The sequence below is a fragment of the Xenopus laevis genome, chromosome 3L, assembly GCF_017654675.1.
Source record: "Xenopus laevis strain J_2021 chromosome 3L, Xenopus_laevis_v10.1, whole genome shotgun sequence".
Taxonomy (NCBI): domain Eukaryota; kingdom Metazoa; phylum Chordata; class Amphibia; order Anura; family Pipidae; genus Xenopus; species Xenopus laevis.
Window position 1 is genome coordinate 64,183,512 of NC_054375.1, and position 144,179 is coordinate 64,327,690.

At 38.2% G+C, this 144,179-nt stretch overlaps 7 protein-coding genes and 2 non-coding genes across 13 annotated transcripts; 4 read left to right on the plus strand and 5 right to left on the minus strand.

The window, feature by feature from the left end:
* Positions 1–6,551: 6,551 nt before the first annotated feature.
* kics2.L (KICSTOR subunit 2 L homeolog) lies at positions 6,552–15,030 on the minus strand. The gene is given in 3 exon segments (NM_001091566.1): positions 6,552–8,969; positions 11,227–11,515; positions 14,702–15,030. Coding segments are annotated over 3 exon segments (1,329 nt in total). The 5' UTR covers positions 14,931–15,030; the 3' UTR covers positions 6,552–8,158.
* Positions 15,031–18,604: 3,574 nt separating this feature from the next.
* On the minus strand, positions 18,605–25,673 carry rpl18a.L (ribosomal protein L18a L homeolog). Its single transcript, XM_018252413.2, has 5 exons — positions 25,521–25,673; positions 24,147–24,326; positions 22,618–22,747; positions 18,941–19,050; positions 18,605–18,754 (listed from the first exon to the last, which is right to left on the minus strand). The coding sequence occupies exons 1-5, from the start codon at positions 25,536–25,538 to the stop codon at positions 18,662–18,664; spliced, it is 531 nt and encodes a 176-aa protein (XP_018107902.1). The 5' UTR covers positions 25,539–25,673; the 3' UTR covers positions 18,605–18,661.
* LOC121401699 lies at positions 23,217–23,347 on the minus strand. Its single transcript, XR_005966441.1, has one exon. It is a non-coding gene; the product is annotated as a small nucleolar RNA SNORA68 (small nucleolar RNA).
* LOC121401698 lies at positions 24,445–24,575 on the minus strand. The gene has a single exon (XR_005966440.1). It is a non-coding gene; the product is annotated as a small nucleolar RNA SNORA68 (small nucleolar RNA).
* A 3,120-nt stretch (positions 25,674–28,793) lies between the features above and the next one.
* nxt2.L (nuclear transport factor 2-like export factor 2 L homeolog) lies at positions 28,794–31,484 on the plus strand. Its single transcript, NM_001086517.1, is given in 4 exon segments — positions 28,794–28,836; positions 29,319–29,405; positions 30,108–30,252; positions 30,870–31,484. Coding segments are annotated over 4 exon segments (423 nt in total). The 5' UTR covers positions 28,794–28,824; the 3' UTR covers positions 31,049–31,484.
* A 3,250-nt stretch (positions 31,485–34,734) lies between these two features.
* Positions 34,735–51,567, plus strand: n6amt1.L (N-6 adenine-specific DNA methyltransferase 1 L homeolog). 2 transcript variants are annotated; one of them, NM_001096083.2, is given in 8 exon segments: positions 35,080–35,261; positions 38,376–38,495; positions 45,436–45,564; positions 46,790–46,876; positions 47,486–47,576; positions 48,444–48,527; positions 48,727–48,868; positions 49,861–50,223. In NM_001096083.2, coding segments are annotated over 6 exon segments (648 nt in total). In that variant the 5' UTR covers positions 35,080–35,261; positions 38,376–38,495; positions 45,436–45,439; the 3' UTR covers positions 49,980–50,223.
* LOC121401493 lies at positions 38,523–43,052 on the plus strand. Its single transcript, XM_041586316.1, has 4 exons — positions 38,523–39,523; positions 39,605–39,658; positions 39,743–39,823; positions 41,252–43,052. The coding sequence occupies exons 1-4, from the start codon at positions 39,384–39,386 to the stop codon at positions 42,900–42,902; spliced, it is 1,926 nt and encodes a 641-aa protein (XP_041442250.1). The 5' UTR covers positions 38,523–39,383; the 3' UTR covers positions 42,903–43,052.
* A 1,976-nt stretch (positions 51,568–53,543) lies between the features above and the next one.
* Positions 53,544–84,751, minus strand: xpot.L (exportin, tRNA L homeolog). Of its 4 annotated transcripts, none has more exons than XM_041586317.1 (25): positions 84,561–84,751; positions 80,202–80,338; positions 79,380–79,462; positions 77,684–77,740; positions 76,586–76,679; positions 75,767–75,985; positions 75,149–75,333; positions 73,493–73,661; positions 72,722–72,958; positions 72,295–72,333; positions 71,779–71,841; positions 70,847–70,971; positions 69,241–69,385; positions 68,974–69,093; positions 68,400–68,494; positions 66,725–66,794; positions 65,591–65,829; positions 64,972–65,257; positions 63,288–63,477; positions 62,513–62,629; positions 60,028–60,143; positions 58,719–58,766; positions 56,518–56,589; positions 54,104–54,160; positions 53,544–53,975 (listed from the first exon to the last, which is right to left on the minus strand). In XM_041586317.1, the coding sequence occupies exons 2-25, from the start codon at positions 80,259–80,261 to the stop codon at positions 53,949–53,951; spliced, it is 2,913 nt and encodes a 970-aa protein (XP_041442251.1). In that variant the 5' UTR covers positions 80,262–80,338; positions 84,561–84,751; the 3' UTR covers positions 53,544–53,948. The 4 variants fall into 4 exon arrangements, with proteins under 4 accessions (XP_041442251.1, XP_041442252.1, XP_041442253.1 ...); XM_041586318.1 differs by having other exon boundaries at positions 76,586–76,655; positions 84,561–84,750; XM_041586319.1 differs by lacking the exons at positions 80,202–80,338; positions 84,561–84,751 and having other exon boundaries at positions 76,586–76,655; positions 77,684–77,709; positions 79,380–79,451.
* An 8,004-nt stretch (positions 84,752–92,755) lies between these two features.
* On the plus strand, positions 92,756–102,943 carry tmbim4.L (transmembrane BAX inhibitor motif containing 4 L homeolog; the record flags this gene model as incomplete). The annotated part of the gene is given in 7 exon segments (NM_001095813.1): positions 92,756–92,910; positions 94,234–94,342; positions 96,060–96,165; positions 98,864–98,897; positions 99,092–99,209; positions 99,943–99,988; positions 101,568–102,943. Coding segments are annotated over 7 exon segments (708 nt in total). The 3' UTR covers positions 101,775–102,943.
* Between the last annotated feature and the right edge of the window lie 41,236 nt (positions 102,944–144,179).

The following is a 144,179-nucleotide window of genomic DNA, read 5'->3' on the forward strand; positions in this document are numbered from 1 at the left end:
AACACTTTTTTGCAGTAAACCTGCAAGTGCCTGGCTCAATTTTCGCTTTATTATTACATAGGCCTTTCATGGACGAAGGCAGAGCTGGGGCACAAAAATGCATTAACTGGAACCAGTTGTTTACTGGTTTGAAGTCCAGACCATGTTCTTAGGTCCTCACCTGGATAAAACAGTTTCATTTATTTATGCAATAGCTATTTAGTACCACCGCACTTAGCATTGTAATGTTAACCTGTAATTCTACAGTATTAATATGCTGAACATAGCTGAAACATAATATAGTATCGTTAACCTGCAATACTACAGTATTAAAATACTGAACCTAGCAGAAACATGGCATAGTAATAATAACCTTCAATACTACAGTATTAATATATTGATCACAGCAGGAACATGGCATACTTGATAGGGAAAAACAGCCATATGCTAGTAATAGATTAGATGAGTTTTGTAATTTTAGACTGTTGAGAACTAAAATAAAGCTGCCATTAAGAGACAGAGTCCTTCAGTTAGACTTTTAGCAAAAAAAATAGTAGGCCTAATATGTTTTAAGCATTTTTATCTTTCCATTGCATAATAGCAACAGCAAATTCCGCAATCAGAGTCTTGGTCACAAGCTGATAGGAAGGTTGCAATCATGCACTCAGTATCTGGCTGGGTTTGCATTCCCATTTTTTGGGATCAACTGGAAACATTAGGAAAGAAATGCACCACATCATGAATGCTCGTTTTCTTAGGCCTGGATTTGTGGGCAGACAACACAGGCCCAGGCCTAGGGCAGCAGAAGTCTGGGAGTAGCATGTTGTCCTCTGGGCGCAGTCTCCCACCTGCCCAGTCCCCAGTGATGAAGATTGCAGTGAGGAAAATTGGAGAGGATTGGAGCAGGCGGCAGCAGGTGGGTAACATGCTGTGGTAGTTGGAGGGTGGTGTAAGGAGCTGGGTGTAAGTGTGAATTTGGGGTGGGTGGGGTGTGAGCAGCTGGGTGGCCTAGGGGGCGCAACATTTTTAAATCTAGCCCTTACTCCTCTACATGCTGCTGCCCAAGTTTGGGCAAGAAAGAAACTGTAGCTCATTGTTTGGGTGACAGGATAGGATAGGGATAGAGGATAAAATATCTGTTACTGGCAAAGACACAGTGCCGCTGCTATAGAATTCTGAATCAAGCCATTAGAATCATTGTTTGTGCATCATATCTATATATATGTATATTATAGCTATCAATGCATTGAAGCATTGAGAGTAAGGATATATGAAGCAGTTTAGTATACTGAAATGAGAAATGAGAGAGAATTACAGGTGTTAAGGCCACCTATACCGGTCAGCATGTTCCTTGGGAAAAAAACAACCACAACACAAGTTTCCCACCTATAAAATCTGGTACAGCTGTTAAAAGTGTTTAAAATGAATTAGTAAATCTGTTTATGCTGTTGCATTGTCAATTTTTGGCAAGTCTAAGCTTTCTCCTGTCCCTTTGGAAACCAAGATCACAAAGGCAAACATTTTGAACCATTTCTGCTTTTAAACACACAACATAATGTTAAACTATTAAACACACCTCTTTTATTAGCGTAGGCTTGGCTTGTGTGGGAAACATATGAATCCCCTTTGTGGCTGAGCCTTCATGAATTTGAAATTGTTTGCTCCCCTTAGAAGTACAGCGAGTTACTGTAATTTTTCTAATAACTATAGCCATGTGTATGTGCAGAGCAGACATGAAACGGCTCATGTTGAGACAAGACAAACCCATTCTCATTCCAGCTGTGCCGATCAGAAAACAGACAAACAAAGCAACTAACACATTGTTTTCACTATTAGATCAGTTGCTGCTTTCTAACATGAAAAGGATTACTGCAAGATAGAGCGTTTAACCGAGAGAAAGCTGTGCCCTTAGAATACTTAATGAGCCCACCCCAAACTAGGGGTAACAGTAAAAAGGGACTGGTATGTTTTGTGCTCATTTTCTGTCCATCATTCTTCCAAGGAATGTAGTAGGGTGGAAATAATGAGCCTCTTACCTCCCCCCCCTTCATATCAGTGAATTGGTGGAATTCAACCTGACAGTTCATTAAGGCAAATTTGGGTTGAAAGGTTATTTCTTGTTCTGAATACTTCTGGAAATATAGCAACAGGGCTGTTATATAATGTTTTAATGTTATATGGTAGAACACATATCGGACCTGTGGGAAGGGGGTTCCAGCACAAGAAGTCTGAGAAAATTCTTACCAAGGATTTTCAGGACCTTTGATCTTTGTCACCAGACATGTTAATACAGAGTGTGGTGTGATGATGTCAATGGTTCATTTGGAGCAAAATCCACATTTTTGTAATTACTGTTAAGTGTATTGTGTTATCGTTAGACTTTTCTTGTTAGATAGTTGTATTTACATTTTTGAAGTGGGTTTTTCTGTCTTATACAGGTTTGCTCCTTTAATTGGGGTTGCTTCAGTTTTGCTAGATGGATGGGGTTTCTTCTTCATGGTTTGTGTAATATTCATTGTTGTATTTTTGCAGCCCTGGTTTCAGCAGAATCCGTATTTTTTGAATCTGAAGATGCTTTGGCAGTGTAGGTGAATGTGGTTGTTATTGTGTGTATATTGTATCTCACTGGTACAACTGACAGCTTGTTTGTTTTCTTTGTGTTTCATGGAGTGGTTTTCTTATTTAGTGAGTGGCCCTTAGCTGCTGGAAAGTTACAATTGTGCTTGGTAGGGGAATGTGGCTGCTGGTGCCTAAATTGTATGATATTGTTATAACTTGCTCCTAATGTTTGCTCCTCATATCAACAAAAATTCTTTTGAAGGAGCTTCAGTTTTGGTAGATGAGTGTGTTAAAGGAACAACAGCCTGCACTCTTACAAACTGTTACTACTGTAATTTATATAAATAATCTGCTGTGTATCCATGTAGGCATCCATTCAAGTTTTATAAGGGGAAAAAGCTCATGTTACATATCAGATAACAGATAAGCTCTGTAGCACAATGGTTTTAGTTCTTACACAGAAATAGGGTTCTCACTAGGACAGTATTTGACTTGCCTAGACGGCAAATAGCCAGATACGGTCAGGGCGGGTATTACAAATTTCCTGACAATTAACTATTAATTTGTAAAACTTTATGAAACCCTCCCTACTCTGACTGTCTCTGCTGCCGATCACCCCTTAAAAAGAAGCCCACCTCTATGCCACCCATTTCCCCACTCAGCACGCCCATTTCCCAGCCGTCCAATCATTTCCCTGCCCATTTCCCCACCCTGTGATATCATCACCCCCCCCAACCCGAAGGCCGCTATTACCTGCAAGAAAGGGTGGCAACTCTACACTGAAAGATAAACAGGGGTCACATGTTATTCATGGCTACAGGACTATAGAATGAAACCCTTTCTCACATGTTTGTTGCCAAGGAATAGTTTACATGTAGGTGCTGGAATATCACATTTTTAATGACTGCAATCGCTTTTTGATATTGCCGGTCAATTCATTGTGTGACTTTATAAATAACGGCAGCGTCATTGAATTGTTCATTGGTTTAGTTTTGTGAGTCAGGGGTTTTCTGGTTTAGATCTGGTGGAGGAAAATCAATATTTTTGAAGCACTTGTGGTGTGGTTGCTGGTGCGTGTATATGTGTTATTGATAGAGGCTGACATCTTGCTTGTGTTTTTTTTAGTTCTTGTTTAATAGATTTGGTCTTGCTTTCAGGAAAATACACATTTTTGAAAGTGCTTCAGTCATGGCTGTTTTAAAGGAAGATGGAACAGCTGTTTGGGTCACTTTGTTTAAGGGGTCACTATTTAGCCAGTTTCCTTTTTTTATTTTTCTTTGATTTATTAGTTTTGATCAAAGGGTGATATTGGCTTCATTTATTATTAGCAAGTAAAATCCCACTTGTTTGTCTGTTTATTGGCAATGCACCATTGCACCTCAGTCATCAGGGAGCTGATAAAGAAAAGCAGTAGTGTGACTGGTGGTTAACCCGGTAGCAGGGGACACAGAGATGTCTTGGGGTTACTGAGCTGAGCTTACTGTGAAGGCAGCTGTATGATGGGCTACAGTGTGAACTATACTTTGGAATTTCATTGTCTTTTTGAATGTGTGTCACATTTTTAGAAATTGTTTAAGGCAGGTTTAGGAAAATGATTTGCAATGGTAAGCCTACTGCAAGTGTTTGTCCTCGGTCATGTGCAATTAATAAATGTGCTTTATCTTTATCTACTCACAGAGTTCTTAACAAACCAGCGCAATGTGGATTTGCCCTATTATTAGATATTATTACAGGACTACACTGTTAGCTCAGCAGTGGTGTGTAGTATTCTCAGTTTGTATCATTGTACTATATGGGACTAATTAGCATGTATAAAGTGCAAATCTGAGCACGCTGTATAATAAAATGCTAGATACTGATAATATCAAAGAGAAGACTTGACAAGCTGCCCTTTGTGTAAGAGTCTGCCCTTTTGTCCAACAATCTTTTCAAATCAACCACAATATCCTTTCACTGGAACACACTGCCAATTATTTTCGTGCAGATTATCAGAGGTAATTCCTTTTTGATTTTGTTTCACATTTTTATAAAACTTTTTCTACTATAACGTTTCATTACTTTTTCCCAAAAGATGTTTACCAATCTGGCTCATCAATGCAGCATTGCCCCACTATTCTACTCAAGAAAGTCCTTTCCAGATTTGAGCAGTTGAATATCATCATATCCTGTGACCCCAAAACCTCCTAGTCTACTCCAAATTTAGTTTTTCACACCATGGGAAATTATTCTCAATGCAACTCGATGGGAAAGTCCTGCAACTTGAATTTTTTTCACTTGGGGAAAGCATGATAACACTTTCACCCACACCTTTGATAAATCTGACCCTAAGTAAAATACAGGTATGGGACCTGTTATCCAGAATGCTGGGGTATTACATATAACCGATCTTTCTTTAATTTGGATCTTTATACCTTAAATCTACTTTAAAATCATGTAAACATTAAGGGGCAGATTTATCAAGGGTCGAATTTCGAAGTAAAAAATACCATTGAATTAAAATACTTCGACTTCGAATATCAAAGTCAAAGAATTTTGCAATCGAACGATCGAAGTAAAATCGTTTTAGCGAACGATTAGATTGTTCGAATCGAATGATTTGAATGATTCTAGCGTACGATTTTACTTCGATGAGTAAAGACTTCGAAAAATGGACTAGAAGGTCCCCATAGGTTAACATAGCACTTCGGCAGGTTTAATTTGGCGAAGTATTGAAGTCAACGTTTTTTTAAAGAGACAGTACTTCGATTATCGAATATTCAAAAATTTTTACTTCGAATTGAAGTCGTATTATCCTATTCGATGGTTGAAGTATCCAAAAAATTACTTTGAATTTCTAATTTTTTTACTTAAAATTCCCTCAAATTCACTTCGACCCTTGATAAATCTGCCCCTAAATAAAGTCAATAGGCTGGTTTTGTTTCCAGTAAGGATGAATTATATCTTAGTCTAGATCAAGTACAAACTACTGTTTTATTATTACAGAGAAAAAGGAAAATTTTGGATTATTTGGATAAAATCTAGTCTATGGGAGACGGCCTTTCCATAATCAGGAGCTTTGTGGATAGCAGGTTTCCGGATAATGGATCTCATACCTGTACTACAAAACAATGATAACTATGGGAAAATATCCCAAATCCCCCACCACCACTGTTGGCAGAATGTGAAAAGAAAGAAATAATTTCTACAACCAAATAAATCTGTCCCTTTGTGTTTATGAGTTTACAGTACAGACAGAATAATACTAAAAGGAAGTGATTACCAATGTCCAAGACTCATGCTGCCCTCTGCAGGCAGTTAGTAGTTGTATTTCCCATGACAGGTCAAGAGTTAGGTCAAATGATTGTGTGATCATATTTTGGGAACAAAGGCTCATTTCACAACAGTGAGGAGCAAATATTTAGGAAGAATTGTGTTTGTCAAATTATTTACTTTGACAAGATACGTAAAATGTTGTCAGTTGCACTTTGCAAACCACGATACACTTTGGTGCAAGAATGGCAATTACAAAATTGGGTGCAAGTTGTGCCACACACAATATCTTCCATGTGCACAATTACACTGGAATCCTGTAAAAAACATAGTATACTCCCTTTTCAACATTGGCCATGTGATGAACATACTTTTTGCCTATTGTAAAAGAAGTAGCTATGGTTTCTGTTATTTCTGACATAAAACAAGAATAGAAAATCTGTTTTACTTTAATTTCAAAGGAGATGATAAAACTATTTACCAGTCCAGTGAAAATTCCCTCATAATGAGCTGCTAAAAATGCTACTGCATAGAGAAGGTAAAGGTTGTTCTTTTAAAGGTAGATATGGAGCTCTGAACAACTTGCCTTTTTTTTTTTTTATAAAGGAAAGGTGAGGTAAGTTCAGTGAAAATAGCCCAAATTGTTTTGTACTAGCACCCAGGTGTTGTTGCTGCATATGGTGTGCATCCTTTGGACTATCTTATTTTATATATATATATCCTACATCATACAATCTTCCTATGCAAAGAAGTTACACTTTGAGAATTGCAGTATTATCGTCTTTATTGCAGCAGCATGTAATAAACACCCATCCATTAGTGCAGACATAATTTATACCCGTTATACCAAAATAAGTTTAAACATATTGCAAATATTATTTTCGACATAAGACACAGCACAGAACATTAAAAAGAAAAAGCTGAATGCAGTTTAAAAGTACACACAATACTGAATTATATTTTAAAAAATGATTAGAAAGGCCAGCATGTAAAAATATACTTGTAAGGGTCTTCTGAAAATTCCCATTAGTATTAAAATGAACTGCTTTGAGAGTTTCAAGAATAGGGTTGGGGGTGGGGAGACATAATAAATTAAGCACAGGGTATGACTCTCTGTTTATTCTGATCCATGTCTGAGGCTTGCTGGACATTCATGGGCAGAATCCTGATCAGTTACTCAGATGAGAGTTTGGTCCAGCTGGGTCAGACTGAAACTGCAGGAAGGTCAGTAGTGTGTGTGTGTAATGTAAGTAATGTATTGACTCAGCCCCTTTAAGTAACATCTAATAATGAAACCAATAAACAACAGAAATAAGAAAGTAACACAAATCAGTCACGGCTATCATTCATTTGTTATCACCAGCAAGGCCTATGATACACACAAGCCTGCTCTGAAGAATGGGGATAGAAATGCTACTAGTGTTTCAAAAATGGAAGAAAGTGAAATAAACAAAGAGGGGACATCCAACCTGTGGCCCTTCAGCTGTCGTTGCACTGCAATTCCCAGCCTACCTAAATTGTTTAGCTAAATTGTTTTCACTTAGTCAATTACAGTCCCACCAGAACAGGGAAATGAGGAGATACAAATGTTCCAAGTAAAGATATTATGCTATTACTATAACGGGAGAACTAGACTGTGGCATAAACATATTCATTCCATTAAAGCCAATAGCAGTAAGTGAATCAGTCTTTGCATTTAAAATTTTCAGCCAGCATGTGACTATTACCAAGAAGGAAAACTTGCCAGTTTTTCCAAGCGGACATTTGTATCTGGCCAACGGCATGTGTTCTATTGTACATGAATATACTAGTGAAAATAAAAGGACCACTCTTCCCTGAAAAGCAGCTCTGATATATTTAATACTCAGATGTTTGCCAAATAACACCCTGCACATACAAATGTGAATGTGATCTGCTTAGAAGAAGAAAGCTTGAGTTTGAGAACACATATAAGGATGATGTTCTATCAGACACTGTGGATTGCACCAAAGTTAAGAGATTACCTAGACTTTCTTGCAGTTTATAAACCATCATCTGATGATGTAACTCACCTTCACTCCTACTACTCAAATCAATGCTTAGTAAAAATACCAGTGCATATATGGCCTGATTATATAAGTTGTAAGCAAGATACAAATAACGCAATATATTAAAAAAGTAAAACTGTTGCAGATCCATGGCAGCATAAGTCAAATTAAATGAAAAACTATAAATGAGGGGAAAACGCATAGCTGGATTGCTACAGTTTTCTTATGATGCAATACTGTGTATAGGAATAGTATGCTTTCAGCTAAATGTATGACTTGCTAGAGAGATAGCCCTTTTGCTGGTGGTGGTATTATATTTTTGTGATTGTATTACAGTAAGCTTTTTACACTTTAGAGCCTGGCTTCAAGCTTGCAAATGCTCTGGAACCTTTAAGGGACTGCGAGAGCTCATTGAGAAACGAGGTGAAATGAGAGTCTCTCTCTGATTTCTTGGATTCGAAAATAACCACTATGGTAAAATTGGGCTCAGGGCGAGTTAAGAAATACGTGCTTTGAACTTTGTCATCATAGAAATGGACAACCTTTTCCAAAGTGTTAAGGTCTGCACTCTTGTCAGTCATAATCATAATAACATTGGGCCAGTGCATTATAGGTCGATCATTGGGCAGAGACACCACTGCTGGATACTGGTCCATACCTTTGGGTGCTTCCCGATATGAATCAGGATGGTGGTAACCATGGCCCTGAAAATTCTCAGAACCCCTTGTGTCATAGATTAAAGACACATTGACTGCATCATATTTTCTAATGAAACTGGATATTTTCCCAAAGTAGTCTGGATTTGTTTTAGCTGTGAGAGTCTTCATCTCCGACGTCTGGCGGCTAAGAGCTTCATGGAAGTAAAAGCTGAATTTTGCCAGGAGTAAGTTCTTAAATTTCATGAGCCAAAGAAAAAGATGTGGGGGTTGTGCAACCTTTTGAGACTGCCCTCCAAATAGATGCTTCTTAGTTTCCTTTTGCTTCTCAAATATTTGACCCCACGTCTGTAGTTTGGTGTGGGCATTGTGCAAGTTTACCAAGGCAGGAAGGAATTTCCACTCGTAAATTAAAAACTGCGCTTTCAAAAGATGAGCAAGAACATCCACTTCAAGCTGAAATCCACTTTCTAATGGAGACAATGTAGGGTGGTGAAACCTACAAGATGGAAACAATATTACCAACTTAAGACTTGCAACTATACGATAAAAACACTTTTTGGTGTACCTGCATTTTAAAGGGGAAACACACAACTTGTTTCTGGCCTAAATGGCATGCATATCTAAAGGCTGATTTATTGTATGTGCAATGAGAGATGAGCAACTGAAGTACAGGATCATTTTCAGTCCTTGTATTGTAAGGAATTAAATATCAAAGGGAGCGAGATATAACTTCCAGACGCTCAGCTGGAGTACTATGCCCATAGCTACAATGAATTATAACACCTAGTTAGAAATGTGCAGTGATCTAAAGCTTAATAATATCAAGTGTCAAGCTGCAATACTGTTTGCTCTGGAGGAGACAGGAGATATAGATATAGAGATATAGAGATATAGATATATATATATATATATATATATATATATCTATATATATCTATATATATATATATATATATATATATATATATAGAAAGCAAAAAAAAAACTGCTACATTCAGTTCAAAAGATGTCCAAAAAATATCTAGCCAGGTGATTAATGTTGTAAATGTGCTGCTACATTACTATCTTATATTAACCCTCTGGATACCAATTGTTGCAAGCAATGTGAACCCAAACTGACAAAGATGGGACTTGTGCAGCCTGCAGTTTCACTGCTTAATATCTTTTCTTTAATTACCTTAAATACAGCTATAAACATAGGAAAACTATTTTATTCTTTGCAGTGCTATCAGTGTGTCCCGCATAGAGTTAACACAGAGAACTCTGCCCTTTGCACCCAATATGTTTAATGCATTTTATTCCCTAATACAACTGACACTATAACAACGATCTGAATGCTTTACTAACATAATTTCCATTGACTTTTATCTCTAACTAGTATAAAATATCTTGTCCCTGCTATATACAAATATGTTGGTTCATTAAATGCGATGTTCACCCTCCAAACACTTTTTTTTTTAGTTGTTTTCAGATTGTTCACCAGAAATAAAGACTTTTCTAAATTGCTTTCTAGCTTTTATTTTTGACTGTTGAAGTTTTAAAGCTTAATGTTCCTGTGTCTGGTGTTTCATTCTAGCCGCTCAGGAATTCAGGTGCAGATTATGTGCTGTTAAAATATTTGCTAAAATCAACTAAATGTTACAAAATTGTATCAGTTCTAACAGCTGACCAATGAAACTCAGGGATTCTGCTCCGCAGGGACAAAGATAAGAAATATCTAAATGTATCAATTAACTAAATGTATCAATTTAGAACAGTTACAGCCAGTGACCCCCTCCCAGAGCTGCTTCAGAAAGACATAAGAATGTAGAAAAATGAAACTTTAAACTTCAGAATTAGAATTGAAAAAAATTAATTGAAAAAAAAGAATTAATTGAAAAAAAGTGTTTCTGGTGAACAATCTGAAAAACAATTGAACTGAAAGGTGTGCCGAAAGGTGAACTACCCCTTTAAATGCACATCACCAACCAACATGAGGAAGCCCAAGATCTCCATAAATACATATAAGAGTAATTATTACTCAGGCAGTAGCAGTAATTGTTTATAAACAGAATGGATTATATGTCTAAATTATTGACAGCAATAACGGCAATATTTGAAGTCTACAAAAATTAGGTCACACACATCAAATGTATAAATAAGAGGTAAAAATAAACCTTGTAGTACAGTAGTGTAGTCAAAATTAACTACTGAATTTGACAAAGTATTAATTTGTTAAAGCCATCTCAAATGGCAGAGATGAAAACATTAATAGGGAAATTTGTTATTCTAAAGTTAGTTACATATATGTTAAATATAGGCATCCTCAATGGGATATCAAATATTTGGCATATGTGTATATAGGCTCCTCCAAATGCTTCCCCGCTGCCAATAATGTGAATCACCCGTTGGAAAACATGTAGTGCTTCGTTTTTCAGGAGTTGCAATTTCTTAATTCAAGTGGGTGTGTATGTGCAATAAAGTGAAAAGACGATTTTTAACAAAAAAGACAGACTTTTCACTTTACAGAGCATGCATTAGCCCTGGTGTAGAGATTAAAGAGGGGAAAGAAGAAGATTGCTCCAGAGTGCTTGCTTTAAAGAACCCCAGGCTGGTGCAATTTTCTTTTAACAGGAGTACCAGCCCGGGCTGGTGGACATGTTAGCAGCACGCCAATGATTTTAAAAGCAAGATTTGTACTTCTACCAGTGCAGAAAGTCATCAACGTCTTGCCTATAGTTTTGAAAGGCCAAATGAAAACTTCAGATACTAACCTTGAGCTATACTTCTTTAATATGGCTTCCAATATTTTGACCAGCTCTTCTGCGTTAATAAACTTTTGACTGCTTAAAGTGTACATTTTCTCATAAAAGTCTGCAATTTCCATGTGAGCCTGAACAAAGTAGCAGAGCTGTTCTGAAAGATGTGAGAGTAGTTCTTCTAAATGAGGGGCAGTACCACCAACTGCGTTCCTGCCCGTGGTCACAACCTTCTTCAGTTCATTGTACAGTGAGGTATAGTTAGTTCTGATGGAATCCTTTCTGCTGAAAAATAATTGGCCACCTGAGAAGGAAACATAGCACCAATGTTAAAATGATGTTGTATAAACAGTTACTGCTGCCAATGACTATGATGGCAGAACGGAGTTAGACAAGCAAATGTTAACACTTCCAATATTAAGGAAACCACACCCTATGAGACAAGTCCTGTAAATCACAGTCACTATCCTGACAAGTTACTTATCTGCACTGCAGACTAGCAGACTGTGAAAAGGAAATGCATATGTGGCAGCCTGTGTGCTGCCTATCACTGTGTTCCTTAAAACGATTCTGTCATGGGAAAACATGTTTTTTTTTCAAAACACATCAGTTAATAGTGCTGCTCCAGCAGACTTCTGAACTCAAATCTGTTTTTCAAAAGAGCAAACTGATTTTTTATATTCAATTCTGAAATCTGACATGGGGCTAGACATGTTGTCAGTTTCCCCTGAGCCCCCAGTGAAGTGATTTGTGCTCAGTAACTCTTTACTGCTGCACTGCAAGTCGGAGGGATATCACCACCTCCCCCTCCCCCCCAGCAGTCCATCGTCAGAACAATGGAAAGGTAACCATATAACAGCTGCCTAAGAACAACACTCAATAGTAAAAATCCAGGTCCCACTGTGACTCAGTAATAACAGACAGTCAGAAAGCAGTTACATAGTGCAGCACTGTCTCTTTCTGAAAGCACATGACCAGGCAAAGTGACCTGAGATGGCTGCCTACATTTTACAACTAAAAAACATTTGTTGGGTTAGGAATACATGTTACCTGTTAAAGTGAATTAGTTGCAGTGTAAACCATGTCATTTAGAAATCAAAACTACACCATAAAAATCATGACAGAATACCTTTAAAACATACCACATAGGGGTTCTCGATAAACAAAGAAGATCTGAAATTCACAAATGGCATTCTCATTAAGTCACAATAAGGCTAACAGGATTCAAATTAGGGTGTAGAAGCCAAGGTGCCATTTAGCAAGTAAGTAACCAGTGGTAAAATTTAAGGAGATAGTATTACTGCAGTACAGCTACTTGACAAACTGGTGAAATCTAATATATATATATTCATGCAACACAAACTAAACCGTTTGGTATGTACTGTAACAAACCATGTGGTGCAACACAGAAAAGCAGTTTTCGTCTTCCCCACGCCCAAGATACATATTTATGATATGATCTAATGCTGCCACCTACTGGCGCTACACAAATATATACACCAACTTGTCAAAGTTTACGACTTTATATTTCTGTTTTTAATTTTTAATTTACCCTGATATCTCTCTTAGATGTCTGTCAATAAATGGCAAATCAGGGCTACTGCATGGTATGGTTATTATGGTTTGTCGTTTACAATATTGTCACATTAGAACAATACTCCCTTTTTAAAATTATGTGCTGTATGTCTTATCCTTAACTGAACATACCCCCCCCCCAGATATAACCATTAAAGTTTTTGAAACCATTTACTTTATGGTGTTACTGGCACTATTAAAAATAAACTCCTATGCTGATTAAAAAAAGCAGCATTTTATTGGTTGAGAGTGGGTGTGGCTTGTCTAGGCATTAGCTGAGCTATCTGCACTGCCCTGCACCATCTGACTGTACACAAGCACAATAAATAGGACTTTTATTGGAAATAAGTTCTGCAGATGTGCTTGGCCTATTCATTTAATTTAAATGCAGATTATTTGTTTCTATTATAAAGCACAAAAGGATTGGTGTTTTGTTTTTACCTGTGCTTCTTCCTCTTCTCTTCTCTGTTTATAAGGATAGTTTGTTTAAAAGAGAGGGAAAGTTTATAACCACTTGCCAGATGTTAGGCCCCTCCAAGTGAATATAGTTACTTACCTAAAACCCCCGGGCTGGTGCTCCTATCAGCTGAAAACTGCACCAGCCTGGGGTTATTCGAGCAAGCACCACAGATCGCTTCTCTTCCAACTTCTGTTTTCAATTTTCCCAGGGTAGACGCAAGCGCAGTAGAATGAAAAAGCCAAATTTTTTGTTAAAGTTTAGCTTGTCACTCTAATGCACAGCCACGAGAAGCCAGAAGAGAAGCGCTCTGTGGTGCTTGTTGGTATAACTCCAGCCCAGTGCAGTTTTCTGCTGATAGGAGCACTGGCCTGTGGTTTTAGGTAAGTAAATACATTCACTTGGGGGTACCTGACATTTGGTGGCTAAGTGGTTAACGACTTTCCTTCTCCTATAAACTAGGGATGCACTGAATTGAGGATTTTACATTTTTCAGCAGGATTTCAAATTCAGCTCAATCCAAGTACCTGGCTGAACCGAATCCTAAAGATTATGCGAGGAAGGATGTCAAAATTTTTTACCCACGCGGTTCGCGTTCCCTCATTTACATATGCAAATTAGGGTTCGTATTTGGCCTAGGCACAGGCCTGGATTTGTGGAGAGGCTACCAAGACCTGGGCCTAGGGCGGCAGGATATTAGGGGGGCGGCATGCTACCCAACCACACCCACATTGGTTCAGAAACACTGGGGAAGCGCAGGAGATACAATAGTGTTTTATAATCTTCCTGTGCACCAATCCCCATTGCTTCGGTCCCGGTGAAAATTTGCCTGAATAAAAGGGAGGGGTGGGGGGATGAATGGCAGCAGACCTAGGGGTGGCCACTATGTAAATCCGACCCTATTTGGACGGTGCATCCCCAGTTTAAACAAATAATAAGCTGAAATGATAAAATATCCTCTTTAAAATGCCCAGTGAGATTGTTACGTTCTCACTAGAGGAAGCAAATACTCCTGAGAGACGGAACAGAATTGCTTTTATTCCTACGCTTTCACTTCTACTCTTATAAGAGCTCCAAAAAATATAAAACTGCCTTTTGAAAAATGCCTTGGTTTGTGTTTCCCTTGTGTTATATGTTGTGTATTTACTGTGCTCTAGTGTGAAGGTGCACCTGCCAGTTCCAGTTGTTAGGAACACATCTATCAAATAAATGGCTGCTGCAAATACCCAGGCCTTGATGTATAAAGCAATATCTTCATGTTCAACCTGTAGAACGAAAGCTCTTGCTTCCTTCTTTCCTTCTAAATAGCTACTGAATGTGACATGAACATTGAAGTGTTGGCAGTGCCATGGAACTGTGGGACTATATGGAGCAGCCTGTATGCTTGATATCCTATTGTATATATGAACGGTAAGACAAAGCAGCAGGTATGGAGGCTAAAAGAGAGCTGCCAATTACCCTGTTTCTGGCCCAGGAAGCTCATGCTATGATAGGCTTTCTGTGCAGCTGCCAAATGAGCCAGGGCGGCCAACATTAAAGACCAGGAGGCGCCGGCGCTCTTGTTGCCTTCCTTCTCCTTCTCCACATGGTCCTTGGCTTTGTCATATGAGAAGTTGCCGAGGTGGGAGAAGAAAGTCTGCAGCACGTTCTGCTCCGTGGTGACTTGTGCGGAAGTCGGAGGGATCATGACCGAGCTGGTCATCAGTAAAAGCTCCGCGTCCTCCTCTTCCTCCTCCTCCAAGAGTCCCGCCGCGGCAGCCGGAGCATCGCCTGGATCCTGGGGTACCACCATGCAGCTCTGAGAGGCCGTGAAGCGCCCGGCTATGGGCAGAGGAGGCCGGTCACCGGGGTGCTGCAAAGCGACTTCCTGACAGCTGCTCTCCGTGTTTACTGTTAGCACGAGGCACCGGAAACCTGCTAGTGGGCATGCGCAGGACTCATTTCACTTCAACCAGAGCCTCGTTGTACTGTATTAACCACTGGCTGCCGCTTACAATCTGATTCGGAACTGCCGGTGTACTAATGTCTTCCTGTGGTAAAGAGTCTCTTCCCCAGCAAGCACAGGGACAATCTCCTCACTCCCAAACACAAAACATGGAATTTTTGAATAAAGAAAAAGTGCACTGGCTGGGATTGAACCACGGACATACGTCTAGCTTGTGTCTGCAAATACGCTTGATATCCTACAGGTTACTCACAACCTCAGCCTGCAAACATGAGACAGGTAACACGTAAGGAGGTCGGTATTGTAGAAAAGAGACATCTCTATCTGTTAAAGGAACAGTAACACAAAAAAATGAAAGTGGTTTAAAGTAATGAAAATACTGCACTGGTAAAACTGATGTGCTTGCTTCAGAAACACTACTATAGTTGATATAAACAAGCTGCTGAGTAACAATGGTGGAAATTGAAAAAAGGCTATATGGCACAGGATAAATAATGGATAACAGATAAGTTATGTAGAACATAATGGTGTTATCTGTTATCTGCTGTGTAACCTGAGCCTTTTCTCCTTTGAATGGCTGCCCCTGGAGTACAGTTCCTACTTACAGGAAGACTATACCCCCCCCCTTTTTTTTTTTATATGAGCACATTCATTTGGCTTTATAAAAAAGAAAAAGATGCATTAACACCAAATAGTTGTATTTATTAAACATGCCACTTCTGCCATGAGACAGGGGGCACTTTACCTAGGGAAGCAAAAGCCAGCCATTGAAATTTTAATAGGAAAAAAAAAAACAATAAATGAATCTTTTACTGTGTAGAGCTTAATTGCACCTTCCACAATAGTAAATGCTGTCCCTTCTTTTCCAGAGACTGTTTGCACCATTGACCATGCCTCCTGTCCATCCTGACCCACATCTGCTTCCTTATAGACTGTAATGCAGGGAGCATCTGTCTCCTCACACATCAGACTGGCAGTACACAGATTCCCTAAAAAGCAGAGCGACTTCATTTTCCAGACTCAATCACATAAACATGGTACAAGATGAGGCAGGAGTTGAACGGTCTGTGGTCCAAGGCAAACTGTCATTTAGATAAAGGACACAATAGAAGCATGTTGACAGCATAAAATGAACCATTTGGTCCAGCTGGAGACTCGGGTCATATATTGTCTCCAAAGTACACACAATAAAAATAAAGTTCTGACAGAAAAAGCTTAGTATCGATAACAAATACTATCCTGTATAAAGGTGTTGGCACTTTATCTGGAGGTGTAAGACGTCTGGACCAAAGACGATTGTCTTTGGATTTTTTCTAATGCCCAATTGTTGTCACACCAGACAGTGCTTTAGCACTATGGCTCTTTGCTGAGTGTAAGCTAAACCTCATAACAGTAGGCTTTACCAGAGGGCACAAATACTTTACTCTTAAGCCATGACAGTTTATTTTGCACTCTTCTTTGATGTGTATACAGCTGACTTGAAGTGTGAAATGCTCGATACAGAACAATAGCACATTCTATGCAAATAGAAACTGATGAGGTTAGAAACGTAACCAAGGAAAAAAAAAATGAATGTATTAAACTTGTCCAGTGAACACAAGAGCTGCAATCCTGATTCTGCAGTAGTCTGAAAGACAGGAAAGCCAACTACTACTTCAAACTATACCTTAACCTTGAATTCCAATACAAAGTCATAATAGTGGCACTGCACTATTCTGGATCATTCACAAACTTTATAAAGCATTACCATTGTGCAAGTATCCTTGATCAGAATAATTGTAAATACATGTACGGTTCTTTCCCACATTATAATGTATTTTATTATATTTTTTAAAGTGGTTGTTCATCTTTAAAGTAACTTTTAGTATGATGTAGAGCTTGACTTTGCGTTTGGTTTTCATTTTCATATGTGTGTTATTTAGCAGCTCTCTGGTTGCTAGGGTCCACAAATTACCCTAGCAACTATGCACTGATGTGAATGAGACTGGAGTATGAATTGAAGAGGACATGAATAGAAAGATGAATAAAAAGTAGCAGCAACAATACATTTGTAGCTTTACACAGCATATTTTTCAAGGTGGGGTCCATGACCCTCATTTGAAAGCTGGAAAGAGTCAGAAGACAAATAATTTTAAAAACTATAACAAAGAAAACTGAAGGCCAATTGAAAAGTTGCTAAGAATTAGCCACTGTAACATACTAAAAGTTTACTTAATGGTGAACCACTCCTTTAACAATTTATAGACTACCGTCTGCTCTTGTTAAGAGATACTTGGGACATTACATTCTAAATATTATTCAGTAATTGTGACTGAATGTTTGTTTTTCATTTCAGAAAATTAGATTAGTTGGGAAACTCCTCACATCTAATTATTTTAAAGCAGTCTGTCCATAATAACCTCAGCATCATAATACTAAACAGACACCACCGTTTGGTTTACTACACCATCGTCAACATAAGAGAGGACAGGGTGTGCTACCATATTATTAATAGGAGGATTTATAATAGTTTAGTTCTGAGGACACTAAAGAATTGTAATAATCCAAAGCTTACATTTAAAATTCAGCGTAAATCTGTCAATGCTTAACTTCCTCTGGATACCACATCAATAGATTGGGCAAACAGTGGTCAGTGGAGCAACTTGATGGAATGGCCTACCCTGCAAAAAATCTCCGGGGGGGGGGGGATTTCCCTTCCTCCATAGTGAAGGGTTAACTTCAGGAGTATAGTATACAGCAGACCCTGCAATGATCCATTTCCCTCTTGCAGGATCAGCTGTATGCATAGTAGTTATACCACTGGGAGCAATGAATCCAACTGGGGCAAGTTTTGTTTTTTGCTCACCTTTCTTTTTTGCTCTCTTCCTATGTCCAGTATCTCCTTACTCATTTTCTTCCCTTCTTTCAGACATACAAATTTGCTTCCTTTTTTGTTCTGCATTCAATATGCTACACTCTAAATTTCCCTGCTGGTTGCTTTTTGCCCTATTCTTTCACTTTCTCCTTGTCTTTTACATCCACTTCCCCACCTTATTTTGTGCTCAGCTTATAATTAAGGAATATACACAAAACGCATCAGGCTTTTTTTTCCTACAGCAACCACTTATATATTGGGAGAATCAAGTTTTATTAGCAGACAACCTGCCTCTGTGTTTAGAGTATGAGGGGAACCCAGAGTAAAATAAACAATATACACTCCATGCATATTGTTCCCTGCTTTGAATCAAATCAAAAGTTTGTTTTTAGTTAAAAATAATTTCATCCATTTTCTGCTGGTTACATTTATTTCATGGACAAAGCAGTTCCCCCTTAAAGGAAATAAGCTGCCAATAGCCAAGAAAGGCTTTTTTCTCAATTTTAAATTTGTTTAATTTAGAAGAGATTATCTAGCACATGGAAAAAGGTAGAAATGCAAGTAAGTTTTTCGAACATTTTTATTAGACCAAGGGTCAAGGAAAGTTCTTTTGCCTTGTTTAGAAGAAAGTGTTTGGTCTCTTGGTGGTGAAACGTGGCTTGTGCTGGCGACGCAGTACTCTGTGTGGTAGAGGGAACTTGATCTTTGAGTCCTGCAAAATACAACAGGATTACAAATCATTTTGTTTTCACAGTGCTTTCTTCAGATATCACTTAAAATTCTTTATTTTGCCATTTGAATTATTTACATGTAAATGGAAGAAAAAAACATTCCCCACCTAGTTTTTCTTGTGAAAAATCTGAGGGAAGAAAAAAAAAAAAAAGCCCAAAATACTTACGTGGAACTGCTTGATGGCAGGTCTGCGACACTTGCTGGCAGGAATCACCTCTACTTTCATGATCTGAATTGCATGGGCACGAGCACGGTGGCGAGCACCCATATCACGGTCTGGAAGATAGAACATAATATTTAATGCAACAAATATTCTGCCATATTAAGTTGATTTTATAGTTAAAAAGCAATTAGCGACATATTTGAAGACAAATTAAAATAAACCAGTCCTTTTTCACCGGCTATTCTAATCCTGGGCTGATGTTTTCATATAAAAGCAGAAAACAAACAAGGGAAAGTTGTGCTCACCACTAATTTTTAAACCATTAAGCAGGGGTGCAATGAGGCTGTGACCACAAAATACATATAGACAAATATAAGAGTCCTCTGCACTCAACACATTATCAATATATTAAGGACATTGAGACATTTTGTGCATACTGCTACTAAAAAAATATCTTACCCTTTAAACAAAACAGGGATTGTTTGTCCATATATTGCAATATATTTAAGCTGGCCAACTACGTCAAAGTCATCCCATATCTGGCCAGTCCTACGCTCAATTTTCATCTGATATTGCGTCATTATACATTTTACACAGGGACTAACTTAGTCCCTGCCACCGCTTCATTGCACCCCCAATTAATGGTTTAAAAAGTTAGTGGTGAGCACAGCATTCCCTTGTTTGTTATAGTTTATACAGGAGCAGCGGCCAGCTCCATGTTGTAGCCCCCACCCTTTCAAGCAATAGTCAGGTGATCCCACTGGTGCCCAATAAAAGGGGCAAGTTTTAACCTTGAAAGCAGCAAAGCAGTGTAAAATTTCTAATGAAGCAATAGAATTCTTAATGAATCAGATGCAAGTTGAGTGTAGGACTGGCCAGATATGGGATGACTGATGTAGTTGACCATCTTAAATATATTGCAATATATGGACAAATAATCCCTGTTTTGTTTAAAGGGTAGTAGCTGAAGGCACAAAAAGTCTCAATGTGTTTCATATATTGATAAAGGATTGAGTGCAGATGAACTCTTGTATGTGTCTATAAAAACAGAATACAAACGCACAGTCTCTCATACATAGCTCCACAAATCCTGCTAAAGATTTACAATGGCTCACTTTACTAACACACATTTGCAAAAAAATCACGTAGTAAAAAGGAACGATGATAGCATTTAAAAAAAAAAAAAAAGTCAATTGTGAAGACATATGGCAATCTTTTTGGCAACATAATACTAACTAATTACTATATAAAATTATTCAAAGTGAAAAAATTCCCCCCCCCCCCCAGTTCCAAGACAAGGCATTTTTAAACTGCTAAGATCAACACAGGCACAGAGGAAATAGACCAAAAATTCCTGAACTAGATTCAAACTTAGAGAATGCCTATTTTCCTACGGATTTTAAAAGATCAACCTGAGTCATTTAGGGTGAACAGTGTGTCAGTATAAAAATAAAAACTGTGTAAATAGGCTGTGCAAAATAAAAAATGTTTCTAATATAGTTAGGCAAAGATGTAATGTATAAAAGCTGAAGTGACTGGATGTCTGAGGAATAGCCAGAACACTACTTCCTGCTTTGCAGCTCTCTTGGTTTCCAGTGACTTGAGAGGGGGGGGGGGGCACATGGGCCATAAACAGCTTGCTTTTGAATCTGAGCTGAATGCGGAGGATCAATTGCAAACTCAGTGAACAGTTATGTCCCATGTTGCTGACTAACTCAGAGAGCTGAAAAGCAGGAAGTAGTGTTCTGGCTATTATGTTAGACATCCAGTTTCTCTAGCCTTTATACTTTACATTTCTGACTAACTATATTAGAAACATTTTGTGCAGTCTATTTACCCAGTTTTTATTTTTACACTGAACTGTTCCTTTAACCATGTCTGACCTACTGATGTTACACAAAGCTTGATTTCTGCTGTCAGCGAAAACACAGTGTGCAGTATGAATACTCAAGTGTGCATTTTCTGGCTTAAACGCACAAGTGCAAAGTGATATCTAGATACCATTAATAGTTATTCCAAGACAAGGCATTTTTAAACTGCTAAGATCAACACAGGCACAGAGGAAATAGACCAAAAATTCCTGAACTAGATTCAAACTTAGAGAATGCCTATTTTCCTACGGATTTTAAAAGATCAACCTGAGTCATTTAGGGTGAACAGTGTGTCAGTATAAAAATAAAAACTGTGTAAATAGGCTGTGCAAAATAAAAAATGTTTCTAATATAGTTAGGCAAAGATGTAATGTATAAAAGCTGAAGTGACTGGATGTCTGAGGAATAGCCAGAACACTACTTCCTGCTTTGCAGCTCTCTTGGTTTCCAGTGACTTGAGAGGGGGGGGGGGCACATGGGCCATAAACAGCTTGCTTTTGAATCTGAGCTGAATGCGGAGGATCAATTGCAAACTCAGTGAACAGTTATGTCCCATGTTGCTGACTAACTCAGAGAGCTGAAAAGCAGGAAGTAGTGTTCTGGCTATTATGTTAGACATCCAGTTTCTCTAGCCTTTATACTTTACATTTCTGACTAACTATATTAGAAACATTTTGTGCAGTCTATTTACCCAGTTTTTATTTTTACACTGAACTGTTCCTTTAACCATGTCTGACCTACTGATGTTACACAAAGCTTGATTTCTGCTGTCAGCGAAAACACAGTGTGCAGTATGAATACTCAAGTGTGCATTTTCTGGCTTAAACGCACAAGTGCAAAGTGATATCTAGATACCATTAATAGTTATTGCACACACAGGATGGTATTGGTGTATTTTTCGACTGATTGGAGAAAACACATTGTGTGTGATAAGCCTAGAGCAGGGTGACTGTTTAATGTATTTTTACGACAGTATGTTTGAAATAAAGTAATGGGGGCCTGAGATATGCTGGTCCAAACAAGGGGATCTGAATGCCACAGAAATAGCATGGTACATAAAAAAAAAAATCACAAGGCATACACAGAGAGAGAAAAAACAAAAAAAAACAGTGCCCACTGACCAACTGCAGGAAATGTAATTCTTGAGCAACAGTCTTGTGGTCTTGGTTAAATCATTTAAACTTTTTATATAGAAAACATGAAAGCTCAACACTGCTAGGAATGGGTCTTGAAAAAAGTTTTTGCTAAAACCCTGACACCATTTTCTAAGAGTGGAAATTAAAACAGACAAGAAGAAATATGCTACATAGGCACAAAAGAGAAGAGGGGGAAAATTTAGGCAGAAGACAGGAGGCATGGAGTGCGGATAGAAAGATAATGTAGAGTGCAGTGAAATAGGAAAGCAGAAGAAAAACACTGAACTGTGCTTACATAAATATGGAGTTAGTTATACTGTACTTATTTGTAGGCACTGCATTTAAATCTGAGAATATCTGACCCCCTCTCTCTAAAAAGACACTTCCCTAGCAATCAGACTGCAAAATAGTAAGTTAGGTTGAAAAAAAGAGACACACGTCCATCAAGTTCAACCTTTTCACTTTTTTTAACCTGCCTAACTGCCAGTTGACAATTTATCATTATTTTTGCAGAAACCTCTGGCTTAGAAATAAAAATGGTTGCTGATTTCTGCAAGCTGCGAACACCACCTAGTGTTTAAAGCAAGCATAGAGATGTATTCAAGAAATATTATACAGGTCATTAGGCAGGAAAAAAAAAAAGTCTATCAATATGTCACCACTTTAAACTTACAGCACTGGGTCACAGCAGCAGCAGTGGTTAAATCTCTGTATTCCCTGTACATGTTGTGTGTTCCACTACGAGAGTCATAACGTAGCCAGATGCCAAAGTTCTTCACCTTCAGGGGTGTCTTTTCAAATACCTAACAAAAGACAAAAGAGTTAAAAAAAAAAAAATCCAAAAATGAAAAGTTAAAAAAAAAAAAAAAAAAAAAAAAAAAAAAAAAAAAAAGATGTTGGGAGTGTCACAGCCTATATTATTTTATTTTATGAAAATTACAGTTAAAGGGACAAGAAATTAAAAAAACACAAAGGAATGGTTTTGCTAAGAATATGCATACAGTAGAACCCCCAGTTTTCTGCAAATAGGAGTACTGGCACAGGGTCTCAGATAAGAGATTATATCACTGGGGGTGCCTAACATTTGGTACACCCCGTAATTATACCTTTCCTTTAATGTGCAGGATCTGTACTAATATTTACGTCCTTAAATTGCCAGCAAAATATTTTACCACACAATCAATACATAGAAGGCAGGAGAAACAAGCATGCATCCCTCTATTTTACTGGTCACTCTTCTGTGAGACGAGATTCCTAACTATTGAATTTTTAAGATGTAGGACCTTTGATTTCACTTTCACAGGCACATCAGCTCTAGAAAGGCGACAAGGTGCTAATAATATGTGCACACATGACAAGATTGTTACATAGCAAGACAACAATCTTTGGGTTTTGCGTGCAGCTTTATTATTCTTGACTTAATGTATCATTCAGTATCACTCCCAAGATTCACTCAAGTCCACCTGTATATTAAAAACAGTTTCTGAATACTATTCACAAAGGGTTTGCAATATTTTTTTTTTTAAACACCAATTTAAGAAGTTCTGCAAGATAGTTAAGTGTTATTACAATGGGCAAGGATGTCAATAATGAAAGAAATCCCTTCACAACTGATTTGCCAAGAGACTCTCACATTACAAAGATATTTAATAATAAAGGTACAGTGCAACAGTGAGGAACGGCCTTCACATACTATATAGCCTGTGGTTCAGGGCACTTAATCATTTACATCAGGACCTGCCCCAGTGGTGCTTACAAATAGGTCCCTATCACATTCATACAACACTGCACCTATTCTTTCTACAACTGGAATATGTGGGTAATTTATATCATAAAAGTATAATCAAGAGGCTCTAGAATATCTGGCAAGTACATTCAAGCAGCATAATCCAGCAATGTATGAAGTAGTGATGTGCAGGTCTGTAAAACCCAAACTCCCTCTACCCGCCGCCTGCCCAACTTCCAGGTTCCTTTTATAGACCCGCCCATGATGTCACAAAAGCGGCGGGACAAACAGGCGCAAACGTCTACAAAATTGGAAGTCAGAAGCCGGCAGTGTAAGGCGGGCGTGGAGAGCAGGAAGAACAGCTCAACCCGAAACACCAGCAAATGGGGTGCAAGGTCGGCTGAACCCACGGGTATCAGGCCAGCCCGCACATCACTAGTATGAGCTGAATTTCTAAACACAAGAACTAAACTTACCTGTCCACAGTAGACAATTTCACCAGATGCCTTCTTCATCTTCTTAAGCTGAGATACAAAGTACCAAAAGCGGGACTTGGCAACCACATGATTAGGAGCAAAAATTCTCATGCGATACAGAGGTGGAGCAGGAGCTTTGGGAGTAGGCAGGCTCCGCCCGATGACCTTATACTCCCTTAGCTGAAACAAAAAAAATAATTGTTTTAAAAGGTGAACATTGCCTAAACGGAGTAAAAAAAACATTCTACAATATTTTAACGCTTTGGTACATCAGATTCTTTTTGCAACTGCTCGATATGTCTGTAGTACCTTTTATTTCACTTTCAAAAACAGATCAGCTCTAGAAAGGCGACAAGGTACAATTTATTTCTGCACAACAGACAAGATCATCAGAACGTGATAAAATGATCTTTGGGTTTTGTGTGCAAACTCTCCCTGAAATCAGACCATGTTACAAAATGAACTCTATTTTGATGTATTGCACAAAATAGTGTGTACCGGCACTTACTTGGTTTTAAATTTTAAGTTAAGTAAAAAAAAAAATCCACCAGTGTCTATTTAGTTTATCTGAAAAACACCGATTTATGACCTGCAATCATTTTAATATAGTTCACATGTGTTGATAGCTTCCATATGTTCCATCCCCAAAACAAAAATAAGCTAGACGCATGTATAGACAATTTAGGATTTTTTTTTAAATTAACTCATTTGATGGCATAAAAATGGGTATAAACAAAGTATTGTATAAATTCTGCATACAGTGAAAAAGTTCACTTGTTACAAGTTAGTGGAGTAATGTAGTCCTCCCTGCCAGTATCTAGTAACAGTATAGTATTTAGGAATTTAAGCACAGGAGGCGAAGGATGCCTTTTAAAAAGACCAATAGCAATTTGTGCAATAATAGGGAATGATCAATAAACCAACAATATGTGTAAGTGATTGAATCAGAGCGTGTTTATTGAACTAGTGGCTAAGGTGACATGGGCATAGAAATAGGTGGGTTTTGGCAGATTATTTGCCGTCACACGAGCAGTAATTACAAATTAAAGCATCTCTATTATCCGTCCGATTAGCGGAGAAGCACCGTGAGCACAAACCTTCGGAAAAGTGAACAATCTAACGTGTCACTAGAAACTAAATGAGACGTGCTAGTAGTTTCTAAAAGAGCGATAGTTGCCCCTAAGGGCCGCATGGTCTCAATTGAGACGCCATGATGCAGGCCGCAACCGCTTAAAGCACATATTAGACATAATTATACGGCATAGGACTTATACTGCAGGCCCAAGCAAAGCCTCGTGATATCCCTTGACCATCTATGGCCACAGGACTTGTCAAGAGTGGCCCCTAAACCCCATTTTCCCCAGGCCTTCTTACAGTGCCGGACGCCTTCATGCTGCCTCGATCCCTGCCAACTAGCGAAAGGAAGTATCTCTGCGAGCGCACAAATACGTCATCCAGCACCCGGAAGCCGATTGGACAGTCGTGCAACTTTCGTGACTCCTGATTGGAAGCAAAATCTGTCAGTTCTCGACTGTCTGAAATCTGGGGTGTAGCTACGCGGCTTGCCTGTATGAGTTTGTGTAGGTTTTGGGCTGCAAGGGGATGGATTGTGCGCTTTATGCCTAGTTATAAGGCAGCGTTCTAAATACCTTACTAAGGTTTGGGACATGCTACTTAATAATAATAATTAAAATATTTGATTAAATATTATCTAGGCATGGAAAGCCCTCCAAAGATTAATATTCAGTAATGTTCAAGGAACATTCCACTGTCAATCAACGGGTTAATGAACTCATTCGCCTTTAAATTGACATCCCTTACGAGGAAACTTCGGGCGACTTCGGAAAATGAACCGCCGCGTGTGATTAGCGGCGGCGTTTTTTAAATTTAGCCGGCGCATAGTCAGGGAAGGTGTTTGGGGAGAAAAACGAGGCGAGTCGACAGGCAACCAAATCTCCCCAAAAAGCCCTGTGTGGACTTACCCTTAAGGTGGCCATAGACTCAAAGATCCGCTCGTTTGGTCGGGTAAAAATCCAACCTTCCCGATCGATATCGTGGCCAGATATCGATCGGGAAGACCCGTCGGAAGCCCCCATACATGGGCAGGTAAGCTGTCAAATTGGTCCAAACGACCGATATCGGCAGCTTTATCTGCCTGTGTATGGCCACATTTAGCAAGATGCAGAATGGGCTACCCTGAAGAGACAGTTGTAGGAATGAGACTGGAAAGTGAATAGAAGACTTCATTGGTAAGATAGGTAGTCAAAATTGACAATACCAAGAAAATTGTAGCTGCACAGAGCTACCTGGGTCAGTGACCCCATTTTAAAGCTGGAAGGAGGCAGAAGTGAGAACATTCATTGTACTGGCTGGCAAACATCTCACTGCTAGTGCATTGCTGTATGTTTGTCATTTCCTAGGAGAAAAGCTGCAGATTGTTTGACAATACTAGGGTGGAGACAGGAGTAGTGTATAATCAATAGTAAAGGGAATGTTCACAAAATATGGCTATGTTCAGACTGCAGCAGTAAAGTATAGCACCGTTAGAAAGACTTGCCTTTGCAAATTATATATCCAAGGTTGATCTGATCAACTTAATAGGTTTATTGGGAAACTGGGACAGAAATGCATACTTTAGCTGCCAGCAGATTTAAAAATAACTTATGGGGAATATACAATTATTCCTTCAAGACATGTTACGTAAAATAGGAATACAATTTTTAGAGTCAACAGCAATAGACAAATATCTTCTATAGGTTGATTCACAGATATAAGAACCTTCTGGATCAACTGCCCTAAGGGGGATCTTTATCTCTGATTTTCAGTTTCACATGAATAAATCTGATCACAAGAGGATCTGATGCCTTCGAACAGCTGAGAGTGCCCACTGGGCAAGGATCAAATTGGCGGCTCCCCTCATAATGCACAGAGTTTTTAAATATAATTTTTTAAAATAGTCAGACTCGGTGCTTGCTGATGAAATGTAACTTCTGCCTGAAGTCAGGGTAACATATACAAAACAGGGCAGAATTCACCTTATCTATTGCATTAGGTCTATGCATTTTACTGTTAGCAGCTGAAATGTTTCTTGATAGAACTCCCATTCTCCCATTTCTATTTAAAAGAGCTTCTAGATTGTTTAGCCACAATGTCATGGCCCTATCCACTGATGTTCTAGTTACTACAGATTAACACAAGGATCATGCTGCCAGGTAATCTTTCCTAAGAGAATGGTCAACTTTAGCAGGTTCCTCCCAGGACTAGATGTCTTCCACTTTAAAAGGATACATTTTGTTTATTGTTGTCTCGATGTTACAAATGCTTAAATAAAAACCTTTATAACAAGGATACATTAATTTCATCTTCTTGGTTAACATACATTTTTGATCTAGTTGTTTCCATTCCATTTTACTTTCTGTAATAACACTATGAATAGGAAATACATTACTCTTTGTTGCTTTGAAACACCGTATCCTGTTTAGAAGGCACAGTTTCTTCTGTAGTTTACTTAAAGGGGTGGTTCACCTTTGAGATAACTTTTATTATGGCGTAGAGCGTGATATTCTGAGACAATTTGCAATTGGTTTTCATTTTTTATTATGTAAGGTTTTTGAGTTATTTAGCTTTTCAATTTGCATTTTTAGCAATGTGGTTGCTAGGGTGCAAATTCCCCTAGCAACCATGCATTGATTTTAATAAGCGACTGCAATATGAATAGGAGAGGGGCTGAATAGAAAGATGATGAATGCCAAGTAGCAATAACAATAAATTTGTTGCCTTACAGAGCATTTGTTTTTTAGAAGGGGGTCAGCGACGCCCATTTGGAAGCTGCAAAGAAGGAAAATAACTATAAAACTATAAAAAGTAAATAATGAAAACCAATTGAAAAATTGCTTAGAATTGGCCAATCTATAACATACTAAAAATCACCACCCCTTTAACGTCACAATAAAACATTTTACTTTTACTAAGCAGCATTGGACTGGGGTTTCCTGGGCCCAACAGGTCTACGACATTATGTGCCCCCCTGTGACAACAAGGCCCCCAATGCCACCGGTTCCCCCTTGCTACATCAAGGGCCGACTGTGCTGCCACCGCCACCCGCTGTGCCACATGGAGGTTTTTCTTTGCTTCATGGCAACAGCGCCCATGTGAATGCTGCTGTGCAACTCTGCTGCTCTGCATGTGTATGACAGATTTATAAGTCGGATGTTGTTTGAATGAAATAAAGTGTGTGGAGGGGTAGCAGGGATAGAGGCAAGTTCAGCTAGTGGGGTTTATTTCTCCTTTAAATACAATCAGAATGCTATCAGTGCAGTCCAGAAATGCATGTATGAGAAGCATCCCTTCAGGTAACCATAGTTATAATTGATGCAATGTATCTATTGCAGCAGGAAATTTAATATGATTAATAAAAAGTGATAACTGAGAAGCACCTCAATGTGTTTCCTGGTCTATGGGTAAATAACCATTGCCTTATAAAAGCAAAATGATTTTCGACTCATGATTATTGTAGGCACAGCAAAGCGCCACCTAGAGGACACCCAGCAATGCGCAGGCAGGCAGGCGGAACCAATGCAACCACCACCAGGGTATATTCGGGGAAGGAATATGTGACTGCACCAGGAAAGGGCTTTATTTCGGTGGGGAATAGGCTGCAGATGCGAAGTCGTTGAAGATGGCTACAACGGTAAGTATATTCTTAAGTGCTATGGGGAAAAGCTGATCATAAGAGGGAACGGGGAGAATGTTTGTGCGATTGTACTGTGCGTATTTTTTCCGCATCATCTGTAGGGTGGTATATCCGCTTCGCGCTCTCATTGTTACTGTATACCCTTTAGTACCCGGATGTCTTGTATTGCCAGTCGGACAATTGATTTTAAGTGTAATATGCCTCATGATACTTCTTGCACACAATTCAGTCTATGAACTCCCTCGCCTAGGTTCCTGAGCTCATGATTATTTACCTACCCGCCGGTACAGAGTTTGGGGTGGAGATATTGCCTGAATTAACTCACACTATGATTTTTTTTATACACAACCTTTGCAAACTTTACAGTTCTACTCAACCAAAGCTGCACAAACATCTGCTTTATTATTAACGTTTAATCATAACAAATCAAAATATATATATATATATATATATATATATATATATATTTATTTTATCAGGATTTTAGGACAGAAGTCGACTTGGCATGCAGGACAGCAGACGAATTTGTCAACCTTTATTATGAGACCATTGATAAGAGGAGACGGGTAAGTTGAGGCTGCATAGGTTTCCAGAGTAGGTGGGGTGGGGTGCATTAAACCTCCTAAGCAAAGTATAAGAAATAATAGATTTTTTTTTCTGCCATGAGCAGTTACTATTAACTACACCGTCAACATTTTCAGTTACTCTTTTGCTGTATATAGTCAGAAATTATACATTTAAAAGATTAGTTTAGTAGCTATATAATCTTTAATTGTGGCTGGCCACTGTGGATCTTTACAGTTCTACCCTTCCCTGTCTGTAATTATATATGTGTGATCAGAAAAGTACTTACATGCTACATTTCTTAACATGTAAATAGTTCTCAGTGTTTGATATACCTACATATCTATATACAATGTCCTTTATGGAAAGCACCGTTTGACTAAATAGCTTGACATTGCAGGTATATACTGATTAACCAAAGGCCTACAGCACTCATTATAGGCCTTTTGCTTTCTGAAATTCTGCATTGAAATACCTAAAAGTGCCCCCCGATGCTCACAGTGGTAGTCATGACTGAATATCACAACTGTTGATTTCATGTGAACTTTGCCAGGAAACACTTTTTTTTTTTAGAACGCTACCCATTTAAAAAAAAAAAAAAAAGCATTACAGGAAGTGAGAGGGAGTTTGTCCAAAATCAGAATCTGTATGGGATATGGTAGACAATCTAAAGCTGAAGTCACAATATCTTCTTCTTTCTGCAGCAACTGACCAAGCTGTACATGGACAGCGCTACGTTGGTTTGGAATGGCAATCCAGTCTCAGGCCAAGACTCCCTTATCGAGTTTTTTGAAATGTTGCCATCCAGCGAGTTTCAAGTCAATATGTTTGACTGCCAGCCTGTCCACGGTAATGTTCTGCAACATAAACCTAAAGAAATGTTGCTTTTATTATTTGGTGGCTATAAACATGGTGAGCTGTTTAATGGGCCCCATTCTGTTTTGTCCTTTTCTCCCACATTTTGTTCCCCTACTGACAAATTTACTTATGGGATGTATTCAAAAATCTACGTGATACTGAATGTCCAGAAGAGCAGTATGTAACAAGATTAAAGACTACTCGCATCGTTTAGGGATGTTCATGTCCATTCTAATAAATGGGCAAACGGGGCATTTTCCTGGGGCCAACAATCAGACTTTTCATCCTCTACAATGCAGAATATGAAACCTGTGAATTAACATTATTTAACCCCTATAATAACCTTTATAAAAGCTCCTTCGGCAGAACCATGCCTTACATTCATGTAATATTGTGGTAAATTCTAATTGCATTTTTAATAGGGTGTACATTGTTGATTGTAAATGTGTCACTCTCTGACATCACGGGATATAAAGACCTAATTGACTGCATATTGAAAACTAGTATGTATTTTAAAAATGTATATTTCACCAATAAATTTGTGATAATCTGTATAAGCTAACATGCATGTGCCTAATCAGTGTTGTATTTTTCCTTTTACATCAAAGAACAAGCTACCCAGGGGCAGAAAACAGTTCTGGTTGTTGCCCATGGAACTGTAAAATTCGAAGGAAATAAGAATCATTATTTCAATCAGAACTTTCTCCTGAGTCTTCATGCGACACCAACCAACAGTGTGTGGAAGATAGCCAGTGATTGTTTCCGCTTCCAGGACTGGGCAAGCTGAGATGACCAAACTAGCTTTCATGTTTTAGACTCAACTGACTTTAACTTTAAAAATGTAAATGAAGACTTTTTTTTTGTAGTGTGAACAGGTTTCTCTTATTTTAATTATGGAAGTTTTCATATTTGTTACTTCATATTACATTTGTGGGTTTTTTTAAACACACATCGGGAAAGAAGATACAATTTATATTTTGTCCCTACTAGCTGAATAAATATTTGCTTACTTCCTGTATGGATAATTATATACAGTATTTAAGTTTGTGGGGTGTTCCTCTAAAGCCTTACTGCTTAACTATTACCAGGATTTAACAAACCAAGGCCAAATATTAAGTGGATTGCACTACATTGAAGCAAGTGAAAATCCATATATTAATCAGCAATGAGGGAAACAAAATGTATATTTGGGGAAGGCAAGTAAAATAAATTCTGTAAAATGATTTGTGTATTTATTTTGTTACATTCAACAAACTATGGGTCTCTTAGGTTCTTTTTACAGGGTTGGTGTTGAAAATTACTACTACACCCTTGTTACTGAAAGTCTGGGTCTGTCTATTTCTGCTACACTGATGCATTGTTTAGGTATGTTTTGCAAGAAGCAAGAGCCATCATTTGAATAGGGAATATATATTATGTAGACCTCAACAACTATTAAGGCTACCTGGAGCTTTCCATGTCCAAAATTCAGCTTCATGCCTGCCGCAAGCCCATTAGTGCTTTTGGGAACTGGAATCTGAGCCTTTGTGTGGTGAATTGATCAGATACAATGGATGTACTATTCACATAAATACTACAGCCTGTGGGATTTTTGACATGCCCCCTAACCCTACACAAAGGCTGTATGTTTGGTGCGTGCTGGATAAGCATAGTGGTGCTCAGGCAGATGACAGGAGATGTTAAGTGTAGTGAATTGAGCTGTTGCAGAAGGGATACAGTGCATATGAGGGCCACAGTCCAGCACCAATAGGTACTGGAGGATTGGGTTACATAAGGAATAGATATTAAAACATGGGTTGTGATTGATAATGGGCCTAGACCAGGGGTGTCCAAACTTTTGGCTTCGCTGGGCCACATTGGAAGAAAAAAAAACTTCTGGGGCCACATTCGAAATACACACAAACACTAGCTTTTGATTTATTTTATTGTAAAAGAAAAGAGGGTATTGTAAACCTAGTGAGATTTTTGCCATTGTGTTTGAGAAACGAATGTATCAATATCTGGTTGAATGGGAGTAGTTGCAATTCTCAGTGAATGCTCAAGGTGCTCATCCGATAATTTGGTTCTAATTTTACTTAGTGTGTTCATTCTTGAAAAAAGTTGCTCACAAATGTAGGCGCTGCATATATCCCTATCATAGCGGGTGAGACCGCTGAAGAATGCTTATCTGCCTTTGTAAGTAACTGAACGCTCACTTGTTAACTGCCTTTTCTGCTCTAGGAAGCCACACACCGCACACCCCATGTAAAATTTAAACCACACATGCACACAAATAGCGACTGCATACATACGCTCTCTGTGCATGACATCACAACATGACGTTTCCTGGATTGGTGGATGTTCAAGCTGGGCCGCATTCATATCCATCCTGGGCCACTATTTGGACACCCCTGGCCTAGATAGTATTTGGTACAGAAAAACTGCTGCACGTTGTCAACAAATGTTGGCCCTAGAATGTAAAGAGCTTTTATAGTATTGGGTTCACCCAAATACCATGCAATATGTCTTAAGCCAATATGAGGCCTGTTGTATTTAGTGCACCAAACCCATCCTGTATTTTGTTAATTAGAGCTCTGCAACTAAATAAGCCTGTATAGTTTCTGGGTGCACCTAAACAATGTGCAACATGTTACATACTGCCCAACAGTATTAAGATCCCTCACTGATATAGCCGGACAATCAATTTGCTACTTCGTGTTCATACACTGCGAACAATCGTGCATGCTGGAAGACATTGCATGCTCCTTGCATTAGGAGCCTTTCCCTTAAAAGGATAGCACAGTTAAACAGCATATCTGCTCCATCAAGCTGTGTACCTATAGCACAGAAGCTTGGCTACCAAACTTTCCAAGGATGAGGATGAATCCAACCCGCTGGCAGTTGATCAGGCTACACAGTCTTCTGTTGATGGGAACTTTTCACTTACATGATATAAGTATATGTATAGTTGAACACCTTACCTGATTTAAGTTCCAGCTTGAATGAGTTCTAATAAACTGCACATAAGCAACATGCATGATGAGCAACAGTGATAATTATAAAGCAATGAAACATAATGAAGGATGATATAGAAAGAATATGAATAAATACCATAATTATCCGCCAACAGGTGCTATGATGTCCTACTCACCCAAACTCCTCCCAGTCCAGGGGAGACAAACAAACAAAAGCACACTGGGACAGCATAGGGAAACGGTCATACGTCGGATTGCTTGTGTCCTACAGGTAATTGTTCCAACATCCTTTCAGCTAAATGCTATCCAGCAGAGTGTACAGTGAGGAGAGCCCCTATACTTTCTATTTGGATGCAAATATCAACTTATTATGCATGTGCCCAAAGGCTTTGCGACTGACTGTGATGATAGACAATTGGCCATGGTCCCAATCAGTCCCTCACAGAGGCAATAGTACCCAGACCTGGAGCTTCAGCAGGTAGAACTCAAAGATCATGCTGGACTTCGGGCAATCTCAAGTGACGGGAAATGAGATGGGTGCTTGGGATAAACCCACTGCTATGTGAAGAAACAAGAAAAACCACTGAAAAATGGGGAAATAAATGGCAATTGCGCTTAAAACTTGCACTTTATTCACTGCACTTCAGGATGAAAATGGCCTCTATTTTGTTGCTAAATTGTGAAAAATCTGGGTTTTGTTTGCACAAAATACACCGTGACCCTGTAAAGAATGAGCCTACAATGAGCTCAATCTGACTACTTTTCATCTCCTAAAATAGCCGGTTTTGTCTCTTCGGGTAGAACTCCACGGGCTGTTTTACCTGCGATGCCTTCCGTTCCGACGCAATGAGATGCAGGTGTCACGTTGGATGCGGCAAATCTAACGTAAGTAACACAAATGTCGCACGTAGAAGCTGATTGCATCCGTCACGACTGTCAGATGCAGATGCAACATGCATTGTTCACCTCAGACTGCCGTGTTGGATGCAATCAGCTTCTACGTTCAGCATTAGATTCGTGCTACATCAGATTCGGCGCATCTGACGCGACGCCTGATTAGTCTCCTTGCGTCGGAACGGAAGGTATCGTAGGTAAATCACCGTGGAGTTCTATCCTAAATTGTAAAAAACCTTTAGCCAGTTTCATGAAATGCCCTCCTAAATTATCCATTGATTTATCCCTAAATTGGGAGAATTAAGGACATAACCTTAACAATGCTGGACCAAACTCAGAATAACTGTAACAGTCAGTAGGTTTATTGAGGACTGGTGACACTGGTGTGGTCCAACTCCTCTGTTAAACAGAGGAAACCCTTTCCAGCACTTGCCCCAGTTTTCGCACAAAACACTAGAATGTAACTATACCAGTGTAAAAAAAAAAAACACTGATGGTTTTCTCTCTACATTGTAATTCATGTGACCTGGCCCGAGTTAGCACAGTCTGTTTGCTCTTTGGGCGGAACTACAGGGCGTGTAACGGCACCAGGGTCGAGTACCTGCACCTCGCCACACGCAACCAAGTCCAAGAGCAGTAGAGCCAGATTCAAATTAGATCGGAGAAGCTCCTGGGCGCGCTGCGTGTGACGTCACCGCCGGCGCGCTTCCTGCCAGTCAGTCTCCACAACAACTGCGCTAAGTGTTTGGGCAGTAACTTTGGCGCCAATTTTCTGCCTGGTTTGCCGGGCCCTACCCTGCCTTCCCCCCTCTCTGGCAGCTTTGCTAAACAGAGAGAGAGAGTGAGAGAGAGCAACAGAGAGCAACTCCATCCCAACAACGTGCGGCTCTTCTGCCCAATGGAGAGCTAGGATCAGGCCAGGAGGCGGGACATTGCTTCACAAGAGGGGAGGGTACGGCCGGCCGGCAATAGTTTTTTTGTGGAGCGCACGCAGCAGCTTAATGCCTGGCAGGCACCCCCTGAGACTCCTCTCTCATCTCACCTCTAGCACGATTCGGAACCGGAACCTGACCAATTTACCTAAGGCTCAATAAGCACAACACACCTGCTGCTGCCCCGCGCTCATTAATGTGTGCAAGTGTTCTTTTACAGGTAAATATTTTTGGTTTTTACTCTGTTAATGTTGTGGCCTTGCCTTAAGGGGTAGATAATGTCATTTTATATTATACATAATATATTTTTGGAATAATATCCAAGCACAACAGTAAAACCTCAATTTTGAATGTCCTGTACAATTTTTTTTATTTATTTATTTATAAACCTTTCAATTGGCTTTTTCTCTGATTTTACATTGTTTTCCTGTGTTTTTACACCTGCATTTGTGCCCCGGTGTACCCAAAATGGCTGGTGGTTGTTCTCTGTGAATGTTAAGTCAGATATATTTGCCATGGTTCTGTCTGTAAATAGATAATTGCAATTAGTCTCCCCCACAGTCATGTACAAGTCACCTATTGCCTTTTGGTTGTGTATGTGATGGAACTTGCAGAGAGACCTTGCACATCACCCCATAGTTAACATTAAAGTAGTGGTTCGCTTTCTCTTAGTATCTGGTGAGTTTTAAGCATGTTGAGAAAACATGATTTTTTTTCAAAAAGCATCAGTTAATAGTGCTGCTCCAGCAGAATTCTGCACTGAAATCCATTTCTCAAAAGAGCAAACAGATTTTTTTATATTTAATTTTGAAATCTGACACAGGGCTAGACTTTTTTTTTTTTTTTTTTCAATTTTCCAGCTGCCCCATGTCATGTGACTTTAGGATGGAACTGCTTTCTGACAGGCTGTTTCTCCTACTCAATGTAACTGAAGGAGTCCAAGCGGGACATGGGTTTTTACTATTGAGTGCTGTTCTTAGAACTACCAGGCAGCTGTTGTCTTGTGTTAGGGAGCTGTTTTCTGGTTACCTTCCCATTGTTCTGTTGTTAGGCTCCTGGGGTAGAGGGGTGGTATCACTTCAACTTGCAGTAAAGAGTCACATGACTTGGGCCAGCTGGGAAACTGACAATATGTCTAGCCCCATGCCAGATTTCAAAATGAAAAATAAAAAAATCTGTTGCTCTTTTGAGAAATGGATTTCAGTGCAGAATTCTGCTGGAACAGCACTATTAACTGATGCATTTTGAAAAAAAAAACATGTTTTCTCAACATGCTTAAAATTCACCAGATACTAAGAGAAAGCGAACCACTCCTTTTTTTTTTTTCTTCCCATGACAGTATCCATTTAAGTTAACTTTTGGTATGTTGAAGTTCTAAGCAACTTTTCAATTTGTCTTTATTTTTTAAAAAGTCTTCGAACTATTTGCCTTCTTACACTAACTCTTCAGCTTTCAAATGGGGGTCACTGATCCCATCTAAAAACAAATGCTCTGTAAGGATATAAATTTATTGTATTATTTGCTGCTTTTTTTCAACTTATCTTTCTCGCCAGGCCCTCTCTTATTCCTGCCTCTTATTTAAATCAGTGCATGGTTGTTAGGGTCATTATGAAACTGGAGAGCTGCTGAATTAACTAAAAAAAAAAAAAACCGCAAATAATAAAAATGAAAACCAATTGCAATTTCTCAGAATATCACTCTGCCTTATATTAAATGTTAAAAGGTGAACAACCCCTTTAAGACGACTATAGACCTGGGAAGTATGTGTCAATATGGCTGTTGCGGTCATCTCATTTTACTTTACCAGCTATATGGTAATCTAGGTTTTGGTTTAATTCCAGTTTAGTTAAGAAATAGCTGCACAAACTGGCTTTCATATTTTATTTATTTTTTTAAAGACCACTTTGGACTTGGATTTTATAATTGAGTTAGTTCTAAACACTGGGCCAGGTGCACCAGTTAACTTTTTTTTATTTAGCCTAATGTTATTAGTCACTCAAATTTATCCTAAATTCATCTTGAGAAATGAACTCTGGCTGAAGATGTGCTTGTCAGGGCTACACAGTTCTGCGGGTGAGAGCTTATCTGCTTCTCTTTGCATGCCTACAAAATGCAGGCGGAGAGAAGCAGAGCCAATGCTCTTTGTGTCTGGCTAAAAGGTCAAACTGGCCACATTGTTTGGGGGCAGTGTGAATATTTGGTGAATTGTTTGTGTAAAAGGGCAAATGGCCAATGACCAACATTGGTTAGAAGAATGTGTAATGCTGGAACCAGTTTTAAGCTTTTGAACCATGTCACTATTTAATGTGCATTATCGACAGATTAACCATGTGTCATATTGGTGTAAATGTGGATACAATTAGTTATTCATCACTTATCTGTAGAAATATGAACTCGGTTTGCCTTCTAATAGGTCATTTTACCCACTGTCTCTGATACTTTTTCCTTACAACATGTAATTGGCCAAGACAGTTGATGAGTTTTCGGAGTACACTTCGGGGTGAAATATGCAAGTGCTGCACAGTAAAGGACTTGACACAATTGTTAATAATTGACAATGCTGCTTTGTCTTCTACACTTCCAGATATGTGTAGTTTTTTGTTACTCTTTCTCACATTACCAGTTACAGTGTCAGCAGAAAGATCTTGGCTATTCACAAGAAAGCAGCATATCCAATATACAAACACTACTATGTGCTGCACTAAGGGCTAGTCCACACGAGAAGATTCGCCCGCGACAAGTCGCCGCGGTTAGAAAATCAAGAGTAGCGGCGACAAAACGCTCGTCTTGTCTTGCAATAGGCAAGACAGAGAAACGCAAGATACCTGCCACACCAGGCTACTAAAAAGCGCCAGTAGCCTGAAAACGCATGGAGACCCTTTTCGAAGCGACAAGACGCGGCAACAACGAAAAAAGCAAATGCATACGAAAGGGAAATGGCACACCGTTTTTTGTCCATGTGATAACACACCGGAAATAGACTATGCTGCAAGCCGCTTTGACCCTTCCAGGGCAGTTTCAGGTCAGATGATTATTGCGGTTAGCAGCATAGTTGATATAGTGGCATTTTCTAGTGTTTTGTCACCTAATGTGCCATTGCCCTTATGCACTATTTTTATTTTTATTTTCCTCGGGGTTCCTGCCATGTTCCTTTTCCATTTGATGGTTAACTTTTCCTTTTGCGTTTACGTTGAATTTATGAATCTGTTAAAAAAAAAAAAAAAGACAACACTTTGAATAATGCTGTACCAGTAAGTAACAATACACTTTTACATCGATTCCAATGTCACCCAATGTGCCATTTCCCTAATACACTTTTTTTTTCCCCCCTCAGGGTTTCTGCCATGTTGAGTCCTGTTCCATTTGAAGGCTTTCTGCTCCTTTGACGTTGTGCTGAATTTGTAAAAATCCTTTAGAAAGACAACCGACTTTGAATAATGCTGTACCAGTTTCAGTAAGTAACAATACACTTTTACATCCATTCCTATATGACCCAGTGTGCCGTTCCCCTTATGCATTCCCTCCCCCCCATGTTCCTATATATAGAGTCCTGATATTTAAAGGCTATCTGTTCCTTTGATTTAAAAAAAAAACAAAAAAAAAACTTTCAACTCATTCCTATGACATTAGATCAGTAATGCAGTGTTCCAGCCCATTGCGTGGGGGGGGCAGTTGTAAATTCCATACCAGGGCCCCAAGGGGTCTAGTAACGCCACTGCTGGGGAGGGGGGATTTTCTAAAAACTATAGAAGAAGCAGACCTGCAGTCCAGGCCTCCGCAACCTTGGGGTCTGCTTCCTTTATAGTTACGCCAGTGACGAGGCCAGCGGTCATGGAACTCCAAGGTGACTTCCAATATCCTCATATTTTGCAACAGGGGGTAATTTATTTATTATAATACACAAGTTTCCTTGTCACCCATGGCAGCAATTCACCAATGGGTTAAATCCACTCACCAGGCCAATGGACAGGATCCTCCCCAAGCAAGTTAAAAGTGCCCGCCCCCTATCTACTCACTGTCTTTTTTTTCCTGTCGCGGGTCGATGGTGCAGTTCGGATCAGTCCAGCAGTAGGGGGGCTCTCTCTCTCTCTCTCTTCTCCCCCTTACTAGCTGAAGTCCCGATAGCTCCCCCTTGTTGGGGTTAGCAGGGGAGGGCCAGGAGGTTGTAGGGAAGCAGCCGAGGCCATGCCGTACCTCCCGTGTTCGGCGGGTTAGGAAGGCGAGAGGTCATTGCGTAGCCTTGCGCATACCCGGAAGTGACGTCACGGAAGCCGGTTCGGCGGAGTGCGGCAAGTAACGTAGAGTCGGAAGGATAGTAGACGCCATCTTGGATCCTGGCAGCATGGCGAAAACCGGAAGTGGGGGTCTTTTCACGCCACGGAGACGCCATAAGGTATTTAGAGTCACAATCAGGCAGGCACAGTCCTCTTACTCCCTAACGGACGCTGTGTACTGCAGGAGACTGGTTTTTCTGTTATACAGGTATGTGCAGTATGGTGTTGTTTGCCAGGAGGATGTTACTGTCTGGGATGCGGATTAAAATTTATATATATATTTATACAGCACCTCTATGGAGTCAGGAATGCCGGGCAAACCACCTCACCCCAAAGGGAAAAGGTGAGAGATGTTTTTGATGCCTGTGGGCTAAGAGAGAGAGAGATATACAGGAAGTTAATTACTGTTTTTCTTATAATTACACAGCCTTCCTGCCACTGAAAAGAAAGACAAAACGCCAGAAAAGGCTACGTCAGTTCAAGTTCAGGGAGAACCAGGAACGTCTAATCCTCTTGAAAATCAAGCTTTCGCTGAATCTTTGGCGGCTGTCATTAAGCAGGCGGTAGTGCAAGGTTTTCAAGAAGTAGCTACTGCAAAAAAGAGAACAAGACATGGTTACTCCAGACATACAGACTCCCTGTCTGAGGTTTCAGAGGGAGAACTTTCGGAAGAATCAGATATAGATTCTCCTATGGGATCTGAGGAAGGGGAAATCGAGATGGAGGAAGACTCCAATTTTGATCTAACAGTGATTGATCCGCTGATAAAAGCAGTTCGGCAAACACTAACGTTTCCCTTGGAACCTTCCAGATTATCATCAGCAGACAGGTTGTTCCCTTCTCTGAAGAAGAGGTCAGTGTGTTTTCCAGTACATGCTTCAATTAAGGATATTATTGCAACAGAATGGAAAAAAACAGAGAAGAGACCTCAGACTGCAGTAAAATTTCTTAAAAAATATCCCTTTGATGAGGAGGATGCGAAGTTCTGGGATTCACCACCAAAGGTGGATGCAGCGGTTGTTAGACTAGCCAAAAGGACCACCTTACCAGTGGACGATGCGGCAGTTTTCAGAGAACCGATGGAGAAAAAGATTGAATTTAATCTCAAAAAATCTTTTGGAGCAGCAGGCGCAGCATGCAGACCGGCAGTAGCGCTCACGTCGGTTTCTCGGGCCTTGAAGGTGTGGCTTGCTGAAGTGGAAGAAGCAATTTCATCTAATGTAAAGAGGCCTAAATTGCTTGAAAGCTTGGCTGATTGTAAATTGGCAGTTGATTTTATGTCAGAGGCCTCTATTGATCTAGTTCACTTTATGGCAAGGTCCATGGCGCTTTCGGTGGCGGCAAGAAGGGCTTTGTGGCTTAAGCCCTGGGCAGCAGATGCAGCCTCAAAGGCCAACTTATGCCAACTGCCGTTTGAAGGAGGAATGTTGTTTGGGGAGAGATTGGATTCAATCATCAAAAAAGTCTCTGGAGGAAAAAGTGTATTCCTTCCTCAAGAGGGCAGGAATAAGAGAATAAGATTTGATACATCCTTTCACAGAGAAAAGAGAGATCTTTTAGAACCTCCAGACAATATAGGCCAGGAAGAGAATTTAACAGACAGTCGTCATGGAGAGCAGGCCGTCAGAGCTCAAGAGGCAATATCAAAAGATCAAGAGGTTTCTCCACCTCAGGCTCATCAGTTCAGCAGCAATGAGGATGTCTTGGTCCAGACAAAAGTAGGTGGCAGATTGGCGCTATTCGCTCGTGTCTGGGCCGAAAACATACAAGATCGCTGGGTATGCGATACAGTAGAAAAAGGTTTTTATTTAGAGTTTTCAAAAGTTCCAAGAAAGGATCATTTTCTAAGTTCATCTGTTCAGGAATCAAAAGAAGCACAGAGTCTGTTCCAGGAGTACATGGGTCAGCTATTCGCTTCAGAGGCCATAGAATTCGTTCCTCCGTTCGAAAAAAGAAGGGGGTTTTATTCAAGGTTATTCCTAGTGAAGAAGGCTTCAGGAGCTATGAGGCCAGTCTTAGACATGAGAAGTCTAAACAAGTTTCTACAGAAAAAGAAATTCAAAATGGAATCACTAGCATCAGTAATACAGGCGATTTCGGTTGGGGATTGGCTCACCAATATCGACTTGAAAGATGCGTATTTCCATGTACCAATTTGTCAGGATCACAGGAAGTATCTGAGATTCGAAGTGGGAGGGGTACATGTGCAATTCAAATGTCTCCCATTTGGCCTGTCTCAATCCCCACGGGTGTTTACCAAGATTTTGGTCACATTAATAGCCGAATTAAGGAAAGAAGGAATTTCAGTCTTTCATTACTTAGACGATATTCTGATAACGGCAAAAACAAAGAAAGAAGCAAAGGTTCAAACAACAAGGGTGTTGGAATTTCTACAACTTCATGGTTGGATAGTAAATATGGAGAAAAGCAGTCTAGTTCCAACAAAGTCTCTTATCTTTTTAGGGGCACACTTCCAGACACAAAAAAATCTAGTAAGTCTTCCCCTGCCAAAACAAGAAAAGTTGGTTCAAGCGATAGAAGACTTCAGAAGGCAAGAAGTAGTCTCAGTGCGCCACTGTTTGAAAATCTTGGGGTTGATGTCCTCAACGATTCAAATCGTAAAATGGGCAAGGTGGCATTCAAGACCGTTACAGATTTTTTTGCTCAGGAAAGTAAAAAACCCTCAGGAAAATCTGCAGAAAAAATTGACTCTGTCCCAAGAATTAAAAAACACTCTAGGTTGGTGGTGTGTTCCAGACAATTTAGGAAAAGGCACCCCCCTAGAGGAGCCAGATTGGATAACTGTTACGACAGACGCATCAGGAGTCGGCTGGGGGGCCTACATAGGGGAGGTGTGCGTGCAAGGTTCTTGGGAGTTAGGTCATGTCTCCTCAAATGTCATCGAATTAAGAGCAATAAAAGAAGCTCTATTAGCCTTGGCAGATCATCTAAAAGGGAAAAGTGTAAAAGTGTTTTCAGACAACACCACGGCAGTGGCCTATGTGCGGAAGCAAGGCGGCACAAGAAGCATAAGATTGGCAGAAGAAGTAGAACCAATTTTCCAGTGGGCAGAATTATGCTTGGAGCATATCACAGCAGTACATCTTCCAGGTGTAGAGAACCAAAAAGCGGATTTTCTAAGTCGAAGTTTCGCGGACCCAGGAGAATGGAGTCTTCACGAAGATATATTTCAAGATCTGGTAAATACATGGGGAGTACCAGAAATAGATGCCATGGCAACCATTCACAACAGAAAGTGCAAAAGGTTTTTTTCCAGATTCCCATGCAAGGAGGCAGAAGCCACAGATGGCCTAAGGCAGGACTGGTCGAGAGAATTAATCTTTGTGTTTCCTCCAATTCCCCTTGTTTGGAAGGTTCTGAAGAAGATAGAGCGAGAAAAAGCCAATGCTATAGTAGTAATTCCATATTGGCCAAGGAGACCTTGGTTTCCTCTACTTCACAGATTATCTCTGGGACAGCCCAAGAAGATTCCGAAGTTTCCAGGTTGGCTGAATCAAGGAATGTTTCAGTTTCACAAAAAAGATCATCTTTGCTTGATGGCCTGGAGGTTGAGAGGAGGAGACTGAGAGAATTAGTGTGCAAGGAGAAGGTGGTAGATTTTCTGTTAAAGGCAAGGAAAAAGTCTACATCAGCGCAATACTATAAAATCTGGGACACATTTGTGCAGTCTATGTTGGCAGAGGGTCGAGACCCAGGTTGTCCTACAGCATCAATGGTGGTTGATTTTTTATTCTCTGGGTATGAGAGAGGCCTCCATTTAAATACCCTCAAAGTGCAGGTTTCAGCCATTTCAGCGTTATCAGGGAGATCATGGGCAGAAGATTCTTTGGTCCAACGATTCTTTAATGCTCTAAAAAGAGTAAGGCCACGTATCAAGAATTTTTCACCTCCCTGGGATCTGCCTTTTGTCCTAGACAGTTTGACAAGACCGCCGTTTGAGCCTTTGGAAGATATTTCCTTATGGAACCTTACTCTTAAAGTTGCTCTTCTGGTTGCCGTGACGTCAGCGTGTAGAGTGGGTGAACTGGCGGCATTATCAGCTCTAGAACCGTTCAGTCATTTTCAAGGATAAGGTGGTATTAAGACCAACTTTCAAATTTCTGCCGAAGGTGGTTTCAGACTTCCATATGGATTTGGAAGTTACTCTTCCTTCATTCTGTCCTTCACCAAGGTCAGAAGAGGAGAAACAATGGCATAAGCTTGATCTGGTCAGAGCCCTCACGATATATTTGGAAAGAACAAGAGCATGGAGGAAGTCGGATCATCTGTTTGTGATTCCAGGGGGCTTCAGAAAAGGGAAGGTTCCATCCAAGAAGACGTTAAGTTCTTGGATAGTAGCAGCAATTGCAAAGACATACAATGCAGCTGGCAGGAAGGTTCCCCGGGGGTTGAAGGCCCATTCCACCAGAGCTCTGGCAAGTTCCTGGGCAATGGAAGCAAGAGCTTCAACAGAAGCGATTTGTAGAGCGGCGAGATGGTCCTCTATCAATACGTTCATTAAGCATTATAGATTAGACGTGCTTTCCTCCCAAGAAGCTAAATTTGGGAGGAAAATCTTGCAATCAGTTGTAAATATGTCTAAATAAAGTGTGTTATGTTACTGCATTTGGTGTCAAGTCCCTCCCTGTAGCTTTGGTAGTTCCCATTGGTGAATTGCTGCCATGGGTGACAAGGAAAACAGGAAATTTTTTATTACTTACCGTAATTTCTGTTTCCTGGTCACCTTCCATGGCAGCATTCACCAAATAGCTACCCACCCTTATAATGAGCTGTTCAACTAAGACAGTGAGTAGATAGGGGGCGGGCACTTTTAACTTGCTTGGGGAGGATCCTGTCCATTGGCCTGGTGAGTGGATTTAACCCATTGGTGAATGCTGCCATGGAAGGTGACCAGGAAACAGAAATTACGGTAAGTAATAAAAAATTTCCTGTTTTCAGCGAGTAGTGTGACCGAAATGGCATCTACTAAACTCCGATTATACTGTAGCCGATCACTAAGCACCATTTACAAGGATATAATCGACAGGATATTCATGGCTTGTGTATTATAATTGTATATACACAGACATACACACATTGTGATGTACAAACCTATATGCTCAACAGTATGAATATAATTTGTGGGCCTCTGTGAGGAGAAGAATTCACAGCATTTTTACACGTAATCTTTCATCATTATCCAACTTTTTTTAAATGTAGTAAATAGTATTTTTTTTGGATATGACTAACAGCAATGAAAAGAGATTGAAAACAACATTTAAGAAAAAAAAAAGTTTATACTAATTCATTAGGTATGATAGTTTCCACTGACCTTAATGGCAATTTTTTTTAGACTTGTAAATTATTATAGTCCTGTTTGATTTTCATCAACAGTCTCTGATTCCTAAAAAAGGATTCTGGAGAAGGGATACACTCGGATCTTACAGTTAATCCTCACACTCGCCAGCACTTTATAGTGCAGCACAGATCCCCCCCCTCTGTGAAAGGGAGTAGAATATAGATGTTATCAGTCTAGTTCCAGCCTGCCACATACATCAGCATCACCATTCTCATGTCGCGGGACTGTGAAATCACGAGCACATGTCTAGAAATGCTCGTACTTCTACCAAAGAACAAAGAGTAAATGCACTTCTCAGAACATTTTTGTTGGTTGTGACCTCCAAAGTTTCTGCTCCCAATATTTAGCAAGAAATCTACGTCTTGTTACTTATGAAAGAGAGGAAAAAATAAATGTTTTCCTGACTGCACTGCAGCCATTTCTCAACAGCCATTGAACTCAATGTACCCAAGTCCCCAGGTGCTTGTTTAGCAGCTGGGGAGTGGGGCTGTGACTTAAGGAGGGAGTGTCAGGCTGAAAGTGTGGCATGTGGGCCCCTCTGAAGTTTTTTTTTGCCCAAGGCAACTTCTTGACACCGCTGGGCCTCGTGATTTTATATGGTCATGGAACTGCTTGGTAACTTATATACTTATATTTTACAATTGGGGTTACTTTATTCACTGTATGTGAAAGTTGGCCTTGAGGGGATAAGTAGTTTAGGTATTTTAAGTATCAACAAAACATTGTTACATTTACAGTTCTGCTGATTTGTTTCAAAATAGGAATATGCTGCCCACACCGGTATATCCACATGTTGGCCATGGTATTTTTGCTGATGTTTATGACCCTGCAGAAGATTCGTTTCTTTTACTTGATGCCTTGGAGAAGGATGCAGAGGAGCTAAAGTCCAGGTATAATAAATAAAATTACAGTTGACTTGTATGGGTTTAATTTGTACATTGATATGGGTTTAATTTGTATTCAGTTGATATGGAGGTGTATGTACTGCTACGAATGCACTATTTATAGTTTGCCTCTCCAGACTCAAGCTCCATAGACCTCAATAGAGAAGCACAATATACCCATGATCATAAGGTTGCTGTTCTATAAATGTCTATGAAGAGGATCTTTGCTGAGCTTGATAAAACCTTCCATGGACTGGCCACAGTTTACACCTAATTGCTGTCTTTCAGACCTTTCGAATGGGTATAACTACAAAATAAGAGAATGTATATTTTGTACCTAGTATCTTCCTATTTTTTTTTTTATTTTTTTTACATAAATTTCCTATATATATATATATCTATATCATTTCTGATATGAGTGAATGTACACCACATCAGATGAAGAAATGAGATTCATCACTCCAGAGTCCAATGGCGCTGATCTTTACAAAACTTTAGCGGACTGTTCGCATTGCACATGGTGATTAGGCTTTTGTGTAGTTGCTCACCCAGAAAACCCCACTTTTCTGATGAATATTCTTCCTTTTGGAGATAGTTTGAATTAAGCAGTGAGTATTCCAACAGAGGAATGTCTCAAAAATTGTGGCTGCAAAAACAGTGCATTATCCTATTGTAAATGCTTGTGTAAAATGCATTGTACTGCAGTATGTATTTTAAATGAACACCGATTAAGGTGTTCATTTAAACACCGATTTACTAAAATTAGAATTTAATCTCATTTTATTAAAAAAGAAAAACCATGACCAAACTCCCATGCTCGATTTGACCTTATTTATTAATAGAATAACCTGAATTAATCGAATTGCGGAAAAGCGTGATAAAAAATTGTGCTTTTTTTTTCCTGAATTGCTTCATTTTTATCGTGTTTTTCCCCAAAAACCCTGAAAAAGTCGGATTTTCAGGCTAAACCCAGTGCAAACCATGAAAACTTCAAAATAAGATAGATGCCTCTCCTATTGACTTATACAGGACCTTGACAGGTCTGAGATGGCGGATTTTCCTGCTTTTTGCAGCATAGGGGTATAAAAAATCTCGAAAAAATTCCAGTTTTCGTTTTTTCTATGAAAGATTTGAGTTTTTGCCCCAAAAAGCCCGACCAGATAAATTAGAGGTTTAGCAAATAACTTCCTAAATGTTGTTTTCACTACTAATAAAATCTGGTCTCTTGCAGCGTTGAAATTTGCCTTGAAGTGGGCTGTGGGTCTGGTGTTGTATCTGCATTCATTGCATCAGTTATTGGACAGAAAGCTTGGTATCTGTAAGTGGTTCTCACTTTATTTAGTGTTAAACAGAGGCCATCTTTTTTGCTTTTGCAAATGCACATTTGATTTTGCTGTTATCCATTAATATTGATGATGATGAAGAAGATATATAATACATGTAGATAACTTTGATTTTACATGGGGCCAATAGAAAGAGGAGGCCTTATCAATATAAACTGGGCACGTTGTGGCCCCTTAAAGGACAAGGAAAGTTGGATTCACTGGGGTGCCAATATTTTTTCACAGTGCTGGGGCTTCTTTTAGGAACAAATATTACCGCCCTGATCAAAGAACTACAGTCATTTAATTTTCCTTGAAGCAAAGAATTACTCGCATTTAATTTTCCTTGACGCAAAGAATTACTCGCATATGTGCAGTAAAAATAGTAAATGTCACTCTACTGCACAAGCTGAGACATTTATCAAACTTATCAAATAAAGATAATAAAAATGAGCCTACATTGGTGAGATTAAGAGCTGTTGTTGCTTCAAATGGTCAGTGTGGCAAAACACAAACTAGCTGTGATAAAAGAAAAGCAGCAACATATATAATAAGTGTTGATATTTTATTTGTTATTCTCTCTGTAACACCTTTACTTATTGCAGATGTACAGATATTAACCCCAAGGCAGCTTATTGTACGCTGGAGACCGCCAAGGCCAACCAGTTACACATTGAACCAATCATAACAGACTTGGTAATTTAATCTTTTAATACTTTTGGTGATGCTTGTTGAAAAATAAAAAAAAATCATTTACTATAGTATGCATGTTCAAGTTGTAAATAATAATAAAAAAACTTTCTTTTTATAAACATTCATCTGCTCTTTCCATGTAGAACTTGTGCATATTAATAGTAGGCTAATTTATGAAATGTAATGGCTGCCTGTAGCAAATATACAGTGCTTACATATATTCTGGCGCCCATGCACACTGGAGACAGAAGTGAGGTGGCCAATGCTGTGCATTTGTTTTATTGTCGGTAAAGCAAATTTGTGGTGTTAACTCTCAAGTATCTTACTGCCAGAGCTGTAGATAGTGGGAGTCAATTTTATAAACACTGGGCAAATTTGCACCTGGGCAGTAACCCATGGCAACCAATCAGATATTTGCTTTCACTGTTCAACATGCAGCAGCCTGAACAAAGCTGATCAATAATTGGTTGCTATGGGTTACTGCCCAGGTGCGACTTTGCCCAGTGTTTATAAATGAGCCCCCTTTGTGTTTTCCAGTTCCTGTTTAATCTGTGTCATAACTGGCAACATGTGGTGCAGGAAGATCAAAAGGACCAGCCAGCGAGAAGTGTTATATTAGATTTTATGCAACATAGCACCTTTAACTAGGCACCAGTTGATTATATCGATTGCTTAATTGCTGAGCAGAGTTGCACATTAATTTTCCTGTTGTACACTAGCTGTGTTCTGTGCAACATGTTTCAGGGTACACACAGTTAACCTATATGTTATGAACAATGCAGAAATGATCCTGACATAGCTGACATTCATATATACAATTAGAACAGTTTTGAAGACTGACTCTTCGCTTTTTTTCTGTTAATTGAACAGGTTAAAGGGTTGTTACCACGGTTACAAGGACAGATTGATCTTCTTGTATTTAATCCACCCTATGTTGTAACACCCCCAGAAGAGGTAACGTGTCAACACGTGTACATTTAACATGCTAATTCACTGTGCATTGAGCGAGGCTATGTGTGAATCAAAGGCTTAAGCAATGATGTAACATTGTGGCCCCCATTGCAATGGTCTGTGTAAACCTACATGCTCATGAATGTTAATCTGCTAAAGGAAGTGCAATCCTCTGACCAGTCTTTCTTCCTTCCAACTTTAGGTTGGAAGCCATGGAATTGAAGCTGCATGGGCAGGAGGCAAAAATGGCCGAGAAGTAATGGACAGATTTTTCCCATTTGTTTCCAAGCTCCTTTCGCCAACCGGCATCTTCTACTTGATTGTTTTAAAGGATAACAATCCTGGTAAAGACAATAAAACTTCATATTTTATACATAGCAACTGGGTTTTCGGAACTGGTGTAATCTGCTGGTCTGTAAATTAGTGTAAGCAGCTAGTCCCACTGAAGGTAGTAAGGACAGTGGGAAGATAAAGAGGCAAAACCACAGTCAGACATACCGGTCCTGGATAGACCTTGCAGAAAACTGAATTGGTAATGCATTGCTTGTATTTAAGGTACTTATCAAATTGGTAAAAATCATTTTTTCATGTTGCTTAGATCAAAAGTTAGTAGCTGTGTACTTTTCATTGGCCGGTGATTTATTCTGCTTTTGTAGATCTGTTTGAATTTTAAGATTTAATAAATAACCCCCTAAGCTCAAAGTGTTTTCCCCACTAGAAAACGCGAATTTATTATACCTCGGATGCTGCAAAAAGCCTGAATTAAAAAAAAAAAATCTGCCATCCTAGACCTGTTGAGGTCCTGTATAAGTCAATGGAAGAGGCACCTATCTCAATTTAAGGTTTTCATAGTCTGCACTGGGTTTAGCTTGAAAAATGTTACTTTTTGATGCAAAAACTATAAAAATGGGAGAAATTTGGAGAAAAAAAAACAAAACATTTGAGCGATTTTAACTACCGTCGTTTTTCCGTGATCTGATTAAATTAACTTTTTTTTATTAATAAATAAGATAGTCGGGCATGGGAGTTTAGTAGTGGTGTTTTTTTTTTTTTTTAATAGAATGAGAAATTTGGATTTATCCTCCTTTAATTTTAAACCTGTCAGATACTTGACTGATACTAGGTCTGGAGTAACAAGTCTTTTTCCTTCATATACTAACCAATAGGCTACTGACCCATTCAGGAGTTAAGATGGCCTCTGTGTTGCCATTGTTTTGTCTGGTAGTTGAAGATGTATGATGTGGTCTCCAAACAGTAACATACAAACACATCTGAACTACTACAGTTGCTTCACTGTATAACCCTTTTCATATGTTGCTTTTTTTTTTTTTTGTAGATGAGATACTGGAAAATATGAGGACGGAGGGGTTGATAGGATCCAAGGTTCTCTGTAGACAGGCTGGCAGAGAAAACCTGTCTGTTCTGAAATTCAAGAAATTGTTGAAAGCACCTTGAATGCCTTTTAATTGAACGATGTTCACTGACCATTTATCCTCTGTGAGGAAGATTTGCAAGAACAGATTAGGGATTGTTTGTAATGTGTAAATCCCTGCAGTAAAGTAAGAAACACATGGGTACATTGTAATGACTGTGCTAAAATGTTATATAGCCTATTCCACAAAAAGCAATCTGAAGCCTGCGGGAATAACCATTAATGCAACCATGCGTTGTTCTGCTATTATTAAAAAAAAAAAAAAAAAAAGGTAGCAAAACATTTTACTACCAGAATGTCTAAAGTGTTAACAGTGAGGTGTGTGTGATTTCTCAGTATGACAATCGAGAAGGTGAGAATAACACGGGTGAAGCTTAAGAACAAAGTCCTACAATATCTCAGATGCAGGAGTATTAGAAAATGAAAGCAGACGAGCATCACCAGACTTACCTGTTTCTTGTGTCTTTAATAGTAAAGAACCAGTAGCACGAGAAAGAGATTATACTTTATTAACTTTTAAAGATTATATCTGTTGGCCAAGCTTTTGATCAGGTATAGATATAGTAGGAACAATGGGGCTGATTTATCAAATACTGACCTAGAGAATTCCCCATTTGTTATAAGTTTTAGGGACTTTTTCAGGAATGTTTTGCCAAATGGACACATTTATCAAAGCTGGTATCTGTGTCTGTTTGTCAGAATGTGTCTTGAGCAGTATAATGCCATTCTGATCTGGCACAACTCGATTAAAGTGTCTCATATAAATATTTTGTAAAAATGTGCCGATATTGAACTTTCTAATAGAACTGAAGACTATATATGAGAACCTATCTGCCTATGGAAAAAAGTTTTGGCTGGTCTGGACCCCATGTTAGTGGTTGTCACAGTCAAAGAGACTACTGGGAAGCAACAGAAGACAGTAGTGCAAAGCTTACCCTGTCTAAGTATTTTTTAGCATAGTGAAGCACCAAACATTAGCAAATATATTCACTGGGGGCACCACCCCTCCCCAGTGAATTATAGTTTCCTAGTCCTTAAAAATAGATTTTTTTTGGGGGGGGGGGGTCAGCTCTGTGAGGCTGCTATTTTACAGTTACTTTTTCCTTCTGATCTTTCTAGTGAGATTCTCTCCTATTCATTTACAGTTATAGTCTATCATCAAATAGCTTTTATAATTCCAGATGCTAAAGAAAATGCTTAATAATTAAAAAGGCAATAAATTAGACCAGTTAAACGTTTTCTCAGAATATTTGTTCAACTTTCAAAACAACTGGCTGCATGCACATGGTGTGACATTTTTTAGCACGTAAAAACACCCACAATTCATTTCCACTCCATCCCTGGTGCTGTTAATGGTAACCGAGTGAAAATGTACAGTAGAGCTGGTGCGCTCCAGTGACACTAAAGAATGACAGAGGAGCAATTTCAACACATTGATTTTTAGATGGCAAAAAATGCTCAAAACATCACTGTTAAGTCACTTTTTACTTTGGAACTGTATTAGCTGCACTTAAATACTTTTCACTGTGTGTCTTGAAGCAGAATGTTGTGAAAATACAGAATCAAGCAAGCTCCGTGAACCACGTTTATGAATAAAAAGACCATATAAAATGTCTTAATTTATTGTAAGCACCATTTTTCAAAACTATTCATTAGCATTACATGACAAATGCAATGTCTTAATACTTGGTGATTCACAATTAGATATATTTACATTTGTCTGAAAGCCGTCCCCCAGTCAGATTCACTTTTCCTAAATTTTAACACTTAGCTCGGACTACATAACATTTACAGTTATTGTTTAATAAAAAGCTTGAAGAATGTGCTCCTGTATTTAACTTTTAAAATAGTTTTAGTTCTCAGTGTGGTATCTGATACCACCATTATTAGCGTACGCGCATTTGCTTTTAGATAATGAATTTTAAAAGGAAAGTTCACCTTCAGATATTTGGATTATAATCCTAAAAAAAAAAAAAATCAATTTCCAGTTGCTTTCTGTGAATTTCTTTTAAACATAAAAATGTAATTTTGAAATCTGACATGGGGTTAGCCATATTGGCAGTTTCCCAGCTGCCCCCAGTCATGTGACTTGTGCTCTGATAAACTTCAGTCACTCTACTGCAAGTTGCATTATCAGCCCCCCTTCCTTCTTCACCCAGCAGCCTAACCACAGAACAATGGGAAGGTAACCAGATAACAGCTCCCTAACACGAGATAACAGGTGCCTGGTAGATCCAAGAACAGCACTCAATAGTAAAATTCAGGTCCCACTGTGACACATTGAGTAGGAGAAACGACAGCCTGCCAGAAAGCAGTTCCATCCTGGCTCTTTCGGAAAGCACATGATCAGGCAAAATGATCAGAGATGGCTGCCTACACACCAATATTACAACTAAAAGAAATACACTTGCTGGTTCAGGAATGAAATTGTAGAGTGAATTATGTGCAATGTAAACAGTGTAATTTAGAAATAAAAACTTCATTGTAAAAATCAGGATAGAATCCCTTTAAGCTGTAATTCTCAGATACACTATACCTCTTGTTTTCCCCTATCCTGTTCACATCTGATGTGAAGGTCTCTTGCTCCAATACCAGATCAGACCAGGTGCTTAATCTTAAGGTGGCCATACACTATTAGATCCGCTCGTTTGGAGATCTCAACCCAATATGCCCATTAACGGCTGGGTGATATCGGGTGAATCCGAACGTTCGCAATGCAGTGAATGGGCGCCTATGGGTCGCGGGACAGCATCAACTAGCTATTGTGCTCCTGGATCGCAGAAAAAAAAAATCAAACTTGCCCAATTGATATCTGGCTGATTTTTGGACTATATTGAACGGAATGACCAGTCGGGAGCCCCCACACATGGGCAGATAAGCTGCTGAATTGGTCTAAAGGACCGACTTCCCCCTTCTATATAAAAATGGAGGTGCTTTCTTTACATTAACAGATTCTAGCACTAGCTTCTCCTTAGCAAAAGTGCTTTACCAGTCACACTCATGAGTGTGCAAGTGACAAGTGAGGAATGACTGTTCATCACATCTCAGGTAAGAGATTGGTGTAATGTACATGTAGTAGAATGCACGGCCCCTGAAGGGAAACTGAGTAAAGGAGAATGGATAAACAAGGGCTACCAAGCAGGTTGAAGAGCACTTGGGCACCTTTTAAAATTTCAAGAGTAACTTTTAACCTCAGAAGCAGAACTGTAGTTAAGAACATGAACTAAAATCTATAAAAAAATAAATAATGGAAACCAACTGCAAACTTTATATATATATATATATATATATATATATATATATATATATATATATATATATATATATATATATATATATATATATATATATATATATATATATATATATATATATATATATAAAACCATCATTTAAAGGAATATGTGTGAAGCTGAACCTACCCTTCAAATAGCAATGAAAAGCAGCCACATACCAAACAACAAGATTAGTTTCAGAGGCACAAATGTTCCTTCTACTAAATGGTTGTAGGATCCTAGAGATACTATTCTAGAAATGTGGGGATATAAGCTACAAGCTGTAATAAAGTAAAATGACTATTTACAAAATCCATTTCATTGCTTTATTACACCATGATATATTTCAGGAACCTAAATTTTGCATTTTCATTAAAATAAAGTTTTTTTTCCTTTGATGTTTTTTAAAAAAAAAAAAAAAAATTAACATAGATCCTCCAGTTTTACCAGAGATTTTATATGATCGTTTATGTTCAAATTTCAAAATAAAATTCAATTTCTTTCACTATTTGTTTCATGTGACACATTTGAGCAGGGCACAAGGCAGAAAATATGTGGCAGCAGAGTCCAAACAACTTCATGATGTTTTACTGCTGGTTTTGTAGCTTCTCTCTAGAACACCAGTTTTAATGGTTTGTACAAAACTAGCAATCTACATAAATTAATAACTGGAGTTCCTGAGAGATGGGAGATAGGGTGCGATTTCCAGTATTCTCCTCAAGGTTTTGCTCTTTGGAAGAAAACCTAGAAAAGAAAATGAAGACTGTAAGGTTTTAAAAGTGACATTAGAACAGCAACAAGCCTCCACCTGACTGCAAATTTTAACCTTGTCAAAGTGATGGCATGCTGTTTAGACAAGCAGATTTGCGTACCTTTAGGTAGTTTTTAAAAACTTTAGCATCAGGTTGTTGAAGAGCTTGGCAAAACTCCTGCAAAGTAAAGGAAATATAAGGAGAAGGTAAGCATGACTTACTCATTATTTTTACATTTTGATCTAATGTTCCTGGGGCCTAGCTTTAGGATGCATTCATCCCTGCACTGAAATAATGGTCTATTTAATTATCTGGGAATTGGGTGAACTAAGTTAACTCTACTTTGACTTCCTTTTTATCCTCTATAGTGCTGTCCTACTGCTTGCCCTTGCGTGGCCCCCCACGTGAAAGTCTGTAGTGAGATTAACTGGCCCGTGTATTGTATATACCTCAAATTCAGACAGTAAGATCCTGCATTGTTCATACATGTAACACCTATATTGTTCACAACTCAGTCCTAGATTGAAAGTGCCCACATTGTTCACACCTCATACAAACTACTGGAGGGGCACAAGCATTGTGTCACTGTATGTAGCACAGTATAAACTGTTCCTCTTAGAGTGGTCCTGATAGGTTTCCCTGTCTTCTGCTCTGTTTTGCCTTCCCTATGCTCCCTGTGTGTGTGCGCCATACTCTGCCTTCCCGATGCTCCGTGCGCCATACTCTGCCTTCCCGATGCTCCCTGTGTGTGGCTTATTCTGCCTGCCCTTCGCTACCTGTGGGATGGAAGCCTGGTAGGGTTGGTTAGGATTTGGAAATTGTTGTTAGGGGCCCCTAAGGTGTTTATTTATGTGCTGGGGGGGAGGGGTGATGTGTTATACACGGGATGAGGAGGCATATGGATTTAAGGGTATGTTTTAACATTAATGTGGACAGTTCTTGTGGCAACATGGGCATGGCTTAAAGTGGGTGTGATTTGAAAACAGGGAGTGGTCAACACTGGCTTCCATTATCAGCCCTCCACCACCTAGCCAGAAAAATTCAGGCCCTCGGTACCACAGCAGTTGGATGGCACTGCTCTATAGAAACATATATTCCTGCTCACCATATGTGCACACAGTTCCCTCCCTCCGCAACCTCTAAAACACTGTGTGCCCGATAGATTACAAAAAATAAATCCTAGTTATAAGCCAGAGTACCAGCGTAGGAGTACCTCACAGGACCCTTCTAAATGGGAAGCATCTATCGATTAATGAGCTACCTGCATCCCAGATTCTTTGCCATTCAATTTCTTCTAAAGAGTGTCCCAAATCCCATTCCAAAATTTACATATAAATGTACATAGGGGGATCACTCATCACTGAATTAATACCTGCATTTGTTTGTAGGTAATTACACCCCACTGTAACTTAAGTGAACAATGCTCTAGTTCTACCATCTAGAGCAGTGATCCCCAACCAGTAGCTCGTGAGCAACATGTTGCTCTCCAACCCCTTGGATGTTGCTCCCAGTGGCCTCAAAGCACTTTGAATTCCAGGCTTGGAGGCAAGTTTTGGTTGCATAAAAACCAGGTGCTCTGCCAAACAGAGTCTCAATGTAGGTTTACAATCCACATAGGGGCTACCAAATGGTCAATCACAGCCCTTATTTGGCAACCCAAGAACATTTTTCATGCTAGTGTTGCTCCCCAACTCCTTTTACTTCTGAATGTTGCTCACGTCTTCAAGAGGTTGGGGATCCCTGATCTAGAGACAGGAATATAAAACTAACTAACCAGCAGGAGATATCTGGCTCCTACTCATACTATATGTGAGGAGTCAGAAGAGCTTCACTGACTGCCCAGTCTCATGTTATGATTGATCTTAAAGGAGAAGTAAAGCTTAAGTAGCTAGAAAGGTTGTACATTATGTTTTGAGCTTCCATACCATCCCAAAGTAAGTACAACCCTTTAGCAGTGAATATCTGTGTCTCCAGTAGCTCCCTATCTTCTTTTCTGCTGATTCACTACACATGATCTGTGCTGCTGTCAGACCAGCCTTATTTTCTGCTTGATAATTTGCAACAACCCCTAGATTCTCAGCAGCTGCTCAGAGCCCACTGAGCATGTGAGTGTCGCAGACACTTTCCAAGATGGTGACCCCCTGTGACAATTTTGAAGTCCTCAATCATTGCTGTTATTGAGAAGCTGAAACTTTTGGCTGATGCAACAAGTTCAGTATATAAAATATGGCATTTTTAGCCATTCATTTTTAGGGTTTAGTTCTCCAGAAGATTGACAGTTAGGCCCATCTATGGGAAAAGCTCTTACCAAAAAATAAACAATTTATTTCAAAATCATAAAAAAGTCAACATGTACTGTAGCCTGAAAGCCCAGCTTGACTGTAATTTAGGGTGAGATATTGAGTGATGTTCTTATATTTCTACAACCTTGCTATTAGCTCTGGGGGACCCTGAAGGAGACTTGAACTGAAAAAGTTTGTTGATAATTATATGAAAATGCACCCCATGTGCCAGTCTTAGGAACAATAAATTACCTGAATGATTTCTGGTGCTACCTGTAGAGATGGCAGGTACTCTTGCTGCAGATAGTGAATGCATTCCAGCCCCTAAGGACAAAGAAAAATAAAAGTTAACAGTTATACATGTATGGAATGCTCAGGACCTGGGGTTTTCTAGATAACGGATCTTTCCGTAATTTGGATATTCTACTAGAAAATCATTTAATTATTAAATAAACCCAATAGGCTGGTTTTGCTTCCAGTAATTATTAATTATATCTTGTTTCAGATCAAGTACAAGGTACTGTTTTTTACAGTCTTCCTGTAATTTGGAGCTTTCTGGATAATCGGTTTCTGGATAATGGATCCTATACCTGTTCTAAAGCGGATGTCCACTGAAAAGTTGTTTTCAATAAAATATTTTTATTGGCCAGTTTTTACTGGTTTTCCACATCTAATAAGAAATAGACTGTATTGATATATTAACAGTTAAAGGAGAACTAAAGTTTAGATAAAAAAGTAGGCTACAATGTTGCACATTATGTTTTAGGCTTCTGTACCAGCCCAAGGCAACCACTGCCCTTTAACATTGAAGATCTGTGTCTCCAAAGATGCCCCAGTAGCTCCCCATCTTCTTTCCTTCTGATTCACTGCTCTGTGCTGCTGTCACTTACTGAGCTTAGGGATTGACGTACAAAATACTGAATATATAGAATATAAATGTCACAATACAAGGCTGATTAGTAATTAATATTGATAATTGCTATATGAAATCAAAAAACAGTGCAACTAGATTGAGAATTTAATAATCAGCTTTGTAGCATCATCTTATATTACAGGCCAACATCATTTTCTACTTTTCTACATTTTCAATGACGCCTAAGCTTAGCTTCTCAACAGCTGCTCAGAGCCCACTGAGCATGTGAGTGTTGCAAACACTTTCCAAGATGGTGACCCCCTGTGATAAGTCTGAATTCCTGGATCATTGCTGCTATTAAGAAGCTGCTATTTAGGCTGCTGCAAGCAATAAGTGCAGTATGTAATATATGGCATTTTTGGCCGTATTCATTTTTAGGGCTTAGTTCTCCTTTAAGTCTCACAAGACATTTCCCTGCTTTTGCTTTTAATTTGAAAACAGCAATTCTCTGAATTTGTGCTGCTCAGTATAGATCTTTAGAGGCCCCATGGTGCAAAAAGATGCTCATTAAACTTTGCCAAGTTAGTAACAAATCACTACAAAAGGAAACAAATCTCTAAATATGTTCATATACATAATATACGAGAATATAGAATACCGTATATACTCGCGTATAAGCCGAGTTTTTCAGCACCCAAAATGTGCTGAAAAACTCGACCTCGGCTTATACGCGGGTCATACCGTAAATCCCTCACCAGCCGCAGATACGCTCCTTCCGCGGCCGCCCGGAGCAGGTCCAGGAGCTCCGGGCGGCGCGTCCTTCCCTGCCGGCATTCGCTCCCAAAATGGCGGCGCCCATGGCCGCCACGTGGGTAGCGGCGCCGGCCGCTACCCACGTGGCGGCCATGGGCGCCGCCATTTTGGGAGCGAACGCCGGCAGGGAAGGACGCGCCGCCCGGAGCTCCTGGACCTGCTCCGGGCGGCGATCGGCGACCTTAGTGATTCAGAATGCTTTGGTTTATTCAACCCCAGTCAAACAGCACTAAGCTGTTTTAGCTCTTCCACTAATGTTGTTAAGGGTAAGTATAGCTTTATTATTTTTTTGTCAAAATATTTCTTTCAATTATTATATATTGAGACCGCAGTTTTAGCCTTGCCTAACAATGGTCTGACTACAAGTTCAGATGAATACCTAGGGAAAGGCACTCCATTGCAACTGACTAGATGGAGCCAAAAATGTTTATTTTGAAGACCTGATTATGTATTGTCCGTACATTCTAAAGCACCAACATTCACATTTTGAAATCTGACATGGGGCCCCTAGGCTTATACACGAGTCAATACATTTTTCCAGTTTTCTTAGGTAAATTAGGTACCTCGGCTTATACACGGGTCGGCTTATACACGAGTATATACGGTATATTAAAAGAATATCAATAAACCAAATATATTTGTATATAATATACACTAACATTTGAGTTCCACTTTATTAAATATTACACAATGTTTTCATGCAAATATATACAAATTATATTTTGATGTCAACAAATCCTCATCCCACTGAACATTATAACACAAAACAGAGGAAATAAAAACATACCCTTTTGATATAAATCGTTTTCATAGTTACAGCACACTCTGATAAAGCCTGAGAAAAGAAGATAGACAGATTTATATTATACATCAAGAGAAAGTAACATTTACCACTCCTGCACTCTACACAGCAAAAGTTGAATAGCTGGGTTTTTTTTGGCACGTTAAATCGCAGTACAGCAGCAGTACAGTTTTAGCATTATGGGGTCAAGGTTTGCACATCCACATGATTCTTACAGAGTATCAAAAGAACAAGTGGCTGATCAGGTGATAAGTTGTTATAGTTAGGATATACATATTTCCAGTATTATGACCTGGCTCTCAGGGCACCTGCTTTGAGCTCTTTCCACATGCTACAAGCGCTAGTGAGGTTTTTATATATGACTACGATTTTCTATTTTTATGCTATTATGAAGCATATGTAAATATTTCAAGTCAAGGGTGAAAGGTGATTTAATTTCCTTATTCTTTTAGGGAAGTGAACCTATTTGTCCATAAACCACTAGTGTAAAACAAGTTAAGAGGCACGGTTCTGTGTCCGGAGCAGTGAGAAGTGACCTTGCCATGTAATATTTTATTAAGCTATTCTATAAGGTGATTTTTGCACCAATAAGCATTTGTTTAATTCTCAAAACAGGATAAATATTGGTAATTGTCTTCAAGGACATGTGATTTGTATAAATATATTTCATAAAAATTATATTTGGAGGCTCAGGCCTCCATTGGCTTACATACATTAGAAGTGATTGTTGCAATAGTCATCAAGCTATGACATGAAGAGTTCTGTAAAAAGCTAAAAGGCAACTCAGGTTGAGTTCCCTAGGGGTTCAGCATTATAGTTTCTAAACAGAAGTCTTTAAATGCAGTGAAAGCAGTCTCAAAACAGATAGCATTTATATGCCTCCTGTTACCTTTCACTTAATCTTTTTGGGCGCTCCCTTATTCAAATTTCAGTTTCTCATTTACACTGCTGCCTGCTTGCTAGGGTAATTTGGACCCTAACAACCAGATACCGTCTGAAATCCCAATGAGAGCTGCTGAACAAAAAGCTAAATTATTTAAAAACCTCAAAAAAATTAAGGCCAATTGCGAGGAAGCTACAAATGCATTTCTACCTTTTACTTATCATTTTGTTCAGGCCTTCTCCTATTCAGATTTCAGTCTCTCATTTATACCACTGCCTGTTTGCTAAATTATTCAAAAACACCAAATAATAAAAATGGAGGATGATTGCGGATTCTGTAATAAAAACAAGTCTACATCATACTAAGTTAATTTAAATGGCCTGCTCCTATTAAGCACATAAATGTATTTACCAATACTGTTTGAGCATCTGTAAGATCAAAGCTGGGTTTTAAGGGTGCCAGAAAGCATGCAGGAACAATGTGTTTGTAGACAAAATCTGCAAATCCGACAAGTCCATCTTTGCCACCTGTGTAGGAAAAAATACCTATTATAAATCAAGCAAAAAGTTCTGTTTAAAGGAAATATGAATACAAATTTAAGTTTATCTGTCGAGTTTCTAGTATACTTGTGGGGTTCAGTGATATGAAATTAAATGACACAGCACTGTTAAAGCTATAAGACTATGTTTATGCTGCAAAATGCTTTACCATACCAGAGTAAAAAGCTCTAGACACGGTCTCGGTTTGTTTAGGATAGCAGCTGCCATATTAGCTTGGTGTGACCACTTCCTGCCTGAGTCTCTCCCTGCTCACTTATAGCTCTGGACTCAGATTACTACAGGGAGGGGAGGAAGGATGGAGAGAGGAGCAAACTGAGCATGCTCAAACCCTAACCCTGGAGGTTTAAGCTGAAAACAGAAAGCCTGATACAGAAGCCTGTGTGTGTGTTTCTTTAGCCAGAGGACTCAGACCTTTCTGATAAAGCTTACTTCATTTTAGCTTAGTTAATATAATCAGTTAGGCAGGAGAATACCAGGGAAGCTGAAAAAAGAAGGAATGCCAACACAGCATGACTCCTATGACTAAGGGATCATTTCCCGAAACGCGTCAGGACATACAGCAGTAATAAATCTTCTCCAGAAGTGCCGTCTATTTGTTCCTCAACTTATTGTATCTTAGCAGTCGGATACTGCTTGACAGAGCACCTGGAAAAGTACTTGTGGGGAGCAGTAGCGGTCCTTTTCTTGTTTCCTATCTTATGCCAACACAGCAGATCTGTTATCCACTATTTAACCTGTGCCATATAGCTTTTTTTCAATTTCCACCATTGCTACAAAGCAGCTTGTTTATATGAACTATAGTAGTGTTTCTGAAGCAAACAGATCAGTTTTACCAATGCAGAGTAACAGTTAATGATATTTTCATTGCTTTAAAACAGTTTAATTTTTTGTTGTTACTGTTCCTTTAAGGCAGTGCTGTCCAACTTCTGTGGTACCGAGGGCCAAAATTTTACTGGCCTATGTGGTGGAGGGCCTATTATTGGAAGTCAGTGTTGGCCACTCCCCCTTTAAACCACACCCACTGTAAACCACAAGAACTTTTAAGATCGTATCCACATTAACGGTGGTAGCACACCAAAAAACCAAATGGTTGGAGCTCACTGCAGGCAAATACCTCATCACTCATATGTGAAAAATTTAAGTTGTGTTAAAACATACCCTTTAATCCATATGCCTCATCCTCCCTTGTGCATTATACAACAACCCCCAACACATGGTTAAACACTTTAGGGGCCCTTAACAACAATTTCCAAATGCTAACAAACCCCTAACAGGCTTACATTCCACAGGTAGCGTAGGGCAAGCAGAGAATGGCACACACAAGCAGCACTGGGCAAGCAGAGAATGGCACACACAAGCAGCACTGGGCAAGCAGAGAATGACACACACAGGGAGGGAAGGCAGAACAGAGCAGGAGACAGGGAAAGTTATCACTCTAATATGTACTACATACAGTGACACAGTGCTGGTGCCCCATTAGCATTTTGAATAAAGTGTGAACAGGTGAACAATGTGGGCAGTTTCAGTCTGGATCTCAGGTGTGAACAGTACAGGCCTTTAGGATATAAACAATAGAGGTGTCACAAGTGTGAACAATACATGGGGATCACAGGTGTGATACATGGGATTAGAGTCTGAATTTGAGGTTTAAACAATGCAGGGTGCAGTTTATCTCTACAGTGATACCTTTTAAAGTTTACATATGGTAAACAGACACAGCCTGTGGGGGGCCACTGAAGGGGGGGGGGAGCGTGCCTCCAGTTGGACAGCCCTGCTTTAAGGAATAGGAGATAATGGAACAAGAGCAACAAGAAATAGGAGTATTGTGGAGTGAAAGAAAGAAATACAATACCGTTGTCTTAAAATGCATTAGACTGACTACTATTGGGTTTTGTTGTAAACTTATTTGTAAAAATAATTGCTATTTGAAAGCAGTATCAGTGTAGATCTTTACACAGTCTGCACTACTGGCTCAGACTCCTGAATGAATGTTGCAAGCCAGGTGATTAACAGACCTGGGTACAATCAATGTACAATGGAAAGTTGTGCAAAATCAGCTTTTGGATAAAGGATGCCTTAAGCCAGCTTATTAAATGGAGAAAGAAAAAAGTTAAAGCATCATGTTCGCAATCCCTGTCAATAATAAAGTACACTGAGAAAATAGTCACTTCTGTATAATATATATTATTTCTATAGAACTTTATTACATTATATAAAGTGAACACTTATGTTAATTGAAACAACCAGCAATCATTAAAAGAGGGAAAAGGTTCACATTGGAATGGAATGCTAATTATTTGCTTTCCAATATGTTCATAGAAGACCTAAAATCTTACCCCACAATTCTACCAGCTTTGACAGGATAATGAAACATGTTTTCTGGGCAATGGGATCTGGGTATTCCACAGCTCCTTGGATGACAGTGAATAAGACACGCTCCACATTTTCAGGTCCTGTTATCCAAAGAAATAGAACTATTTACTTTTGCATTCATGATGAAAGTTCTGCCTTAAAGGAGAACTAAACCCCCTTGCTAATAAAAAACCCCTACCCTCCATAGTCCCCCCTCAGGGGTGCTTCGCCAATGAGGAGAGTTGAGGCTGTCGCCTCAGGCGGAAGCGCCCCACTAGGTACCAGGGGCAGCAAAAATGCTGCTCCTGGTACTTTAAGAGCGAATTTCTGGGGGAGGGGGGGCAGCAGCAACTGCTGCTGCCTCAGGCAGCGGAGGGGCCAGTATCGCCCCTGTCCCCCCTCCCTGCTCCCCCCCCGCACAGGTGTTCACACAAATAAATGCCCCAAAGCTGGTAATTACCCCTCATTGCAGCGTCGGCACAGCGGAGCTGAAGGGGGCCACCTTCAGCGCTTCGGGAATAGTCAGTCAGTAAGCTCTGTATCGGTGCATGAGCAATATTCAGAACAACTGTGCATGCCCTGAAAGCCACGGAAATTGCAGAAGGGACCCGAATATTACCGCAAGATGGCGTCTGTGAGCTCAGCTGACTGCTATGAGGGGTAATTACCAGATATGGGGCATATTTGTGTGAACACCTGTGCTTTGAGTATGGATGTTTGGCTGTTACTCAACACAAAGATATTGAATCCAGTGCCTACCCTGGTTGGCTATAACCTCACTCATCCCACTGCCACTGACTGTTTGAAGGAAGGCAAAGTAACTTCTCCGTAACATCTGTTTATCTAAAGAAGCAGATTGGTCATTTTCCTCTGCTGGACGGATTAACATCTCAAATATGGCATGCAGAAGTGGCATAAAGACTTGTTGCAAAAATGCTGAAACTTGTGTCTACAAGAGAATAAAAAGAGTAATTAAGTCCAAAATGTTTATTATACTATAATAATGAATAATCAGAAAATGAAGTTTGTGTTACTACTCCCTGTAATACCCCTTTCTCTACATTCACTGAATTTCTGTTCTTGTTTATATCATATGATATGATGATCTTTGTAGTTCTATGTTCACAATAGATTTGTCATGAATGAATAGCATTCATGATAAATCTAATGTGTAGGCTCGTGATCTGGAGTAAGATCTCTGGCTCAGAGGAGGACAAAACACCCTTTCCTGCTTCAGAATTTAGTGAATGACAAGAGTGGAAATGAATGCACAGGTGGACCTCTGTGCCAAAATGACAGATTTAGGCTAGGGCCACACTACACTACTTGACCTGCGAAGAAATGGAGGCCGAAAATCCGCCGCTCCTCTTCGCTGCGCTGACTTCACCGGGAATCAATACCCTCTGTTGGGTGCAGGCAGATGCAGCTGAACGCCAGATTTTTCATTTTGCGCCAAAATCCACCGCTTCTGCCTGTACCCGAGCAGAGGTAATGTTTCCGGGTGCAGTCAGCGCAGCAGAAGAGGAGCAGCGGGGGAGCGAATTTCCGTCCTGTGTTTCTCCACAGGCAGAGATCAGTGTAGTGTGACCCTAGCCTTTGCATTTTGGTATTGAGTTTTGCCTGTCACCACTAAGGGGCACATTTACAAAGCTCGAGTGAAGGATTCGAATTAAAAAAACTTCGAATTTCGAAGTTTTTTTTGGGCTACTTCGACCATCGAATGGGCTACTTCGACCTTCGACTCGAACGATTCGAACTAAAAATCGTTCGACTATTCGACCATTCGATAATCGAAGTACTGTCTCTAAGAAAAACTTCGACCCCCTACTTCGGCAGCTAAAAGCTACCGAAGTCAATGTTAGCCTATGGGGAAGGTCCCCATAGGCTTGCCTGAGTTTTTTTGATCGAAGGATATTCCTTCGATCGTTGTATTAAAATCCTTCGATCGATTTTAGTTCCTAGTCGAATATCGAGGGTTAATTAACCCTCGATATTCGACCCTTAGTAAATCTGCCCCTTAGTGTGCGTTCAATAGGATGCTAGTCATTCTCTAGCACAATTATCTGTAGTAGTCACAAGCAGAGGAGGTTTTTGGTCTGATGTCCTCTGCCCGACGGTAGCAGTGGACTAAATGTCCCATGTGCAAGGTTTTGTGGTCAAAAGCTAATGTATAGTTAAAAGAGAAAAGGCACAGACACCCTATAACCCTGATTTTCATTTTAATATTTTCAATGGTTGACTCCTTTGTGTTGATAATGGTCTCACCAAGAAAGTACATTGTGACAAGTCTGTATACATAGAAATGCTATAAAATAATGTAAATAAATATATATATATATATATATATATATATATATATATATATATATATATATATATATATATATATATATATATATATGACATTTAGGTAAGTAAAGTATTGACATTTTCAGAAACAAACCTTAAACTTAGCTGTTATCTGATTGATTAAAGGAATGAATTCTTGCAGGTCTTTTGCTTCACAATCTTTTAGCATGTGCTCTGAAGCAGTAGGGATAAATGGAAGTACTTCCTCTTCCAGACATATGATCATGCGGTGAAGAAAAGTCCGCACCCCTCCTCTCAAAACTTCCTTCTGAACCGGACAGCTTAGAGCTGGGAGAAATGTTCGTAAACAGTCCAGGTAGACTTCAGAGCAGCCACACTGCTTTACGGTCTGTTTGTTACTAAAGGCTTTGCTTGTACGGCTGCAATTTAAAGAGATAGAACATCTTTAATAGTTATTGACGTGAGAATTATGTAATGTAGTTCCCTCAAAAAGAAGCTTCATTTCTTTACAAAATAAGCGTTTAATGCCATGATCAGATGGGCAATACACGGAAGCAAAATGCAATAGCCTGGATTGGACTTGTGTCATGTGACTTTATGTTAAAGCTTTGAACTAAATTTATGTGATGTTTAAATAGCAACATATTATTTCAAATGAATTTACAAGTCACTTGCCTCTGAATACGAATATAATGGTTCTTAAACAAGTTATTCTTGTGTATAATCACTCATTTTGAGACTGTGAAAGCTACCTAGCAAATCCAACTGAATGATTCAGGCAATCTGCCAGCACAGATTGTCGCTCTTCATCTTGTTCCAGCATTAGTTTCTCTAATAAGATTTTGAACTTTTCCATTAGTGGACTCAGCAGGTTCCTCATTAGGATGTGTTTCCGGTCTGCAGGGTAATCACTATTTACTATAAGCACCCCCGCAGTTTCATATATAAAAAGTTGGTCATCGCTAGTTAGCAAGGTCTGAAAGCCATTTTCCTGAATGGAAATTGAAAAAAAATCACCACAGAATTAAAATAGTTAAAAAAAATAAAATAAAAAAAATCTAAAAACCAAACTTAAAATTGCAGACCACATCTGAGGTCCATTCTACATCAATCAATGCGCACCTAGTTATTATTAAAATTGTGGTACGTTATTAATGGGTCAATGGGTACAAGGTATTAAAATCTAATTTCTCATAGATAAATATATATAATATGGCAACTTACTGTACCGGGTTTTAGGGATGCTCTGAATCCAAGCCTTTATCAGCAGGCTTTGGATTGGGCCATATCAAAGTGCCTGGCGAACCAAATCTGAACCACTAAAATCACAGGACTTTAAGGCACAATATTAAAGGAACTGCAAAACGTTTTACCCCAACCATATGTTAATTTACATTTCCAAATTAGGTTTCAGATCCAGCTGAATCCTTTGTGAAAGATTTGGGATTTGGATGCACAATGCCTTCACCTTACCCCATCCCCCTTGAGTAAATGCCACACACCCTCCTTAAATGAAAATGCTCAACACAAAAGGTTTGAAAGGATTGACCAACAGGCCAGGCTATATTCACCTGATAGTTAGGCTAGCCTTAGATGACCTTGTAAATGCAGAGGGCTTGCTAACAGAAGTCATACACAAGGAATAAAGGGTACTACCATATCAAAAAACATAGCCTTACGGGTTGGGGCTATACATCAAGACTCTGGAATGTTAAGGATTAGAGAATCAATAACTTTTGCATACAACAAGTGTAAGACGATATACACTAGCAATATACAGCAGGTAAAGTAGTTGTTTCAGAATAATAGGATGATTCATATGCAAAAAAGAAAATCTTCTATGAACATAGATTTAACACTGTCCAATGGATTATATCTTTACTTACAGGTGGTGACAGCTCCAGTAGATCTTGTATCCTTCTCAAAATATCTTCAACAAATGTATTCATCTGTTTGCTAGGTTGAGTGAGAAAGTGTGAAACACTGCATTAAATATATATTAAAAAAAGTAAGCTATCTACAATGTGATGTAGCCTATCTTTAGGCAACTGCTAAAAGGAACACCTAGATTAAAACACTAGAGTGGTCATTTACAAAAAAGTACATCCCTTACTCAATGGAGAAGCACTTGGGTTCCGAGTACTTGAATTGGATGAAATGATGTGCAAGTTAGAAGGCAGGTAGGGGGTTGGAATACAGCACTACCAAATTGTATTCATGGGGAGGGGGACAGGGGGGACGCAGGTCCCTGTTCTCCAGATCTGTTGCCAGCAGCACTGAAAAGGGGGTAGGGTTCATGCCAAAAGCATGCAAGTTAGTGCCTGTTTTATGCACTTTGCATACTGTCCAAAATTCAGTAAATGAGCTCTAAGGCTGGGACCATACGGGGCAGAAATCAGCCAGCTGAAATCCACAGGCTGATTTCAGCTTCGACCTCTAGCCAAGTCTTGTTGTCTGCTCGCGTCCGGAAGCCTTGTGTCGGCTCAGGAGCAATCTGTCGGATTTCAGCAAAAAAACTAGAGACTTTGCATTTCGAGCCAAAATCCACAGAGTCTGTTTGCGCCGGAGCCAATACAAGGCTTCCGGATGCAAGCAGACAAGAAGATTCGGCTAGCAGTCCAGGGCAGAAAACAGCCTGCGGATTTCAGCAGGCTCATTTCTGCCCCATCTGGCCCAAGCCTAAAGCTGGCCATAGACGCAAAGATCCAATCGTACGAATCGACCGTGTGTGGAGAGTCCCGACATTTTTCATCCGGAGGAGTTCGGTCGTTCGGTCGATCGGACAGGTTAGAAAATTTCTGTCGGCTGACAATAATATCTCTGCGTGTATTGCGGATCGTACGATTTTCAGTGGGAGACTGTCACTAGCTTTGGTTGGACATAGATCTCGTACGATTGCTGTCAGGGGCAGAACATTGGCTGATCTGTTCTCTAACTACTTTATTTGATCTGACTGGTAAGACTTTGATCTGAATGGTTAGTGGCAGGTCGGGAGATGGGGAAGTCCGATCGTACGATTATTACGATCGGACCTTTGCATCTATGGCCAGCTTAAGATTCTCATTTATCAGCCTGATTGAAACAACAATGGATAAGAGCAACACTGACTCTTAGCCTGGGTCTTTTCAAGCTGAATTACAACTTCTTAGCATATCTAACAGTCACAGGCAACTTGGGCTGGTACTAAGTAACAGGGGGCACCAAGCCACAGACTTCAATTTGGTTCTGTGTTTTTTTGGCATCTGGATGCTGAATCCAGCAGGAGAGACCACTTTATTAGCAAGCTATGTGAACATTACCACTGATCATACATAAGATCACATATGTGACAACTGTTTTTTATGTTGGTGTGACTACATATAAAACTGATAGCCTTCCAATTTAGTTATTGACATAAGACAGCCAGTACTAGATACTATAGCCGTTAAGCCGATAAAGGAGATGTTCACTCCTAGTTTGTAGCCAATATTGTGTGAGAAGCTTAGCAGCACAACAAAAATGCTAATACTGCAGCAGGAATTACCTTTGCAACAAGCATACTTGTAATCAAAAGGAACTTACTGAAGAGATTTAACAAATCTTGAAAAAAGGTAAGCAGTTCTGCTACGGACTTTGGGACTAGCATGACGAAGACCTCTGTGATCCAAAAATGCCATCTGAAAGATACAAGGAGCATTTTCAACTAGACACATATATACTACTGCCTTGTAATTAAATGGGATTTTATAAAAACCAGCTGAGCAATAATAAACAAAAAGATATACCCCCATATGCAAAGTCAAATTGGCAAAACATTCAGGTTTAGGAACTTCAACTAACTATTACTTACAAAATCACATTAAGGCATTTCATGCATATCTTCCATGTAGCAGGTGTCATTTGCAAGTTACATCACTTTTCATTACTTTGCATCTCAAGACACATCAAAAGATTTTTTAAATAAGTCACCCTTACCATCTTTTCAAGAGTGAAATATAAACTGGGCAGTGCTTATTGCTATAGCAGCGGGACATCTCTTTAGTTACTAGATCTTTGCTCTGTTTTAATACAGTGGCTCTATTTGTAGCTCTGAGCCAATTATCACATTGTAGTTTTATCCTTTTAAATACTTTTCATGGTAAAGCAAATGACTTACCAAAATATTGGGAATGTGAATGGGTTCTACAGCAAAGAATTTTTCATAGCGAACAACGGTTTCAAAATATTCTAATGTTACAGAGGTATGATTGTATGCGCTCACACCAGAAGTCACCAGCTACAAAAGAAAACAAAGTGAAATGGTTTATATGTAATTAAAGTAATCTTTGTGTTCAAAATTATTACACAGAAAAGTTATGTTCGCTGTAATTTTAGAAATGTTTCCCTATATAAAAACATCACTTGTTGTAAATAAAATACTCACTGTCCTCATCATGTCCTGTAAGACACTGGCTTTCGCAGCATCACCACAGAAATGAGCTCCATGGGATGCTGGGATTGCCTCACCCAACATAAACAGCAATCGGATGGCAACTTCAACTTCCATAAAGGGAGTAGTTTGCCAGTTCCTAAGGGAAAAAAAAAGCAAAAATAAATGACCTGAAGTAAAAGTAAACTGAACACTTTTTATATATCTACCAAAACCAACTGTTTAAAGGTTTGACCTCAGAATAGTATTTAAAGGGAAACGGACACTTTATTAAAAAAAAATAAACAGCAACAGTTCTTAATAGCAGACCTTCTGGGGATGCTTTTATTATAAATAAATAAAAAAAGCTGAAGTTTCAGAAGCACTCTCTCAAGAAATTACTGTCCCTACTCACTAAGGTGTGCTTAAAAAGTGGGGGCATGGTTTATTTTATTATGGCCATTTTATTATACTCCCGACAAGGCCTACAGTAACTAGTGACTATCTAGTAACTGAAAGGCCAATATGAACTTATTCTCTGGACTGGACAGTTGATTAAAGTAGTCAATAGTGGTAAAAAAAGTGACACAATAACCATAACAATAGGTAACACGCTGTTAAATGGAGTGGTTCACCTTCAAACAACTAGTTGTTTTCCGATAGTTCACCAGAAATAACGACTTTTTCCCCAATTACTTTCTATGTGTGACTGTTTTTCTAATATTGAAGTGTAAAGTGTCTTTTTTCACCTTCTAAAGCAGCTCTGGGAAGTGGGATCACTGACCCTGTAACCTGTTCTAAATTGATACATTTAGTTGATACATTTCTTATCTTTGTCCCTGCTGAGCAGAATCCCTGGGTTTCATTACAGGCAGCTGTTAGAATTGATACAATAGTTGTGAATACTCCAGAAGATGCTGCTGAGAAATGTATCAACTAAATGTTGCAAAATTTAGTTTAGAGTCTGCACCTGAATTACTGAGCTGCCAGACTCAAAAACCACAGGCAGGAACATGCATCTTTAAACTTAGATTTTGGAAAAACAGTAAAATAAATAAATAATGGAAAGTAATTGAAAAAAAGTTGTTTTCTGGGGTACAATTAAACTCGAAAAAGTATTTGGAAGATGATCAACCCGTTTAATGTAACAGTCAAATAAAAACCATAAAGTTTTTTTCTGGCTTAATACAAAATTCCATTGAGTGTCCAACATACCAGCTGCTCAAATCTTGACCTATGTCTGATTTGCATAAAGAGGCATTCAAAACTAGTGAAATGATCCAGTGTATCAGTCACTACAACCTCTTTAGATTATGCTTACACTACTGAGAAAGATCAAACTATTATTAAATTATTAGCTACATTATTTAACCACTCATTAGTCACTTGTATACTATTTACAGATTTTTTAGGCGTCCTCTGGTTACTACATTTTCTTCTCATACCCCAAAAACAAAGAAGCAGGGTAATTGACCCTGATAAAAAAATAGGCCCTACGGTGTGTGAATGGGATAGGGACCTTCGAGTGTAAGATGTGAATGAGGTATAATCTCTGTAAGGTACTGCAGAAATGTGTTGGCACTATATAAATGCCATTAAATAAATATGCACATTTACTTACTGTAGTGTATTATTAAATACTCTGCGAACAGAGGTCAACAGTAACTCAGGTGAGACCTGAGCCAAACGGTCGAGTAATAACTTAAGCTGTTTTCTATATTCTACAAACATTGCTTCATCTTCACCCTGTCAAACACAAAGAAAACTAAAAAAGTCAATTTGTTTTTGGCATTTTATTTAAAACAAAATCATGTTTCCATTTAACCTACTGAGCTAGTGAATTTTGACCTGTTAGGGAAAGATCGATCTGACTTTGGTTAATGTACATATTTCAAACATACTTTACGTAAGGCACTTGTAACTTCTATTCTCAGTATACTCTATGAGACAATCCATTTTTAGACATGCCATTAGTTGACCCTACAAACAAACTGTGGAAGTAGAAAAAGAAAAAACTAACAACGAGGCATCAATGTTTTATAGCTAACGTAACATATACAATGCAAACAATTGTGTGAAAACTTATCATTTTGTATTTTATCTGAATTAACGTCTGATTTATCTGCACTTTTTTAAGAAGTGTGTACTCTAATTATGGAAAACCCACTAAAACAGGATTTATTGCCATTCAATTTATCACATGGGGCTGAATAAACCATAACAGTTCCCTTCATCAGGGCAACTATGTTTGCTGCACTAATTTGAACAAACACACAAAAGACAGATAATGCTTTTTGGGCATAACAACTTATGGACAATTATAAAAAAAAGAAAGTATTTGCAAATCCTACTTATAACATATAAACTTCACTTATTTCCTTTAGTATCAAGATCAAAATGCCTTTATCATCCTGTTAATGCCCACATATATATTTAACCGATATAGGTATCTTTTATAAACAGCTTATCACCGTATTACCGTTTTGTAGGCAAACCATTTTAACATTGCTAGTTATGAAATTTAATTTTCAGTACTTGCACACAAACACTTACCTCATTTTCAAAGTTATATTCATCATCATAGGTTAGCTTCTTTATAACTGCCAGCATAACTGCCTAAAATAAATAATGTATTACAAAATGTGACATCTGTAACAACATACTTTCCTTGGGAAACCATAGCAACAATTTTAACAGTGTTAGTGTACCTTTAAATATATTTTAATGGAAATTATATGCCTTTTGTATGAGAGTCCCTTCCCTTAACTAGTAGACATGGTGACAGGGGTAACCGAGCAATGCAGTGGGATTGAATAAGACTTTTCAATGGATAATTTTGACTGTTAAGAGAAATTTACAACAGTGATCTACAAGGTCTACATATCACCAGTAACTCTAAAATTACACTTCTTAAACCAAATAAAAGTATTGCAAAAGAAGTGGTAGCAACTATGGCCATGTAATGGGAGGAAAAAAGGCCTAGTAAGAAATCACCAGACTTAAAAGTGTGCCTCACTGTTGTAGATATACTAAATTCAAATACACTGTAAAAAAAATTAAATCCTGTACCTCCAAATTAGCCTTCTGCTGATTTGAAAGCATGGCAAGCTGTAAAAAAAACAAAAAAAAAAAAACAGATTTCAGCCAATGGAAAAGGAGAAACTGAACATACACAAACTATACTTATGTTATTATACTACTAAAGGTCTACAGATATGGGACCTATTATCTGGAAACCTGTTATTCAAAAGGCTCAGAATTACAGTAAGATCACATGGGCCTTCTATTTCTTTACATTTGTGCTGTGTAAATGAGACATAGTTGCTGAAATTCCAAACCGGAGACCCACATGTTGCTTAACTGGCCATAACTTCAGCAACTGAGCAATATTATTGTCCATGTTTATTAAGCTTTACTGCAGTCAGGAAGCCTGGCATATACACATACACACATTAATAGCAAAAGAAAGCAACAGGATTTGCCTATGTTTTTTTACCTGTTTCAAGATTTGTAAATACTCATAGCAAAAGACAATTATATTAGATGAAATATCATCATCTTCATGAACTAGCAACTGCAGCATAAGAGGCACTTTCGATTCAATGGACTGCAGTGTATCTTGGGCACTCTTCAGGTCCCCAGCTTTAACCAGTTTACTCCAGCTAATAATGAGTGACTGGCCCATTCCATTGACAAGCTTTGAAAACCGAGCCAGGAAATCCACATCTTCCTCCTAAAAGTCAAAACACACAAGTAGGTTAAACAACAGGCAAAACAGAGAACACAGTTTCATAATAATAATAATTTGTAACCTATTTTTTTTTTTTTAAATATATCACGTGACACAGAAATATCTGGATTCTAAAAAATAACCATACTCTGCTAATTTTAGGCTTTTGTCCCAGCAAATGTTGGCTTGGCTGGCACTAAAACACATGCAGAAAATGGATATACAAAGGCATAGCTGCAACAAACAAGGAACATATTTTGCTTGTAGCCTGGGTAGAGAGAAGCTCTATGTGCTAAATATAATTCTGCAGTTAAATGTAAATTAAGTACGGTGATGAAGGATTAGAGGCAATTCTTCACTGAAGTTAAAAGAAAAAACTGAATTTGCCTATAGAAAGAAGTAAAGCACATAGAGAAGTCACACACCACTTGACCACTGGCCAGCAAGATCAATTACATTTTCATAATCCAAAGGATGAACTAGTAATCTGCCACAGTCTGGGTAGATTTTAAAAGTAATAGTAATGCACTCCCTTACCTGATTAATGCTGAAGAAGCCAGCAGACTGTAATACTTGACATAAAGATTCTACTAGTTTCGTTTTATCAATTGGATCCATTCCTTTATTTACAATTTCATATAAGCAGTCACATGCTTCCTCTCGGAGAACTTCCACTGACAAGTGACTTAGCAGCATATTTATGAATCTGAAAGAACAAAATGGAAGGGTGTCGTTACCCACTTTATTTCCCCCAGCTATTATCATCAAACCAGCGAATGAGGTTGAATGACAGAACTACAGTTTGTTTGCATGTTTTTCAAGGCACAACAGAAAGGACATATGTATACTATACACAGAGATATCAGATAGCTAGCTTTACACATAAAAAAGGATAATGTATCAACATCTGACACCATAAACCAGACATCATGTTGTGGATTACTTTGGACACAAAGCAATAGGACCAGTGTCGAACACCCACCGCAAACACTGTCCGACACTTAGAAAATCAATTTCTAACATCTGCATCAACATTTTCAGTCTCTTGCCGGTTGTTTGCTGTGAACATGTATTAAAAACCAGAAAAACTCCCATCTTCCCCACTACTAATCTGGATTTTATATTATACTCCAGCAAAGTACTTGGAGATCTTTTGGACTATTCCTAAATAGATTTCTCCCAAATATATATCTTATCAAACCCCTCTATATATGCTAACATTTAGTTTTGCAAATAAGGTTTATTTTTGGCTCTAAAACGAAAACTCTAAAATGATGAATTGGTCCATCCTTAATAGATACCTCCAAATAAACATAGGACAGATTGCTTGCCAAAATCACTCAATTCTAAGAGGACTGGGAGGAAGCTATCAAAAAAACCTAATAATATTTTGACCTTCTCTAGGAACGGGCTCATCAAATACAAAATAACACATTAAATTACATATAACCCCAGCAAGGCTCCATGCTATATGAAGAAAACCAGACAACATATTCCCCTTCCCCTGCTGTAGCCCCCCAGCTACAGACTTCTTTCACATGATTTAACTTGCCCCTCAATATCTTCTTACCCCCCAAAAATTCCTTTAAAAAAAATCAACAAAATCTCTTTGTCATTCATATGGAGCAACTAAGCCCAGAATGGCTTAGTAAAAAACTGATGGCATCATATGAAAGCAGAGGCTAAGCACTCCTAAATCTCTATACCACATATTGGTTCAACATTATGAATTTCCATGAGTAATATCATGCTTATCTTGTATATTGAGCATCCAGGATAGAATAATTCCCACAAATTGATTTACATTATTTGTTATTTTATGTAAAAAAAAAAAAAAAATGCTATTGCATTGGATGATGGACTTACTATTGCCTCATATACTTATTTTCCATTCTCCTCCACTTACGTAGAAATATCCCACATTTGGAGGGTTATCAGATGAGTCAAGTCATAATAGGATGAATAATTTTTATTGTGTTCTTTATTTGCTCTCAATACAAATACATCACTAAAGTTACCAAACAAAAGGAAATTATTCTTTATATTTAAACATTATTTATCATTTAAAGTGAGTGTATACATATTATAATTTATTAAATTATAATTTAATTATTATGAAATCCAGCTGCAAGCTACATAAACTAATATACACATTATGAAATAGGTTGTCTAACAACAATGAATATTTCTTACCTGTCATTAGCAATCAAGGTTAAATCTATCCATGAGACATAAGATCCGATTACTTCAAGGCACTGGCATGTCAATTCAGAATTACTTTGTTGATAAGTTTGCAGGATTTGATACCAGGATTCGACTAGATTTGGAATACACTGTTCTCTCATTGTATCTTTCAGTAGTGTATTTCGTCTGGCTTCCTAAAAACAAATGCTGAAATTCTTTAAAACATATCATAAAAATGTATTCAGGTCAACTTGTGTCTGCAATTTTACCATACTCTATTTCTGAAACTTCAATAGGGAACACAAAAATATTAAAGAGATACAATTTGACAACTTTTTCAGAAATGAACCAGTTTTATTAAAAACAACATTTTTAGAATTCAGGGTAAAAAATACTTTTTATTATGTCCCTTTTATTCCATCCCTTCAAAGCATCATTAGATACTAAACATATTCAGAGCACCTGGCTTTTAATGTGATAGTTGCCAAAAAATAAAACTTTTATGCTAATGATGTTTTGTTCATAGGATTGCTATCATTTATCCATTATAGTGCTTTAAGCTATTCAAATACATTTTACACCTCAATTGTCTTTAAAAAAACATACAGTAAAAGAAATGTTGCTTACTTCTGCTGTATGAATTACATCCCGATCTACTACTTCTGCATCAATTGCCATTAGGATTCGAAGGTAGAGGTCCACGCCTCGAGGGTTAAGGCCTACCACGGACAAAATATCAAAGAAGAACTTGGGCCACTTCGTGAGATACTCTGTCACAAACACCAAGGCGAACACTTGGGCTGCTTTGTTCCGAATAAACGTTTTCTCTGGCTGTGCATTAAGCATCTGCATAGAAAAAACAGGACTAAGCCCATTTTCTCTAACTTCCCTTAAAAAAAAACTATAGCAAAAATTAAATCTAAATATATTTTTGTTGTGATGTATTTTCTGATCTGCTTCTCTTCTGCCTACTGCATTTAAAATGTGATCTGGCTGCTATAGTTGGTAACTGCAGAAAACGTATTACATGCCTGCTTTGTCTCTAAATTTCCTATAAACTTTCACTACATTCATATAGTTTGCGGTCAACGACACAGGAAAAAAAACTAACTTGCAAACAATTTTAAAATTTTAAACACCAAAACTTCCATCCATTTAGACCCCTGCCCAAAGACGTTTAGGACCCTACAAATCTTATTCAGTCTAAAAAGACAGCTGAATTATAGGTATTAAATTTCACTAAAAACCACAAACTAAAGTTGAGGCCTACCCCCATTAAACCAAATGATATGCAGAAATACTTATTTATATATCCTTTTTCATATCTTGAGATGTTAAGCTTTGTAATAATGTAAGTACTACATTTTCAAGAAGTGAGAGTAGCAATTATATCTGGACTGAATTTTACCCTAGCAGAATCAATTTTACAGATGTTCCTGTACCTACCTGAGACTGAAGCCATGACATAAGAGTTTCCCTAATGAGTTGCTGTTGCAAAACAGTTAATTCAGAATATCTGTACAAAAGATATTTATTAGTGCTGCAATTAAAAAGATAGTAGTAGATACATCATAATCAATCTACTTATGTTTATGACATATACATAAACAGTGTGGCTAACAATACAACACTATAAAAAAACCATCACATTTTTAGGGGATCCCACACAGCTTTGTCAAGTGCACTCCCACAATTCCTCACCCTATAAGGCCAATGGCACACATTACAATGTTTTCCCACCCATGAGATTTCTAGCTCAGCAGAGGAGCAACGGTCTGTCCATTGACCAAAGTGCAATTGCTGGAAACTGCCTGTGCATTCAATGGCCAGGCAGTTATTGAACACTTAATTCAAAGTGACACAATTCCACTGGCAGGGTGCAAAAATTACAATTCAAGTTACTGAAGGGGCAATTCCTAGAATTCTGTCACCCGTCTGTCGAGCTGGGAACTTGAAGTGAACAACTGCCCTAAAGGGCTATTGCATTTTGGGTACAGTTTTCATACAAACTGTACCTTAAAAAAAACATTCAGACCTTTGCCAAATTCTTGCATTATTCATTTGCAGTAACAAACTTTAACCATGTGACAATTCTTTTAAGGAATTTGAAACTTTTATTTTTTACATGTAATTTCATGTGATAAGTTTTTTAGTAAATATTGGCAAAGTATTAATTTTGTCTGGGCCATTATAGGACATTTTACAGTAGTGATTCTGACTTTCACCTGTTCTATTGACACAGGATATGTGTGGTTGCATACATTTTACTCTATATTATCGCTGCAGCTATTCAGAGTTCTCCCAGATGGTTTTCACCAAGCTCTTAAAGAGCCTCTTGCCTCTGCTCCCATGTTCCTCATCCATACAAGTGGCTGCAGGGGTTCCCAGGTCACCATTGATATTCTGCTCACATCTCGACACAGAAGGCACCATGTTATTGTGAATGATCTTGTATTATTACCCATACATATTTCTTTCCCTGACTGGACAATTTTTCTGGGGAGAACTTTGGAACTTGTATAAAAAAAAATACATTTAGCTTACTTAAATTTAATTTGGTGTTCCAAAACCTGAAAACAGAAGAACTTGACATGATCATCACTGAAACAAAAGAGAAAAAAAATCATAACTTGCAAAAACAACACTAGAATATATATATATATATATATATATATATATATAATATATATATATATATATATATATATATATATAATGTTTTTCATTACAGAACATTAAACACCTTCTATGGAACAGTCATAAAGAATGCATAGATATCAGTAAGTAATGAGTTTTATTTCCAAAAAAAAGCCATTTCACCTAAAGCAATGCATATGTTTTTCACTATGAACACACGAAAGCAGTGGAATGCTCTGCCTGGTGACACTGTGATAGGAGATTTCCCTTAATGTCTTTCAGAGAGTTTTGGATGTCTACGTACACAAAACTTACTGTAGGCCTGGATAGTTTGTCTAAGTATGTGACTGTATACATTTGTTTATATGTAATGAGGGTGATTAGGATTTATTTCAGATGAATACCAATAAAAATTGGTATAAAAAAAATCCAGGACTCAATCATTATAATGACATGGGATTAGTGGATATCTCAGTATAGAATGTTGCACAGTTGGCCTTTGTTATTTGCCTAATGTGAGTGACGCTAAGGGATACACTGAAAGGACAATTATACAGTTCTCTCTTTTTTAAAAAAAAATCCAATTTAACTAAGCAATGGTGTATATTATGTCTTTTTGTTTCCCTCGCCAAAACAGGTGCTTATCATTGAAATCATACAGTAGAACCCCCATTTTACGTTTTTCAGGGGACCAGAAAAAAAATGGTGTAAAATCCAGGAAAATGTAAAATCAGTGCAATGTATTATGCATAATATATAGGTGGGACCAGAAAACAACAATGTAAAGAAACCTTAAAATCAGGTTGAATCTGATGTTGGAAACTGCAAAATTGTATGTTCGGGTAAATATAGCAATAAAGCCTTAAAACCAATATCAGATGACACAATTCTGTAGTAGAAATCTCATATGGGTTTAGGAATACTTCTGTAAACCATTGACTATCAATACAGTTTTGTTGCTGCATCCACAAATGCAAGTTAAAACTGTACCATACAAATAATACCATATATAAAAGCTAATTTAAGACTGACTGAGGTGAAGTATCTAACTGTCCTGTGGTATGACAAATCAAAATCTGAAATGCTTTATTGGAAATCAAGGACAATGTTCTTCAGGCTAAAGAGAAGGATTATCCAACTTCAGTGTTCAGCCCAGCCTGGTTTAAGCCAGGCACATTGCCCACCTGTTTTACCCCATTACACTGCCCCTTCCCCATTGCACTCAGAAGAGAACAACATCTTTGATGTATTTGTACGATTTGCAATGAAATATAGGGTTTTAATGGTCTGTAAATCATTCCAGTCTCATTTCATTTATAATTTACACTGTGTCCCAACTTTTTTGGAAACAGGATTATGGAATTCCTAAATACCTACAAAGATAATGGTAAACCAGTTACATATAACACTGCCACATCTAATCTGTCCCAATAAGTATGTATTACCAAATGTAAATCTGCAATTCTGGGGCTAGGAAACAAAGTTATAAAAATTTGTGAAACAACTACTGAAAAAAAAATCATACAGCCTTTAAGAAACCTATAATATTCCTACTTATATCTTTAAATATAAACCTAGAATTGTATAGCCACCCAATACTCACCTATATATACATTGCACTAAAGCTTCAGCACAGACTTGCCATGCATCATGTGATACTTTTAACTGTTCGAAATATGCAGATGCCTGGAAAAATAAAAAGGTCAACAAAAAATACCCATGTTAATACTCTAGATTACATATTTTCTGTACGTGAGAAAAATATGGCAAGGACAACATGACAACAAGAAAAGTAAGGATTTTGGGTTGATTTATTGAAAATTTCTGCAAAAACCCTATTAGTCCTGCCAATCTGTTCCTCTTCCCGCTGCCCCAGGCGGTGGGGGGGGGAGGGGGCACTCCACACACTACACTGTGCAATCAGCAACTAGGCTGACCTGATAGGGAACCGCAGCTCGTCTCTACTTGAGTGACTGCAGAGCTGTGATTGGTTGTCCTCTCCTACTGTGCATCAGGGACCATTAGGACACATGAACCACTCATTTGAAACACTGACAGGGACAGTAGCAGATCTATAGGTTGCTCCAATAAAGGGGCCATTTAATATACTATCCAGTGAACCTGGAACAATATTATTCATTATTGCCTCAAAGATTGTTTTTTGTTTTTTTTAAAGTTAGAATATATGTCTCCCTTAGAAAGTAAAGGACTGGACAAAGATCAACAAATGAAGCCAAGCTCAAAATGGAAAAGTTGATTCAAGTTAAGTTTTATTCTCATCTCAAATATATACACGGTTTACCTATTTACACAGTGAGATGAAATTACAAATCTTTAATAAATAGTTCTATTTTGGGCAGATATTTTTTTCAGTAAGTTTAAATAATATATACAAATAACATGCATGTAAAAACACAAAACATACTCTCTCTCTGTAGTCGGCACTGGCATTTGGATTTAGCCCAAGCAGAGCTTGTTCATCCATGTCTGCTGCTATAATTCAAGTTTCTTTTTTTTCCCAATAGGTTTGCCCCTTTCTGGCACAGCAGAATCAACCAACATCTACCAAAGAATAGAAAAAGCATAGTTAGTAGAAACATGGTATTATGAAAACGATGGGGATTGCGGTTTCAGCAGAAATTCAGAGTAAAAGCTTGTGTGGATGTGGGTGTTCTGCAACATGCCTTGAACATACTACAGCAATCAATGAAATCAAAGAGGGAAAAATCTAACTTGTGGAAAAGTACAATCTTCACACAAGCTGAAATTAAATGAAGATACCTAAAAGTAAGTTATGTAAGAACTGAAGCTGCATACATTTATATTTTTTATAGCAAGTCACCTGGAGGAGGAAAAGAAAGAACACCGAAGTGTCTAGAACTTCAGTATCAATGCACTTCTTTACTTGGGAAATCATCCCTCAGCCTGTGTACTGAAATATTCTCATAAAACTCAGAAGGGCTTTAGTTACCCTGTAAATGGGCATTAAGGCAAGAGGTAAATATAGGTAAGGGTTCTAATACTGATTTTCTATGAAAAGCAATTCTCCACGGACTGGCAGACATGACAATGTTCATTATAAAATGAGGATAAATTTAAAGGAAATGGAAAACCCAAATATGAAAATGAGTTAGTAGATTATTCTTTGCCAGGCTTTACATGCATTTAATTTCAGACACTTGTATTTCAGTACTTTGCAGCATTTAATACAACAACTTCTCTAACTAAGAGATAGAAGACATCCCTTTCTCACTCTCTCCTGAGCATACTTGGTATGTACAAAACCCAGGCTTTGCAGCCAGCACATGCACATTAGAGTCAGTAAAAAGGTTTCAAGGCCTAATTGTGCATAGGGCTGTGGAGTCAGTACATAAATCTTTTGACTCCAACTCATCATTTTATGGTACCTCCGACTCCTCTGTTTTTTAAAAAAAAAAAACAGCAACACCAAAAACAGAAAATGTATCTAATTAATTAAAACAGGGGCGTAACTATAGAGGAAGCAGACCCTGCAGTTGCAGGGGGGCCCAGGAGTGTAGGGGGCCCAGTGAGACCCTAATTAACTAGCAATTTTAATATATCTTGGAAAAATAGGCCAACTTATAAAAGTTGTGGGGCCCTAAATTGAATTTGCTATGGGGCCCAGTAACAACTAGTTACGCCACTGAATTAAAATATAATGTACTGTTGCCCTGCACTGGTACAACTTGTGTGTTTGCTTCAGAAAGACTACTATAGTTTATATAAACAAACTGCTGTTTAGCCATGGGGGCAACCATTCAAGCTGGAGAAAAGACACGTTGCACAACACATAAAGATAAACCCTGTCCAATACAATGGTGTTTTATCTGTTATTTGTTATGTAACCTATGCAAGCACTCAGCTTTCCCAGCACATGCTAACAGTAGATTAAATATTAATTACTTTAAAACACTTTCATTTGTTAATACAATCCAAAATTAACTAAAGTATTGTTCTTAGAAACAGATCATACTTTCAAAAAGCAGGGGGAGCCCCCCCCAACTTACTTCCCTGACCTCGAGCAGCTTTGTTTGTTTCCCTGTAGAGTAGCTGGCATCTGTGAAGAGATTCGTATCTGCAGATCCAGTGCAGTCTGCATATTCTGATTATTAATCAGTCTTGCTGTATCAGCTTCTATGGCAGATATTATTTGACTTGTGCCGTTTTGATAATTTATGACAACCCCTAAGCTTAACCTCCAAACAGAAGCCCAGATCACACTGAGCATGTGCTGGTCTTGGTCTTGCAAAGATGTTTAACAAAGTTACTAGATTACAGCCCCCTGCAGCCAACTTTGATTAGGCTTGTGGTGCAGTAAGTTCATGTTTATATTTAGTATACAAAATAGAGCATTTCTAGCATTATTCTATTTTAGACTTTAGCGTCCCTTTAAATCTGATTTGATTATTTTCAGTACATTCAGACTCCCACTACAGATACCAAAATTGCTCCTGACTCCACAGCTCTGATTGTGCGGTTGATCACATGTATCTAACTGCAGTTGAAAAAGAAACTCAGCTGAAAAAGAGATACAATATATTAGAGTTCACTAGGAAGAGCAAAGAGACAAAGTGCATTCACTGGATGATTGCATCACCAATGACGTTAAAATAAATAAAATGGCGCTAATAAAAGTGTGAAATATTAAGTAATCAATCATCAATGAAAAATACGGCTTTTTATTATGTGTGCACTTCCACTTGGCATAAATTATTGGTGGTTCCATGTCCTTTAAAAAGTAAAAGTGATGGGGCAGTTAACAGCTGCAGTCCAAATGCCAGTCTGTTTGTCACTCTTCCAATATTATTTAATGTAAATAAAAAAATAACAGAAACAATAGATTTTAAAAAATATTTTTAATGATTAAAACAATAGGCAAATGTATGTTCAGCGCAAATTCTACTCGTTGAACAAGGAGGTATACTGCTCTTGGGAATTTCTAAGTTATGGTGGCGTCTAGGTAAATTGAGAAAATGACTGGATCTCTGTATAATCATGGCCGAAATGTCCCGTTAAAACACCAATATACTATTTTTATTCAGGTAGCAGAAAGTATAGATTTTACTCTAATATGGAGGTAAAAGCATTAACCCCAAACATAGTATTTCATCTCTGAAACTGTGGTCAATTGTAAAGTCCAATGACTCCTCCTTACTTACAGAAAAGTCATAGTAACAGACTACTCACTATTTCAACAAACGACAATATAGGCTTACATTTGCTAGTTGTTTATGGATATTGACCACATACATAATAAGCCCACAGAACAGTCATAGTTCACATGGTGCATAATTAGACGACGTAAAGCCACAAAAGAACTTGCACATGACTATTTGTACAGTGCAGGTTATTTTGTGTATTGACTTAACCTTAAGATAGTAATAACATACGCATGTAATGAACATAATTTTCCCCCTTCCAATCCCTTTTTTCAATTCAGTTGTTTTCAGATTGTTCCCCAGAAATAAATACTTTTTCAATTACTTTCCATTATTTATTTTTTACTGTTTTTCCAAAATCTAAGTTTAAAGTTAAATGTTCGTGTCTGTTTGAGTCTGGCAGCTCAGTAATTCAAGGTGCAGACTCTATCTAAACTGTTACAATTTTGCAACATTTAGTTAATACATTTCTCAGCAGCATTTCTGGGGTATTAGCAACTATTGTATTAATTCTAACAGCTGCCTTTAATGAAAACAAGAGATTCTGCTCAGCAGGGACAAAGATAAGAAATGTATCAACTAAACATATCAATTTAGAACAGTTTACAGGCTCGGCGACCTCCCTCCCCTCAAGAGCTGATTTAGAAGGTGAAAAAATTACACTTTACACTTCAATATTAGAAAAACGGTGACACATAAAAAATAGAAAGGAATTGGAAAAAGTTGCTATTTCTGGTGATCTATCTGAAAACAACTAGTTGTTTGAAGGTGAACAACCCCTTTAAAGTGAATCTTCAATTAAAAGCAACTTTCCAATATACATTAAGAATTTTCAATTACGTTAAGATGTTTTTTTTTCTTCTTCATTCAATGCAATTGCTATTGAGAGCGGTTTTTGTACATCGCTTTGCTGTTCTCTGGTTCTGACTTTTGAAACAACGTAGCAGAAGTCAGTTCTCACTTGGGTACATTCATTAGCTCAGGAGTCAGAAGAAGAAGTATAAACATATTATGACAGATTATGTTTTGAATCACGATTACATTTACGAATAACTTTACAACCACTGGAATGTTTAACAAATGCCCAGTCTAAAGTTGCTTAGGATTCCAGTTTCTTTCATTAGGAAAAAGCGTTTGTTTAGTAGATCCCCTTAGAAGAGTCATGCCCACTAAAAAGACTGACAGACAGATCCAGTCTGTGAATGCACTGGCATGTGCAAGTTACACGTGTGAGACCATGCCTGGGACATATAGGTGAATGCAGTAAATGAGGGCTCTCCACGAGCTGTTATTGCTAGATACTAGATACTGTGAGCTATAGTTGTACAATTCGAAATGTGAATAGCCCTAAAAGCCCCCAAAGAGCCCGTAGCCTTGAAAGGAATGAGCAAGCAAAGTACTATGCATCTGACACGTCGCTTCCCAATATGAGTGACACGTAAGTGAAACACTGACAAGAGTGCCAGGCCAGGTCCATGTGCTATCGCACCGTCGCACTATAGTCATTGCCACATTGCATGAGAAATCTCCCTAGTACTAGTGACTGGGGACCACATGGCCCAAGAGATGCCTAACCCCTTGTAACCAGCCCCACCCTTTCTCACCTTCCCCACAGGTCACTGCTCCATATGGCTGCCACTCCTCCCAGTCGCTACTCCGCCATACCGGCACGAGACACGTGATCTTCCGCCGCACCGTGGATGACGTCACAGCGTCGGTTTGTCAGCAAGTTCAGAGAGTAGCTGAGATCTCGAAAACTGTAAGCGCGCCCCCGCAGTGCGTCGTCAGAACGCCTATAGGCGGGACGACGTGCGCGCACCTGGTTTACAACAATAATGTTAACCCTTTGCTGGCGGTCGCGTTCTAAACTCCTGGTTGTTCCGAATTGAAATTCAGACAAAAGGCGTTAAAAAGCAACAGTTTTAGATAACTTGAATACATTTCGATTTGGAGAAAGGTGCCTAAGCAACTTAGGTACTACAAACAACACACAGTCACATGCAAAAGAGTGAGGAAACGGTGCATTGTGGAATGTGTTTTTTTTGTACCTTGCCCATCCTCTGTTGAAAAGATTTGTTTTAGTCTGCCACTAAGAAAGCCACATTAAAGGATAAAGGTCCCCATAGACGCAAAGATTTCTCTTGCAGAATGACCGATTTTATTATTATCGCGTGGTTAGTGGGATTCGAACGATCAAACATCTTATGATTTTTCGGCCAACATCTGTCAGGAAATTGATCAGCCAGGTTAAAAAATCTTTGTCCGTTCCAGTGCAATCTATCTATGTTTGCAGGGACAAGCAGGCAGCTCCCCTTTGTTTTCCTGGCAAATTGGTCTTTTTAGTCGATGGACAATTCGTACGATCGTTCCGAGATAATCGTGGTCTCACAATGATGATCGGATCTTTTAAAAATCTCAACATCTATGGCCAGCTTTACTCCATAGTAAAGTCAATTGGAGCCTGTTGCAGTTTGTTTTGAATTCAGTTTAGTTAGGATTGCAGTGAAAACCCTGTAATAATGGGAAACATTTTTTAAAACTGGATATCTGGTCAGAAAGAAAAATGCCATAATCTATTCAAGAGAGCTGCAAACTCAGAAGCTAGTAGGGTACTGGAAGAAGCACCTAACAGAAGATCCTTTGGACATAGGGTTGCCACCTGGCCGGTAAAAATGATGGTTGATCCCAATGTTATTAACAGGGAAAAAAGATAAATATATAGGAAGGCCGGTATTTTTTTCCAGAAAAGGTGGCAACCCTATTTGGACAAGACTTTGGATAAATCCAGTGTAAGATAAAGGGTTGGGCTCCTTTTCCCAATTAGCCCATTAGAAAATATAATAATTGCCTTAAAGGAACAGTAACACCAAAAAATTAAACTGTATTAAAGTAATGAAAATATAATGTACTGTTGCCCCGCACTGGTAAAACTTATCTGTTTGCTTCAGAAACACTACTATAGTTCATATAAACAAGCAATGGCGGAAATTGAAAAAAGGCTATATGGCACATGATAAACAATGGATAACAGATAACCTTATGTTCTACCTAGCTTATCTGATATCTGCTGTGTAACGTGAGCCTTTTCTCCTTTGAATAGCTGCCTCCATGGCTACATAACAGCTTATTTATATAAACAATAGTAGTGATTCTGAAAAACAGCAGTTTTACTAGTGCAAGGCAACACTGCATTATATTTTTATTACTTTAAAACAATTTCATTTTTTGCTGTTACTGGTCCTTTAATCCTTAAAGGGCACGTAAAGGCAAAAAAAATTAAATCCCATTTTTACTTTCTTTAATGAAAAAGAAACCTATCTACTTTAATTAAAAATGTGTATGTTTTATATACCTGACTGTTTGCAGTGAAATTCTCCAATCATTTACTGCTGTGGATAGGAATTGTCAGATGGTCCCTGACTGCTGCTATGAACAGCAGGGGGAGCCCCCACTTTACTTCCCAGCCATGCAGAACTCAAGCAGCTTTGTTTATGATGATCCCTAAGCAGCCCAGACCACACTGAGCATGTGAACAGTCTTAGTCTTGCAAAGATGTTTACAAAGTTACAAGATGGTGACCCCCTGTAGCCAACTTTGAAAGCATAAATTATTTGTTTGATTAGGCTTGTGCTGCAGTAAGTTCATGTTTATATTTAGTATACAGAATACAGCATTTCTAGCCTTATTCTATTTTAGACTTTACATGCCCTTTAAACACAGATGACCTCTAAGAATTGTAGAAGTGCACAGGTATAGTTCTTCTTACTTTGGCTCCTATTGCCAAAGGTAGGTAGGTGCCAGGTAGTATTATCTGAGTTTAGGGTTATTATTAACATGTTGTTATAAATACATCATGTGCCACCATATTTCACAAATGACACTACAAGTAGTGACTAATACATGCAGGTCCATACCAAAAACCCTGTTATTTTACATACACAGAGGCCCAAACTGCCCCTCGCAGCCCCAATAAATAGTGGCTATCTTTGACATTGTAACAGCAGCATGGCATTTGCCAGAATCTACGGATTACCAGTCCAGCCTTGCATACAGGAGGTGAAGAGGTTCCTGCTTGTTGGCTTTATAGTTTAAAAGATTATCCCCATCAAGTACTGTTATAGGTGGAAACTGGCAAGTAATTTCTACTCACAAATGACATGCTGTACCTTTGCAGGTGCCTACACCAGACCAATCCCACACAAAGAAATTAGAGTGCTCACCTGTTCTCCATACAACCTTTTCAGGTATCCGGTGCTATACAGCCTATCAGGCCTCCTGCCTTTGACCAGTCCCAATATAGCAATTCCACATTAGCTGTAGCACACGAGTCTTTGTTTAGTGATATAAAACGTGTTCTTTATTGGCTCAGTGCAGACATCCAAACATGGCAACGTTTCGGGCCACACAGGGCCCTTTATCAAGCCTAAACTTGCACTCTTTTGTATTGGTTTAAATACATAAATTAGGGGGAGTGGTATAGTGAGTCAATGGGAGTGAATAAGTGAACATCCCCCTCACTAAACAAAGACTCGTGTGCTACAGCTAATGTGGAATTGCTATATTGGGACTGGTCAAAGGCAGGAGGCCTGATAGGCTGTTTAGCACCGGATACCTGAAAAGGTTGTATGGAGAACAGGTGAGCACTCTAATTTCTTTGTGTGGAATTGCTTTTCCTGCCAAGAGGAGCTCCCTGTGTTAATCTCTACAATGTCTCACCAAGGCTCATATTCACAAGAATCTACAACTTTTGCTTATACAGAAGCAGATGCTATTCGCATTTTAGGTCAGGATTCGAGTAATAACTCTTTCCTGACCGAACCTACTGGACAAAACCTTGCACGTGAATTAGAGAAGGAGAAAAGACGCCATACAGGTTTGGAACTCCACTCTATAACACTTAAAGAATATTATAAGTTGAAACGAATTCCACGTGGTCTACGTGTAAACCTGAGACCTACTATCTTCAGGATAATACTGACTTTATTAAACGCTATGAACAAATAGTGAACAAGTGTTCTTTTGACATTCTATTGCTTAATATAGAATTTCTTCAAAGCAGTATTACTGATGTGGGCATACGTATAAAGGAGATAGAGGATCAACTTAAACATTCTCTCAAAGTGGATGAACTTAGAGAAATTCTTACTAGAACTGATGAGGTGATTTCCAAACATCGTAAAGCAGTCGAAGATCGGAAAAGAACTAAATTCCATAGAGACGCGGATGATTACAAGCTGGGACAGGTGTATCAGTGGAACGCAGTCGGCAGTGGAACGCAGCGCAACGTACGACGTGATGTATCACGTGACCGCATGGAGCGCATTGACGGCTCACATAGGAGACGACCGCGCAAGAAACTTCGCTGGCATATTCCCGATACTTACACTGAGAACGCCACAGAGAGTTCTACATCGTCATCTTTTTTAGATTACAGCCCACCAAGACGCATAGAGGCAAGAGGAAGCGCACAGGACAACAGCATGAAACAAGGCCATCCCAGGGACTATATCACTGCCAACGAACGGAGGCAACAACCCCCCAGGACAACGAAGAAGAAAGAGACACGTTAGTATTTAATATATCTGATACAATGTTAACACCGATGCAACTATCCTTGTTACAGAAAGGTTTATCCTTTAGCCCTACTAGTAAATGTGATACATTTGAACTAGATGTGGATTTACAGAGATTTTATCGCAATTTGCGCCTTAAAAGACATTTCTCTAAGGCACCAACTATACCTGAGAAGGTTTATACTAATGCAGGTTTGGGACACTCACAATTGTCTTTGAAGGGTATGGGGCTGCGTAATAAAAGCTATTTTTCTCCCTCCACCACAGATAATGTCGTGGAAGCTTATATTAAATTAGTACAAAGTGATATTGAAATATTGAAACAGAAAATTAAACGCAAGCCTATGCTTAACACTAAATATAACCTGACATATCAAGAGAATAAATGTTTACAGGAGCTGGTTAATAACGATAAGCTTATTTTTAAACCTGCAGATAAGGGTGGTGCCCTGGTGATCATGAACAAACAACAATATATGGACGAAATAGGATCACAACTTGCAGACACTGGTGTCTACAACAAAGTTAATTCTGATCCTCTTACATCCATACAACAGTGCATCATGGATAAAATCCTTGATGCAATGGAGACAGGTGTAATAGATGAAGAAATTAAAACTTTTCTCATCAATATGGCCCATATTGAAGAAACTGTCATTTACGACAATCCACTTTTCAAATCTCACTGTATCTTATATTTACGGTACATTGATGATTTACTATTACTATGGGATGGGGATAGTGATAGTTTATTGGCCTTTCATCATTTTTTGAACAATATAGAAGAGACACTCAAATTTACTATTAATTTTGATGCAACACAGACCAACTTTTTGGATGTTAATATTAGAAAAGAGGCCAACCATCTTAGAACCCATCTATATAGAAAGGCCACAGATAAGAATAATTTATTGCATTATGAAAGTTTTCATCCAAATTCTCTCAAGGATTCGCTTCCTTTGTCCCAATTTACAAGAATAAAGAGGATAGTAAGTGACCCTGGTGATTGCGATGAATCAATGAAGGATATGGTTGTAAGATTTGATAAGCGGGGGTATCCCTCACAAACTTTACATCAAGGTTTACTAAAAGTACAACAAAGCAATAGACAGGACCTGCTGTCTAAAACAACAGATAGACAAGATGACGCTAAGAGATTGGTATTTGTCAGTAGATACAACACAGCCAGCAAACAAATTGGTTTGATAATTCGTAAACATTGGCATATTTTACAGTCTTGCCTTACTGATGTCCCAAGTTTTAGTTTACCACCAATGTTAGCTTATAAAAGAGCTAAGAACTTGAAGGACAGATTAGTAAAGGCAGACGTTGGCAGTGGTAAACTCCGTAAAGGCCGGTTTTTTACAAAATCCTAAATTTGGCACTTTTCCGTGCCTACATTGTTGTCAGTGTAACTCTGTAATAAAAGGTAACACATTCCATCATCCTCATACAGGTAAACAATATAATATTAAACACTATTTTACGTGTGAATCAACGTTTGTAATATACTTATTGAAGTGTCCCTGCGGCCTATTATATGTGGGGGAAACAACGCAGAAAATAAAGGATCGCATATCAAAGCACAAATCTACCATCCGTTTAGGCCAAACATCTTTACCCGTTCCCGCACATTTTCAAAAATTTGGCCACACTGTGAGTCAATTGAAATTTCAGGTCATTGACACAGTTCCAATACCCAGAAGGGGAGGCAATAGATTACTAGCCTTACATAAAATGGAGATGCAATGGATCCATAGATTAGACACAGTGTGCCCAAGAGGGCTGAACAAGGACTATACACCAGCAATGTTTATTTACCAGTAGGTAGGCAGACTTGATCTTTACATGTTAATATCTTATTGAGTACTTTTATATTTATTGGTTTTAAAAGATATTTTTTTCTTTTAAAGGTCACTGAAAAAGAACAATCTGAAGATCAGTGCAAGTACCTTGATCTGCATAACCCGAAGTTATTTAGAAAAATGGGTACAGCATGCAGTAGGTACTGATTTGAACCTCAGATTGCATTTATTGTATACAAATGTTTTCAAATGTTAAACTAGTTATCTCATTAAGATATATGGACTTACACAGATTTTTTTATTATTGATAATAACTTTTAACACTAATAATAATCACAGATATCACTTTTAATTGTATGAATAAATGTAATTTATTAGTGTACTTGGCGATATGCTAAGTTGGATTTGTTTTAACCAATCATGGGGGATGTTCACTTATTCACTCCCATTGACTCACTATACCACTCCCCCTAATTTATGTATTTAAACCAATACAAAAGAGTGCAAGTTTAGGCTTGATAAAGGGCCCTGTGTGGCCCGAAACGTTGCCATGTTTGGATGTCTGCACTGAGCCAATAAAGAACACGTTTTATATCACTAAACAAAGACTCGTGTGCTACAGCTAATGTGGAATTACACCAGACCAATCAGCCGATTTTGCATGTGTTGTGGGTCACCCCCCCTGTAGAGGAAGCAGATGTATTGAATGACACTACAAATTGTTAATAAGGCATTGACAAATGGATAACTACAGTATGTTATCTGTGCAGTCCATTCTTTACCTATCTGTCCCCAAAGCCTTTGGATGTATGTGTGCATTCTACTTTTACTGCAGGATACTGGGAGGCCCATCGATGTACAGGGCCTGAAGAGAAACTAAAGTTAGGCTGGCCATATATGGGTTGAGAAAAGCTGCTGACTTGATCCTTCCAGCAGGCCTGCCCAACTGCTATCTGGCCAAAAATTGGACAGATCAGGCAGGTTTGATTTTCTCGAGGCAAGAACCGAATTGACCTGTTGCATTTACCAACATTATGATATGATTGTTGGCCTGAGGGCCACATGATTGCATAAGCCTGAAGTCACCCAACTCAAGATGCAGAGCTGTCAACTTGGGAGTGAGTGCTGGCAAAAATTTTCATGGTGCTAGTGATACCATTGGATGTGATATCATCACACTTACATAGGGTTGCCACCTTTTCCAGGAAAAAAATACTGGCCTTCCTATCTATTTATCTTTTTTCCCTATTAATAACATTGGGATCAACCATCATTTTTACCGCCCAGGCCAGCAAAATACTGGCCAGGTGACAACCCTACACTTGCACCGAAAGTGGCATCACTGTGCATCTGCACACCTTCTGAAGCATCTGATTGTGCAACACTAAGCACTTTCTTTATATATTTTGTAATTGTAACTATAGCAGAATTTTATATTTTGTAACTAAAACATACGTTTTTATCATATTGTGACAATGCCTAGAGAAAATGGCTTGGTTCTAGTTAAAGGAAAACAAAACACTGTCACCCATTTTTTTTAACATATTAACTCCCCTGCATAAAACCTCCCAGGCCCTTTCTGTAAAGTAGGGATGCAACGAATCCACTATTTTGGATTCGGCTCAACCCCGAATCCTTCGCGAAAGTTTCGGCAGAATACTGAACCAAATCCTAATTTATATATAGGGTGAGAAGGGGAAATATTTTTGTGACAAAAAGTCACCTGATTTCCCTCCCCACCCCCAAGTTGCATATGCAAATTAGGATTCGCATCGGCCGGACAGAAGGATTTGGCCGAATCCTGCTGGAAAAAAAGGCTGATTCCTGGCCAAATCCTGGATTTGGTGCATCCCTACTGTAAAGATTGCACAGCTGAGTTGGCAGCTGCTATTTATGGCAGTGACTGTCACTTTCATTGACACTCATGGCAGATTACTGATGCATTGCCAGGGACCCATTGCACAGCTCTACAATTACACACCAGGTACTGAGCAGCAAGCACCCATAAGGTTTAAAACAATGGGAGCTATACAGTCTGAAAAGAGTGTCATGTAACGGGTGCTAAAGCCTAAAAAAAGAGAGTGGTGTATATTTATAATTTAAATCTTTAAATTTGAATTATATTATATCCCATTCCCAATATATGTATAACCACTGTATTGCCGTGAAAACCCATAATCTATCAGCCAAGGACACATAGTTTCACACACTGTGACTGAAACATTCCAGTTCTTCGCTTATGCAGTTTCTCTTTGCTAGACTGGTTGGACTACTTCCACTCTACCCTATGAGTGACGTTGTCTGGCCCGTGACTTTCAACCAATAGGAAGGGTCAAATTAGAGGTGTGGAATTATACATTGGTCAGGGGGCGGAGCGTGACGTGAAACGTATTCAGTGGGGGCGAGTTTCGACTGGTATCAGCTGACTGTTGTTGAGAGTCGTCTGTGATGTTCTAGGCGTAGTTGTCATTTAAGTGCGTTGGGCAAGATGGCGACTCCGTATCCAAGATCCTCGATCGAGGATGATTTTAACTATGGCACAAACGTGGCGTCGGCGAGCATACAGATTCGTATGGGTAAGGGGTTCAACCATAACTAATAAGATACTGATTGCTGCGATTCATCCTGTGTGCTAGGTTTAAGCGTTTGTTGCCATATTGTGCGCTTAATCAATGGCGTTTGATATGGGGCAATATCACCCTTTCCCACATTCTAGTCTAGTGAATAAATGTTTGGGGTGCTTGTCCTGTATGTGTAAGGGAATCTAGACCCAACAATTGAAATTGATTTAAACATACTCGGACTGCTACTCTCCACCTTTTTGCAGTTTGCTTTCATTTTCTGTTTTTACTGTTTTTTGAGATATTTGTATTTCAGCCTTCTAACACCGTTTGCTGAACCCAGTCAGCAACTCTAGGGTTAACTGAATCCATGAAATAAATGCAGAGGCAGGGTCACCGACACTCTGGCCTTCAAACACCTGCTGAACTGAAGCCTGTCTAGCAGTAGTGCAACTCTTATTCCAAAACATAGTTCTGTTTTTCTTATGCTTCCCTTAGTGGTCTTGCACTTATGTCCATGGTCTTGATAAATGTCCCCCAAGGTCTCATGCTTGTATTGTTGCCTTCTAATGTTTGTCTTGGATGTGATCCATTTGAATGCAATAAACCTTTTCCTCAGAGCCCATTTGTAAACCGAAACATGCTTTCCAGTGTAAAATTATATGCTAATCTTAAACTGGCCATAGACGCAAAGATCTGATTGTGCGAATCGAGGATTCGTACAATTTTCGGACCGTGTGTGGAGAGTCCAGAAATTTTTCGTCCAGCGGAGATCAGTCGTTTGGTCGATCGGACAGGTTAAAAGATTTCTGTCGGCTGCCGATAATATCTCTGCATGTATTGTCGAACATACGATTTTCAGTGGGAGACTGTCACTAGCTTTGGTCGGACATAACTTTCATACGATTGCTGTCAGGAGCAGAAGATCGGCTGATCTGTTCTTTTGTACTTTATTTGATTGGAATGGTTAGAAGCAGGTCGGGAGATGGGGATGTCCAATCGTACGTTGATTCGTACGATTGGATCTTTGCGTCTGTGACCAGCTTTAGAAGACATGGCTAACTGCTTGGTTTTCAGGCAGCTCCTTAGAGATGAATGTAGACGTGGTTCTTCGCTTTGTCTGACACTTGGATTTCATGATTTTCATGGATGGATGTAACTTTAGTTGGGGTGTGCAATGAACTGATTAGTTGGAGCAAATATTTCACCTCCAACTCTTGGGAATAAATACAGACATAATCAAGAATTAAAATCAATATATATTAATGAACAATTTGTGAAAATTATGGTTGGTTATGGCGATGAAACTAAAATCTCAATTCTTTGCTTCCAACATAGATTTTCTGAAAAAAGTTTACAGCATTCTGACCGTACAAGTGCTTTTGACAACACTAACTGCAGCACTATTCCTTTACTCCAAGTCTATTCAAACTTTTGTTCATGAAAGGTAAGTGATCTCTATCCTCAGATATAATTTATTTTCTTCTAAAAACTTTATTTTCCATTCAGTTGTATTTTTATATCCAGTTAATATAAAATAACATTTGTGGAGATGACCGGTGTGAAGTGGTTGCCTTTCTTATCCCAGCCAGTTTGCTAATTTATTTATTTTAGTGGCTCAAAATACTGCAATGATGTAAATGTGAGTTTCAAAAAGAATTCTGTCCCAGCTATTTAATAAACATAGACTATATTCCATAGAGCTCAGTGCAGAGACCACTTTGTGAGAGAAAGGAAGGTCACTTAACCATTTGATTGCTCCTGCTTGTATGCAAGCAAAAATCTAAGTACTGTGCGACTTTTTAACAATGTATTGAGTTTTACAAAAAGTACTGTATGTACATGCTGTTTTTCACTTTACGATAGTATTAAATTGAAACACCTATTTTGACATGACATTTTGACTTTACATTAATCTGTTTAAATGTGGCAATAGGGCATATTTGTTTGAGAAAATTAAATTTTTCTAACTCAGCTAAAGTTTGCTTTAATATGTCAGGTGTATTTTCACAATAACCTCACATATTTACTTAAACACTTAAGTACACCGTTGCAAGCAGAATGTGCCAACATTTTCTGCCATATAAATTCTCTGCAAAAATTCACCAGTGTATGTTCTCCATACAATTGTAATGGGGAAATGTGGCCATAAAGAAATGATGTGAGATAGTATCATGGAGAATATGATGTAGATAATGATGTGCAAAAGTCACTGCTGTATTTCTCTTCTCCCATCCACCTGATCCTAGCAAAATTTTATTTTTTAATTTAAAATACTCCAGATTCTAAAGCGATACTGATATATATTCCTATAAAATACATAGGTACCTGTCAGTATGAAATATGTGCTGCACCTGGAATATTTTGCCTCAAAGCTACCCCCCAACACTGCACACCTTTGCGCATGCCAACCGCTCACACTTCTAACGGATCTTCTGTATTGCTTCCTTGACGAAGGGCTGGGGGCGGAGCGATCCTTCCATAGGCTGAAGTCCTGTTTTGCAATTAGCCTATGGAAGATTGCGCTGCCCCTAGCCCAGCGTCACTGAAATTGCACAGAAGGTCTTTGAACAGTGTCGTAGGGTCGGGTCAGTGCAGGTGCAGGCTTTGAGGGAAAATAGTCCGGGTGCAGCACATACTCGCGCGTTCCTATGATTTTTGTAGGAACTTGTCAGTATCGCTTTCACTTTCATCTTTGTGTACCAATGCCCTAATGTGTGAACTCTGAGGGATATTTAGAGAGCTTATGAATGTAAAGTACAAGTTATAAAACAAAAGCTTATTTTGTATCTTTAATAAATATATACGTGTGTAAACATTTCCAAACTTTGACGGACAATTTTCAGCTTTAAATTCCCCTTATATGTGTTCCGAACCCAATCAATGCTACATATGGTCAGAATATCCAGAGGTAACAATTGACACACGGACCTCCAGTTGGACAGTAGTGTGTGCCCTGATCTATCCAAATACTCACAGTTTTAACATTTATATGAAAGGAAGTGGTATACTAAGTAGAAAAACACAGGATATCTGAGAGTTCTAAAAGAGTTTGCTTATACTGCCTTAAATGTGTTCTCAATTCTGGACTTTTCTTCCCCTTTTATAATGCTGTAATATAATTTGGAGATGCTTATCCATTATTTAATTTTTTTTCTCTGTAGTCCTGCTCTGCTCTTAATATCAGTCATTGGATCTCTTGGAACAGTAATCGCTCTAACAATCTACAGACAGCAGTATCCAGTGAATTTGTACCTGCTTTTGGCATTTGTAAGCACTTTATTTTATGAATAAATCTTTTGTCAACAGTACAGAAAATGCTCACAACAAATTGAATCATTTTAGCATTTTATTTAAAGGGGTTGTTCACCTTCCAAACACTTTTCAGTTCAGCTGTTTTCAGATTGTTCCCCAGAAATATAAAATTTTTCAATTACTTTCCAATATTTATTTTTTTACTGTTTTTCCAAAATCTAAGTTTAAACCTTAATGTCGTGTCCATGCTGTTTCAGTCTGGTTTCATGTCGTGTCCATGCTGTTTCAGCTCAGTAATTCAGATGCAGACTAATCTAAACTAACAATTTTGCAACATTTAGTTGATACATTTCTCAGCACCATCTCTGGATTTTTAGCAACTATTGTATCAATTCTTCTAACAGCTGCCTGTATTAAAACCCAGAGATTCTGCTCAGCAGGGGCAAAGATAAGAAATGTATCAACTAAATGTATCAATTTATTCACAGGGTCGGCAACCCCCCTCCCATAGCTACTTTAGAAGGTGAAAAATTTGCAGTTGGTTTTAATTTTTTTTTCATTATTTGTGGCTTTTGCGTTATTGAGCTTTTTATTCAGCAGCTCCCTAGTTTGCAGTTTCAGCCATCTGGATGGTAGGGTCCACATTACCGTAGCAACCATGCATTGGTATGAATAAAAGACTGGAATATAAATAGGAGAGAACCTGAACAGAACAATGAGCAATAACAACTAATGTGTAGCCTTACAGAGCATTTGTTTTGTAGAAGGTGTCAGCGACCCCCATTTGAAAGCTGTCGGAAGAGAGAGGCAAATAATTCAGGAAAAAAGGCTGATTCAACATACTACAATGGCATATTTATCAAGGGTTGAATTTCGAAGTTTTTTTTGGTGAATAGGTCCGTTTTCGAATCGTACGAATAGCACATTCAAACGAATTGGATTTTAAGTTTTTGAAAAAAAAAAAAAACTTAGCTTTAAGTCCACCAATTGACTTCAAATAGGTTCTAGGAGGTCCCCAATAGGCTAAACCGCAATTCGGCAGGTTTTACAGGGTAGATGGCAAATAGTTGAAGTCGAATTTTAAAAGAGACAATCAATACATTTTCGAAATTCTAATTTTTACAATTTTTTTTTCATATTCAAATCAAATTTGGACTATTCCCTCGTCGAAGTACACAAAAATTAGCTCGAAATTCGATTTTTTTTTATATTCAAATTCTCACTTCGACCCTTTGATAAATCTGCCCCTAAAAGTTAACTTAAAGTAGCCAGTAACATAACAATGTTTTTTTTATTCTTTATCTTACAATAGCACCTGCAAACAATACATTTCTTGCAATATACCTCCTGTTTTATATGAGATTCATTTTATAATCTTGTAGAAAGCCACAGATGTCATTTGACCCCCTGTGTAATCGATAAAACCATTGTATCCTTACAACATGGGAGGGGTATATATAAATAAAAGTATATATACCCTATTTAGCAAGATTTCTTATGCAGTGTAATGCAACCTCCCCTCCCTTACTTTGTTCTATTGAGTGATGAATTCTGGGGGTTCAAGTCTCTCAGCTTTCCTTGTTGGTTGGTGCACAGATTCTCTGGAAAGCAGAGGGACCTCAAGTCCCAAAATATACCACTTCACAATGGAACAAGATGGGGGTGCATTACAGAATATCATGGTTTTCTTTCAGTCTGTGGAATCAGGTCCCCATATATAGTAGAAAATCAGATGGCACACACTCTGGCAAAAACTTGTAGTTTATTGAGATCCACACACGACGTTTCAGAGGTACAACCTCCTTTCTCAAGTGTTCAATAAACTACAAGTTTTTTGCACATTTGCCAGAGTGTGTGCCATCTGATTTTCTACTATATATGGATTACTGAAACCAAGGCTTGCAGCAAGGTTTCCAGCTTGAGCACCACCCAAATACATGCACAGGTTTTGCATTACCACTGATGTGGAATCAGGTATGTCTGTGTAAAAATACATGTACAGGTATACTTATTTCTGAAAGTTCGGCTGTTGTTTGTATACCTTTTCTACACAAGTCCTACTGAACGAGCTTGTGTCAAAATGGGGGGGGTGTTATTCTTTTTAAGACAGGGTTAGGGTGTAGCTGCTGTTCAGAGAAGATGCAGCTGCAGTTTGACTTGTAGCTGTACCACTCAGTAGTTCTACCTAAAGGAACAGTAACCTCAAAAAATAAGTGTTTTAAAGTAATACAAATATAATGCAGTGTTGCCTTGCACTGGTAAAGCTGCTGTGTTTGCTTCAGAAACACTACTATTGTTTATATTAATATGCTGCTGTGTAGCAATGGGGACCATACAAAAGAGAAAAGGCTGAGGTTACACAGCAGATAGCAGATAAGCTCTGTAGAACATAATGGTGTTATCTGTTATCCACTATTTAACCTGTGCCATATAGCCATATTTTCAATTTCCACCATTGCTACACAGCAGCTTGTTTATATGAACTATAGTATTGTTTCAGAAGCAAAGAGATCAGTTTTACAAGATGCGGGCAACAGTACATGATATTTTTATTACTTTAAAACACTTTAATTTTTTTGGTGTTACTGTTCCTTTAAGCGGGTCTCAGGTATTGGCATTAAAGGGTACAGTAATTAAATGCAAGTACAGACGATAATATGTAGTAGTGTTGGTTTTTTCACTGGTTTATATTCTCCATTTTCTCATTTTGCAGACTGTCTTTGAATCTGTGACTGTAGCTATTGCTGGTAGGTGATCACTCAAACGATTCACTTTATTTTCACTGATTGAAACCTTTTTCAATACTCTCTATTATTGGTTAGCAAATCCATTGCGTTAATGCCATTAAGATATTTACTATATATGTTGAGGTGTTTATGGTGTTTTTTCACTAATCCTTTTGCATTTCAGTTATATTCTCTTGTGCCTCATTCCATTCTAGTTACATTCTATGATGTAGCAGTGGTCCTTCAAGCCTTTATACTGACAACAGCTGTGTTCCTTGGGCTGACAGCATTCACATTTCAATCAAAGAGAGACTTCAGCAAGTTTGGAGCTGGGTATATTGTTTTTCTATTTCTAAAGGGTTTTCCATTGTACAATCAAGCATTGAGTGATTTGTTAGCGTTTCTTGTGTCATACAACACTTACTGGACTACTGTAGTTCAAGAGACGTCTGCCTTTTTTTAACGTTTTACAATAATTATACACCCATTGGCATTCATGGCTTTCTATTCTGAGCTATTCTTAACTTTTATTTACAGTTATTCTTGGTATTCCTCCGTTCTATCTTGCTTCTTATCTTTTGAACTGCATTCTCTTAACTTTCTAGTTTGCCCTCCTGTCTGATTGTTCTGTTTTCCTTATGTTCTGTTTTTTTCTGGGCATTCTATACCACTGATACGGATACTTTCATCTCACATACTTTTACACTTCTTTTACCCACATTCTTATGATTAAACAAAATTGTCTTAACTGCAGCCTTATGAAAGTCTGGCCATTAACCTGACTTTTGTTTAAAGTCTGAAAAAACATTGTAAACAGATTAAAGGATACTAATGATAATTTTCAAAGTTTTAGGCCCAACATCATACAGTGTTCCCATAGTAGTCTAGGTATGAATCTGAGCCATAGTTGCTCCTAAAATGTATTAATCTTAATCAAAAATATATCCTCCCCCATGATATTGGGTCATGCAGATGGCACCGCAACAATGTATTGTATTTGCATTTTTATATGCTTATATTTTTCCTCTTGAAGAGTGTGTGACTTTGTTGTGTAATATTTTTACAGGCTTTTCACGTGCCTATGGATCCTGATTTTTGCAAGCCTTTTGAGGGTAAGCTGGCTTAACATCTTGCCACTATCGCATATCACATTATCTGTTGTTTCATTGCTAAGGTGTATGTATATTTTTTTTTTAATCCCACTTAAAGATGGAAGATTTAAATAAGTTTTCCTTAACTGCTGGTCTACAATTAGCTTTGCTGATTAGGGATATTATGTATCTAATAACCACTTGTGCTTCAGTATTAATAGTTAATGACATAGTCTTTGGTGAGTTGCAGCATTTTGTTCAGCACCACAAGTTGTGGTCATCAGAATGGCATAATTAATAGACCAAACTGATTCAATTGACATTTCGTTCTCAAATAGTATGCTACACCCACCACACAGTTTGATTGTGAGAAGTGTTCACAATACAGATACTGTCTGACATTTTTAGTAAGGTGATTAAACCTGTGTACTATTAAAGAAATTATTCAGTGTTAACATAAAAACTGGGTAAATAAATAGTCTGTGCAAAATAAAAATAAATTGCTTTCAATATAGTCAACATTTAATCTATAAAGGCTGGAGTGACTGGATGTCTAACATAATAGCCAGAACCTAACTTGCTGCTTTGCAGATCTTATTGGTTACCAGTCCGCAACAAATCTGTGACTTAAAAGGGAGCCCTATGGTCATAACTGTTTGCTTTTGAGTTTGACTTGCATGCTGAGGATCAAAAGCAAACAAACTGAATACTTATGTGCCCCCCCATCAAATCGCTGGCTAACTGAGTTCTGAGATGAACTGTTCCTTCAATGGGCGGCTGGAAAATTTCCAACCTGCATCAGAGCCTAACCCGATGATTGCCAACCTGTTTCACTAAATCCTCATCTATTGCCTAACTCTCACCCAACTCACTCTGATTATGCCACAAATAGGTGGTGTTGGCTGCGCCGATTCTAATGAAGACGCCGCCTGAGGCGGCTCCTTAAATGCCGCCCCTCCCCTCGCAGAAACACTAGTGCGGAGAGCGCAACTGCGCTCTCTCGCACTAGTAAAGCCGAATTTCCGGTTTCAAAACCGGAAATTCGGCTCTTTAAAGTGACAGGAGCGGCTTTTTGCCGCCCCTGGAAACTCATCTGGCGCTGCCGCCTGAGGCGAGCGCCTCAGCTCGCCTCATTGGCGGAGCGCACCTGGGTGTTGGCATGGTTACGTCACTGTAGCTTGGAGGTTGGTGCAAGTATTTCACCAAAGGGGAGAGGGAGGTTTCATCCAAACCTGCATCTGAGGCTATATTTCTCTGCCCTAATGTGTGCAACACTGGCTTTCTAGTTTAAAACACCTTTATATATGCTATTAAAGGTTGTGCAACATGATTAATTATTATAAGGATGTGCAACATGATTAATTATTTATAGCTAAAGCTATAAATAATTAATCAGGTTGCACAACCTTTCATTACATAAGTTAAAACTAAATTAAATCGGAATTCCAACACCCTTTATGAGCAAGGAGAATTCATACATTGCGTTAAGAGTATAAAATTAATGTCTTAGTATTTTAGCAGAGCATCATGGTGATTAACAGAGAACTTAAAAATAATTAAACTTTTAACCATTTCTCTTTCTTTGTTTTCCTTTGGACAGCTGTTCTTTTATAGTGAGACGGTAGAACTAGTAATGGCTGCAGCAGGAGCCCTGCTCTTCTGTGGATTCATCATCTATGACACACATATATTGATGCACAAACTGTCCCCAGAGGAGTACATCCTGGCGTCTGTCAACCTTTATCTGGACATCATTAATCTATTTCTCCATCTGCTTAGAATATTACAAGCTGTAAACAAAAAATAAATGACTGAGATTAGTGTATGCGCAGTAATAGTCTGTGCCCATAAATTCCTTTTGTTTTAATATTCTCTAAACATATTTAACTGTAATGTTGTTGTGATTTTAGATTGTGCGTGTTTTAGTCAATTACAGTCTTTCAATAACTTAACAGCTTAATCAGATGCAGTATTATGGTAGTCATTGACTAATACCTGTCAAAGGCTAATGAGGATAATTTAGGGGAGGCATATGAATTTAAATTGAGGTTGAACTGAGATATTTTAAATCTGTTTTATTTAGTACTTCAACGGTCACTTCCTACATGAACAACATATTCCAGTGCTCTGGTCACTTTGATCGGGTAATAGAACCAGGAACACTGTTTTTGGGCAGCACCGATTAGACATTTATTGCATATAACTTAAAGGAATAGTAACACCAAAAAATAAGTGTATTAAAGTAATTTAAATGTAATGTACTGTTTCCCTGCACTAGTAAAAACTGGTGTCTTTGCTTCAGAAACACTACTATAGTTCATATAAACAAGCTCCTGTGTAGCTATAGGAGCAGTCATTCAAGGCTCAGGATACATAGCAGGTAACAGATGCACTTTGTAAAATACCATTGTATTCTATTACTGAGCTTATCTGCTACGTAAACTGTGCTTTTTCAGCTTGAATGGCTGCCCCCATGGCTACACAGCAGCCTTTTTATATAAACTCTAGTAGTCTTTTTAAAAGCAAACATATAAGTTTTATGAATGTGGAGCGACAGTACATTATATTGAACTACTTTAAAACAATTTTCTTTTTTGTGTTACTGTTCCTTTAAATGCAGTCTACAGCTTTTCTAGCTGGATTTGAAGTGTACATGATTTTTCACTTGATCTGCTAACCTGCTAAAGCAATGGAATAGTAAGAGAAGCCTGCTATAAATATATTCTATGCTTTTAATTAGCTGCTCCTTTTTGGGCAATACCCTCTGCTAAATTACCGAATCATTACAATTTGTTCAGTGTAAGATTTACCTTTTTAATTATTTTTATTTCCTCTTTAATTAATGTACTCCACCAACTAAAATGTTAACTTTTGCAAAGTGATATTTCTGAAAATCATGGAAATCTATTCTAAATTATATTTTGATAGGTTTTTTGTATTTCTTGTTGGAAATAAACTTTAAAATGTGCTTGTTGACAGAGGTTGCTGAGAATTGAAATGCCAAGTTAAGCTTCTTAGGAAGCTCAAGCATCAAGCTTATAATTATAAATATAGGTATTGAATAAAGCTCAGGTAGATGCCTTGCATATCATTGCTGGTGAAGCTCCAGATTCTGCTAGAATAAACACTAATCCTTAAATGGTCATGTTCACCCTTTGTAAAACAATAGAACAGCTATGTGCTCCAAACTGTCCTGTAAATGTTCCCCCTAGGTTCCTTTAGAAGATAAAACGCAGACATTACGTTTGTCAGGAAGGAAGGATTAGAGGATTAAATTAATTCTTTCTTTCATACAAACATATATATAAATTCCTTCTGATGCAAGTGCTCACAGTTCTTCTACTCTAGAGTTTGTGTTTAGTGCAACCAATGAGACCTTTATCTTTATTCTAAGGTGAGAAGCATTCTGCAAAGTATTCCTACTGTAGCTTGTTGCTTATCCTAGTTAAACTGAGCAGTAAAAGGATCTCTGGGATTCTCATCTCTACCTAAAGGGAAAGGTTTTTAAATGTAGGATACCAATGAAATGGGGTTTTTGGCATTTGTGTTTTAATGACTCTCATAGCTACATACTCGTTGGAAATGCTGCACTATGCAGAATAAACCTTAAAAATCATTTATATTCTAAGCCACTACGTACATGGAGATGGACATCCTTGAGGTCTACTCATCCTTTTCAATCAATTTGGCGAATTGGATCTTCCAGGATTAGGACTGGGCACCAAAGATTACACAATGGCAACATGTTCCATAGCACATATTGGAAGGAGTATTAGCTTATGACTAAGTGTCAGGTGTCATGAAGCTTGACATGGTTTTCTAAATAAGGATTTTTTTACTTTTTAAACTGATTATTCTGGTCTGATCTGCAAGTGGTTTCCGGAGTGCCCTATACCTTCATTGCTTCTATACGGATTGATTTGCTCTGCTGAGCTGAGGGCCTGGGCCACTGCTTCACCTTGATGAGTTTTCACCATATTTAGCCTTTAGGGAGTATGGGAGCCAAGGATGGAGCCCCAGTGGGACTGCTTATTTTTAGGACACATTATGCCCTGTCTCTAGGCCTAGGGAGTATATACATTTATATCAGCCCTGGCTGCCATTTTACTAGCTAGGCAATTCAAGGAGAGTGAAGGCAAATGTTCTAAATTTTAAAAAAGGCGGATTGCTTTTGTTTTTTTGCTCTTTGCACAGTCTACTCTTTACAATTGTAAAATAACTCTCCCACTGTACATATTTTCAGAAGCGCTAGAAGGCCTATATGGCTACATCTTCCTAGGTATACCAAATATATCCTACGTAGGATTGAAACCATGTTTTTTACCCCCGAACGCGCTCCACTTGGTATGGTCTCTTGACGTGACACGGAAGCGCCTTAACAGGTGTCAGATCGATATCCTGATCATGTCGGAGACTCTCGGTAGGTTACGGAACCGATGCAGTAACGTATACAGGTGGGCATGAGAGAAGTAATGACCAACAGGGAAGGCGGGAAAAGAAGCGAGGGCTCAGACTATGCTTTAACCGGCTGCCCATGCACGTGTCGCTCATATTGTGCGTCAGCCAGTGGATCCTGGGCAGTTTCTCACATTGCCATACACTGATCACTCGGCGGCAGGGGGGATTTGACTAATGTATCTTGAAAAATCCAAGCTGATTTTATTACTGTTACTTAAGGATAGTATGGCTATGACGTGTTTCTGAATCATTCTCATATTTAATCATCTTTACCCTAATTATTGTGGTGTGTACTGTCCTAGTATAACAGTGGCTACATAACAAATCCTGTGCAGGACAAATTGGTTCCTTTATGTTGTGAGATTGTGCACAAGACACGTGGTATTATACTAATTCATTTTATTAATCCACTTTTTAACTTTTATCACGACGTTGGCTTTGTTCAGCAGCTGTACAATGTCATTTGTGTTTGTGGTTGTTAGGGTACAGTTTACTGTAGCAACCAGGCAGTGGTTTGAATGGCCGCCTGGAGGAGAGGCTAGTTTATATTGGGAAAAAAAACCCCAACAAATTCAAGCTGGGATGATATAGAAGAGGAAGGTATATAATGCAAAAGCTATTTTAAAAAATGAGGACTAACTGGAATGTTGCTAAAAATAGGCCATACTCTGGCCTGGACTGGCAATCTGTGGATTCTGGCAAATGCCAGAGGGGCTGCTGTAAGATGCCGTAGATAATATTTAGTGGGATGGAGGGAGACTGTTTGGTCCTCTGTACTTGAAATGTCAGGCCTTATTTAAAATTAACAAAATGATGTAAAAAAAAAAAAAAAGATTTGTGGCACACAGAGAATCTATGTTTTCTGATTATTGGGGTTTATGACCCCTAGCAATTGGCAGTTCAAGATTTTTTTTTATTGTTCCTTGCAGAAGTTAATGCAAAATTATGAGGCAAAGTACTTCCATCTTTTAACTTGGTTAAGAACAATTTTGGAAGGAGGAGAAGGCATTTGACCAAAGTTACAGTTAAACGCACTTTAAGAATAAGCTCCTTACCTTTAAGCCTGAGACACTTTCCTGAGGAAGGTCAGGAATTGTTAGTTTATACAAAATTATGCCTAGGTAATCCCTTTCTGGATTACAGGTGGAGGGATGAGCAAAACAGTTATTTTTTTGTTTTATAATATTAAAAAGATGACTTTTTAAATGCAAAAAGGGGAATGTACTTTCTCAATTCAAGCTTTTTATTTTTGCAGAAGCCTGGTGTATATTGCACTCATGGACTGCATAGTTACAATTAAGAACAAAATGGTTCCAAGGTGCCTATATGTATTGGCCTAGCACAGGGGTCAGAAACCTTTACTATCAAAAGAGCCATTTTGCCCCCCCTTCCACAAAAGAAAAATAGTCTGGAGGCGGGCGTCCCCGTCGCACCACTGGACCACCAGGGTGAGTTTTATTTATTACAGCAACTAATCAATGATTACCATTTTAAAGCCATCTGCAAGTAGAACAATGAATACAACAATTTGATTGCCTTAGGTAAATTTGCCCATTGTTGATAAATGACCCTCATTGTCTTTATAAAAGTGTCTGTATTACGGGACGTGGTCATTTAAATACATATCATCATATATAACTGGAAGAAAACAAAGGAAGGACTGAAAAGGAGAATGTGTTTGGCCACAGCATATGGCATACACAAATTAACTTAACACCATATTCCCTACCTTATGAAAATTAAAAAAACAAAAACAAAGGATCAGTGGAGTGACTTTATTTACTTTCCTTCACAACCAGTTTAGGTGTAGGCAAAAAAAAAGTCCTCAGTTTGAATAGTAATTTGTTTTCGCTGTATACCGATAACTGCACTACATAAATATCTTGCTTTGCGGATTCTGAATACAGCCAAGTTGGATTTGAAGCAGAAGAAATTAATTTTCAACATGTTTTTGGAAGTTTGCTCTGGTAATCCTACATTTTTATATTTTCAGGCGTTGGAAGCAGTAACAGCTATTGCTGTCGGCTTTAGCAAACACAACAGTTAACTGGTAACTGGTAAATTAAATTGTACATGCATTAAAGTGAACTACATCTCTACCACTAAAACCGGACCTGCCCTCAATTTGTTAATTTCCAGAAACAACCAATTTCATAAATTATAGGTTTTACCTGGTAAAATATATAAAATCCTGTACGGAGTTGCCCAGGCCATGCAAATATGACAAGGCATGAAACATGGCTTATAAGTAACCTTACTACATTACACAAACTAGTGGTTAGTGTGTCGCTATTCAAAACTTATACTGCCCCCTCTGAGAAGCTGCAATGTCCTGCATTACCAGCCTATGGATATTTGGGTGAATACATTGTGAAACTGATAGATGCACATTGACATACCTGTAAGCTAGCTATGATCTACACCATTGTAAGCAGTTGGAGAAATGTATACTTTACCTCTACTTGACACACCCAGCTTGTATATTTTTTGTTAAGAAAAATGTTGAATAAAAAAAAACACCAATTAAACTGCTTCTCCGAAGGCCAGACCTGCAGCCCTTTCATTTTCCTGCAAGTAATTGTACCCTTACATTTCAAGATAGGCGATGCTATGTGTGTGTGGTAAGCTGGAAATGTTTTGTTTGCAGAAATGAAGTTCTTATGACATATTCACAGTGCTCCCTCAGTTTACACCATAGGCCAAACGAATAATTACATGAGGGGGATGTTTTAAAGAGGGAGGCCTATAATTGCTCTAGTGTTGCTGTTAGAATGGACTCATTTTGATTATTCAGCTTCACTTTTTTACTGAAACCTTAGTTCAGTTTAATGTATCATAAGAGATCTGAATATTATCCATTTATAAAACAGTTTTAAAGGGTTTGTTCACCTTTAAATGAACTTGTATATATGCGGATATTCTCAGACAATTTGCTGATGTTCGGTTTTTAATATTTGTGGTGTTTCAGAGAAGAGCTTCCCTGCCACTTTTAATGGGGGAACAAATGCTTTATCACCTAAAACTTCAGTTCATTTCTCATCTTTCAATTGATGAATGCCCAACCACATGAGTTATATCTAACGGGTAATATCTCCTGTACAGATCTTCACCTTCACTTCCCCAACCACAGAAGTTGCCGCAACTTAATTGGCCCATAGCACATCCATAACCGCAGAGTTATACCACCGCATTCGGTCATGGATCTCAACTAGGAACATTCACAGTAGCCCAATATCACTATGTGCCTTCCAGTGTGCATGATTCTGCTTCTGATCCATGGGATAAATATTGGGAATAGAAGTTACCCAACTGAAAGTGGTGGCCAAAACTGCTGACCTGCTCTGCTTTGGTGGTTTTGGAAGGGGGCCTATGCAGGGACTCAGACAAGATTTCTGATGATCAAGCAAAAGGAGTGCCCCCAAAGGCTGTATTCGACCTGACTGTCCTTTAAATTCTGACTTCCGACTACTGCATGAAGAGAGATACAGAGAAGGGAATAGTGAAGAGTAACTTATTTCAAAAAAGTACGGGATTTTTATTTGATTACATTTAGGAAACCTCTTATTTCAGTATGATAAAGATTATATGATATTTTCATTTTCAGTATTGTTTCCCTTTAAATAACTTTCACTTAGAAATTCAACATAACCTAATTTTAATAGGAATGCCTAAACACAATTTTAAATGTAATGCTAAAACTATGGCCATCGAAAATGCCTAGAGCCATTGGCAGTGAATCCTCCATTATAATGTATGTCACACAGCTACATTTCCAATCTTAGTTCATCTTTGGAGGACTATGTGTAGGCAATAACTGATATAAACATCCTCATGGAGACTGGACAGAATCCCTCTTCAGAGCTGCAGTCTGTCCTTTCGTATGTGGTCTAGTGTCTTGTGGTGAGAAACAAATAAGCTGGTAATGCTGTTCATATGTTTTTTGAATTCTCATTACTTTTCTCAGCATGGTTGTGAATTTTTTATTGCTATTTTCTATAGAGAATAGGTATGTTATAATGTGCTCTATGTTTTGGTTCCAGATGCTTTTTATTTTGAGTTCTATTCATGCAGAATTGTTCTTGGTCCAGATATTTCTTTTTTTTTATTTCTGGCTGTTTCTGTTGTTGGCTCCTTGATGTTCTGTTACCAGATAGCCTTCTCTTGAAGTTTTCATTTATGAAAAAAAGAGCTTCCTCATGCAAATCTTCCAGGCCTCTTCAGTAAAATAGTATACAGAGCAGCAAGCTCCTGCAGTAATGCCATATGTAAAGAGGATAGTTAGAAACCAGACACAATGAAAATAAAATAAGTGCTATAAACACTGATGACTGCAGAAACAACAGATTTGAACTTAATACAGAATATAAATTCACAACCATAAAGTGCTATAATCCTTCCATGTCAATGAGAAGGTGTCACCACAAATGAGGTTTTGCTCATTCAATGGAACAGCTGGGCTTCCACAGCATCTCAGCAAAGCAATTACACTTTCCATGAATTTACATCTGGATACAGTGAGAAAACACCAAATGCATCCCTAAGCCCTGTCACATATCTCAGTAGATGCTTCATGGCAACATAGAGAGACACTAGGCTTGGACTTAACAAATGTAGGGGAGTACATGGCCCACTATTGTAACTAAACAAACAGAATCAGCAGTGTGCAAACACAAGAATCACTAATGATTGATGAGCAATATAGATTCAGTCCCCTTTGTAATCCGCCAAAAAACATCAACACATTCATAAATTCACACTTTTAATAGTTGCACATTTGCTTCAATTTAGTTACATGACTATTAACTTTGGGGCAAAGGAATATTTTTTTGCACAGATTCCATTTTTACATTTACCATATTGCACAAAATCACTCCCATCTCTGTGCAACTGTGCGATCACCAATATTTCAGGCAAGGACATTTAATGCTGCCAAATTTCTCATAAGACACATGTTCTTCCTGACATGACTACTGTTCTTGGCATGAAGGGAATCGAAATAGACATTTTTACCAGGTAATATGTTTCATTTAGCAAGAACATATAGTGATTACAATTTTTTAGACCCACTGTCTACCATGTATACAAATATATAATACACATTATTGGTTTATAAGAGTTATCAGTCCACCTGGAAAGGACAGATTGACAATATCCATCAAGAAGGGCTGCATTAATTGCAATTTAATTTATATGGAATCTTTGTGGCATTGCTCCATACATTTACTCAACATGTCCTGTCCCTAAGCTTTCACATGATCTGGTAACTCTACTTTTAACAACCTATCTTAGTGATCCTTTAGGGAGTCAGTAGCTCGCTGTCCTGGTTGAACTGCCAAAAATTGCTATTTGAATGCATGGCAATTAATAAACTCTTCCCATTTTATTACTATGAGAGCTATATTGCTCATCTTTTTACAACATTCCTCAATGGAAGCTATTACAAATAATTATATATATATATATATATATATATATATCTATATATATATATATATATATATATATATATATATATATATATATATATATATATATACATTTAAACAGTTCTTATTTACACACACACACACACACACACATATATATATATATATATATGTGCCACTTTCCTGAAGACGGCTCGCGTATAAGAGCCAAAACGTTGAAATAAAGGCATTTGATTTTTGCACCTGACAAGTCCTTGGAGTGCGGTTTGTGCGATGTGTGTGTGTATATATATATATATACATATATATATATATATATATATATATATATATATATATATATATATATATATATATATATATATATAATGTATGTAATATATATGTGTGTATGTGTGTAACTAAGAACTGTTTAAATGTATTTTCTAATTATTCAGTTTATAGATTCTTGTTTTCTAAAATTGATTTGTTTTACTATCTGCAAAACAATTTGTACAAATATCCAGTAGGTGGCAGGCTTTGCTTAATCTACAACAACATGGAAGCCCATTTCTGATTCTGCATCCTAGAAATGTTTGAACTCCATATCAGATACTTTTATAACATCAAGATTTAGTGTTTTAAAATATAAACAATGACAAATGCTGAGTGCAGGTTGTTGAAGCAAATTGCCATTGCCAAGTGAAATTGTGTTGGTATTAAGTATTATGTAATTTTAACATAAATGTGCTTTTTGATGTAGCATTATTGTATAGAAAATCTGTCGTCCATAGCTTTACTATACAATGACTAAAGCATGTTTTCTCACTTCTTCATTTGACCCCACTGATTTTGATTTTTGATTTTGAGACATAAAATTATATTTTCCCACTAAATGTAATCACCAGATCTTGAAATGTATTGATCTTCTGGAGTGTATTCAATCTGTTAGAATTGAAAGAATAAAATTAAATATAAATTAATGAATGTATAGGCAGGATGTACTGCTTATTTATTTTTTCTGCTTAAGTATGCCTTATTAATTGTCCATAGACAAATACTACAATGGAGCCTCCTTCAGCCTATAAAATGCATCTAGACAGCTTATATGCAAAATATGAGATCTGTTATCCGGAAACCTATTATCCAGAAAGCTCTGAATTATGGCGAGGCTATTTCCCATAGACTCCATTTTAATCAATTTATTCACATTTTAAAAAAATGATTTCCTTTTTCTCTGTTATAATGAAACGGTACCTTGTACTTGATCCCAACTAATATAATTAAACCTCAGTGAGGGTCATTTATCAACACTGGGCAAATTTGCCCATGGGCAGTAACCTATGGCAACAATCAGATTGCTGCATTCATTGTCCTACTTGCAGCTGGCTTCAAAAAGCTAATCATTGATTGGTTGCTATGGGTAACTGCCCATGGGCAAATTTGCCCAGTGTTGATAAATGAGCCCCATTGTATGCAAAATAATTAATTGTCTTTAATTCATGTTTAAATAATTTTTAGCAGATTTAAGGTATGGAGATCAAAATTACCAAAATATCTGTTAAATTACCGAAATATCTGTTAACCAGAAAACCGCAGGTCCTGAGCACTCTTGATGCTATACCTGTACATTTAGGGGCCCATTTACTTAGCTCAAGTGAAGGAATAGAATAAAAAAAACTTCGAATTTCAAATGTTTTTTTTTTTTGGCTACTTCGACCATCGAATTGGCTACTTCGACCTCCGAATATGACTTCGATTTCGAATTGAACGATTCGAACTAAAAATCGTTTGACTATTTGATAGTCGATGTACTGTCTCTTTAAAAAATACTTCGACCCCCTAATTCGCCACCTAAAACCTACTGAGGTGCAATGTTAGCCTATGGGGAAGGTCCCCATAGGCTTTCTATCAATTTTTAGGTTGAAGAAAAATCGTTCGATCAATGGATTAAAATCCTTTGAATCGAACGATTTGCGGTAAATCCTTCAACTTCGATATTCGAAGTCGAAGGATTTACATTTGGCAGTCGAATATCGAGGGTTAATTAACCCTCGATATTCGACCCTATGTAAATCTGCCCCTTAATAATAAGGAATAATAGTATAAAAAACACCAAATTTAGATTGCAAGCACTGTGGCCAATGTGCTCTGTGTGTCTGAATATGTTTCTGTAGAATAATTTTGTATAAACTTGGTAAGAATACATCAGTAAAGCAGTGTACACCTTCCAGAAAAAATCCTTATACGTATTCCTTCAAAATCAGTTTAGGAAACACTCCGTGAGCTATTATTCTTACACTGGCAGCTTTTCTAGCAATAACAGTGAGTGGCAAAATGTTAATGCCTAGATGGGAAGGAAATAATGCTAAAACATAAACTCTTGTCTCCTCCTTGTCTGCTGATGCTTTTTATAGAGATGGAATAAACCGTAGATAAACATTTGGAATTGTCAAAGGCATCCATAACACAAAGACAATTACACATTAATGTATCTGAGAAATGTGGGAAAAGCCCATGGGAGAGAAGGCAGGGCAGACCACCCAATTCCATTCACATGTTTAATTACAGTTCTTAGCTCACTTCGCTTGTGATCAAAGCTGAACTGGAACATATGTCTCCATTGGTGAAACCTAAGTTGCAAGAGCAGTACATATGGCACATTTAAAAGGCAGTGAAAAATAGTTTTAGGGAGCTGAAACAAAAGGTGATCATTAGGTTGAAGGAAGGAGGCTGCTTTGATAGAGTTCATTCTGAGGACAGCGGCTATTCACAATGTTCAGACACTACTTGTAAACAGACACTGATGTTCTCATCAGGAAATGTGGAACAAAGAGACAGAGAGAGGGAATGTCTACAGATGAGGAGTTAAGGCAAGACCTATGCCATTATCTGCTATTAACTCCTTGGCTGCAGCTGGGGCATACATGCATGTTACATTAGCATCACTGTTCCACATTAGTAAAGTTACAGCAGTTTTCATAGGACAATCCCATTCATGTTATGGTTCAATTGAGGTCACCTTGATGATGCCTTATGAATATCACAGTACATATTATTTATACAGATATACCAATGTGTGTGTGTGTGTGTGTGTATATATATATATATATATATATATATATATATATATATATATATATATATATATATATATATATTCTGGCGCCGGAATTTATAGACTTCCGCCTGCCCCGCCCCTTTTGTGACGCCACTGCGGGGCAAGGCGGGCGCGGGTCTATAAATAAAGGAGAGCAGCAGGCCTGGGTCGGGTGCGGGTAGGGAGCGGGCGGGTTAGGGTCGGGTGCGGGTCGAGAAATTCTCGACCCGCACATCACTATTATATTTATATATACATTTTACAGCCTTTCTGGCTGCCCCATATTTTCTTTTTCCCACTCCTTAGTGAGTCAGGCCAGGAATTTCAGCCAGCTTTATCACTCAAAATCAGTCGTTTTGGAAATATAAAATGTTATCCCCATCCTGGGTCCTGGCGTGGCATGTGTCAGTATCTCTTAAATAACTTCTGTAAATTAATAAACTTGTTGTTCATACTCAGGAAAAGGGGAAGTCTCTGAGGAAGTGCAGTGACACTGAAACGCGTCAGACCTCAGACGCTGTTTAACAGTGTATCAAGATAAAAGATCCCGGAGTGCGCCGCCACAATGATCGGTGTGCTCAGGACAAGTCGGCCTTTGATAAATTATGTTAATGTTTTTGCAGTAGATGTTTAAGAATCAATGAAGTCTGTATTAGTATAAGCCACATTATACAAATAAACTCTAAGGCTGTAAAACTTGTTGGCCATATTTGGGTATGTACCTGCATTTAGATTAGTTCATTTAATTGTCCTTGAGCTAGATTTAGCCTGGCCTGATAAATCATTGGGTAACAAAAGGTGCCCAGACCAATGTGGGGTTACTTAAGTAGTGCTATACCATAATATTCTACCGTGGCAGTACCAGTTACTATGCTTATGTTAGGCTAAATACACATGGGTGTTTTCACTGCCTCTGCCATCTGGCAGAAAACATATCAAAATAATAGGTATTTGGGGTGTTATCTACTTGGTGATCAGTGCTCTGTTCTTCAGATCGTCTGGTAGGTCACTATCTACTTTTTGGGCACCCTGAGTTTAAGCTGGCCATACACAATATGATCTGCTTGTTTGGCCAGCCCCCAAACAAGTTAATCTTTCACCAATATGCCTACTTGTAGGTGGGCAATATTGGGCTGAACTGATTGCCTGGCCCTCAGGCCAATGATTGGATCATAATTGCATTATTATGGCATTTGGATCTTTGACCACATCAACTCTCAAATGTGGTTCTTGATCAGACAGAAAAATCAAACCTGCCCGATTAACATCTGCCTGATTTTTGTCCAGATATCAGTTGGGAAGGCCAGTCTGTGGGCCCCATACATGGACAGATAAACTGCCGAATTGGTCTGAAGGGGCCGAATTGGCTGCTTAAATATGTCCTTGTATGGCCACCTTAAGGCAAATCTTTTATGCAACTAGATTTATCAAATATATATTTCCAAATGATTTGGTTTACTTATTGTTATTATATTTATTTACTGATTAGGGGTTAGCTGAGTCTAAGTGCATTAAATGCAGGGTCACCATTTCAAATTTGCACTTTCTGTAATGCAATGTTGCTAGCAATATTTATTCCCACTTTGTTGCCAGTTGATCATTCCTGTTACCTGGGTTTCTTTGTGAAGGCTGTATGTTCAGCCCATGTCTGCGGGTATCCTCCAGGCACTCTGGTTTCCTCCCACAGTCCAAAAACATCCAGACATGTTAAATGACTTGTAATTAATTTAACCCTAGCATGCGTATGAATCAGGTATGATGTGAAAAATGAATCACTTCTGTAAAGATTTGAGTAGCAGGTTGGTGCTATAATAATTGAAAGTGTATTTTAGAGAAGAGAGTGCATTAGCAAATGTATAGTAGAAAAATAGTCATCACTAGATCATCCTGCTCTGGTACACAGTAATTACAATGTTATTATTATTATTATGCCATCTTCAATCAATCTCCCAAAATAATACAGAAATTGTGAAAGTAGGATTACATGCCAAAACAATTTAAGCCTGACTTGGCTCATGAATGTTAAGACTGGCAGTGAATCAGAAAAGAACAAATGCCTAAAGATGTTGAACAACTGAATTAAAGATGCCGATTTTTGATAATATAGAGCATTAATAATCAGACTGCTTAGAAATATGATTAAAGATATATTTAAATTCCTACTTGCATACAAGTACAGTTGGAATGCATGGCAAACAACTGTTATTGCATAGTGATTACGAATAAATAAATATGCACCAGTTTAGCATGAGGGATTTATTACCTTAATTTTTAAGATGGCCATAGAACACAAGAGCTGCTTGTAGGGTGAGGCCTTTGAAAAAAAGATCTGTACCTAATTTGGCCACCCAAATGGTTGCTCCAATTGTTTCAACCCCCTATGGGGTCGGGATTATGGATACTTGTCAGGGAGAGGATTTAGTCCTCTTCCAACATGATTTTAAAAACCTTGTCCAAGAGATAACTAGCTGTTTTTACCCAAATATCAGTTGGGCAGGCTGTTGGTGTTTCCCCATACAAAGGCCAATAAGCTTACTGATCTAGAGGGGCCAAGTCAGCAGCTACTATCAGCCCATGTATGGCCAGCTTTATATGCTGCCACTGATACTGTACATAAATGTTTTTTTGGTGTAGTGAATCACTCCCACAGAGCTGTGCCAAAGGTCACAGTTATTCAACCTAATCCTGTGACTATGCCACCAAGCTATTCCTCCTTTTTACTTATACGAAAGTCTTTAAAATAGAACAAACAACGTCATTTAAGATATAGTACCATTGTACTTTCCTGTAAAGGAATTAGAATCAAATGGTCAAATAATTACATGTCCAGGAGGCACAGGAGTGTAGCGATTTGCATGGTAAAACTGTTTGACCTCTGGAAGTTTTAGAGGTCCAGTGGTTATTATTATTATAGGTATGGGATCCGGTATCTGGAAACCCATTATCCAGAAATCTCTGAATTACGGAAAGGCCGTTTCCCATAGTCTTAATTTTATCCAAATTTTAAAAAAATGATTCCCTTTTTCTCTGTAATAACAACAACACAGTACCTTGTACTTGATCCAAACTAAGATATAATTAATCCTTATTGGAAGCAAAACCAGCCTGTTGGGTTTATTTAATGTTTACATGATTTTCTTGTAGACTTAGGTGGTTATTTATCAAAGGTTGAATTTTAGAGCTATGTGAGCTTTTTTAGACCTTGAATGAACTCAAACAAACTCACAACTCGAATGGTTTCTAATTAAGGAAAAAACTTGAATGGTGAAAAAACTCCAATCAGTGAGTTTGGGGGTTAACAACCCAAAAACTCTAAATGATCGAGTTTTTGGTGAAAAAAACCCTCAAATTGCTTGAATTGATTGAGTTTTCGAGCAAAACCCACCGAAAAAACCTCGATCATCATGAAGGCTATTAACATCTTCAAATGGTTCAAGGGACCTCTGTCATTGACTTCTACATGACCTTGACAGATTTTTAGATGGTGTATTTTTGGATTCAAGCTATTTTCAGGGTCGGGGTGTAATACATCTCGAAAAATATTTATAGTTTTTTTTATCCAGAAAAATCTAATTTTTTTTTTTTTTTTTGTTGACTCAAAAAAACCCTTGTGGAAAAAACAATTTGACCTTTAATAAATCTGCCCCTTAATGTATGAAGATCCAAATTATGAAAAGATCCCTTATCCGGAAAACCCCAGGTCCCGAGCATTCTGGATAACAGGTCCCGTGTATTTTTAAAGCTCCAACATATTCCTCAGCACTGTACCATAAATGAACAATTATAAAGAACATATAAAGAACATACAGGATTACATTCCTAGCGACCAATAACCTATACAAAAGGTGAAGAGGGCCCTATCCAAAAGAATTTACAATCTACAATATCTTGCAGTTCTGGATTAGTACAAATATCATCATGTTAATTGGGTTATATAAAAAAAATCTAGGGTGTTCAGCTTTTTCAGATAATACCTGATGGCAGCCAGGTTTAAACTACATACTTTTAAATATACTTTTGTACTAAAATTAAAATGACAAATATCACAATCAAATAAAATGTTTAAAGCATGTAAGGATATACATCCTAGAACAACTTATTCTTGGCAGTCATTCACTGGGCAATTTATAGGGACACATCCAGACAGTTAAGAGAACAGCTAAGGGTCATATGCAATCATCAAGTGCTGTTGGAACCTCGGATTTATTGGCACAGGCAGTTAGGTAATTATGCTATATAAACCTGAACTGTCTGTGCTGATTTCTGTTGTGCTAGCAGACAGACTTTAAAGGATTTTGCCTTATAACTGGTTAAATATAACAATGACAAGCTAGGAGAGGAAGGGAAAGACTACAGTGAATTTAGCCTAGCTTGCTGCTCTTCCTATGCAGTGAACAGAGTTTGGATACTGATTCTTTACCCAACAAACCCCCAGAAAAAGTTTGATTAATATTGATTTTGTTTCCTTCACCTAGCTTAGCATACTGATCAAGGAAATTAGTACAGTAGTGGCTTCTTCTAGTTGGCTAGAACAAGGCCAGCCAATGTTGTATATACATTCCTTATAAATGGTTGATAAAATTGCATTTTATTTGTTGCTGAACTATGATTAAGCGGGTTATTTACTAAACCTCGATTTTTTATTCCTAGTCAGTGTTTTTGGGCAAAAATTAGAATTTTTAGAGAAAAAAAAATTGAGATTTATTATACCACTAAACTGCTGAAAGTCCAAATCTGAAAATCTGCCATCTCAAACCTGCCGAAGTCATGTAGAACTCAATGGCAAATGTTCCTTTTACAATCTGAAGATATCGTGATCTGCTCTGGGTTTTGTCCGATAATCCAACAATTTTGGGATTTTCGGGTAATCAAATCGAGAAATTTGGCCTTGAAATCTGAAATATATGTACAATTGGAGTTTTTGCTCGATTTTATCGTATTTATTGATAAATACGTTAAAATTGGGAGTTTGGTCGAGCTTGGTTTAATAAAAACATGCGTTTTAGTAAATAACCCCCTAAATGTATAGCTTTGCCCAATACATGTTAGGTTAAGAGATTTTTGTGAATAAAACATTATTTATAATTGGACTGTAGTGCAGATTTTTTATTTCAGTGGTATAGGTTTTACTGACCGTCTGACTTTCACAGACAATCCCATCTTTCTGTTTGCCCTCTATCCACCAGCACCTTAGTATCACTTCCTACTCTGGCCTAATTACCCAATCTATGTCATGGCTCTGACCCATTGCAGAATGTCCCCAGCCCCTTGTATGTCATCACCCAACCACTTTTCCCCTGAAAAAGATGGTAACCCTAGATTTGCACAGTAATTTAAATGTTTTTTTTTTACACCTGTATGTATAAGGATAATTTACCAATGCAATGCAACTTCAAAGTTCAATATTTGGAGGCAGATTCTATGCATCCACAGTATATTATATCCCTCAAGAATTTCAGCATACAGTAATTGCGGACACAGCAATTGCACCCAGTGTGTCAAAATGAACACATTTAATGTGTGTGTATTCACAAATCGGTTGCAAGTTGCAGCGAACATTTTCAGAGATCTTTGCTAGATACAGCATTAATATGGCATTAGTGTGTGACTCTTTTGGTGTAAATCTGCTACACCTATTGAACCAACCAGCTGTGGGCACCCTGGTATTACCACCATCTTCAGCAGTAGCTCCATGGTTTCCCAGCATCAGAAGCAGGAGAGCTACAATGGCTTTAGCATAACTACAGAGTCTAGACAAAGGAATCTTGCCAGCACACCCTAAGCCTTAAATATTATATGTACACCAGCTGCTATGTACACTTTGACAGTCCAATGGAAAAAAAACAGCACATGGCTGGATTGATGTGCAACATTTCTGGGCCATGCCCTTTTGTCAATAGGGTCCCGAAGCATTGCACATCATGAAAAACTTTGCAGAGTTTGCCTGCAATCCAACAGTGTGCCCTTTTTAATTTTTGTTGGATTTAGCATAACTGTACAGACGTGCAAGGAATGTGTTTGGATGCAAGTACCTATTTTTACCATCAGTTTTCTTTATTGTTTCTAATACTGACTCTATAGCAGAGGGCTTTTTTGTTTAAGCTCTTCCTTGAGGTCTCATATTTTTTTGCTACATTCTGCATCAGCAGGCTTGGATTTGTGGGAAGGCAACAAAGGCATGGGCCTAGGGCAGCAGAATTTTAGGGGGACAACCCCCAGTACTGTGGACTCCATGCTGAAAATTTGCGCATGTGCACAAAGGAGAGGGAAGGGGGAATGAACAACGGCAAGCCTAGGGGCACCTGCTATGTAAATCCGGCCCTGTGCATCAGCTATTTAGCTATAGTTCCATATATATATATATATATATATATATATATATATATATATATATATATATATATATATACAGGAATTTCCCCCAAATATTACCATAACTGCCCTTTAATTTAGACTCCCACAATTACTGCTTTGGGTTGCTCTCCAACCCCTTGGATGTTGCTCCCAGTGGCCTCAGAGCAGGAGCTTATTTTTGAATTCCAGGCTTGGAGGCAAGTTTTGGTTGTATAAAAACCAGGTGTACTGCCAAACAGAGCCTCAATGTAGGTTGACAATCCACATAGGAGCTACCAAATGGGCAATCGCAGCACTTATTTGGCACCCCAAGAACATTTTTCATGCTTCTGTTGCTCCCCAACTCCTTTTACTTCTGAATGTTGCTCACAGATTCAAAAGGTTGGGGATCCCTGCTCTAGTGATACCAAGCCCAAAGTTTTTGTACCACTGCTCTGTAGAGAAATTACTTTTACCTCACAAACTGTTTTGTACAAAAGATACAGTATTATCAAATCTAAATATATGCATGTAGACAAATACCATTTCTAAGTGGTCAATTGCTTTATAGAAAGCATGGGGCAAAGTAGAAAAATAAAAATAAAGAGTTAGCCACTTTTTTGCACTTTTCACAGTATATTCTGCTCTTCATATATTGCCAAAGGCCTTTGCGCTTGAACAATCTGTACATGACCCCTACAGTATAATAAGTAATATTTACTAATACTGTTATGTGCTGGTGAAATTCTTCGTATATACTGTATGTATTATATATTATGATATTTATAATATAATATGTTATAATATTTATAATAATATATTTATTTATAATACTTTTGTAGCTGTTATTAACTCTTCCAAATACATTAGAGGGGTTTTATATAATAATGAAACTATTACGTTTTTTTTGTACTGAAATAGGCTTTTTTTCTCGAAGGGTATGCCTTATCTATTGTTTAGCACTGTAAAATCGAATTAGAAATCTCTGGATGTTGTTTCTGCTGCTGTGCCTGGATGTTTCCAAAACTGCCTGTTTTTTTACAAAACAATGGCCAGAATGACACCAAACTTTGCACCCCATCAAGGTCCCTGGTAACTTTCACACCTCCAGAATCCCTGGCTCTTTAAGTGCAAAGCCAAAACTGCAAGCAAAGCCTGTAATGCTTTAACTCAGTCTTGCGGAAAACTTGCAGGACGGAAATCATTTTGCAAGAAGTTTTCATTTATGTTATTATAAACTGAGACTATTGTAATGAAATTAAATTCCTTTAAGGGTGAAGCAAAACTCATTTGAGCAAACAGACCAGAGCTCAAACAAAACAAAGCAAACGTGCAGACTAGTATAATTACAAGACAGGAAAGTGAACACAATTGAAAAATACATAAAATCTTTTTAAAAAACACATAAAACCATTAAAAGAAAGGAAAATCATGTGTTGACAGATCATTTAAAGGATGTATATTAGTATAAAAGAGTTTTGCCATATAAAAATATCGCAAATAAAGAACCTGTATCCTGACTTCAAAAAGATTATTATACTTCCTTTTCTCCCTTAGTATGTCACTAGACTGTTAGATGCAGGAAACATCATGTGTCATTAGTCACAATGGATTTTCCTTTCTCTATTTCCGTACCACTGTCTCAACTCTTTCTCCTTCTCACCTCCCTGTCTGATCACTGTGCACTTTTACTTCCTATAATGTCTGTCTTTTCCAGTGACTCTTTGCAGCCTCGCCTCAGTACTTTAAGCCACTATGCACAGTTTAACCCAGTTCTCACTTCATGATATTTCATATGACTATTTCTTCCTGCTGATGACAAATCTCATTGTATAGTACTTTATTTCCATGACTGCAGCTCTTTATTCCTCAGACCTTAATATATTCTATTTGCAATATATTGGTATTGGTATGTATATTTGACAGTGTGTATAGGGTAAAATTTGCATGCAATCAGTCATGTCCTTTGCCTTCAATACATTGTTATTTCCCAGAATTCTAGCATAATTGTGGGTGCCCCTACAACGTAGCATGCTTGGTTTTAAAATGTGGACTCTAATTTGCCTCTGCATAGATAAATTGTGCTCAAGTCAAGTTTTCTTGCATGTGAGGGGGAATGGTAATTGTTAGCATGCTATTTAATGGTGTGAGTCAGTTGTGTCTGTAAGTGAAACACACTGCTGGAACCCTAGAAATAACCATAACCATGGGTTGGTGGGACACCAGGAAAAAACTCAGGGGGTTCGCCGGCCCAGACCTGTTATTGTCTCTGCCCCTGACCTCTCTCCTTGCTCTCTGCATCCGCGAGAAGTAGAGGGGGGTTTGCGAGGGGAGATGGGCTTTACGGCTGGAATGGGGGTTCGGGGTGTGTGTGTTGGGACCCCTGAAGCAGCAGCCCCAGTGTGCCCTGGGCCCCCCACTCTAACACTTCTCAAGACAGGTGCTAATTCCATGATTCCCTTGTATTAGTGAACCCTGTACTATGCACTTTATTTAGTAAAGTGGACATAATCAGCAATTTGAATTTTGTTAACCCAAGTACCTTTATGAACGGCATTTGAATGGAAGCTACATTTTACACTTTGCGTCTTATTTTAGTAAATGAGCCCCAGAATGACAGGTTGAGATAGGACAGCCAGGTTGGCAAATTAATATTTTTAAGAGTAGTTTGTAGTGTTAGTATCACTTTAAGCAGCACATATTTGAAGTGGAAATGAGATGCAATGCAGATGCCACAGTGCAAACATTTTCATGTCTAACACATTTTAAAACTGGCACACCTCAAAATTGTATGTATAAAATGTGTCTGAGAATGTGATAGATTTAGCCCATTGCAAAGTGGTAGAAAGCCTTGACATGTTTAAAGCAACAGAATCTAATTTACAGCACTGTCTGATTTTTTACACACCATAATGGTTCATAACATGAGTGCGAAACACCCAATGCTTTATAAATACACTGGTTTTTATCATAGCTCAGAAAATGTGTAGACTGTATTTTAACCCACAATAAGATTAGTTATGGCTATAATTACACACACATGATGCTTATCTTTATAAATAATATTCATATATTAAAGAAGCATGGGCACTGTTCCATATATGGATGTTCTAGTGACTGCAATGCAGTCCATGGTTTCTTATTGTGTAAAGTATTGGTGCTTCTCCTGGTTATTTGAACACCCGAAGTGTTAGTCCAACTTGTTTGAACCATTTGCTGGGATATTCATGGAACCATTTTCCTCCTAGTACTGTACTAATTTCAGCCATCAATGGTAAAATATTGCATTTGTATATCTATGTTGTAAAACAAAGAATTAGACATTGCATACAAAATAGATAATCCACAAACAGCATTTTAAACTCAAGTTTAATTTCACTTATGGCGTCTTGCTGTGCTCAGCCACAAAGTATGAACAAGATTTACTCCATCCATGATTTTGTCTATATTTGCAGCATGTCCATACACTATGGCAAAGGGAAAAATACTTTTTGTACTTGTTCCCTACACGCTTCACTATTAGTGGTCCAAGTAAAACATGATAGGAATTTCAGTAGTAGTAAAAGCAGTGTTATTGTTCAGTCCCAAGTCCCACATTTTTCTTTTTGTGTGAAGTTGTGAGGTTTCACATTGGTAAAACAATCAAAGCAATACACAAATAATAAGGAAAAATATTTAACAAAAAACCCTAATCCTCAATTTGAGGCAGGAAAGCGGAAGAAATATTGGGTGGTATGACCTTTTTGGTATGAGAGTCTTATTCTGTGGGTTGCTTTAAAGATAGGCTGGGCTGGCTGAATGCCTTGGGCTTGAGGTTAAACATATCTGCACCATAGAATTACATGATCAAGGTTCTTTGGGGAAGAATCACGACTGCTGTATGCGTTCTGTACCCAGAAAACTATTGTTTAGTCTTTTACTGGCAAGATATGGGTGTCTAAAGGGCACAATATTGCATGTATTTCACCAGCATTAAGCTGGTGAACTCAAAACTCCAGGAAAAAGTGTGTTGCTGCAGCTAGTAAAGCTGTGTGAATTCTGCTTAGTAGAAAATGGATTATGGGTCCCTGGAGTGAATGGAAGAGAGCAGGATGGGCTTTCATTCCTTGCTCCATGTAAGGGTTTGCAGCTGCCTAAGCTCGGTAGGTAGCTAAGTAATTAGCTAATCAAGCTATGATTAAAAGGAGGTGTGGAGCAACACCCCAGATCTTCCCCCTAGAGACCTCCTTGAGTGGTGGAGGGTGAGGGTTCACATGGGAACCTCCTTGAGTGGAGGGAAGAAGGAGTGCTGGTGAGCACCTGAACAGGAGTGTGATTCCCCTGGAGAGAGCTCTCAAGGACTGGAGAGAGGTAAAGAGAAAACCCTTCCAGGAGACAAGAGTGTCTCAAGTGTGCCCCAGAGAAGATTCTGGGATTTGTGTCCACTGAAAATTGGGACTGTGAGAGTGTGAATTGGGACTGTTCATACTTATGTAAAGTGAATGTTATCCCCTTTCTGAAGCCAGTGGCTGAAGATTTGTGGTTGTGCCCAAATAAAAGCCAGCAAAGCTGCAGTTTAAAAGTGAAAGGCTGTGTCAGTCTCCATTTCTGTGCTGAAATCTGTGCCGCGGCCTTGGATTTCGCTACCGGAAGCTCACAACACACATACAGTAAAAACAAGACCATTTTGAATGATTGTTTTGTGTTTACATTTTATTTATTTTTTAACATGTTTTAAACCATTCTCGTCGTTATTGCTGTATAGAAAATAACCAGTACCTGTGAATGTGTACTCTGCTATGTGTTGCTGGAGAAGGTATTGTAACTCAAAAAAATCTTACATTACTCAAAGACACAAACATATACAGTGGCGTGAGACATTTTCTTCTGCACAGGGTATTACTATTGACATTCAACCTTTACATGTTTAACTCTAGGAAGCGACCGTGCTAAAGAAAGCATAGACAGTTCATACCAAGTAGACATATTTTTGCAACTGTGAGATGAAATTAACTGTTGTGACCACTAGACTGGAACATAATTAAATGAACACCCCTAATTATTTCACTTATTTCCTTTCTAATTTTAGAAAGCCATTTGCTAGTACCTCAGACAAAGCCTTCAGTTTGATGCAGAGCTATACTGACCTCCGAGTAACTACTTTTTCTCTTCTGAGCCTTTTCTGGCCCATCTGGTTTGCATTAAGTAGTCTTATGAGTCATTCCATTTTCATAAGAGCACTATGGTATAGAAAGCTTGCTAATATTTTACCATTTTAAAGCAAATAGTGCACAATGGATTACCTACGGCTGGTTAAAGCTGCAGGGGAGACATCATTATACTTTGTGTGATCGTGACAGTTTATAATCTTGCATGCTTTTGGTGGGAAGCATATACTGTATTGGGGAGTAGATTTCCCAGTAGTGAAGCAAACTTCTATGCATAGATCTGTAAAGCAGTGAGTGTGGCAGTGCATAGAAGTTTGTGTTAATAAAACCATTGTAAAATAAGACTAGTGAGTGCAGTCCTGTTTTATTTAAATTCTACTTGGAGATGAGTATTATCATTTACAAGTAAAGCACCAACCATAATATACAAGTGCTATTAATAACCTGTAAAATATGTATTACTTACTGTAACTTTTATGGTTGCACAAGAAGGGATCTGCTTCCAGAAGAAAAACATTAACATTTTGCCTATTACTAAAACTTGAATGTGGATTAGAATTATTTGAAAACCTTGCTCATACACCCTCTTATTCAATAGGGATTATGCTGAACATACTTTCTAAACCATTTATTCTAATTAATAGTCTTTGTTATTTGCAGGAGGAGAAGGCATTTAATTGGTTTGCTTTTTACAGTTAACCCCCACCCTCATATACGGAACTCCTCATTATCTGTAAATCAGAGAAACAGACAGCAGATGGCGGAAAGGAGCTTGTTTATACAGAGCTTTTTATCTCTATTTTAAGGAATTCTCCTGATTAATGAGGGGGAGGTATGGGTAAGAACAAAACAATGATCTTTAGGTGCTTTATAATAGAAACAAATTAAGAAATTGTTTTTAATTTAAAGAATAGGCAAAACACATTTTCAGCCATAAGGGTAAGGCCACACGAGGAGATTCGGGGAGATTTTGTCGCCTGGCGACTAAACGCCTCCTCTTTTGCGCGACTATCTCCCCGAACTGCCTCTGCGTTTTTCCCCATAGGCTACAGCTCAAAGTCGCCTGCGCTAATGCACACGCGGCGATGCGTTTTCAATAGTCGCCCAAAATTGCCTCAGGCAATCATTTGAGTAGAGCTGGAGCTAATTAGGTTAACTAGAATGTGGGCAAACTCTAAAATACTTCAACCCCACCAAAAATGTCAGTTTTTATAGCAGAAGATTTTATGGGTTCATTTACTTTACAGTCAGTGTTGCATTGGTAAGGTACAGGAGGGGGGAAGCATATCCCACCCCCTATGTCTCCCCCTATTTTGTTTGTCATCCAGATGGGCATGGCACAGGCCACAACGGGGCCCTGTCCTAACCTGCACCCCCTGATGCTGCTTTTAAATCTAGAGCTTGGTGCAGGGTGCAGCATTCCCTGGTGAGCACTTGCACCCCAGGGATCAGTAGATTACTTTTTCTATGTTCTGGGTGCAATTTTAAGTAGGTTCTCTCTGTCTTTACTTTTGTCCTGGTGCCCAATGCCAACATAGAGGTATGAAACTTAGTGTACACTTGAGTGTAATCCAAAATATGGTACTTTGAAAAGGATTGCAGGGGCTGCAAAACAGTGTTCTTGGGGGGGGGGGGTGTCTATCAATTGACCCGAATATATCAACAGCACGTTTGTACTTCAACTATATCTTACCTCATGCCCTTCTTTTCCTTTTCCAGCAGGAACAATTATGCCCTCTGAGAACAGAAATTCCACTCTACACCGATTAACCCATTATTTGCTGCTGTCTGCTGCTCTTGACATCTGGTTTTTGGCAAAGTCCCATCCAGCAGCAATGTGGTTATTATCAGCTTCTGCCACATCCTTTCCCAGACTTCATAAAAAGTGTTTTGAAAGCAGCTTTTGTCGAGGAAGGATGAGTGATTCTATAGGAAGTAAGGATGCTCTGCACTTCCTTACATCTGACATTTAACCCAGGCAAAAGTGCTATATTTATTTTTCTGTCAACACTGACTTTATTGCTGCTCGTGTTCCTATTCATGCATTTCCTGGTTTTGCAGTGATTGAAAAGTAATAATGCATTGAGTGAACATCTGCAGCATTCTATATGGAAAAGCAGACGGCAGTTTGTTTAAAAAAAAAAAACGAAACATAAAAATGGCAGACGCCGTTTTATCATATACTTTATAGTAATGATTTTGCATGCTGGATCATTTTCTGAAGTCTGCAATTCATTATAACATGTGACCCAATAAAGCCACAGATATGAGAGCTGCTTTTGAATATGCAATACAGGGCAAATATTGCCAAGGTATTGTCATAATCAATAATTAATAAAGCATAGCACTCAGTATATTCAAAGCACATTACTGCAAAATAGGCAACCATCTTAATAGGCCCATTCACTAAGTTCAAGTGAAGGAATAGAAGAAAAAATACTTCGAATTTCGAAGTGTTTTTTTGGCTACTTCGACCATCGAATGTTAGCCTATGGGGAAGGTCCCCATAGGCTTGGCTATCTTTTTTTGGTCGAAGGATAATCGTTCGATCGTTGGATTAAAATCCTTCGAACCGTTCAATTCGAAGGATTTAATCGTTCGATCGAACGATTATTTCTTCAATCGTTCGATCAAACTATTTGCGCAAAATCCTTTGACTTCGATATTCGAAGTCGAAGGATTTTCATTCCCCAGTCGAATATCGAGGGTTAATTAACCCACTAACGGCTGGGCAATATCGGATGAATGCGAACGCTCGGCCCTGGGGCCGAACGATCGGATTACAATACTACGAATACTCCGACCGGTCGCAGGACCGTATCAACTAGCCGATGCAGCCCAGGATCGTATGAAAAATCAAACTTGACCGATCGATATTTGGCCAATTTTTGGCCTGATATGGATCAAGAGAACCCGTTGGGAGCCCCACACATGGACAGATAAGATGCAGAATTGGTCTAAAGGACCAATATCGGCAGCTTTAATCTGCCTGTGTATGGCCACCTTAACTATTTATTCCAAATATTGAGAGATAAGGGTGTTATGTTGCCACACAATGTTTGCCCTGGTCTAGTTACCCATAGCAAACACTCATCAGTTGCACACATCTAAGGCAGTCAGAATGATGAAAGCAACATTTTAATTGCTAGACTAAGAAAGTTTGGCCTATATTTTTATACAGCTTCATAAAATGAACGGGAGTTCATTGTGGTCTTCAGATTTAGACACAGGGTGATTTATTTTACATGTAAAGCATTTCTGGGTCTGCTCCCGTCTGAGGCAAGATTCTCATCTTGCCTCATGGCAGAAATGGCAATTAAATAGTGAATGCCTTTAATAAAAGCTCAGCTTTTCTCAATTCGGTATGTATGACAAATGTAAAAGCCTAGAGCAGTTCCTATTTAGATACAGTATATAGCTTATATACACATATATACGGCTACAGATGGACAGAAATGGAGGTAATTCTTCCAAAACAGGTGGAACTTAAGAGCCAGATTTGTTTAATGGCATGATGATGAAAGCATTATTAAATCTGCACTGAATAGGGTGTAGCTGGTCAGGCTGCTCGTTTGCATGCTGATAATGGCTTTTGTGAGCTTTAAGGCTATCAATAAAATGCTACAAATTTTTAGTTATTGGGAGCTATATATAGGAGCTGTGGGAATTTGCTATAAATATATAGTGTAAGAGCTTAGACTTAAATAGACATTTCCCTTTAAATGGAAAAAATGGTTTTGATTGTTAGCCTCATGTTACTGAGAACATTGTTTCCATGAGAATGGAAATATTACAACTAATGAAAATGCATTATTTCAAGTGCAGATGTTAAAAAGATTCCAGAAATATGAAAGTGTATTGAATATCAGACATCTGCGTCTAATGTATAAAGAAAAAATGTCCCCAAACTTAAGAAGGTATAACCATTACATGGGTTATGTTTGCCACAAGTCTTGCAAGCATGAAATTAAATGATTATTAAATATATGCCCTTAAAATGTCCGGGGTTATAACTAGGCTCTTCCATTTGTAGGCGTTTGTGTTACTTGCTAGGCTACACTCACCCATGGACAGTTGTTGCCCTTAATTCACATGTACACATGTACACTTGTACATCTTAGTATTGTTGCCCGTTTATGAGAACCTGTGTATTACTGCTTGAAGTCTTAGCTTTAAGGCATATGTTCCAAAACAGATGGGCTGTCCCTCTTAGAGGCCCATTGGGTGGGTGTCAGGCAAATTCCTATTTGCTGAGTCTGAATCTGGGTTAGGGTGAGATTTAAGGTTAATGTTTATTTGCTTCCTAAATTCAGGGCCACTAGGGGGGACTGTGCACCTGGAATGATGCACTGCACAAGTACTATACTCCTGGAGGGTGAATGTTAAACTACAATAATCTGGTAAGAAGGTAAGTAGAAGTTGAAAGGAGGCTGTAACTAAGGAGGCATATGACTTCTGTATGGTGGAAATTGCCCAGCATCACTATGGCTAATAAGAGCAACTTTATATCGAGCATCCCTTTACAGCTTTTTGAGAAAGAGGCAAACATGCAGACATGAGTGTGCGGAGTTTAAACTTAAGTAGCAAGTACAGAGATTTGCAGTTGAGTGCAGCAGAGGTGGTTTTGCGGGTAAAGTGAATGGGGCAAATTCACTAACGCGCGAAGCGCCGAACGCTAGCGTTAATTCGCTAGCGTTGGGCATTTTCGCTACTGCACAAATTCCCTAACGAGTGTTACTTCGCAACCTTACGCCAGGCGAATCTTCGCTAGCGACGAAACTACGCAAATTCACTAACTTGCGCAGTGTAGCGAACGCTACCTTTTACGCTAGACTTCCTTCGCCACCTCAGACCTGGCGAAGCGCAATAGAGTAGATAGGGATTGTTTAAAAAAAAGTCAAAATTTTTTCTAAGTCCCAAAAACGCTGGCGTGTTTTCTACATGATGGCTGATAGGCTGAAAAAGATCGAAAATTTTTTGGGGCTCCCCTTCCTCCCCCCTACATTTCCTGACTCATGGCAACTTACCTAGACAGTGGGCACATGTGTAGGGCAAAATAAAAATTTTATTTGCAGATTTGAAGGTTTTCTAGGCATTTGTAGTGCAGATACGTGTTCCTCCATTGAAATTTGAATTTCGCGCCGTATGCAAATTAGCCTTCGCTAGCGCAACTTCGCTTTATATAGCGAAACAACGCTAGCGCAACTCCGCAACCTTACGCTACCCCTGTGCGCAACTTCGGATTTTAGTGAATTTGCGAACCGCTGGCGAAACTACGCCTGGCGAAGTGCGGCGAAGTGCGACGAAGTTGCGCCTGGCGCAACTTCGCATCTTAGTGAATTTGCCCCAATGATTCTTACAGCTGCATTTTGGATGGATCATAGAGTGGATAACTGAATGAGTGGTAGGCCAATAAGGAGGAAGTTGCAATAGTCTAAGCGGGAGTTGAGTGGATTAGTATTGTTGTTTTCTGACTTAGAAAGGAATACATTCTTGCAATATTTTAAGATGTAGTTTTGAAAGGAATTCAATATGTGGAACATGAGTGCTGAATCAAGTATGTCTCCAAGACTTTGAACCTGTATACTACAGGTATGGGACCTGTTATCCAGAATGCTCGGGACCTGGGGTTTTCCGGATAATGGATCTTTCCGTAATTTGGGTCTTCATGCCTTAAGTCTACTAGAAATTCATGAAAACATTAAATAAACCCAATAGGCTGGTTTTGCTTCTAATAAGGATTAATTATATCTTAGTTGGGATCAAGTACAAGCTACTGTTTTATTTTTACAGAGAAAAAGGAAATCATTTTTAAAAATTCGGATTATTTGGATAAAATGGAGTCTATAAGAGACAGCCATTCCGTAATTTGGAGCTTTCTGGATATCGGGTTTCCGGATAAGGGATCCTATACCTGTACAATGAACAATAGCGTTGTTTACTGTAGCAGACAATGTTGGGGTAGGGAATGTGTGTGGGTTTAAATACATTCAGTTCTGTTTTTGCCAAGCTGAGTCTTACCCCAGTTAACAAACTGCTATTAATGCATGCTAGTATTCCATACTGTCTCTGAGAACAGAAAAGCTGGCTAGTTGTTCCGGCAATGAACTGTTCTAAGATCTACTTTGGATGGCTCCAAATAAATTTAACTTGCAACAGAAGAAGGCTATTTTGCCAAATTTATGAAGTCAACAAGATATTTTTTTTGTGTATTTGGGGGAAAAATATGTAATATTTATTTGGTTTAATATACTATAGGTATAGGATCCCTCATCCAGAAAGCTCTGAATTATGGGACAGCCATCTCCCATAGAAAAATAAATTTAAATTGTAAACAAATATTTTACATTTAAAAAAATGTCTTTCCTTTTCTCTTTAATAATAATATAGTACCGTTTACTTTATTCAAACTAAGATAAAATTAATCCTTATTGGAGGCAGAACAAGTCTATTTGGTTTTATTTAATGTTTAATAGTATGGTGTTCCAAATTATGGAAATATCCCTTATCCAGAAAATTTCAGGTGTGAGCATTCTGGATTAGATCTGTTGTACAAAATGCCAAAATGCAGTTCTCTGTGTAATAGAAATTGTCTCTGTATACACATACACAGTTTCAAAATTGAATTTTTCTCTCGATGCATTGAATTCTGGGCCAAAACCAAATTCAGTGTGCAAAGTACAATTTTGATGCAAATTAGCATTTTTTTTACCAAAATGCAACACTTATTGCCCATAATTCCACCATAATTCCACCATAATTCCACCATAACTGCACAGACACTACTAGTTACACCTACCACAATTGTGCTGAATGTCACAAAACTGATGCAATTGTACTTGCATTGTATTGCGAATAATTTGCAAGTTGCATCTAGCATTTTCAGAATGGCTGTTGTGTCATGTCTGGAGCACATGTTCAAAAGGCATTTGTATTTGATTAACTGGGTGTAAGTTTATTGCACCTATTGACCCACCCACCATGGAAACCTTGGAGCTACTGCCAGGCCCACGGTGGCAGTAGCTTCAGGGTCCCCAGCGTCAGTAGGCAGTTAAGAAAGGTTTCTTAGAAGAGACTGATCTTCTGACTTGTAGATGTAGATACTCCACATACTATACCCTACTCAACTATACAATGCCCTTTTCAAAAAGCATTGAACACTGGCAATTTGACTTGCTTGGGTAAGAGAAAGGAGATTTAAACTTTAAAATAAAACTGTATTGGAATGTCAATAAAAGATGCAAACTTTGACCAGGTCTTGTAACCTTTATATTTATATCAAATGGCTGACCAGTAATACCTTCTAACTGGTTGCTATGAGTTACCTGCAGCAATCATTACTTTTTATTGTGTCACCCCATTTATAATGTTAAGAGAACTTGGTAAGATGCTCCCCTGCAGAGAGGACGTGCTGGTTCATTTAAGGCTGCTCTAACAGTAGCAGTCTGCATTAAGGAGAAAAAAACCTTGTTAGTGGCTTCATAAATTTGAAAAATACAGTATCTGACACTGTGCTTTGAAGTCGGGTATCACTATATTTCTCAGATCACAGGTTTATTGCCTCCAGGTGCCCCGAGACCTCGGTAAATGTGAACAGATGTGCCCCAGTGCAATGGGAAGCTTTTCATTTTAACCCATATGTATTAATGCAGCTCCAAACGTGGGATGTACCCCAAGATCAACAAAATTGAGATTTTGTTGATAGAGAGCACAAGGAAGGGAACCCCCTTTGCATGGTGCAACCTCAATGGCAAATATCATGTGTATTACAAATTCATGTATTTGCAAATAGTGGCCAGATAGCCAGGGTGCAATGGAGGGTATAATATTTTAGCACCTACTGCACCTCATGGCACAATTCTTTCTCTGGTTTAATAGTCATTTTAAAACTAAAAACCCTATTAAATGCTGTGACCCCAGAATTACAAATATTGATAGGAATGGGGTTCTAAATATAATTTGCTTAAGTCATAGTGATGCAAAAATGTTAGTTTGCACTGCAATTCCTCAGAGAGTAAAACAGTTTTTTGTCAACCTGTGTGACTCCCTGTAACATCTGGGACCACTTAACATTTTGAGTGTCCTGACTAAATTGCCTATAAATAGAAGGATCAGATGTAACCTATGAGTTAATACCAACTGGGAGCCTATATTTAAAATGTATGTCTATTTTATAGTAAAGAAACATACACACACGCACTCACTCACACTCTCTTTCTCTCTCTCTAGCCAGGCAAAGTGCTGGAACAGGTATGGGACCTGTTATCCAGATCTTCATACCATAAGTCTATAATGTAAACATTAAATAAACCAAATAGATTGGTTTTGCCACCAATAAAGATTAATTGCATCTTAGTTTGGATTAAGTACAAGGTACTGTTTTATTACTACAGAGAAAAAATAATTTTTTTTAAAAAAAAATTTGTATTATTAGGATAAAATGGAGTCTATGGGAGATGGTCTATAAGGAATTCTGAACTGTCTGGATAATGAGTTTCCGAATAACAGATCCCATACCTGCCACCCCGCATTTACTGCCAGGTCAAGACTAGTATATAATACAGGGTCCACTTATCTCTACACAGCCCAACACTTCCAGTTGTCTTATCTGATAAATCTGTATTTACTTTTATCTTTAAGTGCTTATTAGCCTTGAGTTGGGTCACTTTCTCAGTGAATAAAAGATGCCCGTAAATTAATAACCTAAAATGGGTAATTCTGTTTTATTTACTCTTGAATCCAAACTTAAAAACCCATTGAAATCTACTGAATCATAACAAATAAGTAATAAATGTTACACGGGGAGGCTTATTTATCAAAATTCATATTTTCATATTTTAGCATTTTGTCTTAGAATTTATGAATTTTAGAGTTTTTAATTCAAATTAACTCAAAAACTTACCAAACTCCAATGTGTGTTTATTTATGGAAAACTTGAATATAATATAAAAAAACTACTATAAACATGAAAAACTAGAAAAAAAAACCTTATATTTTGTCTCCCATTGAATTCTACATGAACTCGCACACTTTTAGATGCTGAAGTTTTACATCTGAGTTTTTCAAACTTTTTGTGCTTAATAAATATTGGACATTTGCGTTTTGGAGTTTAATAAATATTGAACATTTGCGTTTTAGAAGCCCTAAATCGAGTTTTAGTCCAAAAGAATTCAGATTTTGAACATAGGTAAATCAGCCCCTTTGCTTTTTCCCCAGAACGTATACTAAACTTGCTTATATTTACAAATGACATTCACAGAAGCTTCTTTATAAATAGATTATAATAATAATAGTCTGCATAAACAAATTAATGAGAAAATAAGTCAGATTTTGAAATACATACAAATAAAATGCACTGTTTACTGTAAAGTGTTTTTAATTTTATAATAAGTAAACAATGCTGCACAATCTATGCATATTCACAGAACTGCTGTTTGAATCACAGAGCCCATATTTTTTACATATCCTACATCATATACAAAGAATACCCACTTTCTAAATTATTCGTTTATATCCTATATAATAAAGTTGAAGTGTCTCTGCGTCCAGTCCCTGTGTCCGTGGGATTGCGCTACTGCTCATGTGCCCCACGGACCATCTCTGGCGAATTCTGTTTTTATAAATGTTTGACTACATATGTTCTAGTGCCCGTTAATTTAACGGGCTTAATGTCTAGTATACATATAATATGTATCTCAGTGGTGCAGCGGTTAGCATGGGTGCTGGGGCATTCTATTTTACCCAGTTCACTATCTGTATGGAGTTAGTATTTTCACACTGTGTAGCATGGATTTCCAGTGTTCCACTCACTGTCATAAAGCATTCTGGTAGATTAACTTGCATCTGACTACATTTTCCTGTGTGTATACTGTGTGTATGTGTATTTGTGTGCCAGAATGACTGAAGAACTGTATATGTTGACAGTATATAAAGATGAATAATTAAAAGGGTGGAGAGATGTATCATATCTATCTGGCACATGGATGCCTACATCTGGAGGAGCGATACCAGTGGGTTCTGGCATACTATGTAAAATATATCAAGGATATCATTGCTGCCAAACATTACAGCATTTTTTTGGGTAAGCTTGTGGCAGTGAGGGTTATTCTATTTATTATTAGTGGAGGCTTTGGAACAAATCCAGTTGAGGCTTAGGAACACTGGCTTGTTGCCTGGATGTATTTCTGGGGATGATATTGCTTAAAATGTTGCTGGAGTTAGATTTTAAAAAAAGAACTATTGAGGCAGCAGGATATTTTGGTAAAGGTTGAAGGTCATAGCATTAGGAACCTTTAATCAGTCAGATTTCAATGTAAAGAAATAATACATGGATTTGCTTAGCTGGTCATATAGAGAAGATTTGTACAAGGTATCTCAGATAATAAATTAGTAGTTTTTTTATGGCATATTTTTATGGTAGATTTTAATTAAGTTAAATAATATAAATTAATTCAATCTTACCACCGATAATTTGGAACACTGCTGCAGGCAAATTCTAATATAATAATATGATGCTGAAAATACTCAAAGCAAAGTGCAATGTGGGCAACTGAAGTAAATAAAGCACGCTAGGTAAATATTTTTTGCATCTATGGAACAGTATAAACAAATATTGCCCTATGGTCAAATGCTCACTGGTGTTGATATAAACAGTAACAATGTCCCGTTTTGCTATTTTACAGTATTAGTACCAAGTAGAATCAGGGACATGAAAAAGTCCATTTAGTAGTCTAACAATGGTTTCAGGACCACCTGAAAGTATTTGACCAGAAACACACCTTTTTAGCTCATTATTTCGCTCCACAAAAGGAGGCTGTTAACTGTTCTGCGTCCAACGCCATGCCTTTCAGCCGAGCAATCAGTGGTTACCATTTAAGGCTGAAACACATATAAAAACATTCCCGCTTTGTTTGTGGTCCAATAATAAATACAGTTTTCCTTACCCATTTGTTATTAAAGCACCAGATGTGATGATGCATGGTAAATGTCAAATGGTGACACTTTTATGTATACACTTTCTACTAATCAATCACATAAAAAGCTTTAACAAGTTTTTCTAATCTGGTTGGTATAATCTGAACAGTAAATCCAATTTTTGTGTGTTCTGCAGAACAGATCATAGACATCTGCGGTGTTACTTTACAGACGGTGAAGAGACTCAAAGCTCTTTCTGTTCCATTCAGCCCCTGTACCATTTTCATGTAAATTCCTGCATGACAATATGAAACAACTGGCGGGTAGCAAACTGGGTGACTGTAAATCACTTTTCGCTAAAGTGTAAGGCAGTAATTAGGCGTGCTGCTGAAATGGCTTCCACCATAAATACTAGCTATCTGAATTTTGGGAAGCCATAATTATTTTTGTAAAAGTTATATATAGAAGTTCATTGGGTTATTTCCCACCGCAAGGCATTCTAACAATGACATGTCTAAGTTCAAGGGAAGCAAAGGTAAACCAGAAAAAAAATTAATACACAATAAAAACCTAAAGTATGCAAACCAACATTCTAACAGGATGGAAGCCATAATTAAAGTTAACATGATTATCCCAGTTTTCTCGACAGGCTGTTAAAATCCTCCTTTGTATTTTTACTGGGCCAAATTATTTGCACCTCACACTTGCACAGTGCATTTGTGCAATCATAGATTTATGGACTGAAACACACAGAGTCATAAATACTGTATGTGAATAGATCCTGTAGAGCTGTTTGTTTCACAACTTGGTATGATGGTATGATGGCATTAGATTAAATTTAACCACCTATAGGTTTACATCACAGCACAAGAGTTTATATGCCAGCATACAACAGCCTTTAACTTTCTCTTGGCTATTTATAACACATGAAACATTCTTTGCTTACCATTTGGAACTGTAAGGGGTTTGCACAACTGTTCAAATGCTTCCAACAAATGTGGGGCAACTGTATTTTATATAATCTGCTGTGCAAGTGTACAGGTATGGGATCCATTATTTAGAAACAGGTTATCCAGAAAAGGTCAGAATTATAGGAAGGCTATCTCCTACAGACTCCAATTTAATCAATTAATTCACATTTTAAAAATTGAGTTTCTTTTTTTCTGTAATAATAAAAAAGTCCATTGTGCCTGATCCAAACTAAGATACAGGCCCGGACTGGCAATCTGTGGGTAATGCCGAAGGGGCTGCTATAAGGTCCCATAGAAAGTCAGTATTTAGTGGGCTGGTGGGAGCTGTTTGGGCCTCTATGTGGGCAGATTGGGCCTCTGTGTACCTGAAATGTCAGGGCCTATTTTAATTCTCAGTCCGGACCTGCTAAGATATAATCATTAGAGGCAAAACAATCCTATTTAGGGGCTCATTTACTAAAACTCAAATTTATCTAATTTTTTTCTGAAAACAAAGTTGACCTAACTGGAAACAGATAGAAAGAAACAGATATACAGCATTGTTTTATATTACACCTTCTTGCAGGGAATACAAATTAAAGGCAGAGTCCTTTCATTTCTGGAAACCTGTTTCATGCTGTTTTATACAGTTCAGCCATCTAAAGGTACAATAACTAAGTCTATGGGGTAAATTTATTAAAGAGTGAAGTTCTGCCACTAGAGTGAAATTCCACAGCTCTCAATTCATTTCTATGGGATTTTGAAAGGTGTATTTATCAATGGGTGAAAGTGAAATTTCACCCTTTGATAAATACGCCTTTAAAAACCCCATAGAAATGAATGGGAAGTGGCAGAATTTCACTCTAGTGGCGGAACTTCACTATTAACTTCACTCTTTGATAAATATACCCCATAGACTCCATTATAATCAAATAAGGCAAAGTTTAAAAAAATTTCCTTTATCTCTGTAATAATAAAATAGTACCTTGTGCTTGATCCCAATTAATCTTTATTGGAGGCTAAACAATCCTATTGAGTTTATTTAATATTTAAATTATTGAGGATCCAAATTTCGGAACGATCCATTATCCGGAAAACCACAGGTCCCAAGCATTCTGGATAACAGGTCCCATACCTGTAGTTAGAGCTAGTAGGTTTTATTTCATGCCTAAAATATCACTTTGAACTTAACAGTGTACACTGCATTTTTAATGCCTCTATTTAAGTATCATTTAAACCGGAAGTGGATGTTAGAAGCCCTATAACAAAATGAATTTTTTGCTTGCCATGCCCTAAACCTTGGGGAATATGATAGGGCTCCCTTGCTAATAGGCTGCTTGGTTACAAATTGCCAGAGATCACAGCTATAAGGTTAATTGCACATGAGGAGATTTCAGGTACTTTATTCACCATCATTGTTTTAGCTTAGGAATCTGTGCCAAATGACCCAAAATTGTCCCTGTTGCCCATAATTATTGTCTCATAGCACTTATGCAAGCACTTACCTGGCGATTGTTACTTAAAGCTGTTATTGCTGCATAAAATTGTCTCTACAGGATATTAAAGTGTGGTGGTTGAATATCTATGCAAACACCATAAACTAATTCTTAATTGTTTTAGAAAGAAATATATCATGGAAAAAAGAACATTTCAGTGTAGGATTTACTCATAAGAAAATGAGTTGAAATACTTTACTATATATGGGAACAAATGAGTATCCTCGAGTATCCGGCATGTCCAGATTTCCTCTAAAATAGAAGAGTTAACCATAGCCATACAAGTTTTTTGCATGGTGCTCAAAGTGCTGAATGATATTGGAAACAGACTACTGAGTTTGTGACTGAACGCTTATTTGTTCAGAAGGAATTAACAGTAACGTGCATCACTGTACTCTTCCATGCTAAAACCTAGAAATCTTTCTCACGGGAGGGATTTTGGGCAATATATTTTAAGGAATTCTGCATAGCTCAAGAAATTAGACTATTGATTAACGTCATCGATTTCACCGTTCTTTATACTATTATATACTGTAGATTGTAACCTGAGCCACAACTTATAAATTTTGATATGAAAATGTTTTTTTAACACTGGCATATAAATTGTGTCCTGGTGGACAGGAAAGGTGGAGAAAACAGGAAAGGAGGATATTCTAAGTTTGTTGATGAGACATAGTAGTGCATGAATTTTTACTTAATGAAACAGAGAGTTAATGTTCCTATTTCCTCTGTACATTTTTCTGATCTCACGTTGCACTATTTAATTTGGTTAGTAATGTGGAAGTACCTGGCAGGCTTTGGGAGATGGAAAAAAAATAAGAAGGAGATCATTTGGTAGAGTGTTTCGGAATGGTCAGTGGAATGCTCAGTGTTAACACAGTGGCGCTGCCAAGGCAAGTGACTCTCATGTTAGTCACTGGAACCTCCCAACAATTAAAAACTTTTAACCGGTGATTCAGCTCCATGATCACTAAAAAATAAACAGAGACTGACTTTGAGCTGCCTACTAGGCTGCCCGCGCAGTTATACACCTCCCACATGTTTTGCCGTAGGAAGCTTTTCAATGTACCCAGCTGATGACTAACATCAAGAGGTCCAACTAGGGGGAGTATAATGGCTTAGCTTCCTCCCACAGCCATTAGGATGCTGTGCAGACTCCAGCTACTGGCCACTTTCCCTGTAATTGTAGTTTTATGAGACACTTAGCCCTGGCTGTTATAATACGGCAATGAATGAATTCCGATTTGCTTAAATAAAGCACCTCTTCACTGCCACAGGGTAACTGTCACACATGCCAGTTAAACACCTGCAAATGTGTAATTTTTTGTAGTTAAAATTTACATTTTTAAACATAGTTTTAAAAATTTTTTTTATTTTTTTTAAATGAGAAGACCTTAAAGGGATATTGACACCAGAAATTAAACCTTTTTTTTTACATCTATAATAACATGGTCTGTGCATGAGCTTTAGAAATTTGCCATAAAAGTATTTGTCCATTGTTTTTACATTGCCAACTTCAAGTAACAATTACTTACAAAAGCAGAACTATCAGTGTAAAATGTTCAACATGACCTTTAGGTAACCTTTTGATATACAATTATATTTCAAGAGTAGGTTTAGGGGGTTATTTACTTAAACTCGAAATAATATTATTTTTTTTATTAAAACAAAGTTGTCCAAACTCCCTTCCACTAATTGATCTCATTTATTAATAAATTTTCCAGAAAAAGTCCAGAAAAACGTTGTGACACATACTAATGTCATATTTGTTTACTGTTCTGTCGTGCCACTTGCCACTGTTTACAAAACTTGCTTTTATTTAAACCAGCAGCAACATGCTACTTCCACAACACGCAAGGTGCATGATATGCCATACTTTGTCTATGATTGATGATGCTAGTGCTATTTTGAAATAAATCACAATTAACCAAAAAATTTAAAAAGTTTAATTAGCTGACATTTCATTTGATTAAATAAACCCAGACAATAAAATGCTGTGAATATTACACAATTGTCAAGCATAATTGCTTGAAAATACACCCGCAAGCATTTTCATGTGTGTTAAGCTCAAGAAATAACAAAGAAAACCCCAGAAGGGTTCATGATTAAAAACAAACTGTGCTCAGCACAAGTCTCATTCATTGAACACATGAACAAGGGGAATACTGTCTCTTTAAGCCACCTTCTCTCACCACGCAACAGAGTAGAACTCATATAAAGTATTTGAACCTGCTTTGTCTTGTGGGAGTATATCTAAAATGCCTGTAATAAAGCAATATAAGCATCTGTTTGCCAGAAAGCAACCAGAAATAGACAGGTAAGGACCAGGAAATAGATAATTCAAGCACAAAAAGTGCCAATAACTTATTAAAAAGTAAAACATGTGCCTCCAAAATAAAAACACTTACATAGTAAACACTTTTCACAGTGCAATTAGTCAAACAGGTTATGGGTGTTTAGAAAAGTAGTGATACAGGAAAATACAATCCACAATACATTTAGGATTTTAGAGGCAATTGGTAATAGAGAGACAGGACTATAATTAACTAAACAGGACAGGCCAAGTGTGGCCTTTTTAAGATTAGGCTTAACACAGTCCTGATTGAATGGAGAGGGCTAAGTTCCAGAAGCCAGAGAAGAATTGTAAGATGTGAGTAAGAGCTGGAGTAAGCTCAGCAGTGCAATGTTTAAGCAGAGAAGAAGGAGTAGGGTCAAGCAAGCAAATTGTTACTTGGGATGACAAGAGAAGTTGAGAGACTTTGGAGGCTGTTACAGGATGGAAAGTATTAAGTCACGCAGAATGGCATTTAGGAAGAAGAAGCTGGTTTGTGTTAGTAAGTGGGAATGTGATTGTGAATGGCCTCTTTTGTGGATGGACTCTAATTTGTTTTTTGAGAAGAGTGTTGAGTGATTAAGTTAATTAAAGATGTAGAAGGGTACTGGATATAGAAAATAGGTGTCATGGACTGGATTTGTTATTGTTTATGAGAGTACTATAGTAACCTTGCTTGGCCTCTAACAGGACAGAATTGAGGCATTACAGTAGAAATTTATAATGGATGAAGTCTTCTTCTTTACAGGATTTTCTCCACATAGTTCTGCAGATCTTGTACAGGAGTGTAAGAATCTCATTTGTGAGCTCAACCAGGGTTGTAGGTTTTGAGCATGAGTACGCATAACCTGTAATGGTGCAAGTGAGCGAATGGTGGAGGAGAGAATGTGGTTATTGTGCTATGTATGGGGCCTTTCCAATGGCCAAAAATAAGGCTGGACTGGTTCGAAAATCCTGTTGGGTGAGGACTAGTATGCTGATCCAATCATTGATCCAGGAGCCATAACAATCTGATCATCCCGATCTGGCCCAGTCTGTTGGTGGCCAAATCATGTAAAGATCCATTTGTTACGCAACCTTAACAACAAATACATCTGGTAGTGAATGGCCACTTGTATGAACGTTGCCTCTCCCTCCAGTGACTCATACATAAAGTAGGGGAAAAATTGTTAACATATTTTCTTGGTGTGCAATTAGTAGTTAACTTCCTGAAGACTGAATGAATGAGTCAGACACCAGGAAGAAACTTCCACACATTTATCTGTAATGTGTAGATGAGTGTGTGTGTGTGTGAGATGAGTGGCGTGTAAAGAAATACAATAGGAAGAGTTTTTATTGTTGTTGCTCTGAGCTGGCTTTCCAATAGTAATGACTTATACACTTAAATATATGCTTTGGGGCAGACTTGCTGTGAAAAAAATTACGATGCCAAAAAAAAACATGACCACTTAGCCACGATTTTTTGTGAAATTGTGTATGTATTTATAAAAATTATGGATTCCCATTTGCAATTTTCATTCATTCCATTGATTTTCAAGAAAGCTGAAAAACACAGCTGGCATAAACACATCACAGACAAAATGCTTGAATATTAACTTCTTAATTTTGAATAATATATATACAATATATATTATATATATACATTTTGCATAGGTTTTTTTAATGATAAAACTATTGTGGTAGAAAAAAATTGTGAATGTAAAAAATATTTGCGATTTAGGTTTTGCTGCAATTTGAATCATGAATTGAATCAAAATCATGTTCTGCAACCAGTAATCACAGGGCCCCATTCTAATAAGCTAGCAGGGCCCACCCCCAGAGGGCACCTATTATTAACCCATTGCTTACATGGGCTCTCCCACATGACATGCACGTTTTATATTTCTTGGAGCCCCTTCTGCCATGGGAACCTTGACTGCAGTACTCCCTGTACACCCCTGGTGGTGGCCTTGTAACTGAAACCTGGTAGAATAAAATATGTGACAGTGTGGACTGTGAATTTAGATGGTTATACCCTTTTTAGGAGGGCCAGAGGGATTATAGAAGGCTGAGGATTTGTCTTTATGCAAAGCTACAATTAAAGCTTTACAACCAGGTCAAGTTGACTGGAGTACATTGACTGGAGTAATGAAATATCCATATAAGAAAAAGTTAACAGGTTTGTAAATCAGACAAGCTAAAGTAGAGAAAGAAAATGTTATTGCAGAGTAAAATATTCTAGATTTGAGATGGGCTGGACTCTTTGTATAAATGGTAGGATAACTGCCCATGAAGGCAGGAAAAGAGCAGAGCTATTGTTGAAAATATTATGAACTATTATTTTTTGTATGTTTAAACAACTGAGGAACCAATTAATGAAAACTTCCTTTTTAATATACCTAGTTCTACTAATGTTTGATGGATGGTTGACTGAGGAGCATGTTGCTGAGACATTTGCGATTTATTGATGTGGTTATATGCAGGAGGCTACCGCTTTGCAGAGAAAGGCATGACTGGCCAACATATTGTTTAATGCTTTTCGATGTTGATAAATGCAAGTTTATGCATGCCAGAATAATGACCATAAATTCTAGTTATACACTAAATAGTAGTGTATTTGGAGTCTACTTAATTGAGAAATATATGGGGATTTTTGTGGATAACAAGCTGTTTAACTCTAGACAAACTCTAGCTACTAAAGCATATCAAGTGCTGTTACAAAAGGAGTTAGGATTGTGAAGAAGTTTAGAAGGAATGGGATCAAGAAAGCAGGTAGCAAGGAAGCAGAAAGCACATCCTTCCTCTTCAGTCTAGGGATGAAGCAGCACAGAAGAGACTGGGAAGTGTGGAAGGAGGTGGAAGGGAGGTGGATGGCTAGGAGGATTTTGTTGAGCAATGAGCAATTTATTTTGACCAGTGACTGAAGCACATGGACGGGGTGGGGAAGAGGAGTGCAGTAGAGAAATGTTGTGCAGTTTTTTAGACATTGAATACAATTGAGTAGGTTTGTTTAGCTAGGCAGAGACTAGTGTTATAGGATTCAGGATTTGGAAAACTGGCATGAGTGTAGGTCAGGTATGGAGCGCTTTGGGACTAATGTGTTTTGGTCCAGGAGGTTAGTATATGACAGTGAAAAGATACAGGTGAAAAGAATCTAATAGATTTCCACCTCACCACTTTGTTTTTGCAGCAACTTTTGTCTGACTTTAAATAGGAGTAGGTGATTGCCACGTGTTCATAGGAGTGCCAGTAGTCTATTCATTCCATTTGATGCACATCTTGAGCATTTCTAAAATTTGCTAAAGAATCATACTTTTTCCAGTGTCATATGCTATATATATCTGTTTTATAACTTAAGATAAATATCACAGTACATGGCTAACTTTAATGGCATGTTTAAAAAAATTAAAAACAAAAAATATATAGCTCATGCCAGTTTACCTACAAGCATATATTTATATGTTTGAAAAAAAACAGCCCTTTTAAGGTGTGCAATAATAATTTAAGCACTGCATGTTGACATGTCAGTTTATACTAAATATATGCCTCCTCCAATTGCAATGGTTGCAGTTGCCGTTTGCTTAATGAGTAGTGATAGGCAAATACAGTATGTCACGTTTCGGTTCGACAAAAATTTGTACATTAGTTAATGGGCGTCCAAATAATTTTGACGCCCAACAATTTTTAAGCGAGCGACAAATTTTTTCATGGCAATGCAGTTTAGCAAAAACACTGGCGGGCGGTGAAATGAGAACATTTGCGGCAAATTCATGCCTGCCAAATAAATTTGCCCATTACTATTAATGAACTACACAACTTGCATATAATGAAAGAACATAGCTTTTTAAACTTTTTGTATCCTAGGTCAATGCCTTACTCCAGCAGTGTAACATTTGGCAACAACAACCTGTTCATTATATTACACTCCACCACTCTAGTTTATTACAGGACTAGTAACATATGAAAACACAGATGCCCCAGTTAATCTATTATAGTTTTAGGAACATCACAATTAGCAATCTGTATCAAAACCTCTTCTGCTTTGACCCCCACTTCAATCAGGGTACCTCTGTGCAGTCATGGATGAAACAGAAATCT

Coding starts and splice junctions, on each gene's coding strand:
- rpl18a.L (XM_018252413.2), bottom strand. Junction 22,748..24,146: donor AAATTGTCTACTGTGGACAG/GTAAGTTTAGTT, acceptor GTCTTTTGTTAG/GTATTTGAAAAGACACCCCT. Junction 18,755..18,940: donor CTGCCATCAAGCAGTTCCAC/GTAAGTATTTTG, acceptor TGTATTTTGCAG/GACTCAAAGATCAAGTTCCC.
- n6amt1.L (XM_018251224.2), top strand. Junction 45,565..46,789: donor GCAGAGGAGCTAAAGTCCAG/GTATAATAAATA, acceptor GGTCTCTTGCAG/CGTTGAAATTTGCCTTGAAG. Junction 46,877..47,485: donor GGACAGAAAGCTTGGTATCT/GTAAGTGGTTCT, acceptor TACTTATTGCAG/ATGTACAGATATTAACCCCA.
- LOC121401493 (XM_041586316.1), top strand. CDS start 39,384: ATGGCGAAAACCGGAAGTGGGGGTCTTTTCACGCCACGGAGACGCCAT. Junction 39,524..39,604: donor CTGGTTTTTCTGTTATACAG/GTATGTGCAGTA, acceptor ATATTTATACAG/CACCTCTATGGAGTCAGGAA. Junction 39,659..39,742: donor CCTCACCCCAAAGGGAAAAG/GTGAGAGATGTT, acceptor ATAATTACACAG/CCTTCCTGCCACTGAAAAGA.
- xpot.L (XM_041586317.1), bottom strand. CDS start 80,261: ATGGATGAACAAGCTCTGCTTGGGCTAAATCCAAATGCCAGTGCCGAC. Junction 69,094..69,240: donor TACAGGACATGATGAGGACA/GTGAGTATTTTA, acceptor TTTCTTTTGTAG/CTGGTGACTTCTGGTGTGAG. Junction 63,478..64,971: donor AGATAACAGCTAAGTTTAAG/GTTTGTTTCTGA, acceptor ATTCTCTTGTAG/ACACAAGTTTCAGCATTTTT.